At 36.4% G+C, this 141613-nt stretch overlaps 14 protein-coding genes and 6 non-coding genes across 26 annotated transcripts; 12 read left to right on the forward strand and 8 right to left on the reverse strand.

Moving 5' to 3' along the window:
- The first annotated feature begins 6305 nt into the window (after positions 1–6305).
- On the forward strand, positions 6306–7623 carry LOC130740068 (zinc-finger homeodomain protein 1-like). Of its 2 annotated transcripts, none has more exons than XM_057592564.1 (2): positions 6306–6416; positions 6496–7623. In XM_057592564.1, exon 2 carries the CDS (start codon positions 6504–6506, stop codon positions 7263–7265), a length of 762 nt encoding a protein of 253 aa, XP_057448547.1. In that variant the 5' UTR covers positions 6306–6416; positions 6496–6503; the 3' UTR covers positions 7266–7623. The 2 variants fall into 2 exon arrangements, with proteins under 2 accessions (XP_057448547.1, XP_057448546.1); XM_057592563.1 differs by having other exon boundaries at positions 6306–6412.
- Positions 7624–17678: 10055 nt separating this feature from the next.
- On the reverse strand, positions 17679–18896 carry LOC130735747 (uncharacterized). The gene is made up of 2 exons (XM_057587646.1): positions 18719–18896; positions 17679–18642 (listed from the first exon to the last, which is right to left on the reverse strand). The coding sequence occupies exons 1-2, from the start codon at positions 18725–18727 to the stop codon at positions 18133–18135; spliced, it is 519 nt and encodes a 172-aa protein (XP_057443629.1). The 5' UTR covers positions 18728–18896; the 3' UTR covers positions 17679–18132.
- A 5603-nt stretch (positions 18897–24499) lies between these two features.
- On the forward strand, positions 24500–30053 carry LOC130735748 (ATP-dependent 6-phosphofructokinase 5, chloroplastic-like). The gene is made up of 13 exons (XM_057587647.1): positions 24500–24977; positions 25096–25186; positions 25803–25876; positions 26641–26752; positions 27070–27165; positions 27299–27400; positions 27495–27569; positions 27808–27948; positions 28020–28136; positions 28218–28322; positions 28513–28593; positions 28684–28812; positions 29435–30053. The coding sequence occupies exons 1-13, from the start codon at positions 24658–24660 to the stop codon at positions 29600–29602; spliced, it is 1611 nt and encodes a 536-aa protein (XP_057443630.1). The 5' UTR covers positions 24500–24657; the 3' UTR covers positions 29603–30053.
- A 16657-nt stretch (positions 30054–46710) lies between these two features.
- LOC130740069 (cyclin-D4-1-like) lies at positions 46711–49186 on the reverse strand. The gene is given in 7 exon segments (XM_057592565.1): positions 46711–47043; positions 47045–47239; positions 47400–47521; positions 47610–47811; positions 47911–48009; positions 48108–48194; positions 48589–49186. Coding segments are annotated over 7 exon segments (1077 nt in total). The 5' UTR covers positions 48910–49186; the 3' UTR covers positions 46711–46992.
- Positions 49187–52365: 3179 nt separating this feature from the next.
- Positions 52366–55755, forward strand: LOC130740070 (protein CURVATURE THYLAKOID 1D, chloroplastic). Its single transcript, XM_057592566.1, has 5 exons — positions 52366–52528; positions 52860–53083; positions 55043–55147; positions 55238–55309; positions 55388–55755. Exons 1-5 carry the CDS (start codon positions 52402–52404, stop codon positions 55457–55459), a joined length of 600 nt encoding a protein of 199 aa, XP_057448549.1. The 5' UTR covers positions 52366–52401; the 3' UTR covers positions 55460–55755.
- LOC130741671 (small nucleolar RNA snoR128) lies at positions 53235–53327 on the forward strand. Its single transcript, XR_009020557.1, has one exon. It is a non-coding gene; the product is annotated as a small nucleolar RNA snoR128 (small nucleolar RNA).
- Positions 53599–53691, forward strand: LOC130741673 (small nucleolar RNA snoR128). Its single transcript, XR_009020559.1, has one exon. It is a non-coding gene; the product is annotated as a small nucleolar RNA snoR128 (small nucleolar RNA).
- Positions 53857–53949, forward strand: LOC130741674 (small nucleolar RNA snoR128). Its single transcript, XR_009020560.1, has one exon. It is a non-coding gene; the product is annotated as a small nucleolar RNA snoR128 (small nucleolar RNA).
- On the forward strand, positions 54222–54314 carry LOC130741675 (small nucleolar RNA snoR128). The gene has a single exon (XR_009020561.1). It is a non-coding gene; the product is annotated as a small nucleolar RNA snoR128 (small nucleolar RNA).
- On the forward strand, positions 54612–54704 carry LOC130741676 (small nucleolar RNA snoR128). Its single transcript, XR_009020562.1, has one exon. It is a non-coding gene; the product is annotated as a small nucleolar RNA snoR128 (small nucleolar RNA).
- Positions 55756–59210: 3455 nt separating the features above from the next.
- Positions 59211–60582, reverse strand: LOC130740071 (mitochondrial uncoupling protein 5). Its single transcript, XM_057592567.1, has one exon. It carries the CDS (start codon positions 60307–60309, stop codon positions 59335–59337), a length of 975 nt encoding a protein of 324 aa, XP_057448550.1. The 5' UTR covers positions 60310–60582; the 3' UTR covers positions 59211–59334.
- Positions 60583–64629: 4047 nt separating this feature from the next.
- Positions 64630–64711, reverse strand: TRNAS-GCU (transfer RNA serine (anticodon GCU)). The gene has a single exon. It is a non-coding gene; the product is annotated as a tRNA-Ser (tRNA).
- Positions 64712–68510: 3799 nt separating this feature from the next.
- Positions 68511–75483, forward strand: LOC130740072 (ubiquitin carboxyl-terminal hydrolase 17). The gene is made up of 12 exons (XM_057592568.1): positions 68511–69170; positions 69536–69672; positions 69751–70493; positions 70600–70688; positions 71583–71668; positions 71756–71918; positions 72030–72144; positions 72238–72395; positions 73531–73615; positions 73713–73925; positions 74583–74644; positions 74753–75483. The coding sequence occupies exons 1-12, from the start codon at positions 68884–68886 to the stop codon at positions 75255–75257; spliced, it is 2643 nt and encodes an 880-aa protein (XP_057448551.1). The 5' UTR covers positions 68511–68883; the 3' UTR covers positions 75258–75483.
- Positions 75484–75495: 12 nt separating this feature from the next.
- Positions 75496–77388, reverse strand: LOC130740073 (transcription factor bHLH131). The gene is made up of 3 exons (XM_057592569.1): positions 77290–77388; positions 76980–77210; positions 75496–76649 (listed from the first exon to the last, which is right to left on the reverse strand). Exons 1-3 carry the CDS (start codon positions 77305–77307, stop codon positions 76257–76259), a joined length of 642 nt encoding a protein of 213 aa, XP_057448552.1. The 5' UTR covers positions 77308–77388; the 3' UTR covers positions 75496–76256.
- Positions 77389–85885: 8497 nt separating this feature from the next.
- On the reverse strand, positions 85886–88015 carry LOC130740074 (uncharacterized). The gene is made up of 2 exons (XM_057592570.1): positions 86971–88015; positions 85886–86289 (listed from the first exon to the last, which is right to left on the reverse strand). The coding sequence occupies exons 1-2, from the start codon at positions 87959–87961 to the stop codon at positions 86255–86257; spliced, it is 1026 nt and encodes a 341-aa protein (XP_057448553.1). The 5' UTR covers positions 87962–88015; the 3' UTR covers positions 85886–86254.
- Positions 88016–92196: 4181 nt separating this feature from the next.
- LOC130740075 (GPI ethanolamine phosphate transferase 2) lies at positions 92197–99584 on the reverse strand. 5 transcript variants are annotated; one of them, XM_057592571.1, is made up of 17 exons: positions 99252–99580; positions 99068–99173; positions 98495–98539; positions 98198–98365; positions 98000–98084; positions 97802–97908; positions 97430–97510; positions 96738–96790; positions 96558–96660; positions 96031–96174; positions 95578–95674; positions 95185–95410; positions 95006–95090; positions 93823–94827; positions 93102–93194; positions 92702–92985; positions 92197–92533 (listed from the first exon to the last, which is right to left on the reverse strand). In XM_057592571.1, exons 1-17 carry the CDS (start codon positions 99374–99376, stop codon positions 92377–92379), a joined length of 2964 nt encoding a protein of 987 aa, XP_057448554.1. In that variant the 5' UTR covers positions 99377–99580; the 3' UTR covers positions 92197–92376. The 5 variants fall into 5 exon arrangements, 4 of the variants coding, with proteins under 4 accessions (XP_057448554.1, XP_057448555.1, XP_057448557.1 ...); XM_057592572.1 differs by lacking the exon at positions 93102–93194 and having other exon boundaries at positions 99252–99581; XM_057592574.1 differs by lacking the exon at positions 99252–99580 and having other exon boundaries at positions 97802–97903; positions 98460–98539; positions 99068–99171.
- A 1468-nt stretch (positions 99585–101052) lies between these two features.
- On the forward strand, positions 101053–102196 carry LOC130737096 (replication factor A protein 1-like). The gene is made up of 6 exons (XM_057588866.1): positions 101053–101073; positions 101163–101430; positions 101509–101605; positions 101698–101788; positions 101903–101940; positions 102061–102196. The coding sequence occupies exons 1-6, from the start codon at positions 101053–101055 to the stop codon at positions 102194–102196; spliced, it is 651 nt and encodes a 216-aa protein (XP_057444849.1).
- Positions 102197–103936: 1740 nt separating this feature from the next.
- LOC130740076 (inactive poly [ADP-ribose] polymerase RCD1-like) lies at positions 103937–111337 on the reverse strand. Of its 2 annotated transcripts, none has more exons than XM_057592576.1 (9): positions 111013–111337; positions 110814–110924; positions 110565–110619; positions 107728–109002; positions 107067–107308; positions 106600–106703; positions 104762–104899; positions 104576–104671; positions 103937–104398 (listed from the first exon to the last, which is right to left on the reverse strand). In XM_057592576.1, exons 4-9 carry the CDS (start codon positions 108855–108857, stop codon positions 104342–104344), a joined length of 1767 nt encoding a protein of 588 aa, XP_057448559.1. In that variant the 5' UTR covers positions 108858–109002; positions 110565–110619; positions 110814–110924; positions 111013–111337; the 3' UTR covers positions 103937–104341. The 2 variants fall into 2 exon arrangements, with proteins under 2 accessions (XP_057448559.1, XP_057448558.1); XM_057592575.1 differs by having other exon boundaries at positions 111008–111337.
- A 9606-nt stretch (positions 111338–120943) lies between these two features.
- Positions 120944–125173, forward strand: LOC130740077 (MADS-box protein JOINTLESS). The gene is made up of 8 exons (XM_057592577.1): positions 120944–121467; positions 121618–121810; positions 123260–123338; positions 123985–124049; positions 124138–124237; positions 124326–124367; positions 124520–124722; positions 124901–125173. The coding sequence occupies exons 2-8, from the start codon at positions 121629–121631 to the stop codon at positions 124911–124913; spliced, it is 684 nt and encodes a 227-aa protein (XP_057448560.1). The 5' UTR covers positions 120944–121467; positions 121618–121628; the 3' UTR covers positions 124914–125173.
- Positions 125174–135798: 10625 nt separating this feature from the next.
- LOC130740078 (O-fucosyltransferase 39) lies at positions 135799–141106 on the forward strand. Its single transcript, XM_057592578.1, has 10 exons — positions 135799–136329; positions 137513–137575; positions 137676–137754; positions 137871–137941; positions 138038–138126; positions 138223–138426; positions 138927–139197; positions 139497–139724; positions 139861–140058; positions 140642–141106. The coding sequence occupies exons 1-10, from the start codon at positions 136234–136236 to the stop codon at positions 140849–140851; spliced, it is 1509 nt and encodes a 502-aa protein (XP_057448561.1). The 5' UTR covers positions 135799–136233; the 3' UTR covers positions 140852–141106.
- The last annotated feature ends 507 nt before the right edge of the window (positions 141107–141613 follow it).

Raw genomic sequence — 141613 nt, forward strand, 5'->3', positions numbered from 1 at the left:
CCCTAAACGATTTGCATCATATCCCTAAAACGTTTAAGGACCAGAAGCCAGGATCCTCCTAACATGGTCATTACGTTTAACAACCATAATTTCAAATGTATCAATCGTGATCGAGGCAAGGTAATTAATCGCCAACATGATATAACCGGAGTACTTGTTGACCAGAAAAGTTCGGTTGATGTCTTATTCTACCCATGTTTTTAAAGATGGGGGGTTTAGTAAGGATTTAATTCCCTTTGGTTTTAATTTGATTGGATTTGCCGGGAGTTGTTGCGTTTTAATTTACACATGTAAAAGAAAGTGCATTATATATGTCACAAAAGTACTATAGGGTTCAATTTTAGTTATCGAACTCAATTGACTAAGACATGAATATTAATTTTAATAGATGGAATCTAGGAAAATCAAAGGTTTGGTTGAAAAACTAGCTTTTGCCATGAAGGAATTACAAAAACAAATTAACAAATGGGATCTCCCTAATTAGTAAGTTTCCTTTCAACTATGAGGAAGGACAACAGCAAAATGTTGGGGAGATCAATTGTGATCACTCATTGGCAAGAATGTCAAGAAATTTCCTTGAGTAGGTTTTTCACCAATTGAGATTAAACATGACACAAAATAATCATTTGTATAATTGAGACTTTTTATTATATTGAAGCACCACTTGTGTTTTGCATTAATTAAGTATGGACTCGCCGGATTCAAACTCTCAACTTACAAAGAGGTAAAATTTAAATCAGAATCTATTTACAATTGTATTAACCCAAATTGACAAATAAGATCTTTGTTTTTGGTAATTATAAAACATAGAATTAAACCAATCTTTTTGTACTTACAAAAAAAACACCAATCTTTTTGTTAAATAATATATATATATATATAAATATTATCATAATACAGAATAATTAAACCATATAATATAATTAACATTAAATTTAAAATATCACGGTGCCATACACGACAAAGAGATTGAGTACTCTCTCTGGATGCGTGTGTCAGAACGTCTCATCAGTCATCAAGCGTCCATCTATTAATTTTGGCTGTTTTTGGAGCATCACATGATGAACTCTATCTTCACCAATCCCTGCAATTTCATTCTTTTTAATTCAGCCAGTTAAAAAAATATGCTTTTAAGTATCAAAAAACAAAAACAAAAAAATGCTTTTAATTATAATCTCCAGAAACTGGTATTGTCTACGATTTATATGCGAATTGTGAACCTTCTGTGAGTATTATTCCTCTAAGTAATAACTAAATTGTAGTAAGCTTTATTACTTGATTGCTAGAATACTGTTTGGAAAGTTGATGATCAACAAGATATTGTTCTTTAGAATCGGTTTTCCCTAATATGGAAATGGCACAAAGCAGCATCAGTTTTTGGCAGATTAGTTACTTTGCATAAATGTAAAAGGATTAGAACGAATGCCCCTCCGCCCACACCCGTGTTGTGATTATCGACAATAACTTGCTTATTTCGGCTAAAGTCTATATGAGTCAATGATATGATTGAAAGTTTACACACTTTACTATTTTAATTTGCTTGCAATTATATGAAGCGACAACGGATGCAATTAAAGACTGTGATCTAGCTATAGTGATAACAGTTATCCTCACGAAAGCACTTTTTGACTGAAGAAATATCTCTTAATATAGTGTTTTTAATTTGGAAAGGAAACAACCATAATGAGAATAAATATTGAAGCTATGGGTTAAAGGATATACATGACATCAATCAAAAAAAAAAAGATATACATGACAATGCCGTGGGGTGATTGATCTCTATTTGATCCAAGGGCTAGGTCATAAGTTAACGGATTAAAGATGACTTAGAGCATTATAGAAGTAGTCTATATGTTCAATTTGCCTACTAAGAATTTTAAAACAACATTAATTAATATTTTTTAAATAATATTTTTATGAGAATAATAAATTCAGAGAGGTCAAATAACACATTTTAAAGGATAAAAGAAGGAAAATGAATATTACTTACGGCAAGTTAATGAAATTAAAATTAATTGCACATTGTTTCCAAAAAAATCATTAATTGCATATTAATATTCGTGTTCTACATTTTCTAAACGATTAATAAATTATATACATATTAAATAAGAACAAAATGAATATTTGTGATTGATAATTTATACGACGTCGTTTGTTTGCTATCCAAAATTCCAAATGTCCAAAATTAACCAATACCCGCTTGAACTTCCATTTTTTATTTTCTCCGCATTTGTTTGACAATGAAGTGAGTAATTAATTGCATGTTGACGCAAAAAAGTTGGTCACGCATGTCGGAGGGGACACACGTCGTATACCAACATGTGGACAATTTACATTTGATTTTCCTATGTAATAATTCCCTGTCCACCTCCTCTACGCTCTACTCTACAACACTCATACTATACTGCTAAGTCCTAACCTACTACTACTACTACTAGTATCTACCAATCATACATTGTCTCTCTTCTACCTCAGCACTGATTATTCAACGCGCCACCTCACGCGCCTCCCTGCGTGGGTCCCGCCCAATGTCAGTTCGTTTCAGGTACCGGAATGCGTGCACTCTGGAAAATTAACTCGTACTTTCAGTTTCAGTGTTTGTCATTTGCGTTTTCGTAAGCGCGTGCCAAGTTTTTGTTTCTTTTCCCATTTCTCTTCCCTTGGGCTGGATAATTAGTTTTTTCTGCATTTTGTTTTGGAGTCATGCGATGCGAAAATTGATTTTTAGTAAAAGCTAATGAAAATAGCTTATTCAAATGATTTTAAAAGATGAGACAAAAACCTAAAGAGTTAAGAACTAGAAAAATATACCAATTATCTCAAACACTTAAGGTTTTGAATTTTGATGAAAGATATAACAATGGGGCCAACAAGTATTAAAGAGGCTCTAATACAATGCAAAAATCAATTCATTTAAAAGTTTAAGCGGTTGATTACGAGGATCAATGATTTTATGTTATATTTGTAACAAAATTAATCTAAAGAAAAATGATTACTTCACATCATTCCCCTCACACTAGCATGAAAGACATATGGATATAGGAGATAAAAATGAAAAAAATATTAGTAATATGATAAAGAAATAGAAGAATAAAAAATGGACGAAAATGAGATAGAGAAAAAAATGAGTGTAGTTATTATCTTAATGCACTATCAATCTAATTGTGAGACACAGATCATGATACTCTCATGTTACAATTCTCATATATTTACTTATATTAAAATTTTGTGTCTATTTCTTTTTGCATATATATGCATTCAATAGGTATATGTGAAACCATTTAAATATCTATTAGCAGTAAAAGATATAGAAATTTTTAACATGATAAAAACAAGGGTTGACAACTAGCTACTAAAATTAATGAAAGTTGCATCTATCTATCATGGTATTAGCTTGTAGTGGTTTTTCACGTGTATCTAATCATACATTATATTATTCACTAATTTTATGATATCAATGAAAAATATCAACAACACCTAAATTTCACCCATACCAAAGAAAGATTAGAATAGATAAGAGAAAAATAAAATATTTAACAAATAATGTAGATTGAAATAGTAAGAGAAAATATATGAAGATAAGATTAATAGAAGGACTCGCGTGTGAATGAGCAAAATTTCTTCTTATGAGTTAAGACTCATATTTTTTTGAGTTTTTTTATGATTCATTCATTCACACATCTATTTTATTTTAGGGTTAATCATCTAATTGGTCCCTATCTTTGTCTCGTCGTCTGAAATTAGTCTCTCCCCGGAAAATTTGTAAATCTGGGTCCTCTCGTTTGTAATAAATCTGGAGCAGGTCCTCGCCGAAGCCCGGAGCTCCGGCGAGTGATGAATAGACATGCTGACTGGATAAATGAGGCTGACGTGTCAAGGAAAAAAAATTTTAAAAAAATACAAATCAGTTTTATGTAATTAACAGACCCTAATTAACCCTAAAAACTAACTAATCCTAATTACCTTACCAACACTAATCTAATTAACAAAAATTGTTTCCCCCCAGTAACAAATTTTCCCTGCCAATTGCTGTCGTGAGTTGTGCATACCCACATCAGTAAAAATTTTCCAGAAAAACATTAAGATCATGTACAAAATGAATCCAAAGCACTCAAATCTCATAAATTATACAAAATTGCAATACAATGGAGCCAGCCATAGGTGAACAAAGAGAAATCCAGTAACCCAAAAACCCAGTACAAGCTTAACAAAAAGAGGAGAGAAAGAACATGGAATTAAATTACAAGCAGAACAAAACTAGTACAAGCTTAACAAACCCATAAATCAAGCAACTAGATAAACAAAAGACCCAAAAATACCCAAAGATCAAACAGCTTAGGAAGCTACTGAAACCTTCACCAAATCATCCATCATGCCCAGATTAGAACTTCCCTCAAACACTTGGAGGGCAGAGCAAGTTGCAAATTTGAAACTGACCTAGTTCATGAAAGTTAAGATGGAATCATCAACAACAACCCAAAATCCAATACTCATAACCTCCCCCCACCGTAAAAAGTTCTCGTTATAGTAGCTGAGGGACAGATTGATTTCCCTACAGATTCAGGGACGAGGGAGGGCAACACTACCGTAGTAGAGCCTGATAGAATGAGAGACAGCGGGAAGTAAAGGAGAGGATGTAAGACTTGGACTTCTACTAGAGAGCCTACCACACCGGAGTGGAAAGAGAGGGAAAGAGTTCCCATCACTTTCTTCTTTGTCGCCTTCGATCTCTGAAATTGCGAGATCTGCATTTGAGAGAGTTTGTGTGAAGGCTACTAGTTCAACTGCTTCACCAACGAGTTCAGCAGCTCAAGTCAAGGCCGATACTGCTTGCCCACCCACCGCAACCCATAATCAAGAACCCCCAGGAATCAGCAAAGAAATTTCCATGCGAAACCCCCTTGCTTAACTCATGCGAAACAAGGTTAGGGTTTGCGTTGAAGATGGCGAAGGAATCAAAGTGCATGGTGGTGAGCGAGCAAATTGTCCTCTGTCGCACTCTGAAACTCGCGCTCTCTCCCTCTCATTTTCTTCCTTTGTCCTCCGTCGCACTCAGATCTAGATCTTCGTCCGAGTTCCGGTTGCAGGGGGTTGGGATTTTGGTAGAGGGTGGGCGTTGAGGTTGGGGTTTTGGTAGAGGGTGGGCGTTGGCTAGTGGTTGGTGGTGATGAGGAAGAAGTTGAAGTCGAAGGAGGTGATGAGGAAGAAAAAGATGGAATTGGAAGATGAATCTCGATAGTTGGTTTTGATTTTTGGAGTTGATTTTGATTTTGGGGTTTATTTTGATTTGTGGGGGTTAATTTCAGATTAAGGGAATTTGTTAATTTAATTTTCTTGATTTAATTAATTTTTTTTGATGTGTTATTTTTTTTATTCCACGTAAGCATTTTTATCCCAATCAGCTAGCTAAATCATCACTCGCCGGAGCTCCGGGCTCTGGTGAGGACATGCTCCAGACTTATTGCAAACGAGAGGACCCAAATTTGCAAATTTTTCGGGAGAGAGTAATTTCAGACTGCGAGACAAAGACAAGGACTAATTAGATGATTAACCCTTTATTTTAACTATATTTTCTATAGACATAAAAAAATGAGTCATAATTTATTTACACTTCAGTTACTCTATCATATTATTTTCACTTCTTCTATTTTCGTTATCTTTTCCTGTCACATCCAGTGACGGATGTACCTTATAGGGTATGGGGTCAAGTGCCCCCATAAACTTTTTGATATTTACTTAATAGTATGTGTTGTTTGTATTATTTGTCTTATAAAAAAAATTATTTTCTTACTACTATATGTATTATTTGCCCCACGACTTATTTATATGTAGATGTAAATTGCTCCCACGACTCAAACTTTCTGAATCCGTCACTGACACATCACATGATCACACATCTTATTTTCCATTTCTTATTTAAACTAAGTGGAGGTGTTTAGAGATATGAATTAAACTTTATTAAAAAAATTACACATTCTATCTATTTATCTTTCTCTTAGAAGAAGTGGAAAAAGTGAAATACTGTAGTAAGCGTGCAAATAGTAAAGTTTGTTTCAACAAAAAAATCACAGAATTAAATTTTTCTTTTCTTTTTTATGATTCGTGCTGCTGCTGCTAGGCTCATGCTTCTGCTGCTCCCAGGTCAGAGTACCCCTGTCCCCGAAAGTGAAAACTTTTCACACTCCCAAATTTACCACATTCATCTCCCGTGGGTGAAAACCCCATATTTACCGCCTCACCGGATATACCCGGTAGCCGGTCATCCATAAACCAAACATAAATCCAGAGAAAGAGTGAGAGATGATGACACTTCAGAAAACAGAGAACCGCAAAAAAGTTATATGAAGCCACACCTTTCGACAAAGAAAGCACAGCTTCAACAACAGTGAGAACAAGCAGAGAGAGAAAGAGTGTATGTAAGAGCACCTTGATTCTCTTCACCTTCAAATTTCCTGTTAGATCACTATATAATATTGTAGTTACTTCCTACTGCAGAGACAGAAATGGAGTTTGAAGATCAAGAGGAGCAAGAGGAAGAGCTCTGTATGGCCACAGCACCGAGCTACGACTCACTCACTCACCCTTCCCGAGTTAAGATGCCAGGTGGCGGTGCAGAACCCATCATGGCTCACCCTCTCAGAAACAACAGCAGCAACAACGGCGCCGCCAAGGGGAGATACAGGGAGTGCCTGAAGAACCACGCTGTTGGCATCGGCGGCCACGCACTTGATGGTTGTGGCGAGTTTATGCCGGCGGGGAGTGAAGGCACGCTGGATGCGCTTAAATGCGCCGCCTGCAACTGCCACCGCAACTTCCACCGCCGGGAGAATGACTCGTCCAACTCCCCTGGAGACGGTGGACAGTTTCTGCTGACTCACCTCCCCCATGTTCCACCTCCGCCGCCGCAGTTCCAGGCGTACTATGGCCGGGGTCCGGCGGGGTATTTACATATGTCGGGGCAGCACAGGGTGGGTGCGGGTACGCTGGCGCTGCCGTCGATCTCCGGTGGTGGTGGGCCCCGGGAGGATCAGGAGGATATTTCGAACCTGAGTGCAGGTGGGGGATCTTCAAAGAAGAGGTTCAGGACCAAGTTCACACAGGAACAGAGGGATAAGATGCTGGATTTGGCGGAGAGATTGGGTTGGAGGATTCAGAAGCATGATGAAGGTGTGGTCCAGGATTTCTGTAATGAAACTGGTGTCAAGCGTCATGTTCTCAAGGTTTGGATGCATAACAACAAGCACACTCTTGGTAAGAAGCCCTAGAAAAATCAAACCCACAAAAAAAATTGGGGTTGTGCTTCTTTGTTTCTTACTCTCACTCTTATGATCCATCCTCCTGTTTTGTGCTATTCAGCTGCATCAAGTGTTGACAGGATTAATTAACTTTAATTTCTCTCATTATCTAAGGGTAATGTATATTGGTTAAGTATTAGTTTAATTAAGTTCAATGGTGGGTAATTCATTAGGGTTTCTTTCTTTTTTATTCTTCTCCTTTAAAGGTTGTGGCTATCATGCTGATTGTGTCAATGTAGGTGAGGATGCTTCAATTAGAGGACATTAGTGTTGATGAACTAATTTTATTTTATTTAAGTATGGTACCAAAATCAGACTTTGATTATCAGTTTTTTGTTGTTGTTGTTGCACATGTTCTAGTAGTAGCATTTAATTTTGCAGTAATGATTGATGTTGTGCAATGGTGGAGGGTGAATGCAGTTGTAACGTTTTTGGCATAGATGAGTATGAGCTAGAGGGATGTCAAATGAGGCATTGGTTTGTAGCTTCTGAAGGTGATGACTGATGACGATGAAGCTAGAAATAGATGACCTATAGTTTTGTTTCTCTATACTGATACTCTACCTATCCTAACTCCTAAGACAGTTGTTGGAAAGAAGCAACTTTCATTTCTCGATAGCATCACTCACTGCCTTCTCGATATATCACCTGCATTTTCCGTTTTCCATGTCTTTCTATACGTCTTTGCTTGTCTCTGGGTCTCTCTTTTTAGTTTACTTCTTCAGCTAAAAGACATACCAATGTGGCTGGCTACTTCAAACCATTCTTTGAAGCCTTTGTTTTCTTTCACCCTCATATTCTTATTAACTTCGTAAATTTCCTTTTATCTTTATTAATCATAGAAGATTTACAATTACTCATTTTATGATGTTGAATGTATCTTTGAATTTCTTTAATTTTCTGGTTATTTAACATTTTCTTAAACGAGATATTGACAATACTTTCATTTTCATAACTTTGTTATATTTCAATTCATTATGGAGGAGATGGGTGTTTGCATCAATCAGTCATGGGTTTTTCATCATGACATGGGTCTGGCGAAAGAAAGGGACTATTCTTATTAATGTTTTATTTTATTGCATGTACATAAATTAAATTTCAGAAGTATTTGTTTGTTTTATTCTATGTCGGGTAAGGGAAAAATGGCAGACTCAAATCCAGATGTGTGGTAAATTCATGTTGGTGAAATAATTCAAGTTTGATTGAATTCACAGCTTCATTGATGCTTGCATTTGCCTCCCCACTTTGAAAATTATCTCCCATTTCTAATATTATTTATTAAAACCCAAGCTATATATGTGCATATATATATATTAATTGTATTAATTAATCACTAGTAGTAAAAGACAACTTTTCTTAAATAATTCTGCAACTCTTCAACTACTACCATCAATGGGAGACAATTGGAGAGAGTGTATTGGGATCCCTAGAATCTGTTGTGTCAGTCCCCTCTTTCACAATCATGGTGAACTTAGCTTGTTGCATTAAATTAAACTGTAAGAAGGTGAAGTACTTAGTACTAAAATGAAGTAATAGTGTACTAATACTAGGAGGTTAATGAATTATGTGGTAGCTTTATGGGTCAGCTTTAATATGCATGCGAAAGGGGGGACCTGGTTGATTACTTGGGGAAAGATGGAGAAACGTGCTTTACTTTGGAACCTGCTTTCCTAGCTAACTCCAGTACTGATGTTTCAAGTATAGTAGCAGGATTGGATAATTGGATTGAATATGCTTTTGTGGACACAGCTTGCTTCTTAAGTAGTCCAAAGCAAATTGCCTGTTAGCAATACACGTATAAGATGCTTTACTTGTTTTGGGGGGTCATCAGCATCTCCTGCGTGCTTCACTCTGTGGTCCACACAATTTAATGGAATCCTTGCTGCAACTTCAGAGCCCAGTTTGGTAAGTCCACCAACAGGGTGTTAGATTTCAGTAAAATGGCATGGCAAGAGTGAGTGGGAAAGTGTTTGATTGGATTAGAATTTAATTAGGATAAAAATCAATTATAAGATGATAACATTGATTCTATTCACATTGTTTAATTTTGGAAACCGGACTGGATCAACTAGTCTGACCGGTTAATCCAAGAATCGGGTTAAGTGATCGGTTTATTTGAAAGAAAAACACATAAATCTATAATTCATTCATCACATAAGGAATTGGCATTAGGTGTGGGAAGGGAGGAAATTTGCTGAATTGAAGAAAAATTAACTCTGAGTACCAATAACGATATTGGAATGTTGTTCTCAATCTGATTGTGGCGATAAAGCAAGCAAATTCTTCTATTGATGATCATGTGTAAGGCGAAATTTCTGATCATCACTTTGATCTGTTTCAACATCTTCTGCGTCAACGGTGATCATGTTTGCATTTCTTGGCGACCATTGAACTTGAAATTCTTTAACTTATGACCTTGTGGAAACCTATGCTTCTTAAAGCATATGCTTCAAGAATGAGAATTCCCCTCGAATGGTTACCCAAAAGAATTGCTTTTTAGCTTCAGAATTGGGTAAATAGCCAAGTTCGTCCCTGAAAGTGTCCACCGCCTTCAACTTCGTCCCTAAACTTCTAAAATGACGCCCGTGGTCCCTGGAAGTGGCAAATCTCCCTCATTGATGGTCCTTCGTTAAAAAAAAGTAACTTCCGTTAACGGAAGTGTGACATGGATTTCTTTTTTAATAAATCCATAGCTGATGTGGAAATAAAAAAGTTTCCCCCCAAAACTAAAAAACGTAGGGTACGTGTCAGATCAGGGTAGGCAGATATTATGGTCAAATAGGTCCTTACCACCTTCCTTCTCATATTAGCAACCTCTACACTTCTTACATTTCCAGTTGCACTAACAGAGAGAAGGAGTGACGGAGAGGGCGAGGTACGACGGTGAGCGTGAGGATAGCGGTGGTTGTTCGTCGGAGGCGTACGAGCACTCTACTTTGGCGAAGAAGAACGATCGTCTACGGTGGTCCTCACGAGAGCAGCAACGGTGCTCTTCATTAACGTACAAAGGTAACATTTTTTTGTTTCAATCTTGCAATATGCAGTTGAAATCTGTATAATATGCTTATGTAAACCCTAAATTTCAGATCCCTACTCTATGTTTTGAACTCTAACCGGAAGTTGTACCTGAACTAGTTATTCTGAAATGGGTTTTGTGTCTGTGTTAAAGTTTCAATTTTTATGGGGTTTTCTTAACATTGGGATTTCTGATGCATGATTCTATGCATGTAGGGATTTTACTCTATTCTATTCGTTAGTTTCTTTGTGAGTAACCTACCATGAGTTTGAAACCCTATTTTGTGTTGCAGTTCTTGGCTGTTGGATATCTTCATTTTTTTACAGATGGATGATAACAATGTCACTTTGATATTGTATCATGGTGGATTGCTAGAGTTTAGTGGTGAGAATGGCAGTGTGTCCTATGAAGGGGGTCAAATGTGTGTCTGGGAGGATTTGGATTTTGACAGAATAAATGTTAACATTGTGACGTTAATGGGCAAAGAACATGGCTATGCAGTGTTTCAGAACATATGGTGGCGTGACCCAACAGTTTCAGAGGACATTGTGTTGAATGAACTTTCCACTGATCGTGATATCATGGATATTTGTAAAGCAGCCAAGTTGAACAGTGGGGAGATTGAGATTTATTTTGAGCACCCTCACCCTAAGCCCTTATCTATGATTCCTCCACCCCCACCCCCACCTGCTGATGAATATGGTGCAGTTGTGGTGATTGAGTCTATTGTTGCTGATGAAGATGGGCTGGGTTGTGGTGTGGGAAATGTGTCTGAAGAGGGAAGTGGGATTGGTGCTGAAGATGGGAATGAGAGGGTGAATGGTGAGGGAAGTGAGATTGGTGCTGATAATGGGAATGAGAGGGTGACTGGTGAGGGAAGTGGGATTGGTAGTGTTCATGGGAATGAAAGGGTGACTGGTGAGGGAAGTGGGATTGGTGCTTGTAATGGGAATGAGAGTGTGACTGGTGAGGGAAGTGGGATTGGTGGTGTTCATGGGAATGAGAGGGTGGCTGTTGAGGATGTGAATGAGATAGTTAATGAAGAGGAGAATAGAAGAAGAAATGACAAGGGGAAACAAAAGGCTTTTGAACAGTATGACTTCCATGGCATGGGGAGGAGAATCAATGATCCAGTCTCAGATGACAATAGTGACACTGAGTCAGATGATGATGCATTTAATATGGCTCATACAAAGGGAAAATCTGTATTAACTGGTACTGAGTCAGATAATGACAGTGACTACATACCAGAGGAAATTGAAGAGGAAAATTGGTCTTTGGATGATGACAACAACTCTTATTGTAGTGAGGACCTCCATAGTCCTGTGAGTACAGATGATGAGGGCAATTGTAGGGTTAAGCAAACTTTCCCACAGTTTGATGAAACTGCAGGGTATGGCAATATCCATCTAGAACTTGGCATGGAGTTTCCTAATTTGCAATCATTCAAGGAAGCTGTTATAGATTACACTGTTGAGGTGGGGAGACAAATCAGGTGGTTGAAGAATGATAAGGACAGGTGTAGGGCTGAGTGCATGGGAGAGACCTGTAAGTGGAAGATCTACTGTGCATGGTCCAGGGCAAGACAAAGCTTTCAGATAAAGACCTATGTAGAAGAACATACCTGCAGCAGGTCTTTCAGAAATAAGCAAGCATCAACTAGATGGGTTGCAAAGAAACTTGAGAAGAAACTCAGGGCACAACCAAATATGACTCATGCTGAGGCTTTTGATTACATGAAGACTGAGTTTGGAGTGCACTTAAATGAGACTAAGATTTGGAGGTCAATGAAGAAAGCAAGGAAGATGGTGGAAGGCAGTGAAGCAGAGCAATATGCCAAACTTTGGGATTATGCACATGAGCTTCTTTTAAGCAACCCTGAATCTACTGTGAAGATGGATACCATTCCCATTAGTGAAACAGAAAGACAATTTAAGAGGATTTACATATGTCTGGATGGATGTAAGAGGGGATTCAAAGCTGGATGTAGACCCCTCATTGGCCTTGATGGATGTTTCCTCAAAGGTTACTATGGAGGGCAGCTTCTTTCTGCAGTTGGCCAGGATGCAAACAATCACCTCTATGTGATTGCATATGCTGTAGTTAATGTGGAGAATAAGGACAATTGGAAGTGGTTTCTGGAACTACTTCATGCTGACTTGGGTGACTACCAGCAGTATGGATGGTGTTTTATTTCAGACATGCAGAAGGTAACTTTTTCTGTTAAGTATTTGTTATATTTTTTAGGACTTGTTTGGAAGATTGTTTATTCATTTGAGGACTGATTGGAATGATCATGAGACTTATAAGGACTAATGTGAATGTTTTATGTTTTCGATCAGGGTCTTATTCCTGCAATGCAGGAAGTTATGCCTGGTGTGCACCATAGGTTCTGTGCAATGCACCTATGGAGGAACTTCACAAAGCAATGGAAAGACAAAGAGATGAAGAATGTGGTGTGGGAGTGTGCTAGAGCAAGAACAATCCCTGAGTTCAATGATAAGATGGACAAGTTGAAAGCTAAGAATGTCCAAGCTTGGAACTATCTGAACAAGTGGCCTAAAGAAGCATGGACTAAGGCTTACTTCAGAGACCATCCAAAGATTGACAACATTTGCAACAATGCATGTGAGGCCTTTAATGCAAAAATCCTCAAGTATAGGGGGAAGCCAATTCTGACTCTGCTGGAAGAAGTGAGGTGTTACATTATGAGGACAGTGGCCAATAACAAGATGAAGCTGAGGGGGCACCAAGGCATGCTTCCACCACTGCAGCAGAGTAGACTTGAGCACCAGAAAGAAGCGAGTAATGGATGGACACCAGTATGGTGTGGAGATGGTGATGGTTATGAGTAAACAGTTGGTGTGCATCTCTCAAATGGGACCTGCCACTGTAGGTTTTGGCAATTAACTGGGATGCCATGTAAGCATGTGGTTGCTGCATGTGCACACAAGAATGAACCTCCAGAAAATTATTGCCATGCTTGGCTGACTATGGGGGCATACAGAAGCACTTATGCGTTCTATGTGCACCCCACTAGAAGCCAGCAATACTGGGAGCCAACTGATTATGTTAAGCCACTTCCACCCAATGTGCCAAAGAGGAAAGCTGGAAGGCCAAAGAGGAAGAGGAGAAGAGATGCAACTGAGCAGCAAGTGGCTGGAGGATCAAGGACAAGGCTGAGAAGAACTTATCCAGACATTACATGCACAAGGTGTGGTTTGACAGGTCACAACTCAAGGGGCTGCCACCGCCAAGGTGTGTCACGTATGCCCAGGAATTGGGTTCCACCACCACCTGAGGAGCCCGAGCAAACTGAAAATGTTGATGCACAGCTAGGGCTGCAAACTGAAATTGATTTGTCTCAAAGTGCACCTAATGAGATTGATGTCTCCCAGCCAAGACATCCAGCACCTGAGGTAAATTATCCTCACAATTTTACTTCTTCCTTGTACTATAATGAAATTATTAATTCTATTTAATTTCTTGTTGTAGGGAACTTCAAATGCTTCAGCTGATCCAATGCCCACTCCAGCAGCTAGAGGTGGCAGAGCAAGAAGGAGTTCAAGTAGGGGCACAAGAGGTGGTACAGGAAGAAGGGGTGGTACAGGAAGAAGAGGTGGTACAGGAAGAAGAGATGGAAGAGGTGGGAGAGGTGCAAATCCTGAAGTCATAAGCCAGCCAACTCCTGAAGCTCCACCTCTACAAAGCCAACCCACTCCAATTCCCCATAGGCCTGCATCAGCTCATGCCCCAGCCCGTGGACCTGCCCCTATTGGATATGTTATCTGGCCCAATGCTCCCACTGGAATTGTGCATAGGCCTTCAACAACTGCCATAAGAGCTCCCATAGGAGGGTATAGGCCACCCCCTATTAGAGCTCCAATGTTTAGGCCTCCACGCCAATCAAACCCAACTCCTCCCCAAGTCCAGCCAAATTTCCAAGGTAGGAGGAGTTCACCTCCACCAGGTCCAGGTCCAGTTAATCAACAGCTCAATGGAGACCCTATGAAATTCATGCCAACTCCTTCAGTTCCATGGAGGCCCTAATGAAGATGCTTAGGTTTCATTAATATATTACTTTTTGATATCCTCATCCTTAGTATGATGGTGGAAAGTTGTACTTTTTTTAATCATGTCTCAAACGTGTGGTTTAATTTTGATAGTGCTCTATGGTATCCCCATCATTAGTATGATGGTGGAAAGTTGTTATTTCTTGGGATCTTGTCTGAAACTTGTTAGCTACTTATTATGGTTATGTGGCCAGTTAAGTTATCTTGCATGAAAGGCCTAGTAGCCCCTTTGTTTATGTTATAAACAAGTTGTCTTGTTATGTTATAAACAAGTTGTTTATGTATGTTGAGCAAGTTGTTTATGTATGTTGCAAAAATTTTGTTATAAGTAGGTTGTTTATGTATGTTGAGCAGGTTCTTTATGTATGTTGCAAAATTTATGTTATAAGCAGGTTGTTTATGTATGCTGAGAAATTAAAATTCATTGGTATACTGTGATAGAAATTTAAATTCATTGATAGAGTTCAATAGACTAATACAGAAAAACAATACATGATTACAAACTGCTTCCCTCCCCCCCTCTCCCCTAGGTTCACTCATTCTACACAAACAGTTTCAAAAACACCATAAACAACACAGCAAATCCCATGAATATCACACATGATTTCATGAAGTGAATTTGTTGCATATGAGTGTCATTGTTCTTCAGCATAATTCCCTTCATGATCCTAATCTCTTCAACCAAAAACTCATTCTTCTTCTGCATAATCTCCTTCATCATCACTACCTCCTGCAACAAGGTCTCATTCTGCATCAAAATTTCCTTCAACAGCCTCACTTCTTCATCATTGTTGTTGTTCTGCCCATTTGAAACCACTTCACCTTCTTCTTCAACCCAACGAAAAAAATTACAATTGGACACATGACCCTGCAAACAAACACAACAAAGTTACAAAATGAAGCTTCCAGGTCCATATTCGAGAACAAACTTTGGAAACAAGAGTTACTAACCTTAGGTAAATAGCAACTATAGAAAGCTTTTCCTGGGTTCAAATCAGTCCTCGAGACCCTAACCACAGCCTCTTGACCACATTTGCAGTGGGGAACAACAGCATGCACACGAGAGCTTGAAGAAGCACTGTAATTCCTGCAATTGTTCGGTTGAATCCGCGACTTGGAGCTCCCACTCATTGTGGGTTCAATTGCGACAGAGAGGGAAGGAGAATTCAGAGGAAATGACGAAGGAAGCTTGGAAGGTTAGGGTTATGCGAATTAGGGGAATTTGAGATTTTAGGGTTCATCATCATATAAAGGGCTGGAAGGACTAAATTGAACCCTTCCCAAACATCCACAACGTTAACATTCCACATCAGCTATGGATTTATTAAAAAAGAAAATCCATGTCACACTTCCGTTAACGGAAGTTACTTTTTTTTAACGAAGGACCATCAATGAGGGAGATTTGCCACTTCCAGGGACCACGGGCGTCATTTTAGAAGTTTAGGGACGAAGTTGAAGGCGGTGGACACTTTCAGGGACGAACTTGGCTATTTACCCCTTCAGAATTCATAGCAATGTTGCTCATGAACCGACTTTCTTGCTGTGCAATTAAAGCAAAAACCTTGTTGACGTCGGGGAGAGGATCCATCAACATAATTTGTGATCTTTGTCCCGAAATCTGATCACTAACCTTTTAAGTACTGCATCACATGATGAGCAAAGTTGCTTAAAGTTGTAGATATCCTCTTGCAATTTTGAAATTCTAAACAAGTCAGCTTGAGAAAACATCTCCTTAAGCTCTTTCCACACATCAAAGAGCCTTTTCATGACATACAATAATAATGTATACATAAACTGCTATGTGTCCCTGAAAAACTTATGTACATGTAGCATTTGCCATAAATAATTTTAGAACGTTTAAATATGTGGAGCAACAGTGAGCAAATCTTGACCATAAATATCTGGAGCAATGTTGAAGATAAACAAAAAGTTGAAAAATCTTGAGAGAATATAGAAATTGTCCAGGAGAGTCAACTCATCAGGTGTGGAGAAGGAAAATTAAAGAGGAGAGGGACCGCATGAGATTCGTTTGGATTACAAACTTTTCCCAAAGCAACATTGATGATTCGAACAAGAGAAGTGAAAGTTGTCAAGGATCGAACTTGGCTTTGTCACCTTATGGAGGAGAATCTCTGCTGCAATCAACTAGAGGTATAAGCTGATTGACCTTCTTCACATATTTGGTGTCCCTACTGGTTCCCAATATCCAAACAATGAAGTTTTGCTTTCACAATGATTCCAGGACCAATGTTTTGGCCCACACTGTCACAAATTAATTGAAATCTCTTTAGAACAAAAAAATATTATCAGAATGCTTAGCTGTTATTCAGGTTCCAAACACTGCTTCCTGACATTTCCTGTGATCAATGTTTCTAGTTCTTGGGCTTTCTCGGCCCCATGACAGATGGTCCAAGAAAAAGAGAGCCCATTAATAAAGATTCTTCAGGTTGTTCCATATCTGAGCCCAGGTTAACATGCAATAAGGACCCGTTCGGCCGCAGTCTGTCCCCTTGGCCACAAACTATGTTGAATTGGACAAAAACAACCGCCATAAACTTCGGAGTATAAGCAAATAAGATTTCTCTACATGAATCGTTTGGTATATTATAAAGTATAAAGTTTAATTGTATACGATAGGATAATATTAAACTTGATAGAAATAAGATGTGATAAAAATTATTACATTAACCGTTTGATCATAAACTATATAAGTTATCACATTGTTTAAATTAAATTAATCAAAGAATTAACTTTTAAAAATACTTGATTAATGGAGGTAGCAGTGGTGGCGGGTGATGGTAGTGGTGGCGTTCGCGACAATGAAGGCCGGTGGTTGTGGCAGTGGCAATGACAGTAGTGGTGCAGGCTATGGTGAGGATGGAGGTTGTTGTGGTGGTGTGGTGATAGTGGTGGCAGAGGAGTGTGGTGGTGACAATGTCTTATAGTTGCAGTGGTGGTGATGGAGAGTGGTAGTTCTACTGGCAAGGGTGGCAATGGTTGGAGGATGGCAGTAATGATAGTGGTGGCGGTTGTGCAAGTGGTGGCAGTGGCAGTGGAGGGTACATGGTGGTGTGGAGGCGGCAATGGTGATGGCAGCTGTAATGAATTATTTTCAAGTAGCTTATTTATACGTCACAATCTTATCTTCTTATCTTGTGTAATTTCACCTCTAAGCTGGAATAACTTATAAGACTTGATTTATGGATAAACATATACAATTAATACAATGGTAGTGTCAAACAATGAATAAACTGATAATGTATTGATGGGTAAGTCTCCAAACAAATCGTTTTATATACACACTAGTTATACAATTGAATTCTCAACTAAACAATTGAGTATCAATAGTATATTATATTGTTGTTACATTATCCTATAAAGAATGGTAGCCCACACGATAGTGGAGACCACTTTCGACACCTTTTTTGTGATGGTTTTAAACCGTCACAAAAGTGACAAAGTTGTTTTTTCCATCCATTTCCTAAGCCACCACAAAATTAGGTGTCTCAAGTGATCACCACTATTTCGTGGTCCGTGTATGATCAGGGACTGAATTTTGATTAAAACTTAAAAGGTAGGGAAAACCTGAAGTTTAATAAACACAGATCACACTGAATTGATACTTTATTTCATAAAAACAACTTCCAAGCCTTCAGGTCACTCGCTGCATCATTCATCTTTATAGGGAGAATCATACCACACTATGCATCCAACCAAAACAAAAATGGAAAAAAAAAAGAATTGAGCTTTAAACCTTCCACCCTAAATGAAGTAGCTTCTTCTCTCCTCTTGCATTCTTTCCCCTCAGCACTCTATCCTTGTGCTTTGAGCTGACACATGATCTGTTGACAGAAACAAGGCTCGAACCTGCTCGCAGAGTCTTCTCCCAATCAACTTTCTTCACTGCTTTCACATTATTTTTTGGTCTACAACCCTGTGGACTATGACAACCCTTTTCAGCCGGTTCTTTGCTAACCTCTTTGATTTCAATTTTAGTTTCCCCTTCCATTCTTATGTTTATTTTCACCTCAGAAAGTGCTCTGGTTCGGTTGTCTAGTTCAGATGCTTCTTTTGCATCTCTCTCCTTCCGCTGCTGGAGAATCCGGTGCAATCGAAGAGCAAGATTGTATATACCTTCCTTGATTTCCTCTTCTAGATCCCTTTCAATCTTCATCCCAAGCTCACTTCGTATCTTCAACTCCTCTTCGGAAATGATAGCTCCAAGGATGTTGTTGTTCTGCACCTGATTAATTTTCCCCTGCAGTTCAACAATGGATTGATCAGAAAGAAAGAAAAAAACCGTGCTAATCAATATATGCTCCGGTTAATTAGACCTTTAACATGTTTGGATTAGTCCAGAATCGATTATGAACAGAAGCTTCTGTGAGTAGCTTTTGAGTTCTAGAATTGATCCTGATGGAAGAGAAACTGACCCAAACATGCTAAGGGTAACATTGTGAACTAGAAAGAAGCATTTTCTTAATTTTTGCCTTGGTGTACTTTCCATGCTGATCCATGTTATAGTGAATTGGTGCAACATCAAATATGCATTATATACCAGCAATGTGATTTAGACATGCTGAGATGGGACCTGTGACAATTTGTAAGGAATAGGACAATGCATGGGGTTCTTAGGAAAAATATGACAGTACTAAAGGTTGTTTCTGTTGGCTCATGCAAACTTAGGAGCCAAATAGCTCTTACTGGTTTAGCATAGATTTGGGCTTGCATGAGAGTTAATGAGGGGAGACAAATTTAAAATTGTGCTTTACTTGGAAGAAATAAGGCTGTCTGGGTTGCCCTTAAAGCACAATCAACAACAGGGGCACATTGCCCACATGATTGATGTATCTGCATTGGATGGGCACCCTTTCCCCAAGGCTTATTACAATTTGGTTGAACAAAACCTATTCAGCAGTTTAATTTTACTAAGAATAACCATCACTTCCTTTTAGGGGGATTACATTTATGAAAATGCTAGCTATATACCAAACATAATAAGTGGAAGTTAATCTCATTGTTCCTCCATAATTTTTATAAACAAAACACTTGCCAATTTTGTTAGCGCTAGCTGTTAGATTTAGTGTAGTGAAAATATCCCAAGGAATATTTAACGACTTAAATTTCTATCTTAATAACTCCGACTTGAATATGAACCATTGAACATTCACTTAATGGTTTTGATTTGGTAACTGCATAACTAGACTTCATGTACATTGTATTATATATTAAGGGTTGTCTAAATGACCCATGGTGATATTTGGGTTAAATAACCCATGATTTAGGTGGACCAATCACACTCAAGATAATTAGTTGATATTTCTATATTTATTTATTAATTTATTTATTATTAAATATATTTTTGCTCCCTAACTTATACGCATAAATATAAAATGGTACCTAAAAAAAATATAAAGATTTTAGTCATTTGAAATTTTATTTTTATCTAAAATGGTTCAATGTGGATTTTTTTACATCTATTTCAGTCCCTCAAAATTTCTTCCATCAAATTAAGTCCTCTTCTCCATTCATAATTATTTATTGGGCTCATTTACTGTGCACAACTTTTTTCTTGTGTAAGGTTGCACAACCCTAGAAAAACCTTCTATAGCAGGTTCCTCCCCGGTTATTTCATTTTGAATTTTTTTATTTTACTAAATTATGTTCTGGCCCACTTGTTTCTTAAAATATAAAAATTCCCTAAATCTATTGATATTAACATGTTTTACCCCGAGCCAATTTTACCCTTGTCATCGTGTTTCATTCCCCACTCTCCTCTTCCCCTTTTCTCTACCGTCATCGTCTACCTCGCTTGGACCTTCTCTGCGCTTCGTCCTCCATGGTTCATGGTTCATCGTCTTTTGGGAAGTTAGGGTTCTCTTCGCCCTTCTCTTCTGGCTTCGATCTGTTGGTGCGAATTTAGGGATTTCAAATTCCGGTTATGCGAAATTGGGTTGGGGGTTGGTGCGAATTTGGGGCTTTGGAGGTTGTTGGTGCGGGTTCCTGTTGGTGCGAATTCGATCCGTTGCTGTTAAGATTGCAATTACATATTCTTCTAAAATCGCAGACCCAAACACGATGGAACATATCAGATGAATATATCGCAGACCCAGAAGCTATGAATATATCTCACGTGTTTGTTTAGCTTTTTGATGAGATACATTTAGATATATTCAGCAGATAAGGATGATTTATGCAAGATCTGGGATGAAGTGTTTTTAATGAGGCAACTCCAATGGAGTATGCAGAGATTCTGGACAACCTCCAGTTGTATGTTACATTTCTTTTTTTTTTCGGAGATGTTAATACTTGTAAATTATTATTATGCTATTAGAAGATTAGTGTTATTGACTCTCAATTCGATCCATCTTTTAAGAGATTAGCTAGAAGTAGGAGGAAAAAGAAAGCAAACCTTATTTGCAGTGGCTTAGGGTCCATAAGCTTTAATGCTTTTTGTTCGAGAATCAAAAAATATTCAGATCAGATCGAATAAACTTTGATGAATATATCTCAGCAGGACCATTTGCTGATTTCATCAATGATAGGGAAAGAATGAATTAGATGAAGTATGAGGTGACAATCATGATTTATGTTACATATGGGCTAAAACTGAAAATATATTTGTATTTATTTTTAAATGAAAAAGACTGGAAACACCTGCTATAGTAGGTATTTCTAGGGTTGTGCAACCTTACACAAGAAAAAAGTTGTGTACACTAAATGAACCCTTATTTATTCTCCCTTAATAATTATTTCAAAACCTAGAAGTTTATATCTTGATTTTCAAAACCCCTCCATCTTCTTCATCCTGTGTGGGAGTGATTTTGTGGGTTGCATCAGTGTCGCTGACGCAGTCAATTCACTTGGCATGGGGCTGAGCCTTTTACGAAATGATCTTGATTGTATTCTAAATTGAATACATATATTGGAATAATAGATAGGGTTTTCTTTCCTCAGCGTGTTTTATGTTTGCTGCACTGTTTGCAATATTATCAGATTTGCAATGTTTGCTGCACAAAGGCGTTGACAAACTTCACATTCAAAATTAATGTCATTTAAATACTGTATTTCGTTTATGTTGATGTTTATGAAAAAGTTGAAACCCAACATTTATGCAATTCTTATTTTCACATAGGAAGCTTAGGAAGCGTGATCTTTTCATCCCAAGAGATGAACATGAGATGTAAACGTGAATTGTAAATGGCGAACAAACAAAACATAAAAATTGTAAATGGCAATGCCCTGCCTACTTGTAAAGTTTTTCCAATATAATTGTAAATGAAATGAGGGGTTTTAGAGATGAAGATATGAATTTTTGGATTTTGAAATAATTATGAGGGGCGAAGAGGACTTAATTTGATGGAAGAAATTTTTAAGGGACTGAAATAGATGTAAAAAATTTCACATGGAACCATTTTAGATCGAAAATAAAATTTTGAAGGGCTAAAATCTTTATATTTCTTTCAAGTACCATTTTATATTTATGTGTATAAGTTAGGGACTAAAACCATATTTAACCCTAAATAAATTAATTAATAAAATATAAAAAATTCAACTAATTATCTTGAATGTGATTGGTCCACTTAGATCATGGGTTATTTAACCCAAATATCACCATGGGTCATTTAGACAACCCCTGTATATTAAAGGCTTAATTGCACTTTCATTCATGATCTATTGGAATTGTGCAATTTGGATTCCCAATTTTCAAAACAAACAACTTGAATCCCAATTTTTGTGACGTGAACAATTTTGGTCTATTTATCAACTGTTCATCCAAATTTTAATGAAAATGGTGATGTGACCCTCATTTAATGACGTCCATATCGAACACAACCTCCACATAAATTCTTGTTCTTCCGTTAATGCCATCTAGTTTTCACATATCAGAATTTCATCCTCATCTTCCTGCGCCTCTAGCTCCTAAAAAACCATGGTCTCTGGAACCTTCTTCTTCCTTCCCGGTGTTTCACGCTCATGTGTCTCCCACGGGACAATAAATTTCTTTGTTATTTAACATTCTTATATTGCAATCAACTCCAACAATCTTCACCTTAATTGCAAGGGTCTTAAATATCCATCGGCTACACTGACAATCATAATTCTCATTGCTTATACTGACAAAAAAAATTATCATACTTCACCACAACGAGTACACTCCACTTAGAATTGAACCATCTCAAGAACTTCATTTCACTTGAAACTAAACAATCTCAAGAACATTATTTTGTGGAATTTTCATTCTATCATCCATGCACAAACTGTGGAACATTCTTTTGCAAACACAGACAAATTGCATTTACAACACTCAAACTCAGTTCCTCTCACTTATCGGTATACGTGTTGACAGTGTTTCCTTTCAGCGCCTTATGTAATCTTGTTTGTATCAACACATCATTGACTTGTATAGCTTTGATACGACTTGTTGAAGAGGTATGGAGATTGGAGACCTTATGAGCCAAGGAACCAAGTCTTATGAGCCAAGGAATCAAGATTCCAATAGAACCCAACAACACATCTTTAACCTAAATGTATTAGGTATATGAGTTACATCTCTTATAAAGTCTTGAACTCACCATATTTAACTAGCTAGTGCAAGACTTCAACTCTTGAATAGTTGCAGATTCGTAATTGAACTGGGTGGTGTTAATGAGTTCCCCACATTTTTCACATTGCTATATGACCAGCTAACATGTTTGCTTACTTTAGGGGCTTATTCAACAACTTACCAAATACGAGGTACCTTCCAAGTTGAAGTCGAGTCTCCAATCTACATATAAGGGTTTGGTTGGTAGGTGAGGACTCAAACCCAGGCTCCTCCCATCAACAAAAAACAAATACTAATTCATTGGAAGTGGCATTGTGTTGAATCAAGAACGTACGGCATCAAGATATTTTACGTGTTTGGAAAACTTGCAAACTAAATGCGAATCTGATTATGAGATTCTCTTATTAAGCAAAAGTCTTCTATACATTTAGCAATATAAGGTAGCAAATTACAGAAGAAAAATCAAAACGATTGATTGCTATGTTCTTTTATCTCGAAGGTCGTTGATTTGAAGTGGAATTCTAAACTCTCCCTGTGTTTGGATGTAGTAAATTTAAAGTGGAATGTAATTTTTGATGAATTTTAAAGTCTTAGCATTAAAATACTTTATTTGAATAACTTTATTGAAAATAAATAAACAATCCAAAATTTAAGTGTTCATTTATTTAGCTCCGTAATTTGTTTTTTATTTTATTCTTGTAACCTTGAAACTATCTTTAAAGTGATCTTATGTTTCAAAAAAACTTAATCTTTTTTTTGATAAAAAAAAAAACTTAATCTTAATCTCAATTCTCAACCATAACTTTATCTTAATCTATTTCTCAAATATACAATGGAGACTCATGTAATACAAAAAAACTCTGTACTCATATTTTAAATTTAGAAAAATTGAAAAAAAAATGGAAAACACAACCTTACATAGAACATGTGTAAATATTTGAATAGAATGAGCAAATACTAGAAAAGTACTGTAGACTTTTCTAGAGCTAGCATGCATTTTTTCTAAGGATGCAGCTGAATATGCATTTTCTAAGGGAGATTTGGCACCCTAAGTACCAGATTTGGCATCTCATGTTTTTTTTAAAATGTCAGAACTATTCTCTGGAACTTTAAGTTCAGGAGTACTTCAAAACTTTAACTTCCGGAGTATTAAAAAAGTTGGGGCGCTAACTTTTAAGTTCTTGAGTACTTCGGAACTTTAAATTCCGGAGTACTTAGAAATAGGGTATTTTCATATTTCTCCCCTTTAAAGTGGGGTGGCAAATCTAGTTTGTGGAGTGGCAAATCCAACCGCCAATTTTCCAACCTCCAATTCTCGGAAATGTATTTTCCAACCTTGTAACAAACGCACCACAAGCTTCATTTTGTTTACTCCAAATATTTATACATCAACCTCTTGTTTTTTTTTTTTGAAATTTACATCAACCTCTTGTTTAAAATAATGAAATTTGATTTTTATAATAAAAGCAAAAAGCTAAAATCCATTATTTAAAGTTTAAAACCAAACACCCCCTAACTGTTCGGGGTCAAATAAAGGCACGAAGTAACCAACTAACTAATTTTGAGCTTGTTTCCTTATAAACTACGAAGGTTGAAGATTCCATGGTTGACAACAACAACATCTGCATACTAAACTGCATCGCAATTGTCTTTCATGTGATGTCGCATACAAGAACAACCCTCTTCATCACTCTCTGAGATATCGATCATATCTCTGTTTCTTCCATGGGTACCCTCTCGCTCTCGCACGTGATCACCCACAATGTCACCACCACCCTTCATGGCCTAACACCTTCTTCTACCCATTACTCATGTGGGTTCTCCCGCTCCAACCCTTTTCACCATTCACCACTACATGCCAGAGTCTGCAATAAACTTCGAGTCTTCGCTCAGATTAAGAGCCAAAACACCCCGATTGATTTCAGTGACCCTGATTGGAAAATCAAGTTCAAGGAGGATTTCGAGGCTCGTTTCAGACTCCCTCATGTTACTGATGCTTTCCCTGATGCTGCTTCTATGCCTTCCACCTTTTGTCTCAAAATGAGGTTGGTTGGTTAGTTGCTTGGTGTTTAGTGTTGTTTACTTCATGATCACTTTATTTTGTGGCTGCATTAATAATTGCATTCTGGGTTTTTTTTTTTCATTTTTGGGTGTATGTGACAGAACTCCTATGACTAAAGACTTCCCTGGTAGTTATCCTTTGGATGAGGAATGGAATGGATATATTAATGATAATGACAGAGTGCTTCTCAAGGTAGTTTTCTTTGTTCATACTTATGTTGTTTGAATTTAAATTGAATGTGAGGAGGTTGCTCAATAGCTGTTTTTAAATTGCGGTTGCGGCTGCATCGCCGAAATTGTGGTCATGATGCCAATCAGAGACTCCAGCAGTTGCGGTTGTGGACTGCAATTTAAAACCTTGTAACGTTACTGTTGATACTGTTTTATTCGGTGGATCTTTATTGTACTCACATGTCATCAGTTTCTGTGTTCCTCTCTTGCCATCTCCTTTTGTTTTCTTTAACCATGACATTTGAACTTTTCTTGTTGCTTTACTGATTTTCAATAAAATTAGTTTTCTTTTTGGACAATGTCAATAGTCTTTTTGTGATGCCTGGTTAGTTGGTTGAAAAGCTGTCAAAATATTTATTCTTGTTCATGCACTTCAGCCAATATTTGTCTTGTAAGAGAAACCAGTTTTTGCATTTTTTGTTATCCTTGCATTGGAATGTCTCTTATAAATGCAATTTAATTGCAGTGAAATGCTTGTATCGGATATTAATTGATGATCTTATTTAAGCAAGTTTAAAATACATTTGTTGGCAGTGCTGAATGTTAATTTTTTTTTTTCTGTTTGCTTTTATCTTTAGACAATATACCATTCATCACCTACATCTGCTGGTGCGGAGTGCATTGATCCTGGTTGTAATTGGGTGGAACAATGGTAAAGTATTTAATTTCCCAATTTTAATCTGGAACTTAGTAACTGATTATGCATATGCCAGTCAAAGGGATATTAATGTTGTTTATTAAAAAATAATGGTCCATCTTATTTAATTGGATATTGGAAAGTCTGAAGTTGAGTTGAATTTAGTACTGGACATCAGATGTGTTTTTTCAACAAGTTGCACTAAATACCCCCAAACAAAAATGTTTCTGAACTTAGCTCTTTCTTGTATGAAACTTAAGAGGAAATTTGGACTTTGAGAATTCATGCCCCTTCCTAGCTAGATAACTGAATCATGGTTTTGATGATTAAATTCTTATTACACGTCTTCCAATACTTGAATTGATTAATACATTTTATCATTTTACCCACAACATTTCTTTTGGACAAATATTGGATAATATTGTAAGCATCTCTTCTAAGTCATCTGATTATCAGCATTGTTTACTACCACATTGACTAGATTTCATGTTGTCAATGTATAGAATGAAGTGGCTGAGTGAAATCACTGAGCATAGAATTGATGTGCTGCAATTCTGATGCACAATTTCTTAACAATCAATTAAGTTCCAAAACATTCACAAATTTATTGGACAGTGGGATGTGAATATCACAATAACCTCATTGCCTTTTTCTGTGAGAGGGAGAGAAATATGTTCCTAAAAATCATGAAGAGTAGTTACTACTATTGTTTTTCTTGATGCATATAGTGTTGTTTCTAAGACCAGCATATTTGGTAAGAGTTTCTTGAATTCTTTTAGGGTTCACCGAGCTGGACCTCGGAAGGACATATACTTTAAACCAGAAGAAGTAAAGGCAGCCATTGTTACTTGTGGAGGGCTCTGTCCTGGTCTTAATGATGTCATCAGACAGGTTAGTTTGTGATCAAATTGTTTCTAATCATTTTTTATTTGCATTGAATGTACCATTTTGACAATGCGTTATCATTATATTTTTGGGTTGTAAAATTCTCTTGTGTCCAAGTTATTGGCAGACCTGAAATATATTATTTGCTGTTATGTAATTGTCTTAGGCATGCTTTAAGCATCCCTTATCTTTGCATTTAGGTTTAAAATTATAAATAATTTATTACAGATGTTTGTAGCTTTGTTACCATTCTAAACCAGTTCTAGTTATTATGTTCAATAATTTTCTTATTAATGTTTGATTCAATAATGAATGTTCTGCAGATTGTAATCACGCTTGAAATATATGGTGTAACAAAGATTGTCGGTATTCCTTTTGGTTATCGCGGATTTACTGACAAAGACCTAACTGAAGTGCCGGTAATCCTGTTATTTCCTTCTTGTTGAATTTGGTGTAAACTTCAATTAATTTAACTAAAGATCTATCTTAAATCTATTGAACTTGAGTGTTTTTTGTTAATAACTCTTTCCCGTATTGGGATTTCATTTACAGTTGTCGAGGAAAGTAGTTCAAAATATTCATCTTTCAGGTGGAAGCCTATTAGGAGTTTCACGTGGAGGACCTGGAGTCAGTGATATCGTGGACAGTTTGGCGGTACTTGATTGATTGATTCATTCTATTAACAGAATTGATGATTCCGTGGAGAAGATTTACTGGGATTTATTTTATGTGCATATATTGATTGCAGGAAAGAGGGATTAACATGCTCTTTGTGTTGGGTGGAAATGGCACGCATGCTGGTGCAAATGCAATTCACAATGAGGTTGTTATTTCTTTAACCTTGTATTAATTGATAGCATTCAATTGGATATTTTTCTTATCTATGATGGCTTTTTTTTCGGATTTCTCAATATTGACATGAAACGGTATATTAATAGACAGTTATTCAAGATGTGCATCATCTGGGATATTGAAGAATCTTCACTTATATTTTGCGTACCATTAAAATATCTAAGCTTCTCTAATATATGTAATGAGTTTAAGATTTTTTCCGCCTTCAGTGTTGTAAAAGACGGCTTAAGGTGTCAGTAATTGGAGTGCCTAAAACTATAGACAATGATATTCTACTGATGGACAAAACTTTTGGCTTTGATACTGCTGTTGAAGAAGCACAAAGAGCAATAAGTTCTGCATATATTGAGGTAAATTACTTAATATTCTCAATCATTTTGACGATATTGTGATATTTATATCTCTTCCCTCATCTTACTAGGCACATAGTGCATATCATGGAATTGGGGTTGTAAAATTGATGGGTCGTCACAGCGGATTCATAGCAATGCATGCTTCCTTGGCCAGTGGACAGATTGACATATGTCTAATTCCTGAGGTATATATGATAAAAATTGGTCAGAGCTCTTTGTCTTTGTCATATTGATAAACTGACACAAGTTATTGCTGTGATTCAAAGGTTCCTTTCAATTTACATGGACCTCATGGAGTTCTGAGTCATCTCAAACACCTTATAGAAACAAAGGGATCAGCAGTACTCTGTGTGGCAGAAGGAGCTGGACAGGTGATTTAGATTATTTAATCATTTTCGGATATTATTCAATCAACAAAACCTGCATTACTAAATGTTCGCGCTTATATTATATGGTATGGACCAATAGAAGATTAAGTATTGCTGAATATATTTTCTTAAGACAGATTACATTTGGACGCAGAAATATAAATGAGCTAATTAATGTATCTTCTTGATGCAGAATTTACTTCAAAAAACCAATGGAACTGATGCTTCAGGGAATGTTAAATTGGGAGACATTGGTGTACATATCCAACAAGAGGTTCGTTAGCACTTATTTATGGTACATTGGTACTTATAATTACAAGAGGTTCGTTAGCACTTATTTGTTCTAACAACTTTTCTATTTCAGACTAAAAAATATTTCAAGGAGATTGGTATTCATGCTGATGTGAAATATATTGATCCCACATACATGATCCGGGCATGTACAGCAAATGCTTCAGATGGAATTTTATGCACTGTACTTGGACAAAATGCTGTTAGTCACTCTTCCTCGATCTATTTGTCTGATGTTGCACATGTCTAGTTTCACCTTTACTCATCAGCACTTTACTGATAGGCACTTGTAGGTGATGTTTATCCTTCCCTCAACCTATAAGCATGGGAAATCTAGATCTCAATTTAAGTTACTATGATCTCGTTTGGATAGAACTAAAGAACACTTATTAGAGCTCATCTACTAGAAAAAAGAAAGGCTGCCAAAAAGAAACGCTGGATAACCTTCAATAAGTGCTCTTCAGTCTGCATCCAAACAGGCTCTATGTCGCTACTGGTCTACTCTCTTTCAGATAAAGATATAGGCTATGTTAATAACAATGACATGTTAAAATACCTGAATTTTCAGTTCCATAGAATGTGATAAATCAGGCACTAAAATAAGAGAGGATTGAGTTACCCCTGTAATCATTGAGTCTCCTCCATCTTTCTCTGATTCTTCTCCCTCCACATGTTCACTGCTTTAGATACTAATAATGTATTTCTGAGATTAAGGGGGGCAACTACATGTTGGTGAATTTTGGTTATGTATGACCTTGAAGATAAATTCAACTCCTCAATTCATTTGTCATTTGATAGTGTGATTCACACCTTTTGTATTGCAGGTTCATGGCGCATTTGCTGGATTCAGTGGCATTACAGTTGGCCTATGTAACACACACTATGCTTACTTTCCCATCCCAGAAGTAATATCTCATCCTAAGTTACTGGACCCTAACAGTCGAATGTGGCATCGATGCTTAACATCAACAGGCCAACCCGACTTCATTTGATAATTTTACCTTTCTAGTTTACTCAAGAGGCTTGGGAATTCAGGCTTCATTTGAGTAAGTACATCATAGGAAGATAGTTTAGAAAGATATTTTTTTTCATAAGTGGAAATTATACAAAGGATGGCATTTCCACATCATTCAAAAAATTAGGTATTTTTATGGCATCGAAAATCCACAGTCCTGCCATTTACATTCAAAATAAAACATGAACAGGAATAACCAAGCATTATTTACTTAATCGATCATAAGATCCAAATATAGTGAGAAATCATAGGAGATTTAACTGTTGCTTTGTGTTTGGACTCAAGCGTCAGTCATTAGATTGCCTGTTTAATCTTTGCATTCCTGGAGATGAAGTTTATGGTTCATTTGTGCATAGAGTATTCAAATAACAGAATATTTCTAGTGAAAGTATATGTATGTATGTCAATACTCCAGAGCCAATAATCAAATTCAGGACTATTTATATTTTCTTCATAAATATGGTGTTTCCATTTATTTTAAGCATATCCCGTCATAATTTCCCATTTTGGTTGGAAGACTGAGAGGAACTATGGGGATGTGAACTAATATGAGAACGTGTGATGAAGATAAAATGTATGCTTGTTATCCATTTTTATTCATCTGTATTAGTAGGAAGCATTGTGCTGGATGCTAACCTTTTTTTTTTCCTTTCACGAGTGGAAACCTTTTCAGGAACTGTGATAGTTTCTTCCAACATATATGACTTTCTTGAAGTTTAAACTTGTGTCATCACTCTTACGTGGATTTAGTTTGTCTACCATTAAATTAACATTTTATTGGTTGTGTTAGAAATATAATATAAAACCATTCTAGGTCATTTACCCAACAACTTAAACTTTTAGGATAATTGGTTCTTCACATAGAACTTTTATGATTAAGTAGTCTGGAGTTTAACGATAATTGTCCTTCATTATTATAATAAACGAGTGGAATTTTGGCGCATGATTGGTGAGTTTGTGCATTGCTCATGCTTCAAACTTAAGTGGACTCTTGCACAAGAGAGCGTGTTAGAAATATAATATAAAACCTTAAATAATTTAAGAGTATTTACTCAATAATTTAAGCTTTTGTAACAATTGGTTTTTGAAATGTTGCACCTAATATCACTAATATTATGTTCACCCATTTTAACTCTTTAAACAAGTTAGAGACGGTTTGGTATTAAGTTGGTTTCATTCTAAAAACACATTTACATCATTCTAATAAAGAAAACAAACAAAAATCCAATGGAACTATGAGGTGGTATTGAGTTAATGTGCTTTTACTTTTTGGAGAATTTTTTGTTTTTTACAAATGGAAGCTATTTTGGAGAATGTTTATATAAACACACTCATAATACAAAAACAGATTGTATGCCTAAAATTAAAATAGAAATGTATGAAGCTAAATCTATATAAAATACATGTATGTACACACAAGTACTTTTCTAATATAGATTCATAGGAATATATGAGACGATCCAATAACTCCACATTTTTTTTTTGAAAAGATAACTCCACATTTAAACGTAACTAAGTTCTTTTGCATATTGAAAAAGTGATCAACTTAACCTTTTTGTTTATGTAAAAAATGTAAGTCCAATGTAAAATTAAAACAAAAAGTAGACATGAGTTAATCAAATTAATTGTTTCATGTACTACTAATTAAATCTTGTATTAATTAACGCCAGAGCAAATTAACCCTCACTCGCCATAATGAAACCAAAAAGAGGGACCTCCTTATAAATGTACCATTACCATAATCGTGTTAAAAGATATGGAAATGCAATGCTTTATTAGCCAGAAGAACATTTTAAAATTGGTACTCCACAATAATGGTAGTGATATATACACACCTCACATTTCCTTACATCTCATTTATATTGGGTCGAGATACCCCTAGTATCTCTCTTTAATCTTAATTTGCTTATCCAAAAAAAATTTATATTCATTATTTTTTTCTTTCTTTGCATTTCCTATTAAATTATCCATTGTATCACCCATTTATTTCTCTTCTCTTCATATTTTATAGAGGTGAAAGTATATTTGAAGAGTAGAGATAACATTATTGATAATGGAATATCGATCTCTCTTCGGTTTTGGCTTCGGTGGGACAGTTGAAAAATGTCCCATGGTGGTTCAGTTTAACCACAGCCATTTGATATAATAATTTAAAATTAGATGGTTAAGATTAAATGTATTAAAACTTGAATATACTAAAATATCCTTTTGTCTAATTTCAATCCATCATCGTCTTCAACAGCCCGTCCCCGTGTTACCGGCACTTTGCCGCCGCCGCCCTCACCGGCACTCCGACGCTGCTACTTCGGCCACAGATTTCGCCTTCAAGCTTTCAATCTCACTTCCGCTTCCACTTCTAATGTCGTGGAGGCTCGTTCTCCTCCTCCCAGCCAGAACCACGCACCGTCGCTCCTCGCCGTAGAAGCCACGGTTCGAACCACCGCCGAGAAGCTCAACCTCCATCTCCCTCTTGATCTAACACTCTCCCAGGTGAGCCTTCTCAAATCGCACAGAATCACCACCTCAAATCAGAGACCCAAACAGAAACTTAATCCTAGAAAACGCATTGAATGAAAGGGGGAGGCTCACGGTGGAATCGCTCTGGTTCGTCTTCACCTCCTTCTTCATCCCTCCCGCTTCATCGCAGTGCTTCTTCTTCATCCCTCGATCTGAATCTCCAAGATTCAATTTTTCCCCAATTGATGAGATTCTGACGATTGCTACAAAGAAAACAGGGACATGATGAATCTGGCATAATTTTCCAGAAACCTCTTCCTAGCGGTACGGCGGCGGAAAAGGAGACTGTTGCGGAAACTGTTGTCGGCATCGCCGCCGCTAAGTTCAGCCACCGTCATGGAAGCAGTGTAGCGTTGAACGGAAGTGGTGAATTAGTGATAGAAGGAAAAAGATGGAAAATTTTGAGGAATGAAGGATATTTTGGTCTCTTCACCATATAAATGCAACTGAACCATGGTGGTTCAGTTTGAAACACACCCACCGAAGCCTTCGCCAATCTCTTTCTTGTTGGGAGCAATAATAGAAAAGAGAGAAGAGAGAAAGAAATATCGCACAGGAGTTTTTAACGTGGTTCGGAACACAATGTGTGTACCTACGTCCACGGCTACACTAGGTAGTAATATTTCTTTTGGTGTGTATAATGCTTACAATGAGGTGCTTATATATAGTAGGAGTAAGTCAACTTCCTTCTTATTCTAAGCGATGTGGGACTTACAAATAGACTACATAAGCGATGTGGGACTACAAATAGACTACATAACATAACAATTCTCCCACTTGGAGTCTAATTGTAGTAACTTCTTGTATGCAATAAGCTAATCTGCTCTCCACCTAGTGTAGCGCCTTCGTCTTCAATTATCCTCGAAGGCCAGCTGAGGCAATGCAAAGCCTCAGCTTATCAGCTGTAACAGTCTTGGTCAACATATCAGCTGGATTCTCTGACCCTAAGATCTTCAACAGAGATAATTCTTCATCATTGATAAGTTCTCTGATGAAGTGATACTTCATCTGTATGTGCTTGCATCTGGAGTGAAAGACAGGATTTTTTGCAAGGCAAATAGCACTTTGACTGTCACTAAACAATGGAGGAACATCTTGTTCTTTTCCCAATTCTTTGAGAAAATTCTTCAGCCATATCATCTCCTTGGCTGCTTCTGAAATGGCAACATATTCTGATTCAGTGGTTGAGAGAGCAACTCTATTTTGAAGTTTAGACTTCCAACTCACAGCAGTTCCTCCTAAGGTGAAAATATAACCTGTGGTGCTTTTTCCACCATCCGAGTCTCCTCCTAGATCTGCATCAGAAAACCCCTGTAAAGTGAGATCATTTCTTCTAAAGCATAGACACATTCTTGAAGAACCCTTCAGATATCTCAGTATCCACTTTACACCTTCTCAATGCTCCTTCCCAGGATTTGACATGAATCTGCTGACAACTCCCACTGCATGTGCTATATCAGGTCTTGTACAAACCATAGCATACATCAAGCTCCCTACTGCAGATGCATAAGGAACTGTTGACATGTAACTTTCTTCTTCACCTGTTTGTGGGGAATGCTTCTTTGAAAACTTTAAGTGATTTCCCAAAGGGGTGCTTCTGGTATTGGCATCTCCAACGTTGAATCTGTCCAGTAATTTTTCAACATATTTCTCTTGGGACAACTTCAGAACACCTTCTGATCTATTTCTGGAAATCCTCATACCAAGGATTTGTTTGGCTGGACCAAGATCCTTCATCTCAAAGTTTTTTGACATATGTTGCTTCAACCTGTCAATTTCAGTCATATTTGATCCTGCTATCAACATGTCATCAACATACAAAGCAAGAATAATATAACTATCAGCAAATTTCTTAACATAGCAACAATGATCCATGTCACATCTATTAAAACCTGAGTTGCTCATGTTGTTCCTTTGTTATGATTGTCTGCATTTTAGCTAATGTTATTTGAGTACTGTTGTTTGTGCTGTTTGTCTGCATTTTAGCTAATGTTATTTGAGTACTGCTGTTTGTGCATGTTTGGCCTTCAGTTCATGTTTTAGGCAAAATTTGCCAAAGGGTGAGATTGTAGTTCTTTTGATTGGCTGCATTTTGCTCAAAACATGATGTGCAACCATATGTTCCAACATCTGGAACAACATGGTGTGTTTACGTATGTTGGTGGTTCAATCGCTGAAATCAAGTTATTTGTTGGGCTGCTGACTGTAAGGGGATTCAGAAGATTTATCCTATGCTGTGCGTTTTATCTTCTGAAGGCGTGTTTGTTTTAATCTTGGCTGAAGTAACAAGATTGATAACGTGTGAACCAAGTATATCTCAAAGTTTGAATTTAAACTTACTTGGTTCTGTTATTTTATTCTGGTAAGAGTTGATTCCTTGAAGATTCTTTCCAGAAGTGCTGTTGTGGACTCTATGACGTTCGGCCCATTGAAGATCCAAGCCTCACGTGAACGTCTATATAAAGGAGTTTATAAACCCTAGCAAAACAGGGATTCTGAGTGTGATATACTGATCTTAGGGTTTATTATTTGAGTCCTGTTGTGAGTATTGTAACAACTTAGTGATTCCTGTGCTATTGCAAGTACTAAGTTGATATGTTTAGTTGAGTTGTAATCTCATCAAACTTGTTTATTGATAAACATGTCTTGATCGCTGTGGCAGTGGTCTTTAGGGGTTAGAGAAAGTTTTCTCATAGCTTAGAGGAGAAGGGCTAAGCTAGATTCACTTGTTGTAATAGTGGTAGACATTGAAGAGGCTCTATACTAAGGGGGAGTACTTAGGTATAGGAGGGACTTTCATGTGACCTGAGAGCTATTATTTGATAGTGAATTGACTCCTGGATTGGTATCCTCCAGATGTAGGTGATGTTGCACCGAACTGGGTTAACAATTCCCTGTGTTTTTTTTCGTTGATTTAATTTATGTACTGTTGTGCAATTGTCGAACCGATTGTCCCAACATCGCGTTCGACATCTGTCCTGTGCGAGAACCAGAATTTCAATTGGCATCAGAGCAGGCACCCTATTCTGTTTGGGTGAGTTCCAGGGAATATGTATTTTGGTTTCATGGACAACATTAAAGAAGGAGGATCACTCCTTAGGCCACCTTTATTGGATGGTACCAACTATGATTATTGGAAGGCTCGTATGGTTGCTTTTCTTAAATCTATGGACAGCAAAACATGGAAAGCAATTGTGAAAGGTTGGAAACATCCAGTTGTAGTATCTAAAGAAGGAACATTAACAGAAGAATTAAAGCCCGAAGAAGAGTGGACGAAAGAAGAAGATGTAGAAGCTCTTGGAAACTCCAAAGCCTTGAATGTTATTTTCAATGGAGTAGACGGAAATATGTTTAGGCTAATCAATACATGCACTGTGGCTAAGGATGCCTGGGAGATTCTCAAGACAACTCATGAAGGCACATCAAGAGTTCGAATGTCAAGACTTCAGTTGCTCACAACCCAGTTTGAAAATCTTAAAATGAAGGAATATGAATCCATCTCTGACTTCTATATACGCTTGCGTGATCTAGCCAACACATCCTTTGCGTTAGGAGAAAAAATGTCTGAAGAAAAGTTGGCAAGAAAAATCCTCAGGTCTCTACCTAAGAAGTTTGATATGAAAGTTACTGCCATTGAAGAAGCTCAAGACATCAGCAACATCAAGGTTGATGAACTCATTGGGTCTTTACAAACATTTGAGATGTCTCTCAATGACAAATCTGATAAGAAGAAGAAAAGTATAGTATTTGTTTCCAACGCTGAAGAGGATGAAGAGAAATCTAGCAAAGGCAGAGGGGTCCAGTGTCTTGAATGTGAAGGGTATGGTCATATCAAATCAGAATGTCCAACGTTTTTGAAGAAACAAGGAAAAGGGATGATGGTCACTTGGTCTGATGAAGATTCTGAAGGAGATAAAACTAGAAATCAAGTCTTGGGACTTACTGTGAAATACAATTCTGAGACTGAGTCCAGTGATGGAGAAATTTCAGAAGAAGAACTTGCTGAAACATACAAGTTGTTATTCAAGAAATGGCAAGAAGCGTGTGACTATGGTAAGAAGCTGGAGAGAACTGTCAAAGGTCTTGAAAATGAAAAACATAATCTGCTGGATATCAATAACAATCTTCAAGAGGAAGTATCTGTGCTGAAATCTAAACTTGAAGGTATGATAAAATCTGTACGTATGTTGAATAATGGTACTGATATGTTTGATCTGATGTTAGAAACAGGAAAGACAGCCAAGGATATGAAAGGTTTGGGATATGAGAGTGACTCTGCACCAGAAGAATCCAAAAAGATCACTCGTAAGTTTGTTCCTGCAGAAAGAAAAACTGAATTCAAGATGTCAAACCAGATGCCACAACATTGTGTCAAACATGTGTATCAACAAATACCATATACTTACCCACAAGGCAAGAAGGCAAAGAACTTGAGTTGGAGATGCCATCATTGTGGAAGATATGGACATATAAGGCCCTACTGTTACAGATTGTATGGATTTCCTCATCAACATGATCAACCAAGGACCAATTCACGTGTTCAAGCAAGGAAAGAGTGGAAACCTAGAGGGCTTAAAGAGAAAAAGATTGTGAAGGCTCCTAGTCATTTTCCCAGAACCAACAAGGATGTTGCTGCTGTACTAAATAAGAAGGAAGGAAAGAAGGAAAATCTGCATACCCAGACAAGATCTTTGAAGTGGAAGAAAGTTTCTGTTAATGATTCAGAGACAAATGTTGAACCAGATATGCAGAACATTGTGCCCACTGCTAGAAAACAGATAAGAGGCAAGGGAATTCCTGTTAATGTTCCCCCTGCTCCTCTGGATAATGTGTCATTCCATCCTGAAGCAAATGTTCAGACGTGGAAATCTGTGTGTCAGGAAAAGATTGGCTGTGAGAAAGAGTGTAGTCAAGAAGCTATGAAGTGCAAGGATATCATGGAATTTCTTGCTGATGTTGGGTTGTCATAACTCTATGACTATCTGTTATGTGCACTTTGGCTGCCTACAATGGTCATCTCTGGTAAGCATTTGTGGATTTAGTCTTAACATGTTTCCTGGTTTCATCTAACTACCTTTGTCAAATTGTGCTAATAAGGGGGAGTAATAGTATGTGTAGTTTGTGCTGCTGTGTTTGTGTCTGTGGTAGCTTGCTACTGTGAAGAGGTTTGCTGGTCAGTTGTGCTTGTTTTAGAGCAGCATCTTGCTGCTTACAGGGTGTTAAGTGTGTGCTGCTGTGCTGAACTCTGATATGGTTTTAATACTGCACTGAGTATGGAGTATGGTTCTGAGATTGTGTTTGTGCATAGCTACTGCAAATAACTATGTTGAAGTGTGCTACCTTGATATATTCTGGTTACTCTTCTCTGATGATTCAAGCTGCAAGTATTCTGAAGAGTTTTTATGGTAGTGGATTGTATTAGCTAAAATTTGACAAAGGGGGAGATTGTTGTTCCTTTGTTATGATTGTCTGCATTTTAGCTAATGTTATTTGAGTACTGCTGTTTGTGCTGTTTGTCTGCATTTTAGCTAATGTTATTTGAGTACTGCTGTTTGTGCATGTTTGGCCTTCAGTTCATGTTTTAGGCAAAATTTGCCAAAGGGGGAGATTGTAGTTCTTTTGATTGGCTGCATTTTGCTCAAAACATGATGTGCAACCATATGTTCCAACATCTGGAACAACATGGTGTGTTTACGTATGTTGGTGGTTCAATCGCTGAAATCAAGTTATTTGTTGGGCTGCTGACTGTAAGGGGATTCAGAAGATTTATCCTATGCTGTGCGTTTTATCTTCTGAAGGCGTGTTTGTTTTAATCTTGGCTGAAGTAACAAGATTGATAACGTGTGAACCAAGTATATCTCAAAGTTTGAATTTAAACTTACTTGGTTCTGTTATTTTATTCTGGTAAGAGTTGATTCCTTGAAGATTCTTTCCAGAAGTGCTGTTGTGGACTCTATGACGTTCGGCCCATTGAAGATCCAAGCCTCACGTGAACGTCTATATAAAGGAGTTTATAAACCCTAGCAAAACAGGGATTCTGAGTGTGATATACTGATCTTAGGGTTTATTATTTGAGTCCTGTTGTGAGTATTGTAACAACTTAGTGATTCCTGTGCTATTGCAAATACTAAGTTGATATGTTTAGTTGAGTTGTAATCTCATCAAACTTGTTTATTGATAAACATGTCTTGATCGCTGTGGCAGTGGTCTTTAGGGGTTAGAGAAAGTTTTCTCATAGCTTAGAGGAGAAGGGCTAAGCTAGATTCACTTGTTGTAATAGTGGTAGACATTGAAGAGGCTCTATACTAAGGGGGAGTACTTAGGTATAGGAGGGACTTTCATGTGACCTGAGAGCTATTATTTGATAGTGAATTGACTCCTGGATTGGTATCCTCCAGATGTAGGTGATGTTGCACCGAACTGGGTTAACAATTCCCTGTGTTTTTTTTCGTTGATTTAATTTATGTACTGTTGTGCAATTGTCGAACCGATTGTCCCAACATCGCGTTCGACATCTGTCCTGTGCGAGAACAAGAATTTCAGCTCATAAACTCATTAAACTTCTTGTACCACTGTCTCGGTGCCTGTTTCAGACCGTACAAGCTTTTGTGAAGCTTGCATACAAGATTCTTCGTGCCTGGAACTTCAAAACCTTCAGGTTGTGTCATATAAATCTCTTCTTCCAAATCACCATGTAGGAATGCAGTTTTAACATCTAACTGCTCCAAGTGAAGATTCTCTGCAGCTACAATACTCAGGATAACTCTTATAGTGGTCATTTTGACAACTGGAGAAAAAATCTCTGTGAAGTCAATTCCTTGCTTCTGCTGAAACCCTTTCACTACAAGTCTTGCCTTGTACCTTCTGCTGCCATCAGATTCTTCCTTCAGTCTATAGACCCATCTGTTCTGTAGAGCTTTCTTTCCTTCTGGTAACTTGGTCAGAGACCATGTTCCATTCTTCTGAAGGGACGTCATCTCGTCTTTCATTGCTAGCTCCCACTTGATAGAGTCATTCCCCTGCATGGCTTCACCAAAACATTCTGGCTCTCCAGCATCAGTTAACAACAAATAATTCAACGAAGGAGAATACCTTTGTGGTGCTTTCGGCGTTCTTGTAGATCTTCTCACTTGAGTTATAGGAGTTTCAATTACTGTTGTTGGCTCTTGTTCTAGCTCAACTTCTACCCCATCATCCTCGTTCTCGGGATTAATCTGGTTTCTTTTGGCTACATCACTTTCTGAAATTTCTTCCAATGCCACTCTTTCAGAAAGTTCCAACTGTTTACTTGAACTCATAGATTCTGCAGAAGACCTGTCTTTATAAAGCACACTTTCATTAAAAGTGACATTTCTGCTTCTAATGATTTTCCTGTTTTGTTCATCCCAAAACCTGTAGCCATACATATCAGACCCATAACCAATAAAAAAACATTTTATGGCCTTGGGGTCCAATTTGTCTCTCCTATCGGAGTCTATAAGAACATAAGAGACACAACCGAAGACTTTCAAATGTGAAAGACTTACCTCCTTTCCAGACCATACCTCTTCAGGCAACTGATAATCCAAAGGAACAGATGGTCCCCGATTTATCAGGTAAGCTGCTGTATTAATGGCATCTGGCCAAAACATTTTTGGCAACCCGGACTGGATTCGCATACATCTAGCCCTTTCGTTCAAGGTCCTGTTCATTCTTTCCGCTACACCATTTTGCTCAGGTGTACCTGGTATTGTCTTGATCATTCTGATCCCATTTTCTGAACAAAACTTTTTGAACTCCTGGCTGTCATACTCCCCGCCATTATCAGATTTCAGACTCTTAATCTTCAAGCAAGTCTGATTTTCAACTTCTGTTTTCCACCTTTTAAACACATAAAACACATCAGATTTACTTTTGAGAAAATAAACCCATACCTTTCTTATTGAGTCGTCTATGAAGGTGACATAATAGCGTGAGCCTCCAAGAGATTTCACTGGGGCTGGACCTCACACATCTGTATGCACCAGTTCGAGCTTTTCTGATTTTGATTTCCTGCCTGCTTTTGAGAAGCTAACCTTTCTCTGTTTCCCCAAAATGCAATGCTCACAAACACCAAGATCAACATGCTTCAAATTTGACACCTTACCCTTTGATGCCATGATCTTCATTCCTTTTTCACTCATGTGTCCAAGTCTTTGATGCCATATAGATGAGCTATTGACAGCTTCAGTTACTGCTATCATGTCCTCCTCTGCAACCATATAAAGGGAGCCTCGTTTCTTTCCTCGAGCTACAACCAGATTGCCTTTCGTTACCTTCCAAGCTCCACCCCCAAAAGTGGTGTGATAACCCTCATCATCCAACTGGCCTATAGAGATCAAATTTCTCTTTATTCCAGGGACATGTCTGACATTATGCAATGTTGAGAAGAGTCACAAGGCCATCAATTCATCGTCAAAGGTAATCTTCACTGACGATAGCTGCGAAATAATTGTATTAAAGCTATTAATGTGTTCAGTTACAGAGTTACCTTCTCCCATTTTGAGATTGAATAGACGTCGTATCAGATGTACTTTATTGGCGGCAGATGGCTTCTCGTACATATTTGATAATGCCTTCATCAGATCTGCAGTAGTCTTCTCATTCACAATGTTGAAGGCAACATTTTTAGATAGCGTCAATCTGATCACACCAAGGGCCTGTCGATCTAACAGATCCCAGTCTTCCTGCTTCATGTCGTTTGGCTTCTTCCCTGTCAAGGGTTGATACAACTTCTTTTAGTACAGATAGTCCTCCATCTGCATCTTCCAAAACCCGAAGTCTCTGCCATCGAACCTCTCGATCTTCACCTTCCCTTCTTCTAGCGCCATTGCTCCCACTTCTTCCTCTAAATTGAGGATCTATCCCACGAACCTAAAGCTCTTGATACCAGTTGTTGGGAGCAATAATAGAAAAGAGAGAAGAGAGAAAGAAATATCGCACAGGAGCTTTTGGTGTGTATAATGCTTACAATGAGGTGCTTATATATAGTAGGAGTAAGTCAACTTCCTCCTTATTCTAAGCGATGTGGGACTTACAAATAGACTACATAAGCGATGTGGGACTACAAATAGACTACATAACATAACAATTTCCATGAGTGATGTGGTTGAGGGACTCACACTTGAGGGGGAGATTTGTTGGAATCAAGTGTTAGAGTCAAGTCCCACATCAGAGAAGTCAAGGTAAGAGGGAGAGTTTATAAGGAGATGGACCCATAAACCTAATGCCTTAAGGTTTTGGGTTAAGATGTGGTGTCCAAGATCTCCTTGGTGTTTCCCCTCGACCTTGCCCCATGGGCCCTCGCCGTGACTCTCCCCAACAAGTGGTATCAGAGCCGATGGTTCGTGGGACCATGGTAACGGCTCCTTGTGTCGAAAGTCTTCCTAGCAGTGTGGCTAGGCAGCGAGTTCCGTTGAGCAGCGAACGACGGTACAAGGTGGATAGCTTCCGCAGACGGGAGGACCATGAGTGATGTGGTTGAGGGACTCACACTTGAGGGGGAGATTTGTTGGAATCAAGTGTTAGAGTCAAGTCCCACATCAGAGAAATCAAGGTAAGAGGGAGAGTTTATAAGGAGATGGACCCATAAACCTAATGCCTTAAGGTTTTGGGTTAAGATGTGGTGTCCAAGATCTCCTTGGTGTTTCCCCTCGACTTTGCCTCATGGGCCCTCGCCGTGACTCTCCCCAACATTTCTTCACCTTTTACTATGGTACATTAGTCAATCCAGGCTTTCAGTCAAAGATAAAAGTGCAGGAATATACCCTCTCTGTTACTGCTTCGTATTAAGGACATTAGTTTGGGCAAAGAAAATCAGGAAAAGCACTTTCTGGCAAAGGGAAAATTAAAGGGAATCCACCCAGGTCAGCTCCAGTGAATAGTGACATACTATCTTATTATCTTATCTTTTTTTTCCTCTCTCAAACCGAAATTGTTCCTTTCCTTTATGCCTTTTGAAGAGTCAAAGCTGTAAAATTCTATAACTAACCATTTATAATGGTAGATTCCTGCATGCCATAACCAGGCATGCCATCCACCATCCTGGAACATATTTAAAACAAAGCATTCAAATAAATGTGCTACTAGCTAGAGCCTTACTCATTTTATTTGTTGATTCTTAGACATTCAAATACTACAGATAATTCATATTTTTTTTTTTCTTTATCTTTTTTTTTTCACACTTATTATTTTTTCCTCTAGATTTCTTACTTAAGGTATTTGTAAGGTGTCTCTGCATTGTGAGAATTTCAATGAATAATTTTCTTTTCAAATATGCATATCTAAGCTACCCTTTTGGGCTTTTACCCATATCTACTTTCTTTCACGTCTTATACTATTCTCAAAGTGAAAAAGAAGGATTTTTTTTTTAAATGCCTGTCTTGGGCTGCGCATTGTTGATTAAATACCCTGCTTCTTCTGAGTGAAAGCAATTTTTCATTAGTAAGTGACACCAGCTACCAGTAACACCATGGTTAGTTTTGCATCTTAAAAAAACTTATCTTCTATTAGTTCTATATAAAACCACTAGTGATTGGAAGTTGGTAGTCACTGAAGAATGTAAAGGTGTTGAGGTTGATCCGTGCTTGAGCATGTTTATACGTGAGAGAGAAACTTAATTAATTAAAAACTGGTCACTGCTGCATTGATTCAGGGTCTGTTTGGTGCGACGTATAGTATAAGGCCTGATAGTATAAGACCTGATAGTATTAGGCCTGATAGTATAAGCCCTGATAACTTTTTTATACTATCCAGCGTTTGGACATACTCTGTATAATTTACCATATCGTTTAAATTGATGCAATTTTATGTTTAATGAAGTATTGAATAATGGTATATAATAAAAATCAAATATGGAGATGATTATAACGGTGGTGGCGGTGGTGATGGAAGTAGTGGTAGGTTGGTGGTGGTGGTGGCAATGGTGGTAGGTTGGTGTTGGTGGCGGTGGTGGTGACAGTGGAGATAGGTTGGAGGTGGTGGTGGCAGTGATGGTGGTGGCGATGATAGGGTGGTGGTGGTGGTGGTGGTAAGGCGGTGGTGGAGGCAATGGTGGTGGTGGTGGCGATAGGGTGGTGGTTGTGGTGTCGGTGGTGGCAATAGAGTGGTGACGACGATTATGGTGGTGGTGGCGATAGGGTGGTGGTTGTGGTGTCGGTGGCGGCGGTAGGGCGGCGGCGGTTGTGGTGGCGGTGGCGGCAACACCGGTGGTGGCGGTGGTGGTGATCGGGTGGTGGCGGTGGTGGCAGCGATGGTGGTTGTGGTGTTGGCGACGATAGAGTGTGGTGGTGGTGGTAAGGCGGTGGCGGCTTAGTAAGGTGGCGGCGATGGTGGAGGGTGGAGGCAATGGTGGTGGTGGTGGTGGCGGCGACGGTGATCGGGTGGTGGCGGTGGTGGTGGTGGTGGCGACGACGGTGATCGGGTGGAGGCAATGGTGGTGGTGGTGGTGGCGGCGACGGTGATCGGGTGACGGCGACGGTGGAGGGTGGAGGCAATGGTGGTGGTGGTGGTGGCGGTGACGGTGATCGGGTGGCGGCGGTGGTGGTGGTGGTGGCGGCGACGGTGATCGGGTGGTGGCGGTGGTGGTGCCAATGATGGTGTAAGTTGGCAGCAATAGAGGGTGGTGGTGATGGTGACTTATACATCACAACCTTATCATGCCTTATCCATCACTCACATGATGGATTAAATAATACGTCATTTTAACGTATAAGGGGACTTTGATGGATAAGCTTATACAATACAATGTCATCACCAAACAATGGATAAACTCATAATGTATTGTATAAGCTTATACTATCATGTCTAATACGGCGTGCCAAACGAGCCCTCAAAGTCGTAAAACTTGCACCAACCTTGGTCAGTGTGGCAGTCGCATTGACCATATAGTTCAGGCCCCCACAACCTAACTCTGCAGCACAGAAATACACATGCATGGAGTGAGTGATACACAGATGAGACCAGAGAACTGACAAATACAACAAATGGAACACAACATATTCTCGTTAAAACTTTTTGCCAATGTTATAATGTTATTTATCAATTGTTTCACACAGAGAGAGAGAGAGATTTATAATACTGATTTGTATATTAAGTTTCTAGAGATATTCTAGCTACGTCAGGTTAAAAACATTAGTTAAACTATCAAGTTGACACGTGACGTGAAGTTAATACTACGACTTCTATGTCTTAGGGGTTTACCTTATGCACATTTTGTTCAAGGTTGCACAACACATGTATGAACCCCTCTATCATAGGTTCATCCATCTCAGAATATAATTGTTGATCGATGTGTCATTAATTAACTTAATAGCTTAAAGTTTTGGAATAATTAGTTTATGCATGTTATTAGAATATCTATGAAAGTGATATAGAGTTCGATTATTAATGTTATCTTTAATTCTTCTAATAAAAAAAAGTTTAAATTTCAGCATATGATAAGTGGACTTGCACATTGTTCACGCTTCAAGTCTAAATAAGTTGTAGCTTGAGAGAACGTATTAGAAATATAATCATTCATTTATCCCTTTTCCAACAACTTAATTAACTTTTGGAATAATTAGTTCCTTCAAAAAGGCTTTTTTTTTAAAATAAATTATATTAGGACCCACCCCCAAATTCTTCCACCTCCTCTCTACCAGACCACCACCCTCTTCACCCTCAAGCTTCTTCTTACCTTTTGCCCCAACCACCTCCACTAATCCCTCTTCATCCTTTGCCACTGCCACCTACCTTCGCAAGAGTTTCCCGTTATCACCACCCCCACCATCTGAAATCTAGCAAGAATTAAACTTTCCAAGCCTCACCATGCATCACGAAAGAACCCAACCATACTATAAATTGAACCTTCCAGACCATCATTCTCGTCGTGCTTGCTTTCTTGGGCAAGACTGTCGTCCCTGCATTGGAGAGAAATAGCGTGAGGACAAGACCGTTGGAACGACGACATGGAAGTTGTAGCTCAAGCGCAACAGAATGATGGTATGAGGAACAAAATCGTGGTAGGGTTGCAGTTCAAAGGAGGCCTAGGGGTTGAAAGGAGGCTCGAGGGTGAAGAGGTGGTGGTCCAACAAGGTTGATGGTTGAAGGAAGGAGCTGCGAGTGAAGGGAAAACTCCACATTAGGCTAATGAGAACAAATCACAAGTCGAACAGATATCACATCTTTTATCCTAAACCTTTGAGGCATTGGATGTACGAGTTCTTTCTATTCACAAGACTCGAACCTGAGACGCCTGCTTAAACTATAACAACCTCGTGTCAGTTGATCTACGCGCTTGGTGATATAAGATTTTTTTATACATCGAAAAAATAAATTGCACTCTCTAATGATTGATCTCTTGACCTCCCTCACCCAACCTTCATATCCCCTAACTCTTACCACTTGAATAATAATGAATTTATAGAATATTTAAAAAAATTCAATAAAATATGGGATTTAACATTTTTACACTACCAATATATAGTTATTAAATGTCAATTATAATGAATAAAAAGTGCATAATATTAAGGCCAATTATATTTCCATTTGTTTAGCGACAAAAACTGAAACCTCATTAATAAATTCCGGATTTAATACATTTTTAGGTGATTTTTCATAACTATACAATTTTAGGGTTTTAGTTTTTGTTTAAGAAATCGTAGTTAAAAAATTGCTATTAGTTCCCATGAAAAGTCTTAGAAAAGGAGAAAGAAAGAAGATAAAAGAAAAGACAGAACATGTCAGAATTTGAATATATAATTTACTTTCCATGCTTTATTTATCATTTATAAAATAAGATGCAAGGAAAATTGTATTTAAAAAGGTTTAAAAAGTAAGTAGTAAAATATAAAAATGTCTAAAATTTTATTTAATTTTTTGTCTTTTTTCTTGAAATCTTTTTTGTCAAAGATTCGTCAAATTTCATTGATAAGAATGAATATAATTTTATAGAATGTAGTGAAGTGCCATTATATATTATTTTTGTTCCGAGAGTAATGCTCTAATTGGCAGGTGTGAATTTTTGTTGTTTATTTTTGTTGAAGCCAATACTTAAAACGTTGACTGGTCAAAGACCAAAAACGAAAGCTAGTGTGGGCCTTTCCATCATAGAGTTTTCCAATCCCAATAAAACCAAGGTGCCACCTAATATGCACCCCTTTTTAGTGGTGCAACCTTGCACCACTATACCAATTGTCCATTTTATCCCTGTTAAAAAATATTATTTTATAAAAAGAAAAAAATATTGGTATTACCAAGTGGATTTTGATGGGATTAATTTTTGAACAGGGGTAAAATAGACAATTAACATAGTGGTGCAAGGTTACACCACTAAAAAGTGGTGCATATTAGGTAGACCCTAAAACCAAAGACAATTTTGCGTTTCCAGTGTAGATCTTGGTCGCAAATACGGACAATGACTATTAATATTTGGTCACGTTGATAAAATTCTTAATTATACACATCATTCACACCAATTAAACCACATTATGAGATGTAACATATTCTCCGCATAAAACAATCATATTTAAGTCGGGTGCAAAACTTTACAAACAAAAATTTTCCCATATATAATACTCGAACCTGATACCGTACATTTTTATTCTTATATCAAAATTTGCCTTAAGTATTATAACTTCCCAAATATTACATTCATGATTCATCCTTGTCACTTGACAATCATGCTATGCCTCAACAACATTGTTTCATCAAAATTTTGTCTCCCAACCGCATCTCCTTAGTATTTCTGTGATCTCATTATAGACAACTAACAACTGTCCATGTTTCTTATTCATCCAAAACACACTCTTATCATTGAGAATGTTTCCATAACAAACTAAAAAATTTCAAATTTCATGACTCTAAAGTAACATTAGAAAGTCCATTTGATTTGTTCCTCTTAGTTATTTGGACTATTATGCAAAGAATTTGGACATGATCCAACTGTTAACTCATCACTCTTAGAGCTCAAGCATCCAGCATCTAAAACCCCAATAGGGCTTTGAGGCATAAATGGTGCAGAAGATTTAGTGCCCAAACTAGCAGCAACTTTGATCAAGGACAAGTCTTTGATCAGTTCAAGACACTTGAGAACTCTCTCCTGCAAAATGTTAAAATACCATAACTGAAAAGTCAGAACAAACACAAAGATGATATCAATTATCAAACAATGATTATAATCAACAAAACAAGGACAAGCATAAGCAAATTTGTCATCACTCCTCACTCACTGGTTCTGTGGGAACCACCATCTCACTCACCTTCTCTACAATGTAGAAATCAGTTATGGCCTTATCAATCTCTTGATCTTGCAATTCCCTTAAAACAGAAATTGCCACTGCTGCAGCAATTTCAGAAGGCTTGAATTCCAAGAAGTCAATACCTGCAATTGATTTTTCCAACTCATTATACCTAAAAAACAATAGAGTACCACAGGAGGATCAAATGTTCAAACAGGGCAATGAGGATACCTCTGATTATGATAAGGATGAGCTGCAATGATCTTGAAATGGACGATCCTACCGGATGCTTCTCGTGATTGATCTTACCAAGGAAGTATTCAATGAAAGAACAAGGAGTTAAAGCTTGCATTTTCCATCTCAATGTGCTTAATACCAGAAGTTCCATTTTTTGAATGGTTTTAGCTTCAAACACAAACTTTGGTTCTCCAACCTATCCATTATGAATATCAATGAGAAAATTAAAGGCTATATAGCATACATGATAAAATCATACTTAACCATCTTAGAAGATTGTATGATTATGATATACCTGTAAATCTACAGATTGAGGCACTTTAACTTCCTCCATTTTAGCTGCAATTGACAAGCAAGCTACAGCTACCAATTGCACAGTCCATTTTACGCCTCTCTAAACATACCAAAGAGAAGAGGCCATTAACACCAAATACACTATCAAAAAGAGATCAGAGACATAATCCAACTAAACATTCAAATGTTTTATCTTACCGGCAATTCGAAAACTGATAGAAAGCGATCCAAGTAGTTCACAGATAGACAAAAGCTCAAGGGTCCAAAACCATAATACGCATGAGCCTGTAGACCACATCATAAAAGGACAAACGAAATCAATTCAAAACATCAACAAGTTACCACAAAGATTTGGCAATACTACCTAGCAAATCCAAACCAAGAAAACACATTGCAAAACCCAATTGATACCCAATGATGAAGCCAAGCATTGCATTGAAAATCATAAAAGAACAAACAACTCCATAACAACGTAAAAAATAACTCTTTTGAAGACTAAATCCCCATTAAAAGCACCAAAACCACCTGAGTACTAATCCACATTATCAGCAACAAAAAAAAATCTTAAAACTGGATTTGATTTTCATGTGAATTGAATGAAAATGCGAACTTGGTGGCAAAAATGAACTATGTCTAATGAATCAAACAAAACCCCATTTGAGAAAACCAATAAACAAACCTTCCAAATCCAATCAAGAGCCTCTCTTCTAACACTCAAGTCCAATTCTCCACTACGCAGCCTCTTGAGATAATCATCCCTGGGCAAATGCTCCCTCTCCTTCTCCACCATGACCCTCACAGTTTCATCACTCTGCACCATAAACCACGCAAATGGCTCCGATCCATGGTTGTTCTGACTCAGACAGTGATGATCAGAGCTAACGTTTGTGTGGTCCTGCTGTCCTACCAAACCATCATCATCAACATCATCATGAAAGCAGGTACTCCTGTCTTCGGAACAGAGAAGGTTGGAGGTGGGACTGGTGAACCTCTCTGCCATTGAAAGAGCTCAGAAATGGTGCTAAATCATCAAAAAGAGGGGGTTGAAAGAAGAAAACTTTTGTGGTGAGATGAAAAACCCAGATGACAATGTTTGAGAATGGAAGAGTGGAGTGGAGAATGGAGTGAAAGAGTGGTGAAAGGTATGAGCTTTATGTAGGAAGAGGATGATGGTTTTAGGGTAAAAAACAAGAGAGATAGATGGGAGGCGAGAAAGATGGGTAATGGTATCATCCATGGATACATTCACCAAAACCAAAAAAAGAAAGGAAATACAGGGAAATGATTTTATGGCAAAATATCAAAAACAGAGACTGGTTTAATTTTGTCAAAATGGGAAATCCAAATAAAGAAATGTGATGAAATCAGATTATGAGAATTCTTTTTCTGCAAAATATTTTGTTATTTAGTGTTTTTTTTAAGAGTCAATTATTGAGTCAAACCTTTTGATTCTGGCAAAGTTTTAATGATGAATAATTTCTGTGGAATTATGATAAGTCGCATCCATTCAAACAAAATGTGGTTTAAATAGGTTTAAAGTACGAAATAAGAGTGAATTAGATTTGGTCCCTGAGAAAAATTCATAGGTTTTAGTCCAAGATTAATGAAATATGTGATTTAGTCCTTGTTGTTCTTTTTAGGCGAAATTAAGGTCTGTTTGGTATGTTGTATAGTATAACGTATGATAGTATAAGACATGATAATACTAGGTCTGATAATATTAGGTCTAATAAAAATTTAATATTATATTGTGTTTGGTCGATGAAAGTTGTAAGCTGTGTTCAAAGGGTTATTGTCTATCGTTGACCTCTATGGTAGAATCAATCGGGGCATGAGAGGCAGTGGTTTCAGCGGTTCGAGTCAGCTTATCTCCAACTCGTGAACTTAGCCGATCCAAAGCTATATGATAGCACCCAATTTTTCCGATTCGGCAAAATCATTTCATTCAAATGAATATAATTTTATGTTTTGTGAAATGTTGAATAATGATAGATAGTATAAAAATGTAGATGATGGTGGCGGCAACGGTAGTGGTGGCGGTGGCGGCAGTAGCAGTGGTGAATGGACAGTGGTGGTTGTGGTGGTGGCGTATAGGTAGCAATGGTGGTATTGAGTGGTGACGACAGTGGAGGGAGGTGGTTGTGGCGAAAATGTTGGTGGTGGTCATGATGGTGGTCAGTCACGACGATGACAGTGGTGATGGACGGTGAAAGTTGTCGATGTGACTGTAGAGGTGACAGTGGTGGTACTAAATGGTGACAGCGGTTAAGGGAGGTGGCTGCGGTGGTGGTGGCAATGACGGTGGGCAATGGTGGCGACGACGACAATGGAGGGTGGTGGCGACAAATGGTGTTGGTGGAGGTTGGTGGTGGTGGTGGCGACGAATGGTGTTGCTAGAGGGTGGTGATGGTGGTGGTAGAGGTGTCAGATGGTGCTGGTAGAGGGTGGTGGAGGTGGAGGGTGGTGGCGATGGACAAAATATTTCTATGTAGCTTATACATCGCACTCTTATCATGTATTTATCCATCACCCATATAGTGGATTAAATAATTCATCATTTTAATGTATAAGAGTGATTTAATGGTTAAGCTTACACAATACAATGTTAACAAAGCAATTGATAAGTTCGTAATGTATTGTATAAACTATACAATCATGTATAATACGACGTATCAAACGAGCTCTTAAACTATCACAAAACGCACCTTAAAAACTAACTTTAGATATTCTTTAATGTTGGGGACTAAAGCTATGTTTTTTTTTATTAAAGGTACCAAATTTAATTCATCCTTATTTTATTTTATAGGGTCTGAAAACATATTTAACCAAAAAATTATCCAATCAAAAATAATACAAGGAGCTATTTAGTTTATAAAAAATTGTAGTTAAAAAGACATTTGGTTGAATTTACATAAAAAAATAATCTCTTAACTTTTTTAAAACGAGCCAAAAAATGAACTAGCGGGGTAGTTTTTTTTTTTCCCCTTTAAAATAAACAGGGGGTGGGTTTACGGTGGGTTAACATAGATTAGTTTTTTTTTTAACAAAACAGAGATTTTTTTTTTCAAATCTCCTATTTCTTTTATTCCTTCGTTTTGATTCTTGATTTTTTTTTATAAAACGGATTGTTTCGGTTCATTCTGACCATGAGAAGACTTAGTCGTCACAAGGCCCATCTTAGAGACCTTGTATTGGGCCAAAGACAAGCCCATCACCTCAAAGGCCCTATCCCTTTGGATTTGAGGCCAGTACAAAATGAATCGTTTTGACTCGACCAATTATAGCGTTAGATATTATAGCTCAACGACACATAAACCAAAGGCCTTAAAGTTCCAATAACGAATAATCATCATTTGATGATCAATGGTGGCGGTGATCGTTACTTTGTGAGACTTGAGCACAAGCCTAACACTCAAAGAGGCAGAATAAGAGCCTGCAAGGAAAGACCAATACACTCTCATATGCTACTTAGATCCCGAGCTCAATTACTCATGAGCTTGAGATCTTAGTTCACTAGAGAGAGAAGATAAAAAAATTATTGACATAATCTTTCAAAAAGATATCAATTAAAGAGAGAAAGGAGGAAGAAACAGATAGAGGAAAAAAAAAAAGAGAGGAAAGGCTCAGAGTAGTGGTTGTAGACTTTGTACGTGGGGGTGGGGTGATGGTGGGAGAGAAAATGATGGGAGGATTATAGTTTTTCTTGGGTTTGGGCAATAGGTTTGATGAATGGTGCAGGTAGAGAAGAAAAAAAAATTGATTTTGTGATCTTGGGTTAAATGGTTTGATTTTTGGCAGGGGGTTAAGGTGGGATGAAGAAGAACGACGAAGAAGAACAAAGAAGACAAAGATTAAGGCAATGTTGCCTGTTATCTGAATTCATTAAAGAATTATCGAGAAGAAGATGAAGATGTTAAAAATTATATATTAGAAATTATGGATAAATAATTACTTCAAAAAATAAAAATAAGTTTTAGATAAATAATTACATACCTAATTTTGGCCCCCTCAAATTGACATGTGAGTCATTATGTCAGATGCTACTGATTGGACACTTGACAAGGTCACCATACCACTCACTGCCTCTCATGTGGGATCAAAATAACGTGATTTTCCAAATATTAGGGGCTAAAACCCAACTTTATTTTGGCGAGGGACATTTTCAAACTTCGCCGATTATACTGAGATTACAGAGATGAGATGAGTAGCACACATGGTTGAGCTAAGGATAATTGTAGGTGAAAGGATAAGGTTCGAATCATGAAGAGAGATAATTTGTATACTTTATATTTTTTGGCCAATGGATAATTTGAATACTAGTTTACTAAAAAAAAAAAGTTATACTGAGATTAAATATACTTAATTAACCCAAAGCATTAAAAAAAACAAGCAAACAAAAAAATAAACTTGTAAACCCTAGCGGCCACCGTGTATATATAAAGGCTTGAAAGCTAAACTCCTCAGTCTCTCACCTCACTCTCGTGAAATCACCATGGGGCTCACAACACTTCATCCCATTCCTCTCTCGAAGCTTCCCACTGCCTCCACTTTCCTCCCTAAACCCTTTCTTCCTCCTAGACAACAAACCCTAATCACCCCCTCAGCTGCACTTTTATCTCGTATGTTCTCTAATCCTCTCCAATTCGTATTCAATTTCAATCCTTAACAAAACTCATTTTCCATAATCATTTTCTGTCTTACATTGCTTCAAATCTTATTCTTTTGCTTGTTTCATTCATGGGTAGCTCCAATTATTTGACATTTCAGCTGAATATTGTTTTTTTAATACAAAGTTTTGTTTTTTATTTACATTTTCTGTTGTGTTGAATGAATTGAGTCTGTAATGTGCTTTACTCTTGTTAACTGAGCTATTGAATCAAATGGGTCATTGTAGTTTAATGGTGAAAGTATAAAGTTTTAATTTTTTTTTGGTTTTTTATGTAATGTCAGGATCAATTTTTGTGAGAAATCTGTTGACGAGGGCAACCTCATCCGATGAAACATCCGGGTCAAGTAGTTTTTATGGTGAGAAGCGTGACGGTGTTGTAATCTTGGATGATGTCAAAGGAGCTGGTGAGAATGGATTCAGTGAAACTGTGGTGAGTCAAGATCCAAAGGAAGAGGTGCCCGTGGATGAACAAGCGTTTGCTCTGTTGGATGATCTCAATATGAAGGTAACTTAAACAACCTCGACCCTGCAATTTGTCAAGTGTCTTTACATGATAGTGTTGTGTAGTTACTGTGAGTTTGGTGATTGAGGGATGAGTGTTTATGCTTTTTTAACTTTACTCTTTGATTTAGACTAGTTTGCTTTTCCATATTGCGTTGCTATGATGACACCTCAGTTTATTGATGGTATTTAGAGAATGCTTGATGATACTTCGGCAGTCTTGTCGAACTGAGCGGTTAACTGAGCAACAATACATGGTTTCATAATTTGTTTTTTCATTTCCTTTGCTCCATGTAATTATTCATAGTTATGGCTTATGAGGATTTTACTTGAGCAGCATTTCATGTACCCAAAGAAAACATAATTGTGTGGTTGTTGTGCCTGTGTTCTATTAGTTTTGACCATGATACCCCAGTTACAGTTTTAATCAATTCTTATGCTGCACTACACTGCTGTTTGGTGTTAAAGAAGTGTTAATGTTGGTTCTTGTATACAGTATATGAACGACTAATTAAAGCTTTGCTATGATGATACCTCAGTTTATTGATGGCATTTAAAAAATGCTTGATGATACTTCGGCAGTCATGTCGAACTGAGCGGTTAACTGAGCAACTCTGCATGGTTTTAATTTTTTTTTCCTTTCCTCTGCCTCATAAGGTTTTAATCATTTTTTATGCTGCACTACAATGTTGTTCGGTGTCATAATTAATAGTTCTTGAGAAAGAAAGTGTAGGTGATTGTTCTTGTATACAACAAATTTCATGACTATTTAAAACTTTGCTATGATGATACCTCAGTTTATTGATGGCATTTAAAAAATGTTTGATGATACTTCGGCAGCCTTGTCGAACTGAGCGGTTAACTGAGCAACTCTGCATGGTTTCATTTTTTTTCTTTTTCTTTGCTTCTTGTAATCATTCATAGCTAGGATTTATGAGGATTTTACTTAAGCAGCATTTCCTGCACCCATGTTGTATCAGTTTAGACCAATTTTCTTCAGAATTCTCATGATACCTAGTTAAAGTTTTAATCATTTTTTGTGCTGACTACGTTGTTATTTAGTGTCGTAATTAATAATCCTTGAGAAATGAAGTTTTAGTACTGATTCTTGTTTGCAAATTTTTTCATGACTAATTTAAACTTTGCTATGATGATACCTCAGTTTATTGATGGCATTTAAAAAATGTTTGATGATACTTCGGCAGTCTTGTCGAACTGAGCGGTTAACTGAGCAACTCTGCATGGTTTCATTTTTTTCTTTTTCTTTGCTTCTTGTAAACATTCAGTTATGATTTATGTGGAATTTACTTAAGCAGCATTTCCTGCACCCAGAAAACGTAATTGTGTGGTTGTTCCTGTGTTGTATCAGTTTAGACCAATTTTTTTCAGAATTCTCATGATACCTAGTTAAAGTTTTAATCATTTTTTATGCTGCACTACATTGTTATTTAGTGTCGTAATTAATAATCCTTGAGAAATGAAGTTTTAGTGCTGATTCTTGTATACAAAATTTTTCATGACTAATTTAAACTTTGCTATGATGATACCTCAGTTTATTGATGGCATTTAAAAAATGTTTGATGATACTTCGGCAGTCATGTCGAACTGAGCGGTTAACTGAGCAACTCTTCATGGTTTCATTTTTTTTCTTTTCCTCTGCTTCACGTAAGCATTCATAGTTATGGATTATGAGGGATTTACTTAAATTATGCCCAATCACCCTTTACGCTTTTTTGTTACTCATCAATCTCTCATCAGACCCATTATAGCCTGGATGTCATGATTTTTTTACTGGATGTAATAAACTCATTAATTTGTTTTCTTATTTGATTTTATGAAAACTGACTGCCTTTCTTTCTACTGGCGGGAAGAATATTGATTGTATTTTCTGCTTCCTATATTTGTTTGTATTGCATTTCTGATTTCTGATTCAGTCTAACACACCTTTCTCCCCTCTATACAGCTGGACTTAAACGATACTGGTTCTATTGTCTTGTATGGTAGCGGTGCTGTAGTGGCCCTGTGGTTGTTATCAGCCGTTATTGGTGCAATTGATTCTATCCCTCTGGTGTGTATCTAACTTCAATAGTGTAAATATTTCAAACAGAAAACCAGCCCTTATAAACGCTAATCGTTTTTTGGTTGCTTCTTATGGCAGTTCCCCAAGTTGTTGGAAGTTGTAGGGCTTTCATATACAGTTTGGTTCACTACCCGTTATCTGCTTTTCAAGGTATTTGCTTAATTTCAGTTCTTTTGGCTGCTAAGTGGATAATAGTGACCTAGATTAATTATATTTGTTAACCTGCAGAAAAACAGAGATGAGCTAGGTGCTAAAATAGAGGAGCTCAAGGAACAAGTAATTGGTTCAGAAGATAAATAATTGTACTGAAAGTATGGGTTTTTATTTTTCGGCTGTGCTTACAGTATGATTGTACAGTTACGTCCCTTCTAGTTAAGTGAATTTGTTGATTTTCTTCTCCATCCCTCATACCGCCTCTTTGCTACACAGGCAAGTACTGTAGATTTTGTTTTGGTTGATAAGTAGTATAGTGTCAGCATCTGTATTCCATTATTCAAAGTGTTGCTAGTGCTTAATCTGTTTGTGCATTGTGGCTATCCATTGCACTTTTCACTGGTTGCACAGGTTTGAGTTTAAATAATGGCTTTGCATAGTAAGTTAGTGTACATCTAATTTTGAGATTTTGATTGGCATTATTGTGAATGGTTGTCTAAATGAAGGTAAAGTTTGGGTTTAATCTCCCAACTCCTAGGTAGTTTAATAATATTTAAGTTAAAAAAAAGTGAGCTAGAAATTTAAATTTAAATTAATTATTTATATATAAATAATTGGCAGCCTAAATAATTCTATTAGTCCATGGGGGTGGGGTAAAGTTACCCTCATGGGTCATTTTGACAAACTATGGTAATATCGATTTGATATGAATTTAAAATGAGATTAATTTCTTTGCACTGACAGTGTAAATAAGTTTTACACAATCATGCAATTACATCTCTTCGTTTTGCTAGCTAATAGGAAATGAAGGGATGTAATTGAATGATTGTGTAAAACTTTTTACACTGTGTGCATAGAAATTAATTTCAATTTTATCTCATATATTTGGGTCTTAGTTCTATTTATTCTGTGTAATTAACTGTTTATGATTCTAGCATTTTCACTCGTCACAATCTTTGCCAACCTGCAATGTTCAAGTGGTGCCTCTTTTTTTGCTACAATATACTGGGCTAAAAGCCCAAACTACTCCTTGAAGTGCCTCTTTTATGACATGTTTGGATCAACTTATTTATACTTAGAATTAATTCTAGCACCCAGTATCCCAGATATCATGTTTTGCTTTGGCAACTTCATGCTAAAGTTCTACACAGGTGACTTTCCATTCCAATACTGAAGAACGCCTCCCTAGTTGACCTAAATAGTTGAGTATTGCTATTTAGGCCGAATGAATGACCAAACAAAACAGCCGGATGTTACATGGCCATTTACAATTTGGTGAAAATAAGTTATCATTCAATGTTAGAAATCAAAGTATCTTTGTATTAACCAATTGGAAATGAAAATGAAATTTTGTTTGGTACATTTTATCAATTTCCTAGCCACTACATAAGTTAAAAACTAATGTCTTTTTCGCATCTTATTTACCTTCTCACCTAGAATGAGAAATAGAAGAGAAATGAAAAATATGATACGTGAAAAAAGATAACATAAAATTAAAAAAATTAGAATGTAATTTAATTTCAAGTTTAGTAAAAATATTATTTTAATTAGAGTAATAATAAATGATAAAATCTATAATTTGTATTTTTTTATAAAAAATTAAAATGATTTATTATATACATGTTTTGTCTTTATATATTTATAAAATGTAAATTACATGTTTTGTGTGGCTAGGAGCTCTTTCCATTTCCATCATAAAAGATTTTGCACCCGGTGATGGAAACGCATTTGATTTTATTTAGTTCTCCTATACCTAATGATAAAAAGATCAACTATGTCTATGTCATAAGAGAACATCACTCAGTTCTGCGTATGCTGAGATTATATGAGGTGCTGCTTCTTTGTGCCCATACAAGTGTTACTTCTTTTTTCACTGTCACTATATATGCAAGTGTTATTTCAAACCAGTTACGATTTGAGTGGCCTATAGTGGTCAAAGTGGAATAACCTGCTGCACAGACACACACTTCTCCCTGATCTTCTGGTATTGAGTGAGATTTTTAGCAGCCAGTGAAAAAGATTCGACAACCCAACTTAAAGGGACCAAATTATTTATGGTCCCACCAGTTGATGGATATTATAGGATATCCTGGTTGATTACGATTATGCTCTATGGCTTCAATTTTATGTAATTGCGAGCCAATTTGGAAGTGTCTGCTCCTAGTCCTGGCTCCAATTATAGTGTTTTTTTGTGGCCAATTTGATTTTATTCTGGTTGATTATGTGTTTGGAGAATAAATAGACTTACATTGCTGTTACACAAGAAAGTTACAAGAAATGCTCATTAATGCTAACTATGTCATTTGGGGGAAATCTAATAGCTATCACTAGTGTTTAGGATTGTTAATTTATCATTTATAATGGTTTTAACTTCTATGGACCCGTTTCCTGCGGTTTGATCGAAGAAATATTTATTTTGTAGTAGGTGTAGACAACATCTATAATGAGAAAAGAAGAGAAAATAAAGAATGAATGAATTTGATATATAATCTGATGATAGTGATCAATCTATGTATCATAATTATTGGTGAAAAAAAGACGTTGATTCATGTCTATTTTCTATTGGCCTAGCTGGCATTTGCTGATAATGTGAGTGTGGTGGTGGTTTCATTTGAGGAGAGATCAACATCAATCTTCCCATTCTAGCAATGTCAATTAATTTATGGACAGCGGAAGGTTATATAGCAATGAATGGTTGATGGTCAGTGAATGGTGATGTTTCATCCACTAAACACATCGTACAGCAAAAACGACAATTCTCATTCCTCTTTTTGGGTACATTGAACAATTCTCATTCTAATGTGGATAGAAATTCTTACACTATAGTGAAAAAGAACTGCTGAAGATGCATAATTTTTCATACACAGACTTGTTGACAGAAGACAAGTCCTTGCTTTGCATAAATGGCCCAATTGATGCATTGATTCAGCTCGCGGTTTATCTAAGGAAGCTTCAACTGGTTTCGTATAGCATTGGATTCCAACCATAGAGGACAAAGTAAAAAGCCTTCATTCATTCCGTGGAGCGTGTGAATTGCTCAAGGAATAAAAAGAATGAATTAATAATAATAATCCTTGCCTCCTTGGTACTTTTTCAATACATAAACGTGGTTAACTGGTTATATAGTATACTATAGAAAAAATAATCAACACTATATTATACTTTACGCCTCTTCTGGTCCCAATCCCCGAAAGTTATGAGCTGTTGAGACACATAGATCAAGAATTACTCCACCAAAATGTGCACTGAATCGTGATTCACGACACTTGTTCAATTGTACTATGTTTGAATTGTTGTCAAACCAAGGTGAAGGCCACATTCAAGTGAGTCCAACAAACAAGTCCTTAACACCGATTTACATATCTCAATATATAAATCAAGAAGTTAAAATTTCTCTATAAAGATTGTAGAAACAAAATTTTAACACGCAAGTTTTAATGTTAATTCACGTTAATCTCAACGGAAATTCAATCACACGCTTATAGAAGGAAACAATACACTTACAGCAAAAGCATCGTCACGCATGGTCTCCAACTTTTCATGATATCCTCTTGCTATATAAACACAAGTCTTAAAAATTTGTTAAGCAACTCATTGCACTGTCATTAATATAAAAAATGACAACTTTCACAACATCCATCCAACTTACAAGGTAACGTAAACGTATATAATTTCTTCCATTCAAATTCAATACATTGAATCGGAATTTACCCTTTATACTGATACATCAGTATGATGGTGATGTCTTTAAATTGTGTATACTTTTCAAGTACAAAGAAATAAATAAATGAACAAAAAACTTTAACGTGACAACAATTCAAGGATCCAAATTCATTCAACCGTGCTAGTTGATTTAGGGATAATGTATGAAAAATAATCCTGGATTAGAAACAAAAAATAAGAACAACAACCTTAATTTGATTAATAATATAAGTACTAATATTTTTCTAAAACAAAATGCAGAGCTTATTGAAAAGTAAACATAGTAAACATTCATTCAATTCTTCGTCATCATCATCAATCTAGTAATCCTTGAACATCTTGCGGACCTGTTCCAATGTCACGAACAGCACCACGGTGAAGGGTCCCTGCCTAGAAATTGTAGGTATGAATCCCTTATAGAGAGCCATGGGTCCCTCAGCACGCACAGTCTTCAAGGCACAGTCCAACGCGCCGGCGTACGGCGGCTCCGCCCCAGGCTCCACCTTCATGTTCATCACCCTCGTCTTAATCACATCAACCGGGTTCGACGCAACCGCCGCCACAAACCCCGCCGCGAAACTCGCCGTCACGTGGGTCCCAAGCCCGTCACGCATCAAACCCTTCTCCAGAATCATCTCCTTGAACTGGTCGTACGACGCCAGCTGCGACGCCGTCACCAGCATCGCGCGGTTCACAGTCAGCGATGAACCGCGCCAGAGGCTGGTGACTCCCTCCTGCTTCGCCATCCTGGTGATGGCGTCGACTACAGATGAGTAGTTCCGGCGCTGCGCCGCCGGGAGCCTCCCGTCGGCCTGCATTCGCACCATGGCGACGTCGGCGGGGTTGCCAACAGCGGCGCCGATTCCACCGGCGATGAGTCCGGCCTCGATCTTGCGTGAGAGCGGCATGTTTCCGCCGTTGGACCACTTCTGCTTGAGGATGTCGTAGAGGCCCATGCGGGTGGTGGAGTACAGCATCTGACGGAGGACGGTGGCGGAGACGCCGGAGAAGAGTGCGCGGAGGCCTTCTTGTTGAACAAGACGGACGCCAACAGAAATGGGGCCCACGCGGGGTTGTGGCATCGGCGGCGGCGGAGGAGAATGTGGATGCGCCGCCACGTGGATGGTTGAACCGTTTTGGAAGGCGAGAGCGGGTCGGAGTTGTTGAACCGGTTTAGGGGCAGCGTTGGCTTCACCCTGGAGCTGCATGCGGACCTTGATGAGATCTAGAGGGTGGGTGGAGCAACCGGCGATGATGGAAGCGATGCCTCCTTCTGCGAAACCTTTAAGGCCCATTGTGGTGGTTTTTTTCTTAGAGAATGAGGAAAGAGTAAAAGAGAGTTGAAGAAATTGGTAGCTAATTAGGGGTGTTTTTTGAAAGAATGAAAAGAAAAAGGACTGAAATTAATGGGGGATGATTGTATAGGACCAGTTGGAGTTAGAGGACATCTCACTGGAAACCAGGAGATGGGAATGGAGGCCACAGGCTATGGAGGAAGAGTGTGGAACGTTGGGCCTTTGAGACATATGCTATGGTGTGTTTGGTTTTGGTGTGGAGAAATTGTGAGATGAGAATGGGAATTTATAGGTGGTGAGTTTTTGTGGGGTTACTACTATCTAGGAACCATCATCTTACGCGATTCCTGGACTCACATAATTGCGGAAGGCATTAGGTCCTGTTGACAGTCCAACTCCAACACACGCAAATTAAATAATCAACGCGCTTGTAACTTGTCCCTGCTTCTTAGAAACGGTCTAAATAAATGAGCATTTAAAACTAATTACTAGTACTACTATCATTTAACAAAATTAAATTGAATTCCTAAAAAAACAAAATTTAATTACTCATCATATCATATTAAAAATATAACAAATCATTTCATACTCGTTTTAAATACCTTACGATTTTTAGTATTATGTTTATAACATTCAATGTATAATTTAAAAATTATAAATATGTAATTAAATATAATAAATGTTATTCAAGCATTGTTATTAAGACAATCATTAGTAATACCATTTCACTAGTTTAATTTAGGCAATATAAAATGCTAAAATATTTTGAAGATATTAATTAAGATAAAAGTAAGAAAGTATCAATAAATTATGGTAATGTTTTGAGGAGCTATGCTGTGTGGGTCCAAATTACACCAGGGGAAGAATTTTAAAAAGGGAAATGCTGCGTCAGTGCGTAGTACGATTGAATTCATTCACGAGATACATGAATTATAATGTCTAAGTTATATAAAATGTAGTTTAATACAATGAATGTTCCATTTGCTTAATATAGACTTATTATAGAGGACACTAATCAATCACGCAAATTTGTATATATAATTGTTTTTATTAATTTCATGTTTTTGATTAGTGTAAAAAATGCTATATATGTTGTAACTATAACATGAAGGAGTTAGTAGAGTAGAACACGGCGGAGTTTCATACTTGAGAGATTATAGGTTTGAGCTCCCGCTAGTTTTCTTGAGGTGAAATAAATGTAAGTCTTTTTAAGTGTTTTTAAGTCTGACAACTTTCTCTGCCTTGGACTGGAACATCATCCTCCGACTTTAAATTTATTTTAACAAAAAAAAAAGAGTTTGAACTATCATACTAAGAAGTCTCAATTTTCACATGATAATGGAGATTCTCGTGAGAATTTCTCTATTTGGAATCCTGAGCTTTGTGGAAGGATAGGGGCGAAATTCTCATAATGATATTTTGGATAAGAGTAGAGACGTGAGATTCCAACCCCTATAGATTACTAACCCACAAACTTATTCGTAAAAATATATTCTATTATTGTTTTTTGAAATGATTTGTACTCTTAATATAGAATTGAATACAGATGGGAGTTACTCTAAGAGTAACAAGATCGGGGGGGGGGGGGGGGGGGTGGCGGCTTGCTGAGGGATCACCTTGGGAATTGGCTTGGTGGTTTCATAGTTCATATATAACACGTTGGGTAGCCCTTGGCTTGCCGAGGGTCTGGTGCTTCGACACGGGTTGGCTTTCGCGTGGAACAAAGGTTACAAAATAGTGCTCCTGCGAAGTAGATTGCGAATTGTTGATTGAGATGCTTGCAGATGAGGGTCAATTGCGTTTGCATACCCATGCTGCCTTGCTGCTAGAGATCAAAGATCTGCTTGCAAGAGATTGGCATACAAGGTTAAATTGGAAATTGGCTGGCGAGGAAAGGGATTACTCTAGCAGCTCTAGGTGTTACAGAAATTGGAAATCCCTCTCTGTAGCTTGAATTCCTGTTGTTGAAGGACCGTCTAGTGGTGCCTTAGTTTTTCTTATCTGTTGTTTATTTTTCGATGTACCAAAAAAACTAGAAGTTGAGGAGCTAATAAGAAGGAATAAATGATTTAAATAGTAAATACTATACTAAGAAGTAAAAATATACTTCACGAAATAAATTTCATAATTATTCACATAGGAATGATAGAAAACCCTAGTCTCTCAAGTCTCAACTACAAATTACTTTGACATTTGGAATGTTTGACTTTGCATTTCGGATTGTTTATTTTAAAATTTTCACATGTTGTTTGGATAATTATCTAAACTTAATTGAAGGTACAATTTTAGTGGTTTGATTTAGAAAAGTACTTTATAAGTAGTTTTTTGTAATTTTAAATGTAGTGTATAACATCATTTGTTTTTTTGTTTTTTTATGACAAGTTAGGAGTCCTCACAAGGACCCGTGAGAAAATGTAGAAGCATCAATTAACGATTTAATAATTCAATTGTGGATGAACCGATAATAATTAATTTATAAGTTTTTAATATTGTATAATATGTTAGACAATTTATTAACATTAAATCTCAATAAATTAAGTTAAATTATATTGTTTAATTCATAGAAAAAGAAGCATCAAAGTTCAGTTTATAGTTTATACACATTTGTTTGCGGACGCTGCCAAGAGGATGGTCTGACGTGCGTAGCCCTTGCCAGAACAGGGCTCGCATCCCAAGCTATATGTAGTCCATGAGCTTGCTGAACAACCTGGAGCACTCGAACTCACCCCCCTCACACATAAGCTTATTCCTCCACTCTCACAACACATGTACCATTGTGCAAATTCCCCCCACCAACTCGTGATCTGCGGCACGCATTAGATTCTTCATGACAGCTACAAAGGAAACCACAACACCCATGAAGTAGACTCCCAAATCTAAAGCAAACTAGCACATGCGAGCTTCCTCACACTGCAACTAAACATGCTCAACAGTGTTGTCCTTTGCATTACATGGCAGGCACCGAGGGTTGACATCAACTCCTCTCCTACGTAGTGACACTCGCATCGGCAATATGCTTAGACAACCTTTCCAAACCACTTCCTTGCAGTGAAGCGAGGACCCCAAAGTTTTTCCCTAAAATGAAGTTGGCAGAGCGAAAATTATAAATTTATGATAAATTTTATTAATGTCGTATATTAACTTTGAGTTACATCTAAATTTACACCAAATGTTAGTTTAGAGCAAATATTATTCAATTTTTTTGTAGGTTTTTTTAATTAGAGTTTCTCTAATCAAATTGAACCTTACCGATTAGCATACGTACTTAGTAAATATTTGAATAAATCATTTTCCAAAAGTCAACAAAAAAAATCACTTTTGACTTTTGAAAGTTCTTCTAATTAAACTTTAAAACTTGACCCTGAATATTTATAATCAAATGGAAAATGACAAGGATGGACTTTATGAGGCAGAAGAAAAATGAAAAAAATCAATAACCGTCCAACACATCTGTTCCCAACTTGAAATGTAAGCATTTGCATAATGAGAATACGTAAGAAGAATTGAAAAATAGAAGGAGAGAAGAGTCCAATGGTTAAGGGCGTCCCTTGATGGGAATCGAATGCTATTCTGGGATTCTTGACTTTGCCAGTTTGCCCCTTTCAAATTTTCCTCCAGAAACATGTCATAAGCATCTCCACTTGTTCTTTGATGCGGGGAAGGACTGATTCAGATGAATGATGCTGACCTAACACAGTCACATTGGCAACCGATATTTTGTTTCAGAAAATAAGAATTTTGTTTAAAATAATTTCAACATCAACTTATCATTTTTTTCTTAACAGCTGGTTTTATGAACTCTTTCATAAACTTATTAACACTTTAGTGTAAAATTATAATAGTGAAATTTGTGAGCGAGAAATTGATTCAATTAATACATGTCTGATATTCTTTAAGTAAGATTTCAGATTCGAGTCTTGAAAATGGAAATACCTCCCACTGCCGGGAGAGTTGGTCACACCATAATATAAATGTTCTCGGCTAGAACAAAATTGTCTCTAACAAAATACATGTAGGAAAAAAGGAAAGGAAATTTGAATATATAATCTAGCTCATATGCACACTACTTTACCATTAATTCAATCCCATTGACTTACTGGAAATTTGCTAACTGTAAGATTGAAACGCTTAAGCTAACATTTAATAGTAATAATTATGGATATTAAAGAAATTGAAGCATTGCATTTAGGTCAAAGGTGTTTTCTGGGGCAGGCAGAAAGGGCAGCAACCGCAAACTCAAACCTTCCCCAGTTACTAGCATCACGCGGGCCCCACTTGAAAATTTTCTATAAAAGAACAAAAAGGAAAAAAAAGAGAAATCGACACCTGAGAGATTCGAACTCTCGCGGGGAAACCCCATGTACTTAGCAGGCACACGCCTTAACCACTCGGCCAAAGCGTCGTTGTTGATATTGAATCTTCTGTAAACTTATTTAATTCTGTGCAACAAGTTTGTGTATTCATCATCCCATACTTGTGATGTATATCGATATTATAGTTGTGGACCATCATGTCCATGTATGCAATTGTTTTTGTTATATATTTGAGATTCCGTTCTGCATATATAAAAAATTTATACTATTATTTTTTGTCATTTTATAGTCTAAAATATTATTAAAACAAGAGAATATTCATTTAAAATGAAATTTTATTCTTTGTGTTCCTTTTCTGCCAAACCTTCGGTTATACAATCATATCTTAAAAGATTTATTTACATTGAAATGGATTGACATCGACAATCATCTCACATTCGGAGGCTCTTAGCGATGTTCAATAAACAGGTTATGCCCTTAGATAGAAGTCTTGTTAGGTTGTGGTAAATTAATGACCCTTTTTCTCCCCATGATGGTAGATGGGGCGATTCAGGTGAGATTTAATGTAGATCCAACTTTCTATTCACTCGTGGGATCCGGCTGTTCGGAGATGATCACCATGGCTTCTCTCTTCTCTTCTTACCCCACCCAACATCATCTGATACTCTGTCTGCTGTCCTTTTTTCTGGTGAAGGAGAAAGACATTTACAAGTTTGAACATGTTGAATATATTATTAAGGCAAAATAAACTATGATCTAAATTATAAGAGAGAAAAATGTAACTTAAATTCTTAAAAAGACAGTATTATAGAAATATTTAATAATTTGAATATTATGATTGCAATGTGAATTTTTTAGTGAAAATTATCCAATTTTTTGTTGGTCGAAGTGAAAATGGTCAATTTATATATCGGTTGACGGATTGGATTCATTGGACTAGTAATCGTCGTAGCCCATCACATGAAGGCCGAAAAGATAGGTCCAACAAAAGGTATAGAGTGATATTTTTGTTCAATTTCCCTCGGTGGTCCAATTGAAGTTTCTGTTTTCTTTCTTTTTTCTGGAAATTTGTGAAACAAATTGCACCACTTTGGTGACAAAGTCAAAAAGAGAAGAGAACTAATTCTTTTTTTAATCAGTATTCCGCAGGGACTATGTTCATGAAAAATCACAAGGACAATAGCTTGATTAGTAAAACAATTTACTCTTCCTTCGGAAACCCTAGTGTACATATTAGACTGTTTCTCACATATTCAAAGTCTCTTCAGTTACAATATGTATTTTATGAAAGAATCAAGTAATCCTATAAATAAATTTTATGAGAGAATTCAGATGCCCTACTCCCGAGTGACGAATTTAGCATGACACAAAGTAATACATGTGAGATTATGAAGATACTAAATGAACCAAAATATCTTACTAGTAGAACTAGAAACCAAAAAAAATTACATTATTCATTATTACATTATTTACATATCACTATTTCATATTGATAGTAAAAGAAAATATATAGTTCATTGTTATTCTTTTTAAAACATTTGGTCGCTTAAACAATTACAAGACACTCACTTGACATGTAATGATAAGGAAATAGGTCACCTTACGCATGTTATATGATTTTGTCATATTAGATTTTGTATCTTTTCAAAATTCTACTTATTTAATATTTTATTTGTGCTGCGGAAAAGGAAAGAAGCCATGCACAAATCTATCATAAATTTACCTTGCAAGAGCATATATTAATTGTAACTCCAATGAAAGGTTATATAAGATATAATAAAGCAATGAAACTCTCTTATCCATTCATGGCTATAAAATTTTCTTCACGATGAATAGGAACTAACTCAACTTCCCAAATTCGATTCACAATGTGCAAAATCTCTTGGAAGAGGCTCTTAAGGTGATGAAATTGAAGTTTGTAAAGGATCTTTTAAAATTGTGATATCCTCAAGACAATATGTCTAATACAAATTTTATGACCCTCATGTTCAAGAGTAGCTCCAAACCATTCTTAATAGTCATACTTTCAGTTAAGAATGCATCACATTGCACAACAATTTACTTATTTAATGTATATGAAAGAAGGGATAAATCTATACTCCAATCTAGTAGTAACATTATTATTATTATTATTATTATTATTATTATTATTATTATTATTATTATCCAATATCCAGGTGGAGTCCAGTGTAGTTTTTTTTTTGATAACCAGGTCCAGTGTAGGTTGCAAAGGGCAATGTTGATATTTTCTTTTATTATGTGAGGAGGAGCTTTCACTCTTTCTTTCAAGTTTCATCAAGTACAAAGATTCTTGTACTACATTTTTAATCCTGAAAACCATAAATTAACAGTTCAACAACAGTTGCATGTAAGTAACAGCGCTAAGTGTAGATAAATATGACGCCAGTAAATAAATAATTATTTTTTCGGTAGATTTGTTTTTAATGTTTAACCTTCACATATCCGGTCCCACATATCCTAGCAAGTATTTTTTCGGATATTTAAACTCGTGTTTTTTTTACAATGAGTTTAACTCATTTAAAGTTAGTTGACTCACTTTAAAAGTCATTAATGGTGATCACCTACTATTGGTTTACAAATAGTTTTTGGTTTATGTAATCGTATAAATCAGTTGATGAGAACCCAACGTACTTCATAATCAAACGATTAATCGAGGAAGAAACTATGTTCCCTAATACAGATTTCTAAGACACTCAAATAAATCTTAGTGGACGTTATTGAGAAGTTGTATATGGAATAATGTTGTTAAATTGAGGTAACGACTAAAATGTACAAATAAAAAGCTTAAGTCATTGTAAATAAAACGACTGCAAACTGGATAAACAAATTGCAAAACCGGTAAGGGGCTGAAAGACTATAAACAAAATAAAGTGCTGAAAGTAAAATGACAAAAGATAATGTGGGAAATTTGTAGTTTGATTAATTGTTGAGTTGTCCGATGCACAAATGATTCTTCCTTAATTAACAATCACATGCCACTAATCCATGTTCTCACACTTTACAAGCGTTCATAGATCATGGGTTGTCAACATTTTATCTCTCCTAGTCAACCTAGAAGGTTTGCTTTGAGCTGATCTTCCTTGTATCGGTTGATTCAATAGTTGAAACCACCTCTCATATTTTTACGAGACTAAACCTGTTGCTAATTTCTGCATGTGAAGAGTTTTAGAAGCTTGCCAAGTATTTTTAACTTTGTGCCAAGCTTTCGCATTTTTCCGCAAATCCTGTCCACGTGTATTATTCTTTTGGTCCTACCAAATCATCTCGATGTTGGAACGACTAGCTCTAAGTCCTCAACTACTAGCTCTAAGCCCTCGATTGCTCCCCCAACGACTAGCTCTAAGCCCCGACTAATCAAGTAGTCGTTGCATATTTTTGGATATCAACACCTACTTTGAAAAAATCAATAAAATAATTCAATCAACGATTGTGACTTGTAATACTTACTTTACTCTTTAAAGTGAGTCACGCAGTTAGACCCGTACATTAAATATATTATATATATATTTTTTATTTTCGAATGTATTCTTACAGTCGACAACCATGAGACTAATTACCTTAAGACTCGTAAATGGAAATAAATGAGTAGATCTCTCTCAACAAATCATTATCTATACACATTATCTAGGGATCGGACATTTTACTAGCTTAAGAAGCTCAACGATCTATTCGTTGTTTTAGACTTTATCAGTAAATATATTATCTATTATTTTATTATATTATAATATATTTATATAATAAAAATATATTAAAATATAATATAAAAATATATTATATTATATATTAAAAAAGAAAAAGCAGTAATAATGAAAAAATTGAATAAGAACAAAGTGGAGTAAAACGTTATTGTTGAATGATGCAAGGTGGAGAAGGATGTGGAAACGGCAAGTAGTGAGTCCATCCTGGCTAGAGCTCAAGGACAAGACAAACGACAAATAGATCATCGCTGTGTCGCATATTACAACTTCAACAACAATCGAATCGATTTCAGAGCTCAAAACAAACAAACACACTCACCTCAACAATCAATCTATCAATCAAACAACGATGTTCATATCCTAGTTCTCTGCTCCTACTACTACTACTACTACTACTACTACTGCTACTTCTGCTTTCCCATTTTACCCTTACCGGCGGCCACACTTTCCTGTCGCCGCAGGCCGCCGTCATTCCGCCATTCTATGCTCACCATTTTGGGGATCCTGTGTTCTGGCCTGATTCTGGGTCCAGGTTAATAGAGATGGTGGTGGTTGCTGGGTTATTAGGGTTACAGGGTGTGGTCTATGTGTTGTTGGCGTTGGGGTTTGTGGTTCTTCGTCAGGTTTGGAGGAATGCCGAGGCTAAGAAGGACGAGATCATGAAGCTGGTGGAGGATGCTGCTATGGCTGAAATGCAGGCTGCTGTTTATGCTGCCAAGTGCTCTTCGGTTCGTGACTCAGTTTCTTCTTCTGCTCAATTTTATCAGTGTGCGGTGTGTTATTCACCTACCACCATGCGCTGCTCTCGCTGCAAGGCTGTTAGATATTGGTACATTTCCTTTCCTTTCTTTTTCTACAAGTTTCCACTTCAATCAAATCCAATGTTAGACTAGGAGGAGACTGGGTAGGTGTAATTGGGAAGTGGGAGTTGCTTGGGAAGGCTTTTTGTTGGTGTTATCTTTCAATGTGTGTGTATTTGTGTTTGAGATTGAAATTTATCTGCTTACTTAGAGCTTGATTTGTCATCTTTCTTATGGCGTATATTTGACAATGCACATTCCTGAACATCTCTAGTTTTTTCTGTCTATGTTTCTTAGCTGTTCAGTGAGTAGTGACGTGTCTCCAGCCATCATTTTGCCCTCTTATTATGTTAGGATGGTTGTTATTCATTTTCACAAGCGTGCTTTCTTGTAGTTCGGGTAAGTGTCAAATTAGTCACTGGAGACTGGGTCACAAGGATGAATGTTGTCCTGCAAATACCACCATGGACCACCAAGAGGAAAATATTTCTTTTTCGGCATCAGTATCGGAAACTCAGTCTGGTTTTCATGGTAATGGCTTTGTCACATGTCTCATTATATTATTTCACGCACTGTGTATGGTATATAATTTAGTTAGATTCTCTGCAGAAATGGAAGGATCAAATGCCGGTATTGCATCTTCCAATGACTCATATTCCAGCCTTAATCCCGCTGTTGCTGCAAGAAATTCATTGGATGGTGACAATCACAGCAGATTTGTGAAACATGCCTTTGAAAATAATGTTGAGGATACACATGTTGCTTCCGATCATAGCAATGAGACAATGTTGAAGCCCACATTTCCCTTGGAATCGAAGAATTCTGTGAAATTTGAAGTTAAGGGTACTAGTGCAAGTAAAAAAAGCTCAACTTCTAGCTACATCACCAACGAGACTGGGTTTAAATCAAATTTTCCTGAAACTAAATCTGACACATCTCATGATGTGGCAGAAAATTTGGGAGGCCATGAACACAGAAGAAAAGTTGCAATCGTTGAAAAATCAATAACAAATACCTCTAAATGCAGAGCTGGGCCTTCCAGGAGGAGTTCAAGTGTAGATACTGTAGCGGATGATTTAGAAGAAGTATCACATTTGTCCCAGTACAAAGATTCCCGGAGATCATCATCTAGTTCTCGTGATCGCCTTTCCTCAACTACTAAGGGGGATTTGATTTCACATTCAAAGTCTTTTAAAACTGACAATTATCATACCCTGCCTGCGAAAGTTAGTGCCGTTCCAAATCTGCCACAAAATGTTCGTAGTGGTTTGAAAACATCAATGCAGAAAGTTGTTCAGCAGTTTAGAAGCTCAAAAGAGTCAAGATCCAATCCAGTATCTGTTGAAAATAAGGTAGGGAATAGATTTGACTTATTTCTTTAGAATATAACTATTATTGTTGCTTAATATTAATATGAATATTGTCTTTGTTGATTTACAAATTGTGTATTTTTTGCAGATGGGCTTTCCTTATGAACTCTTTATGGAACTTTATTGTTATGACAAGGTGAAGCTATACCCATTTGGCCTCACAAACTTGGGGAACAGGTATGGCAGAGTTATTTGCCCTTCCCATATGCCATTTAACTTCTCTGGTTTGAGAGAGGGAGAGAGGAGGAAGGAGAGAGTTTTATGTTTCTTCAGTTTTCTCTGAATGCTATCTTGCAGGGCATAGTCCTAGAATTATTAGATTAGAATATAATACTTATGATGAATTGTTTTTGCGAGTGGAGTAGGTCTCAAGGAATCTTTTGTGTAGTTTTATAGAGCTCGAACCAGCTAGCAACTCGGTTGGGGTATTGGTCCAACTAGTGAGTCATTGGTTGGTCCGATCTTACCAATATATTATTTGTAAATTTATTTCTTGATACAAAATATAATTTTATATTTAATAACATATATATATAAGATTGATATTTAATTAAGATGGGTATATATGCTAAAATGTTCAGTTATAAAATAAATGTGGTCTATTGGTGAACTCACTCATTATTGATTGGTTCGACCCCTGCCGACGTTTTTTTTTTCATAATACTTCCAAATAGTGTAACGTGACTTTACTGACCCGCACTACTTCCAAAGCTGACAGTGTGCCGAAAAGGCATTTGCCTGCTGTACGTAAGCTGGCCGAGTCAAATCGGGTTAGCGGTCGATGACGTGAACCCATGTTGAGTGCAGAAATGGTCATCTCCTGTGACTGTACCGGCAGCCATGGGTCCGATTGAACTGGCTTGGCTGGTCTGGTTTTAGTAACACTACTTTTGAGATAACATTTAGGAAATGTTATAGTTGTTGGATGGCTACTTTCTTACTGGTATTCATTGTTTGTTTCTATGTTGTGTTTTACCCAATCAAGGGAGATACATACCCATTGGTCATTTGTTTAGCATTTGTCTGTTCGAAATTAATTACCGTCTTGCTAATGAAATGCCTTTCTTGCAGCTGTTACGCTAATGCGGTACTCCAGTGCTTGGCATATACTCGACCTCTAACTTCGTATTTATTTCAAGGATTCCATTCTAGACGATGCAAGTTCCTCTTAATAATATTTTCATGATTTAAGTTGTAGTTTAATGACCTTTCAATTAATTAAATCTTCACAATGTTTTCGCTAGGTCAGAAGAAGGGATGGTGTTTTATCTGTGAGTTTGAATATTTAATTCTGAAGGCAAAAGAAGGGAATTGTGCACTTTCTCCAATTGGGATATTATCTAAGATACACAAGATTGGTAGCAATCTTGGACACGGGCGGGAGGAAGATGCACATGAATTTTTGAGGTGAGCCAGATAATTGCTCAAACTGATTCTTTGTCAATGCTTCCCCAACTTCTCCCTCTCAAAAAAATTATTTTTACAAGTAGTCTACTTGATAAATTTCTCAACTGACAGGTGTGCAGTTGATACAATGCAATCTATTTGCCTCAAGGAAGCTGGTGTTTCAAGTCCTTTGACAGAAGAAACAACTCTAATTGGGTATACTTTTGGAGGCTATCTACGATCTAAGGTTGTTTCCAATCTAACAGTGTACTTTCATTTTGGTTTGTGTTCTCAAATTTTGTTGAGTGGATAATGATTGCTTCCCTGCTGCAAATTCTAGATAAAGTGCTTAAAGTGCTTAGGGAAATCTGAGAGGTATGAGAGAATGATGGATCTGACTGTTGAGATTGATGGGGAAATTGGAACTTTGGAGGAGGCTCTTGGACAATTTACAGCACCTGAAATTTTGGATAAAGATAATAAGTATAATTGTAGCAGGTTTGTTAATTTTCTTTCCACTGCTATGATTATCTATGAATGATATTTAGAAATTATAATTGAAACCTTAAACTGTATTCAATTTTTGTTTTGTTGTTAAAATTTAGTTGGAAAGATCTCAAACTATTTTGATAGTATTTGTCAAGATTCAAATGTGGAGCGAACGAGTTATATTCTTAAATTGAATAGGCAATTAATGATTTGGTATCTCATCCTTGAATAATGAATTCAGTTGTGTAGCTATAAGATACGATTCTTCCGTGTATTTGCATACATAGTGATAAATTATTTATAGCTTCATGAGGGTTCAAAAGCATTAGAGAACAGGTTATAATTGGAAGGTTAAACTTTTAAGGCTTTGTTGGGAGGGGGATAAACTTTCTGAAACGATAAAAGTTTGACCACAAGCTGTAGCAGCAGTATATGGATGTTCTTCAGATGTGAATCTATGCAGTAGTACTGGCGTAATGGATTTGATGAAATTCTGTCACTTGTGAGTTGTGATGGTAATAATTTATTAGTGCTTATCTCATTTGAGTTAATAATGTATAATAGAAATATCAATGCCTATTTAATTAGGAAGTTGAAGCACCATAGATGAAAATCAAAACATACAAATAAGTTAGATAAACAAACACTTAACAAATAGAGATGACACATAAGCTATTTTGTTGATGTGACAAACCATATTGATTAGATAGCTGACGTGTTAACGTTATAATATGCGCTTCTGAATTAATATATTATATATAGTTCTATAGGTGCTCATTTTTATTGGTTTTCCTGATTCTTGCAGAAGGAGTTCTGATATTTGTGATTTCAAGTTGAACTTTTTACTTAAAATTTCGATTTATAAAAATTGTAGTGCTGCAAATGCCTTGCAGTTTAGATGGGCAAGAATAATTCATCCTCAATATTGAGCTTATGGTTCCAATTCTCAGATTTTTTTTTTTTAAGTTGAGAAGTGCTACTTGTACAGTGATTTTTTGTAGAAAATGATGGTTGATTTAATGGAGTAAGATAGAGAGGAAAAAGAAAAGTTTTGTTACAAGTACTGTATATAAGTGTGCGTATCAATAAATGCTTTGTTTTAAGTTTATGATATCATTTTATTTGTATTGTTCTTTCCATCTAGATGTAAATCCTATGAGAAAGCCAAGAAGAAGTTGACAATCTTGGAGGCGCCAAATATTCTTACAATTGTATTAAAACGATTTCAGGTACATGTCTTATATTAACTTTAAAGTTTTACTTGTTATCTGTTTACTTTTAATTTTTTGGTTTTATATTATGTATTCTCACACTTTATATTGACAGTCTGGTAACTTTGAGAAGTTGAATAAGTCGGTTCAGTTCCCTGAGGTCCTGAATATGGCTCCGTATATGAGTGGAACAAAAGACAAATATCCATTCTACAACCTTTATGCAGTGGTTGTCCATTTGGATATCATGAATGCTGCATTTTCTGGCCATTATGTCTGTTATGTGAAGAATATTCAAGGAGAATGGTTCAGGACTGATGACAGCAGGGTGAGAATTTATTTTCAGGACAAATGATGATTTGATTCATTTGATTATTTGGCTTTGTTTTTCGTACATGCTTGGCTTTTTATTTGATATGATGAAAGCTATCTTCTCTTATCCTCGATATATGAACCGGACATGAGTTCATGAAGAATTAATATAAAAAAACACAAGAGCAAGAAAATCCTGTTTTGTTCTGTAAAAGTTTGTTAACTTAAAAAGTTCTATAAGAATAGGACATTGGCCCTGTGTCCTTTTTCTTAGTTTGTTCATGAATGAAAGAACAGTTGGTTAAATTCGCGAAAATTTGCTATGTATCGGCATATAAGCAAACATAATTTTAATTTTGATGCATGTGGTAGTGGTACTTATTACAAGATTGTAAGGGTATGGTTTCCCATGAAGCTACTCATTAAAGGTTGTTTGTACTTGTTAAGTTTAAGAAGCATCATAGCATACTAGAGATGGTTTTAAAAGCTACCCTAGCCTTTTGTTTTTAAATTTTAAAGAAATACCAAAACCTTCTATAAAAATTGCCATGAAATACCATCGAAAGTTTACTTCTTGAAACTTGTATCATTAAAACACTGATAGTATCAAAATTCATTTTTAGGAGATGAATTTAGTTTGTAAACTGAGGATGGCATTTGTGTCTCTCTCCAGGTAGAGCCTGTCGAATTTTCAAGAGTCTTATCAGAAAGGGCATACATGCTTCTTTATGCAAGGTTAGGCCTGTGAAGGCTTATGTATAATTTCTTGTTGGATATGTTTATTATTGGAATGTCTCAGCAGCAGTAATAGTGATGTTTTATACTGGTTTTATAACTCTCCAGGCACTCTCCGAAGCCGCTAGGTTCAGTAAGTAGCAATGCAATCTCTTCAACTGGAAAGTTGAAGAGGAGAAACTTAGAAGCCATTCCTGCTTCTTCTAAGACAAGATCAAATTCCATGGCTACAAGTGCGGATTCTCCCTCCCAACAGCAGAAGCAGCATAGCAAGCACTCTGGTGATGATACCTTTAGCAATGAAATTGCATATCCAGAAGAATTGAGATTCTCCAATGGTGGAAGAAATACTATGGTAGATTCTTCTAGCGAAAGTTCGCTTTTCAGCTCTTCAGATGCAAGTTCTTGCAGTACTGCAAGTATCAAGGACTCAGCCAGTACTGCTGACTTCTCAGATTACATATTCGGCGAGGTGGGACCTAATTGGTACATCAACTATGGACTTTCATCTAACTCGGTAGCATCTTCTTCCTATGATAACATTAGTACAGATTTCTTAGTGGATAGTGATGCTAGTAGGAGGCAAAGGCAGGATCTAAGAGTTAGAAGATAAATCAGTTTTGTAAGCTAGCAAAAACAAAAAATTATAGTGGCAGTAGGGGAATTGACCTTAAATGTCACTTCTAACCATCATGACAATAATTCCGGTGTACATGTGAGAAGGAAAAGTACAGATGCATCAGCTCAAACGTTTTATTGAGTTTGGGTTGAGATAGAAGCAATCATGTGGGATATTTTTAGTACAGTGAAATCAATATTTCGCGAATGAGTTAGAATGAGGATTCCTGTTTCAGTGTTTCATTCTCTGCTCAATTTCTGGTTTACAAATGAGAAGAACAAGTGAGATACATTTGAATTTGAGTTGAGGTAGCAATCATCTGGGACATTTTTGGTATAGTGAAAATCATCATTTGAATCATACAAGTAGGGTGAGGGTTCCTGTTTCATGTTCATGCTCCATTCAAGAATGAATTTTTAATCAATAAAAACAAAATGATTAATAATTCATTACTTAATTTACAAAGCTGATAACCACTTTATAACATAAATAAAAGGCAGCCATTGAGATTTTATTCAATTTCTTAGAAACAACAATTTGTACTTTGTATCTCTTCACATTGGCATGAAACTGATTTTTTTTTTGTTCTCCACACTTTTTGCTTCCTTCTCTATAACTCAGGTTATGGTATTAGTATTACAAACTAATGATGACTAACATGAGGCTGCTTACATGTTAACCTGTCATGTTATTATACACTTCACATGAAGAGTCAAACATGATATCCATAATATACATGCTAATAGGTGCATGTTAACTGCAAAGGTTATTACTTATTAGCTAAAGAGCTTGTTTGGATACAGACTTATTGAAGCTTATCTACTTAAAAAAAAGCACTAGATAAGCTTCAAGAAGTGCTCTTTATTTTACATCCAAACCAGTTGAAAGTCCCTAAAGTCATTATTATTAGCCTTACTTGTTATAGCTCCTGACTGAGTCAATATTCCACCACCATTAGAAGTTAGGATAAAGTGAATCCTACAACACAAACAGTTATTGAGTAAACCTCCTCATCTTAAAGCTTGGCTTGTGCATGACAACCTTCAAAGTACTCTTGAGCTTCCCCAAACCTTCAGTACCAATACCTTGCACCCACAACACAGTTCTGGTTCTTCCACCCACAGTCAACATCTCAGCCTTTATCACATTGGCTTTCATTGACCTCAGAGCCCTTGCTATGGCTGACATCAATTCAGGCCTATCCTCACAGCTTAAAGTGGCCTTCACTATCATACCTTTGTCTTCATTGCATTTTTCCAAGTTCAGTCTATCTGCCCCACTAGGAAACTTAACCTCCTTTGGACCATCAACTTCCAATTTGGATACTTTTTTCCTCAGCTCCTTCACTTGCTTGATAGTCTCTGACAGTACTGTTGCTTTGTCCTTCTGTTATTGACAACAGAATCTAAATTTAGCAAGCTTGTCAAGAAAGATATAAAAGAAAATAAGATATACGAAGAAATTCACCCCCTTCTCACATATTTTATAGCCCCTTTTATAAGAAAACTCATAATATCAACTGCAATTGGAATTCCATCAATTACTTGTCTCTAAAACAAAGTTTAGTTTACCTAGTTTCTTACTACGCAATTAGGGATATTTCATAAAATGCATCTATGTAACTACGATTATTTTTTGAAAGGAACTACGATTATATGACCAATCATATATGTCGTTTATTATTGTATCAACAATAATCTTCATAATGCCACTTACTTTGATTATGTTGGGGAGGGTGTTGCGGAGCGTGTCATATTGACCATTGATTCGCGTTCTACGTCTCTTTTCTGCTTCACTGTGTTTCTTAGCAGCCAATAATTTGATCTCTTCAGTTGATCTTGGCTTTGAGAAACTGTTCTTGTATGTTTGTGAGAGGAATGTCCGGGGAAAGCTACTTCCTATCATTGAAGCTTCTGAGTTGTAGTAATTTCGAAAATGCTGCATGCCCTGTTCTAACAATTTTAGTACAACAAAAGAAAGAAAAGTAACAAGGTTTGATTTTAACATTAAACAAAGGAACTTGTACCTGTTGAAATGAAACCATTGAATTGAATTGAATTTGGTTTGCTGCTATGGAAGCTTGTCGGCTAAAAGAGGAAGATGAGGAGAAGGTTTCCTTTGGTGGCAACTTTTATGTTGCTTTAATAAGATCTTCCTTAATGAATATAAATAACTGATGTAGTAATTGCAAGTTAAGAATATGATTTTGCAAATTAAAAAAGATTCTAAAAAACTTGTCTTCTAAAAATGGTGAATCAGAAGATAATAATGGTATTATTTGCATTTAAAGTAGGCATGATTTCGAACTTTATGGTAAGATCATTGTCTTAAAATCCTTATTTGCACGTGAAATCTTGATTTTTTTTTGTTACACGTAAAATCTTGATTTACTTCGACTTTATTTTTTTCGGACAATATGCAATGCATATCTATTTCGTTAAATTGGTTACCAACTTGTACCATGAATAATTTCTAATTAAGTTTTTTTAATTTACTATTTATTAATAAAAATTACTTCGAACATGATTCAAGTTTAATATACACGGAATATCATATCATTATTATGATTTGATTCCTTCAGATATTTTTCTTTTAGGTAGCTTTATTATATCCTTTATTTCCTCCATTGGAATCTTAACTATATTCTATAACAAACACACCAATACAACGGAATCAATTCTTTCTTTACAAGCTTTGCAAAGTTTCAATCCTCACACAATCACACTTCCCCTAAAATTATTTATCAGATTAGAATAATATTTATTTCAGCGAAAATTTAATTCAGTAACCAATATTAATAATTTACCATAGTTCATGGACCAAAACCATAATTAACTCTGTTTATTTAATATGCTGACGTTTTTTTAAAGGATGAATTTCAGTGAAAATTTAATTCAGAGATTAATTCTAATAAATCACTTAAGTTCAAGAACCAAAATTTAAATTATATTCTATCTTCCTCTTGTAACAAAAAAAAAAAGTTCAAGAACCAAAATCATATTTAACCCTATTTTCTATATTAAACATGCTGATAATCTGATATTTTATTTACGTTAAACATGCTGACATTAATGCCATTTAGATTAGAAATAATTTGTCAGCTTGTCTTAATAAGTTAGGGAGGTCCATTTAAAGCAGTAGAGAGGAACCTTCTCTTTTTGGGAGTTGAGGCATAGAGAGGCGACAAATTGCAAGGAAGTAGTTGTGGGTTTGCTTAGCAGTAGTGTTGATGTGTGTAAACATTAGTTGAGGAATGATATAGTGTGAGTGTTGATTCTCTAATTCAGAAACTCACACACAGATTCACAATCCTCAAGGCAATCAATCTTGATAATCAAGATTAGGATTAGTGCATGAGAAGGAAGCTAATTGCATATCACATGAATTAACTATGTCTGAGAGAGAATGAAATTTTATTAGTATTGATTGCACAATCACAGTACGTATTACAACATTTATAGCTAATCATTAGCTGAGGACTAAAACTAGCTCAGCTCACAAACTAAAGGACTAAACTCTAAACCTTATACAACCATAAGGACTAAATTCTGAATTATACAATATTACAACATTCCCTCCTAATTCAGAATTTCAGTTGCAGACATAATGTTCAATCCTTTACACAGTGTATTGAACCTCTCAACCCTCAAAGGTTTAGTAAACAAATCTGCAAGTTGTTTTTCAGTTGGGCAATGAACCAACTCCAAAGCTCCTTTAGTAACCTGATCCCTTAGGAAATGAAACCTAGTTTCAATATGCTTGCTTCTTCCATGTGCCACAGGATGCTTAGTCAAGTCTATAGCTGACTGATTATCTATCATTAGCTTCATCACATTAGAGCTTCTCAGACCTATCTCTTCCATTAACATGCTTAACCATAGAGCCTGACAAGCACTAAATGAAGCTGCTACATAATACATATTCGGCTTCACAAGAGGAAAGAGCCACAATCGGCTGCTTCTTAGAACACCAAGACACTGGTGCATCACCACATAAGAACACATATCCAGTAGTGCTCTTCCTATCATCCTTGTCTCCACTCCAATCTGAATCTACATAGTCAGTCACTTCACATTTCACATTGTAAGCCTTCTTGGGAAATAAAACTCCATGGTCAAGGGTTCCCTTGATATACCTAAGTATCCTTTTTGCTGCCAGAAAATGAGTCTCTTTGGGATCTTCCATAAACTTGCTTATTAAACCAACCCCATAACTGATTTCAGGCCTGCTACAACAAAGGTATCTCAATGAACCCACTATCTGCTTAAACAATGTTCCATCTACAGGCTTTCCTTGATCAGTCTTTGTCAATATCACACTGCAATCCACTGGAGTAGTCACTGAATTACACTCAGCTAAATTGAATCTTTTCAATACATCCACTGCATACTTTCTCTGACACATGAAAATCCCTCTCTCAGTTCTGAGAAACTCAATTCCCAGAAAATATGAAAGCTCACCCATGTCACTCATCTCAAACTCAGCTTGCATATTACTCTTGAATTTTGCTATCTCATTCTCATCACTTCCTGTGACCAAAAGATCATCTACATATAAACACACTATTAGCAGTCCAACCTTCTTAGACTTCTGAACATACACTCCATGCTCAGATGTACACTTCAGAAATCCCAGTTTGCTAAGGAATGAGTCAATCCTCTTGTTCCAAGCCCGAGGGGCTTGCTTGAGACCATAAAGTGCTTTATGTAGCCTAAACACTTTATCTTCATTCTCTGAACTTTCAAACCCTGGTGGTTGTTTAACATAGACCTCCTCATCAAGAGGACCATTGAGAAATGCTGATTTCACATCAAGTTGATGTAACTTCCAGTCTTTCAAGCTAGCAGTAGCTACAACCAACCTCACAGTCTCCATTCTAGCCACTGGTGCAAAAACATATGTATAGTCAAGACCCTCCTTTTGTTGAAATCCCCTAGCTACAAGCCTAGCCTTGTATCTTGACACTGAACCATCTGGTTTCAACTTTGTCTTGAAAATCCATTTAACTGAGATTGGACTCTTCCCCTCCGGTAGATCAACTAAGCTCCAGGTCTTGTTCCTTTCAATAGAACTGCGTTCTTCCTTCATTGCATTAACCCAGTTCTCATGTTTGAAAGCTTGTTCCAAACTCACTGGCTCAGCTTCCACAAACAGTGATAGATGTACCAACTCACCTTCATTTGTGACTTCACTATCAGGAAAAAGAACATAATCACTGAGTCTTGTGGAAGATTGTCTAACCCTCTGACTTCTCTGGTTCTCAGTAGCTGCTGGAGGTACCAATACTTGTGGTACTGCTTCAGTATGACCCTCATTTCCTATTTCAACATTCAACTCAGGAAAGTCATAGCTGATTCTGGAACTAGAAGCTTCTGATTTATCTTCATTCCATTCCCAAGTAGCTGATTCATCAACTACTACATCCCTGCTGACTACTATTTTATTAGTCATAGGACCCAACAACCTATAAGCTCCAGTAGAATGATATCCTACCAACAAAAGCTTCTCACTCTTGTCATCAAGCTTTTTCCTCCTTTGATCAGGTAAATGTCTATAACATACTGAGCCAAATACCCTTAAGTGCCTCACTCTAGGCTTGATTCCAGTCCAAGCTTCTAAAGGTGTTAAAGACTTTAACTTCCTGGTGGGACACCTATTCAGTATATAGGTGGCAGTGGAAACTGCTTCTCCCCATAGCTTGACTGGTAAACCCTTGCTCTTTATCATACCCTTTCTCCTTAGAATCCACCTTCTTCTTGAAGTCACCATCATCCTCATTGTTAGTGGATTTTCCAGCACCCTTGTTCTTCCAATTCTTCTCCTTGGAAGTCTTAGAGTTGCTACCCCATTTCTTCTTGCTAGTACTGCCTCTGACATACAGTGCCTGCTCAGTTTCTCTCTCAGAATCTCGCAGGTTTAACCTCATTTCATGAGCCTCCAATGAACCTTGAAGCTCTTCCACCTTCATAGTCTCAAGATCCTTAGACTCCTCTATAGTAGTGACTATATGATCAAATCTTGTAGTCAAAGATCGAAGAACCTTTTCTACAAGCATTTGATCATTCATGGTCTCTCCATTCGTCTTCATTTGGTTTGTCAAGGTCTGAAGTCGAGTGAAAAACTTAGAAATCGTCTCTGATTTCTCCATCTTCAGAGCTTCATACTGTCTTCTGAGTGTCTGCAACTTGACCTTCTTCAATTTTGCCACACCAGCGTAACTCTTGTTCAGAATATCCCACGCCTCCTTCGACGTTTTCGCCGCTGCAATCTTCTCAAAATTGGCAGGGTTAACACACTGATGGATAATGAACAGAGCCCGCATATCCTTCTTCTTCAACTCCTTATGAGCAGCGCTTTGCTCCGCCGTGTGTTCCGCCGGTAGAGCATCATACCCAGAAGTTACCAACTCCAGAACATCCTGGAACCCGAAGATTACAAGCATCCGGGTATTCCAACGTTCCCAATCAGTCTTGCCGTCAAGAACCGGCAACGAAGCTGGGAAATTGCCGTTCGTTCCAGCCATCACCTTCAAAGAAGCGTCCACTTCCACCGGAGCTACCAACGGAGCAAGCACCTCTGTTGTGACTGATTCACACTCCGCCGTAGATCGCCGTGCACTGGTGGTGGCTCACGTCTCCGGTCGCCGGATCGTGAAGCTTTGGATACCACTGTTGATTCTCTAATTCAGAAACTCACACACAGATTCACAATCCTCAAGGCAATCAATCTTGATAATCAAGATTAGGATTAGTGCATGAGAAGGAAGCTAATTGCATATCACATGAATTAACTATGTCTGAGAGAGAATGAAATTTTATTAGTATTGAACTATTGATTGCACAATCACAATGTGTATTACAACATTTATAGCTAATCATTAGCTGAGGACTAAAACCAGCTCAGCTCACAAACTAAAGGACTAAACTCTAAACCTTATACAACCATAAGGACTAATTTTTGAATTATACAATATTACAACAGTGAGGATCAGAGACATACTGAGCTAAGATTAAAATGTCTATTTCTTACATGTTTCCCTTGAGCAATACATTATAGCTAATGCTTTAGCGTGATAAACTTCGTAAGATGAGTCTCCTATGTGTATGCATTTGGGACATTCCTCTTCTTTTATTATTTCAAAATCATATTAGGTTAATCATAGGTATGTAAATATACATATCATGATGTCTATACCAATTTTAACTTTAGTAACATCTATATTATTTTGGTTACATCAAGGAAAGAAAGAACAAAACTAAGAAACTATATCATGGCAAAGTAAAGGCACCACCGATGTCGGGGAGGCTCCAAACTTTCCAATACAATTAGTATTTTAATTATAGTTTTTACTTTTTACATTATCAAAGATAAATATATCCGATATTAAAAAAGAATGTCCCGTGCAATGCACAAGCTACCGCAATAGTGTATATAAATTGAATCATCGATAAAATAGCACATTATTAATCTACATCTAGTTTATACAAATGAGCTATGGGTTCAAGTGGTTAAGGCTAAACAGTAAACACAAATGTGGGGATGTAGTTTTGCCTATCATTAATAAAGATTGGTATCCATCAAATTTATGGAGAGGTATGCTCTAGTTGGGATCTGTGTAGGTCCAATATTTGTTGGAGAATTGAGAATGGTTCATTAGGCCTCCCAATTTCTAATAATTAGTACTTTTCTGGATTGATTTTTGGTTGTCTGCCTTTGGTTCTCTTGAAGGATATGCTACCATGCCTCTGACAGAATTATGAGAAGGAGCATAGTTACAGTGCAGTGCTTTTGTTAATGGGCATGGCTCTTGGGACCTTCACAAAATAAATTGTTGGTTTCCAGGAGCATCATTGAACATACTTTGACCGTTGCCTTCATAACCCTTTGGAGAGTAGTGACCACCTGGCTTGGAAATTTACTTATGATGGAGTTCTCCCCCTCAAATCTGCCTATGCTTGCTGTAATGCAGTGGATACTGAGGTAAACATAAAAAAGTTTAAGACTGCTTGGAAGTGGAAGGCCCCTCGGAGAATAGAACTCTTTCTGTGGAAAGTTGCCAATAACATTCTCTTAACCAATGATCAAAGGTTCTCAAGGTTTATGTCTGATAATGCTTCTTTGTCCCAGGTGCTCTGATGTCATATAATCTGCTATGCTTGTACTTAGGGAGTGTTTCTTTGCAGGTGAAGTTTGGGAGTCCTTGATTCCTAACAGCTTTAATAGCAAGTTCTCCAGTTTGGGGAGAGATTTATGACTTCTGACAAATCTGGCTGATTATAATCAGTACCAGTTCAATGTTCTATGGATATTCTATGGAAAGCCAAGAATGAATCAATTTTCGATAGGATTGGCAGCTCTCCTAATGTCACCTGTAACAGAATTCTAAAGATAATTACTGATGTTAATCTTGCTGCTTTGAACTCCCCTTCTGCTTTTTCTGTCCATCGAGTGAGTAGAACAATCATGCTCAAAGAATCCAGCTTGTGGTGTTGTCATAAGGAAGCATGAAAGAAATTTCCTTGTTGGTTTCTCTGTTAATTTGGGACCAGCTCAATCCTACATGTTGAGCTTTGGGGAATTCTGCATGGCACAGAGATCTCTTTAGCAAGGGGTTTCCCCAAAATCCTTATTGAGTCTGACTTAGAATTAGCAATCATATTTCTAGACAAATGTTGCCTAAATTACAATCCTATTGCTCCTCTGATTAGAGAGATCAAAGGCCTAATCAATTATTTCTTCCAATTTCATTGGAAGCACATCTATAGAGAAGTCAATACACTTGCGGATGTATGAGAATCTACGATAGTATTTCATCCTTTGCTTTAATCCCATTTATGTTTGATGCTTGTAACACCTTATACTTAAGTAACTAGTAACCCTTAGACTTTGGTCAAAGATCAGGTGATAAAAGTGAGGTGAAGCACACTGGTATCTAGTGACTAGTTCATATTTGGCTCATGAAAAAAAATGGGTAAACACATTTTGAGATGTATACTTTCCAAATGAGAGAAAAGAGGCAGACAAGAAAATACATAAAGATGTGATAAAAGAGATATTGAGAAAAAAAAGGTGACGTCTTGGCTATTGTCTCATTTGAGACAGTTTCAAAACAGTCCTAAATGCAACCAATTAAGGCATGACACGTGTTAATTCTATTTTTTTATTTTTTATTTTTAATAGTAACTAGATATTCAATCTTTTAACACCAACATTTTACTAAACTAAATTTTAGTCCAAATTAATCTACATTATTATACTTTCTTCTCAAGATATCATAAATTATGATTTAACCCATAACATTTATCAAATTATATTTTAAATCTTCAGCAATCAATATTTTATGTGGTATTTCAAAAACTATCACAAATATTGACTTTGTAACCGTTAGGTCAAACTTAACAACCGTAAAAAAACAATTCAACCACGTTAAAAAAAAAAAAACTTCGTCCTTAACATCATCTCCGTTAGTTTCGCCACCGCCGCTCGCTGCAGACCGCCGCCAGTGACGCTAGCCTTTCGCCTACAAATCCTATTTTCACGGTCGAAATTATAATTTATTACATCTTGAGAAAAAAGTATAATAATGAAAATTAGTTGGGACTAAAATTTAGTTTAGTAAAATGTTGGAGTTCAAAGATTGAATATCTTGTGACTATTAAAAATAAAAAATAAAAAATAGAAATAACACGTGTCATGCCTTTATTTGTTGATTTGTGACTGTTTTGAAACTGTCTCATTTGAGACAACACCAAAAAATTACCCAGAGAAAGGTGGAAAAATCAGGTGAATCAAATAATAAAACACTTCTGATGTTTAAAAGTCAGAACAGTTAACTCATGTACCAATCGGTTTTCTGAATTCAGAAACAATTTCCAAAACTTTTTTTTCAGAAGAAAAAAACAGTTTAAACGAGATGTTTTTGCAAATTTGAAAAATCTGACTAGAAAATATTTTAAAAACAGCTTATATCTCAAAACAGGGTAATTCATTTGTTTTGTGAAAATAATGAACAGATTTTTCAGTTACAATCTTACCGAAATTAATGTTATCTCTTACCTTTACTTTGATATTTAGATCATCAAATGGCTTTTAGCAAAAGCCAACCACTAGTTTTATCAAAATAAGGCCTGGCAGAATTGGCAACTACCCCGCTATTCTACCAGTTTTGATCAACCATAGCATAAGACTCCTTTTGGCTTATTAAAATCGATAGCCTTAAAAAAACTTATTTAGGTGCAACACAATTTCAGTCCAGACTACAGACAGAACACAAAATATTAGAATCTCCAATTCTCCATATTCAGCTCAATCCAAATAGCAAATGATATCAAAGCTCATAGTTTTAAGTTGCCATTATTGAGGACTGATGTGGTATGCAACCACCATCCAATGGAGCTCTGGGGTTTTGTTGCTGCATCATCCAATCCAGTTTGAAATTTGAACTATACCACAGCATAGACACTCAGAAAAAGAAAAATTGAGAATGCAGCTGAGTAAATTGGCAGACAAACCAACAACTGTTCAACACAATTACAGAAAAAATACCAATATCCTAACAGCATATAATGTAAAATCCAGAGCATTTTGGAGAAAAAGAACAGTACAGTGCAATGAAAACAGAATGGGGGATAATACTTTACTCTCTTGTTTTATGCATTTGGTAACTTTTCTACAAGATACAGATACAACAGTATATTACTTCCCTAAACGAAGGGTCACCATTAGTTTATACATGAAAAAACTAGATTACAAAAATATATCCTAACTAAACTGTTATAGAGTAAAAGAAATCACTTTGGACTGCAGCAAAGGCAAATCACACGTCTAACAAAATGTTCATAAAAGATGGCAAAAAAAACTCTTCCTACTTTTTTTGTTCTCCTTCATGTGTAATGGGGTCTTATAAACATTGAGACACTAAGGGTGCGTTTGATTTGGCATTGATATGGCGTTCGAATGAATGCAAGACCAACGGAGCTCGCTGCTACCTTTCACGCTGAACACACTGAAATGTGCAATCTCACATCTGAAGATACATGACAAACAGAAACACACGCTAAGTCATGTGAAAATTTTCTCTACAACTAGGGTAGACAAGATTTACTTTTAAAAGCATAAATTCCTGTTGAATTAAACCTAAACAAATTTAGCATTAAAAACTTCAGTCAGTCACTGATCATGAAGAAATAAAGTTCATACTTCAATCATTCCTGAAGTGAGTTCAACATGGTGAAACTAAACCTAGTATGCACGTCCTTGAGATTCCTAGGCTCTAGTTAACCAGCAATATGTGTGATAAACAAAGTATTAAGAAAAGTGCAGAGAACTCAATCTTTTGAAGCTCAGCTACGTAGTGTCATGCTTCCACAAAAACTATGACTCAGAAACCAACTCACTCAGAGTATGACAAGCACATTGTTATCAACTGAAGCATACAATCATGAATCAAACCAAATATTTTCTATTGAATTTCTAAAAGGCCAAGATAAAAGGGGCGTTACAAAAATTGCAGTGTATAAACAATGCAATGCCTCTTCCAAAACAAGGTAAGCACAGAATCAACAACTATACTATCAATTTCCTGTTCTCAGTTGTTTTTCTTAGTATGTGCAGAACACTATCCAAAAAACACTATCTTTCTGCTTCACAATAGCATGCTGCTAGAACTAACCAAATACCAGAAAGAAAGTAAAAAGAAACTATCAACCATCAAACCGTACACCAATGAAGACATCATCAGCTCCTTCAGTGAACTCCAATTCACCATCATCCGCATCAAGATCAAAACCAATGTCATCATCAAGACACCTTGTCATCCTGTTCCCAACAGACCTCTTAGCCACAGTCTTCACCCTCATTCTCCTCTTCCCATTCCCACCTTGCAACCCCACTCCTCCATTCCCCTGAAACACCCTCTCACACCCTTCATTAACCACACCAACCTTCTTCCACAACCCATCACCACCACCACCACCACCAACATCATCATCGGAAATATACACAAACTGGGTGGCATTTTCAAGAACCGTGTTCTTTCCCTCACCCTCACCTCCACCCTCACCCTCCTTACCCTTCACCTCATAAAACTTCAACGGCACACTCGCACGACACCAATAGTACTGCCGCCGCTCCTCCCCCTCAACCACCGGCTCCCCATCCTCCACCGGCGGCTTCACCGCAATGCCATGAAACGCTCTCCGGCAACTCTGACACTGCAGCGCACTGTCCTGGTACCTCTTCTCATACAAATACAAGTTCCAGCAGTAAGGACACGCAGTCCAGAACGTCTCCGTCGAGGCACCCTCCGTCGTCTCTCCGCCGCGCTGTTCAAATTCACGGTCATAAGCACCGCGCCGTTCCGGGTCGGAGAGCACGTGCCAGGCCTCACGGACACGTGCGAGGGCTTCATCGGAGAAGGGGAATTTGTCAGTACTGGTGGGGTCGAGGAGGAGGGCGAGCTTAGCGTAGTGCCGGCGGGCGAGTGCCAGGTCGAGAACAGCGTCGGAGCGGCGGAGATTGAGGACGGAGTAGAGGTCGCCGGCGGAGAGAATTTCGGCGATTGCGAGGATTTGGGGGAGGCGGTCGGAGGGTGGGAAGCGGGAGGCGAAGTCGCGGCAGGCGGAGAATTGGCGGAGGGAGAGCATGGCGGTGCATGCGGCGATCGGGTTATCGGAGCCGGGTCCTCTGGAAGTGTCCATTTGCACTTTTTTTTTCTGGTGTGAGACTGTGAGGTGTGATTGTGATGTGAGGGAATGCCAACAGATATAGGGGAGAAGAGAGAAGGGTAGTTTAGTCATTTTGCTCATTTGGTCATTGCTTTATGCTTGTACATGAAGCCAGAATCTGTACTTTTTTTATTTTTTTGAATTTTCAGAATCTGTCCTTCATGATTTGATTTCATGTTTTAATTAGTGATTAATGTTTGACCAAAAATAGATTTACTGGTTAATGAGTATTCATTATTGGTTTATTATTGTTACCATGAATGAATACTAGAGGGGTCAACAGGAGTCTCAAAATGAAGAGATGCCTGTGGGGATCTCATATGGCAGCTTTTCACAATTTTGCAGTCTTAATTTGTTTTTGTCTTTTTCCTGAGATACTAGAGTAAAAAAATAATTACTCATGATACACTTAAAATATCATAATTAGATAGATATATTGGTTTTAAACTGAAATCTTGAAATCGAAGATTGTACATTTCTGAAATTCTAGCATTTTATTCCATGCAATTCCTTAAGAAATGATTAGATTATAAATTTGTAACATTTTATCAAAATTATAATTTATATTATAAATTTGAAATAAAACAGAAAAAGTTTAATGTGTACGTGTGTGGGATGGGTAGTTCACCTGATGAGTTAAGGGAAATGAATGGTATTGAAGGGTGAAGGGGCAGGGTCCCTAGTGAAAGAATTAATTTACTAACAATTAACAACTAACATTTTCTGTTTAAAAAAAAAACAACTAACAGGTTCCTATCAAAATATATCATATATATATATATATATATAAACAATTTTAAATTTAAAAATAAATATACTGATGGTTGGTTCAAGTGGTATGTGTTTGATTCCCTTTAAGTAAGATCTCAGGTTTGGTTCAAGCGGTACGGTTGGTTCATGTGGTTGTTCCCAACTCAAACAGTATTATCTTTAGTGGAGGATGGTACCTGTTAGCACCAAAAAGTGGTACATGTTTGATTCCCTTAAGCAATGTCTATAGTTTGAATCTTATGGATGGAAACAAATCTCGTTGGCAGAATTTACCCTATCATCGTGTGAATGTTTCAACTCGAGTCAGTATCTGTATTACACAAAACAAAAAAACAAAGATTAAACCTTGAAAATAAAAATAAATCCTTTTTATTTAGGAAATCTCACACTCTCATGGATATAGTGCGAAATTCACTGTCTATTATTGAGAGAAGAGAGAATATTGAAGATGGGCTGAATAAGGGAGTGTTGGTCACACTATGCAAGGAGATGGCTCAAATTTATATAATATAGAGTGTTGATATTTGTTTTGGGGGGTTTTGTTGTTGTAGTCCTATTTGTGAGAAGGTTGTTCTCATAAATCTTACCTTATTAATAATACATCTCTTTTACTGTCAAAAAAAATATTCATAGCCTTCAAACTTTCCTGACCACCTAATTCGTCATCGTCGCCACCACCTTCCTAGCACCTACTACGCCTATCTCCTATATTGAACCCACCTGCAAAACCTCTGCACCATAGTTAGCGACCTTTTTGGTGTCGTTGAGTTTCGCAACAACCATGGATGGAACCATAAAAAATGAATGAGGGGAGAAAATTAAACAAATTAAGCAAAAGTAACAATCAACAATTGGAAGGGGCGGGATAAAAAAAACAATTAAGGGTGAATGCAATGATTAGGTACATTTTTTCTCGTACTTATGTCTGTCCTTTGAAACAACTCAGCTTATTTGGTTGTCTTCGTTCGGGTCATCAGTCATGAACACGAAATCGAGAAGCCCAACCGAACTCGAAGGTACGGCGGCGGCGAGTGGTAGGAAGCTTTGCCCTAAATCAAATTTCTGACTGAGTCAGGTGCAAATCCTAAAATTCAATTTATATAGACACGAAAAAATGTTGTCGTTGCAATAATATATTAAAATAATTTCATTAGAAATTAATGTGTATTAAGGCTAATGCAATTCATGGCTTGCATGGAAAGGTGATCTTATAAATGTCAAATCAAATAAAATGGAAATACTTAATTAATACTTGGAAACCAAAATCAAAATTCTTGGGTTTGGGAAGGGTTATGGTTGTCCCTCGCTCAAACCTAACTATTGACTGGGTTAAATTTATAGACCAATAACTCATTTACAAACCAAAAGTAATTCGATAATGTATTGATTTAACTAAGACGAGATTAAGTTAGTGTGAAGGGTACTAAACGATATCTTTTATTTTCCATGAGCTCCAACACTTGTTGAGTTTCCATGTAAATATTGTCTTCTTTTCTTCCTTCTTCAAATTCTCTATATAGTCCTCTATTTGTGCAAAAGAGTTCTTGCTGAACAGTAGCGTCATCAACACTAACAATAAACTTTGCTTCAAATATTAGGAAGTGAATTGGAATGCGGTGTCGTGGAAAGAATAATTGCCTTAAAGAAAAAATGCAAAAAAATACTCCTTCCGGTCCTTTTTATAAGAAAACTTTGACAAAATCACACAAATCAAGGAAACTAATATTTTTTATAAAATAAACTATTATGCTTAATTCTAATGATGTTTTTTTCCATTTAACAAGAACAATCATGCTAATTACCATAACTGTTGACAATACCTATTGGGTGCTTGTAATTTCCCTCCAAATTTTTGCATAGGAAATATGTCTCTTTACATTGGAATGAATTATTTAACTTAATTTTATAAGAGTATTTCTTATAAAAAGGACCAAAAAAAATCTTTAAAGTGTTTCTTATAAAAAGAATTACATTATGTATTCGTTGATTAGTTTTATTTTAATAGTCTTTAACAAATTTTATTTTAAATTTGAAAATAAAATTTTGATATTTTATCTCTCTCCCTCATGTTCACTAAAAACAAAAACAAAAACAAAAAAAACTCATTTTTATCTTTTGCCTCTCACAATTCCACTCACTCACGACACACACATCACATCACATAACAGTTCTGATTCATTAGTACACAATCATCAGTCTCACAATCACAAATGCAAAATATATGAGGCTTGAAAAACCTTTGTAGCCGGGAGTCACCTATATGTCATTCTTAAAAACAAAAAAAGACAAGAGAAAGAGCACAGCGGCGGACACGCACATTAATAGGGGCAGAGCAGAGCAGAGGCGTGCCACTGTGCATCACCTTGACTTGAGCAGCAAGGGAAGCACGTTCATTGGCCAAGAGAAAATCCTACAGCCTCCACAGACCACACTTTCATTAATTCATCTTCCCGTACACTGTCCTTCATTTTCTCCTCTACCAATCCAAACCATCATCAACTGTGCCATTCGATATGGGGAGGAGGCTAGTGTTAGTTCGGTAGAGAGAAAGACCTGGATCTATTTCAGTGTTTTTGGTATTAGTTGGAGGACCAATATGCTGCTCGGAGCAGGGAGAGGGAAGAAGAATAAAATAAGATATGGTTTGGGTGGAGAATAGAATGTAATTTTTGTTTTTTTATTTATAATTTTACTCAATTACTAATTACCCATGTGTAAATTTGTAATTGAAAAAAGTATAGCACAACTATTTCACAACTAGAATTAAGTCTCATTAAACTGTCGCCAATGGTCACCGACAAGAATCTCGAGGAAGCACAGAACATGTTAGACTCACGAAGAATGATTGATGTCAATTTCTCATGGTAAAAAGATAGAATAATCACATTAACATTACCTTCTCTTAACCAAGATTTATTGAGATGCTTTAATGCTTTAGATTTTCAACGACAGTTGATACCACTTCTCTTAACCAATTATTCGCTTCATTGTAGTACACAAAAAAGTTATTATCATGTCTTTTTGACAATTTATAGAATCCTACAATTTGGTTGACAAATAGGGTTATCAAATGAATTGAAATTACAATTGATACGACCGAAAACGATATATGAGTTAATAGATGCTCTCAAATAATATTTCATTCACACTTCAATTCCACTCACCAAGAGAGAGATATGAACAAAAGAGAGAGAAGTAAGTGATATGATAGGTTATGCGACAAGAAATAAAGAGATATGAAGAAAAAGTGAGTGGAAATAAGATGAAAGATAAAGTTGGTGTGAATGAATAATTACTTGTAGCTCTCTCAACCAAACCAGCCATGTTCATAAGAGCGATTCAAATTTTAAATTTGTTCCTAAATGGTCTCTAGATTTTTATCTTGTAATGCAGTTATGCAGAAATGCATTGCCTCAATCAGTGCACGTCTCCAGTAGTGAAGAAACCAAACACCTATCTTACTTCATTACTAAATAATAATTCGACAGGGAGAGATACAGGGAGAAGTGAAGTGACTGCTATCCTTTTTCAAAGAAAACAAAAAAGAATCAAAATAATATGCCAACTAGTCAAGAACTTAAGAGTGAGAATTGCTTTTTGACAGTTCAATACAATTTTTACATTGACTTACATGACCACTTACCGTTTTCCTTGCTACACATGGAAAAACTCTTTCTCAGCCAAAAAAGCACTATATATGTATGAATCACAGTTACAGCTACAATAAAGACCCCAATATAAACACATGCAGTTGCAGCACAAACATAAAGGTACCTACAGAAAAATTTGATAGCTCAAGTTAGCAAGGTTAAATGATACTATAAATATAATGTCAGAATAGATCCGTGTAACTTCAACATTAAATTCAATAAATCACAAAGGATATTTTTTTTCTATTAAGCATTCATCAATTTATAAACACCAGATTCAAGGAAGACTCACTTGGGAGAAAAGACACTCCAAACAAATAAATGGTTCCTCATCAACAGCAAGACAATCGTGTAAGCAGTCAATAGAATAGAATTCAGGCTCAGTGGTACTAAGCAAGGATATCCGAGAAGATCCTTGAGAATTTCTCCAGAATTTCCATCCTTGGTAACCAGTGGCTCCATTGTGACCTTGGCTGAGATGTACAGTACTAGAGAAAGAAAGAATAGCATTGGGGATGCATAAGTAATGATGAACATCAGAAGTCCTGAAAGGAAGGTGGAGTGACTTGAAATTCCCTGCCAACGAAAAGGTAATACCTTGCTGAGAAAATAGGAACGGGCAATTTAAATCCTAAAATGCAGTGCAGAAAATAATGTGTTCTCTTAATAATAACAAAAATAGGAGACATTACAATAAAAGCTCCAGCCACATCAATGGTAGCTAGTGTATTGCTGTTCCCAAGAGCAAAATGGCCTGCCATTCCCAGATTGTACAGTGCAGTAATCTAAGAAACACACTGTATCAGTATTTAGATTAGCACTTTTAATTCATTCATGTACAGTTGTTATGCATCAAAGAAAAAGTATGATGTGTAGTAGGATGGGTAACATTGTCGAAGTGCATCATTAACCCGCCCCCCCCCCCCACCCATTCTATTAGCTGCATTTAGTGGGACAAACAACACTGGCATAGGGAAAGATATGTGACCGAAGTAAGATGTACTAGCTGTCATTGGTGCCTGAGAATTTAAATTGAAAAACCAATGCACCCTATTCTAATAAAGATATGACCCATTCAGTCAACTAATGATATATGTGATGTTGTAAGGATTCTGACCAAGAGGCTCATACCTAATGAAGATTAATTAGCAAACCAGAAGTCACAAAAACAAAAAAAGGGCCGTCAAGACTAAAAGTTATTTAATGGTCATATGACCACATAAAAGTCACAACACTTAATGTTTTAATCTTAGCTCTTCAAGATTAGATCTAGCTGTGAATATATTCTCCTCTCACTCTCATAAAAATGACTCTTTCTAGACACACACACACACACATATATAATCCAAGACCAATTTACCATCAAAATATACAATAAAAATCAACATTTGTTCATGAAATCTTGCAACTAACCTCAACCCACTGCTTAGAATGTGACCTAAACGAAAAAGCAAGCATGCTGGCCAAGACTTGAACAAAGAGCAACAACAGAGGCATAGCATTAATGGGCCGTTGAAGCAACAGTTGCAGAAGACACCAAAAAGTTATGTACATGCACCCCACTATATGCAAGGAATCTTTTAATACCAAAATTGGTGTTATGTTCTTAATCTCAACAGGAACAGAGGCAGACATGTAGAAGTTCCATCTTGAGCACATTTCAGGAGTTTGCATAGGCATCACCCATGGCAAAACCAATACAACTGTCAAAGTAGTGATTCCCAGAATGGCATAGAATATTTGTACTGATAAGGTGGCATCCTTGTTGAATGAGACAGACGTGTCCTGATGTTTCATAAAATGTTGCAATGCCAACAAACCAGACATTAACAAGCTAAACCCAATCACCATTAAAACTTTTGTTTTGGGCGGCATTGAGAACAATATAAATATGCCCAAAACAATGATCAAGATGCATGATGCTATCTTAATCAGGTTTACATATTGACTGTCAGCCTGCTCAAGCCACTTAGAAATGTCAGGAAGGTTAGTCCAATTCACACCACCTTGATGCCAGCCTTTCAAAATTCTTCCAGAAAAAATAATAAGGAACAATGAACTAATTTGACATCCAAATACATTGTTTTGTTTCCTTATTGAACTGAGATGATCATGTGCTTTGTTAAGGTCAAAAGACTGTATTGCTTTCCGGAAAAACATCAAGTTAACAGTGGATGTGAGAAAATGCCAAATGTAATGCTCTTCCTCAATCATGGAACTTGATCCCATACTAATGACAAGGGTCAGGATGCCAAACAAAATGAAAACTTCATCCGACTTCCACGGCTTCATATAATTGTCCACGTCTTGCATCTCCCTTGCAGGAACTTGTTTGTGGATTACAAAGACAAGTCTCAGCAGTATCAAGCATGATATGATCAAAGCAGCAACTCCAAAAGCAAGCAAGTTAATTGGTTTCTGAACAAACAAAATTGTCATGACTCATGAGAAAGAACAGAAAGAGAGAAAGCCTTTAAAGACATAAATAAGCTACCAGGCAGGATGGCAATACTCCCGCCATACTGGCTATTGATGCTCTAAACAATATTCCAGGATGGCAAGGTCAAGAAATTTCGACACAGAAGATCATACATACATCAGTTGCTTTGTGTGACAGCCACTCACTTGCTCTGCTCAGAAATTCATGATATGCTGCAACAGTGGCCTTGTAGCCTTCTGTACTATTAGACCCAAAAAGTAAATGTCAAATAAAAATGTTCACAAACACTTCTTGTGTGATTTATATTAAACTTGGGACGAAGAATTGTCACATACCTGGTGACTACTTCAGCTTTCCAGGCATCATGAAGAGTAGCAGCATTTAGATACAAGCAACAAAACAACTTCTCCTTGCTACCTTTGCATTCATCAATTGTTGTTCCACTATTAGTAATGAAAGCATCGCATGGAAAACTTCTACAAGACAAACCAGGCATTTGTGCTTGAAGTAATCTGAATAACTGCCATGAGTTCAACTGCAGCGCCCTCAACTTTTGGTCATCTAGCTCGCCAAAGAAATCAAAGACAAAAAACGGATAAAATTACATTATTTTTCTGTTACAATATATAATACGCTCAAAGAAACAATAAAAGAAGATGCAAAACAAGTCATATCACCTTTTTTTAGTTTGTCAGAAATACACACGTAGAGACAGAAAGAAAACTAACCGGTCTGAGAATCATCCATTTGAGAGATCAAGATACCAATATTGTTTTTCGGAATTGGCACGCCAAAAAGTAAAGCTAACGTTGGTGCAATATCAACCTGGAGTACAATAATATAACATAAATTGCACATATACTTGACCACTTCCAACAGAGGATTTAAAATCAAATGGTTACTGTTGGTGAATGAGTCAGTGGCTTTTAATTGCATTTTAAGTTCTACATTGATAAATAAGAAATCAGGCAGGACGAAAAATTCATACAAAGCCTTAAAGGTTAGCCCCATTAGGATGTGTATGAACATAAGTTGGCCAATAAACTCTATGGAAGAAGGTTCTCTGATGACTTGCAAACTGCTTTGGGAACACATTCAAATTCAACAGTAGATAAGAAAATAATCAACATTAGTTATTCCTTTCTGCAACCACCTTTAAGCGCAAAGTATAGTTCAATTACCTGAGAAATTGTGTCATGATTGGATACTGCATGGTCAGAGGCATGGTTTCTTTGTCCAATAAAAAGAGCTAGAGAGTCTGTTTCCTCATATGAAGAACCTCCATGATTACCATTTTCAGTCATTCCATGGTCACTGACTACAACCTGTATAGCAATTTGCAGCAGACATTAATTAAAATTTTGATTTCAATTTTTAAAAGGACCTGGTGTTAGTTCTGAGTTTGTAAAAGGTTTCATTCTTGATAATAAATAATGATTGTTTTTCGTACATTCTCACTCCTCTCTTCTTTCTCTCTTATCTAGGTTTCTTATCACTTGTGGGCTATAAATCATAACCTAACAGGTTCACATATGTAAATACAGCAAGTTCTGGATGCATTTTGGAACTAAATGCCTAAATAGATAAAATTCGGTAAGTAACTCTCATGTTTGTATTAATGTTTGGAGATGTCCATAGCATAATAAACAAGTCATTTGAATTCTGTAGTACATGATTTTAAGAAAGCAACAAAACGATAGTCACATACCATAAGTGTCCGCCCTTGATCATTTTCAAGATTTCGCAAGGCATTAATATGAATCATCTTCACTACTTCATCCATTTCAGAAAGCTTTGAAGCCATTAACGCACTGAAACAGTAAATGTCTTAGTGAAGCTTAGAGAACAGGATGAAATTACAAGTATAGAGCGGAGAGAGCAATCATACCTGTTCCGTCCACCAATATGTCCAATGTGATCCAAGCCTAGATAATGAAGTATCTAAAATAAACTCAGTAAATGTGTACAAATGAAATTAAATCATCATTGAAAAGCATAATGCAATTCAGAACTAGAAAAGATTCACATTTGACATGTGCAGTGAAATTAAGTTAATAGACTATTCTGAAATCTGAAGAACCCTTATGCTTCAAAAGGATGGAATGGAACTTGATCTTCTAAACAGCAGCATAACACTTGACTGTCTTATTTAATCTTCACAAACTTACCAACAACAAATTTCAATACAAGGAAATCTCATCCAAGAACTCTATTTTTATGGAAATGGAAATAGTTTATTTTCCCTAAAGAAAAAAACAGTTTCCATAAACAAATTTCAGAATGCATGACTCTGAAATATTCCAAAGCCCACTTTAAAGGTTAGACAGCATGACTACTAGAAAATAATTATTACATCCTGAACTAAAAAATATAACAGATTACACGGCACCAATATTAACCGGTATAATGATATCACTAAAACAATGTCACTTCTTTGGCCAGAAAAAGAATAAGCATGTAAGAGGGAAAGGTAAAACCTACAGATTCTATGGGCTAAGGTCCGAAGAGCATATTTTCAACCAGAAAAACAAAGGTGAGGTTAGGTAGGGAGCAAATTACGAAGTGGTCACAATTACTTACCAGAAAACTCCAATCATCTCTGCTAAGTTCATCACCAAGGTGTCGAGACACGTTCTGATCTACTTGTACAGTATCTTTAACCTATAGTAACAAGATACTTCAGAAAAACAATGTAAAATAATAGGGCTGCCTTTTCTTCATAAACATATTACCATTGAAAGAACATAATACATAAAGAAACAAACTGCCTCATCCTTGTCCTTGACACATAAGAAATTACTAATAAGAAAGCAAATGGATATGAAAGGTCAAATACAACTCAGTCTCTTTTATTTTCTCTTTTTGTTTTTCCAACATTGTACAAGATGAGTACGGGTCTATATAGGGGCACAAGACCATGTATATATGCTGATATGTTTATCGAAGACTTACAAAAAAACTGCTAACACCATCATGTCTTGCAAATAAACCAGGAAATAACTTGAGCCATGTATCATCACCATGCATAACCATTTTCCAGCCAATTTTAATGAACTGTGCTGCAACAAACAAGTAATGATGAGGTCAATAGTAGTTCACAGGGAATATAATGATATGGCCAATTTTTTCAACATAGTTGTGACAACTAACCAAGAAGATTGTCATCTAAAAAAGCTTGGGAGTTAAAATTGAAAGCCACATCCAGGAAACCCCCAATCGCTCCAGAAACCATAGCCTGAAATGACAAAAAAATAATTATTATAATAAGAGATTGGAAAAGGAAAGGTAACTCATAAATCATATTCTCTCCTTTCATACTTCCAAATTTAAACAGGAAAGGACACTAACTTTCAAACGAGGCATCGTAACTGTTGGAGCTGCTGCTATTGCATGATATCCAACAGCCATACCATTTGTCAACAGTGACTGGGTGTACGGCATAGCTTCCATAAAAGCCTTGCTTGGAGGCTGACCCTTCTTGCCAAGCACAAACTCTGCTGGAAGACCATCAATGACCTAAAGTAAAATGATTGTGTATGACAAATTAATTTTTATAATAATGAACCAGACCATGAACAACCCAAAACATGTAAATTACCAAATCACAGACCTCGTCAAATATGGAATTATGGCAATTGTGCGTACCATTAATACGAGTCGATCATACGAAGGAGGGATCTCAGATAATTCCTGCACAAACAACATTTTCTAAGCTTCTCAATAAGAGCAAAACCACAGGAATCAGAATCAGAATCAGATTAAATCAATATCACCCCTTATTATGAGTAAAAACAAAAGTCTCTAAGAATGCTTCCCAAACTGAAAATTACTGCATAACATGATCCTAGTCCTACCAACATTCCCGAATGCAACCAAAACTAATCACAAAGTAAACAGGCGCCTTCCATTTAGCAAATATATACCTACTTCCTAGTTCCAACTTCAACAAACACCTCCATTTTCCATTCTAGTCCATTTTCAATATTGAAGCAATATAAATAGTAACAAAGAAATAGAATATGCTATCACACATGAAATTTGCTATCACACATGAACCTAATTTTGAAAATTGAATGCCATGAATAAACAATCACTACCAATCTCCAATTCACCACAAATAATAATGGAATGAATATATGCATACTACTACTGTACAATCAAACAAAGCAATGGAAAATTAGGTCTAGCAAAAAGCAACTTGCATTCAGCAGCACAAACCTGATACAAAAGCCTGAGGCGATCTGGAGGCAGAGAGGCGTCGCTGTGATTTGCAATGCCATCGCCGTCGCCGTGGCAGGTTGGGCGGCGGAAACTCTCGGGGCCACTAAAAACAACGAAAAAGGAAGATTAATCAATGAATAATGAGTGCGGTTGCAAAATGAAGATTGGTTGCGGTTGTTACCTGTGCCCGGAGAGAATGGGTTTGACGGGGAAGAAGCCGAAGAGGAAGACGGAGAGGCCGATGAATTGGATTGAAACTGCTGCAATGGTGAAGAGTGTCAGCTTCGTGCAAGAAATCGACGACATTTTACTACTTCAACTGTGTTCACTGTTCAGTGTGTTGTTTCTATCGGATCCAAAACGACGAAGCAGGTTTGAGTTTGAATTAAACTTGCGATGCATATGATTTTTTTTCCGCCTTTAACACTTGCTTTTATCGAGAAATTGTAATTATCTCTCTCAACAAGTATTTTTCCAGTGATTGCGCTTGTACTCTCCCCCTTACAGAATCTAGCTTGCTTACTACTTAACCAACATATTTTTAACATATTTGCACAAAGGTTTGTTGTTATACTTAGTTTTGTTATTATGGAGCAAACTTTTAAATTTAGGCTTAGAAAAAAGCCCACAATGGACAACAAGTCAGGTGCGAACTTGATATTTATAACCAGATCATACATACGTATGCAAAGCTCAACAATCCAACCCAATTTATTTTCACCCCTACCGGCAACTAATACTTTTACATACTGCAAATTGCAATACTCAATTACTGTTATCATTATAAATAACTTTATAGAGTAATCACTAATCAGGATAACAATAGTAAAATTAACTTCAAATGTGAATTCACATCTATATTTGAGAAAACGTAGTCTCATCTTATGACCAGTGGAAACTATTACGAGTCGTAGTGGAAACTATTACAAGCCCACGTTGGCACGTTCTATATTTGAGAAAACGTAGTCTCATCTTAATGACCAGTCGACATTGCAAGCCTAATATATTGCAGGCCAATAAGACTAATATATTGTAAGCCTAATAAGATTGTAGGTCAATCATCTATATACTTTAGAAAAGAGGAAGACTGTGAGCTCCACCTCCATGACTTGGCACTTCAAGAATTACTCTCCAACACCCCCTTCTTTACATGACAAGTGTCACCTTCTGATTGTTTTGGACCAAAATAATAGAAGCCCAATTTAATTTTAGTTTTTTAATGGAGGCCCAATAATCAAATCTTAATGATTATGTTTTTATGGTTTATGACTCTTAATTTATTGCATTCAAAATAATTCCAGCTCTGTGTAAGCATGGAAAAATTGAATTACTTGACTTCTTTTGCAACCAATAAAAACTGAATAATTTTCCTAATATGTTTTAAATGAAATTGAATGCAAAATGTGTAAATGCATTGACCAAATCATTATTACAATAAAATTAAGTGGTGGTGTACGCATAACATTGAATAAAAAAATTGAAGGCATATTGTGTAAAGAGAATAATTTCATTGACCAAAATGCCCCGATATGCTATTCATATTTAAATCATTCCTTATTTAAAATGGTGGAATTAATGAAAATTACATGGAAAATTTGAATTCTGTCAAATATACATTTAATGCTCTGCGTTTAATCGTGACAAGCAAAAGTCAAGAATGAATATGGAGCTTCAATTCCGCATATAATTATTTTTTCGTTACAAACTAATCTCTTCGTTACTTTTTTTTTAAATCCTTTTTTAAGATGAATATACCAGTAACCCTAATTCTCAAATTCCTATATAAATCACCTCATGGTATTCTTCAATTTCATCATTTTTTCCCACCAACTATTGGTTTTGAAATATACTTTGTTCGAATGGCAATCGACGATCTCGCCACCATCGATGCCTCAAAAGAAAACTGGTCTATTGTCGCAAAGGTGAACCGTTTGTGGCTTAGTCCGAGCTTATATGGATCCAAGCTTCCATTTTCCATGGACATGATTCTTATGGATGACAAGGTAAATCACTTTTCACATAAACATCATGTTTTACGTCCTTTTTTGCTTAAACTATAAATCTCTAATGTTCTCATTTTAATGAATTTTAGGGTTGTAAGATTCATGCGACTGTTAGGAAGACTCTGATATACCGATTCCAATCTTTGATAAGTGAGGGTCGTGTATATCAGATTTCGTTCTTTGGCGTTGGTGAAAGCGGACGTGATTTCCGACCAACCGGGCATCCATTCAAGATCAACTTTGATATTCATACATCTGTGCGCTTGGTTCCCAACAGGGCCATCGATTTAAGCCCGTACAATTTTGTGCCGATATCTGATATAATGTTCAAGGATCTTAATACGTCTTTTCTTATAGGTATATACTCTTTTTTGTCCCTTTTGATTTTTAAATTACTATTCTGGGATTTGGATTAATATTGCTATGATTTTGCAGATGTCATTGGAATTCTCACTGATGCAAGTGCTGAACAAGAATTCGAAAAAGATGGCGGGAAGCAGAAAAGAATTACTATTGAACTTGACCAAGACGGGTACACCCAAATTTTATACCTTATTTCAAATTTTGTACATCTTTGATTATTAAGTTTTTATGGTTTTATAATTTCTCATTCGTCTTTAATAGGGCTCGGGTTGAATGCGCCTTTTTTGGAAAGTATGTTGATGAGGTCGTTGGTTACCTTGGATCTGCTGATGCAACCAATGCCGTTGTTGTTGTGAGTTGTGTCAAAGTAAAGCCATTTAAAGGTATTTTAAAGCTTCATCTGGTGTCAAATAATTAAAGTGCAGTGACAAATTTTTTGAAAACATTCATAATTTTTATTTTACAGGTAAGACAAGTCTCCAAAATGTTTATGGAGCTACAAAGGTTTTTTTAATCCTCTCATAGAAGAAGCTGCTCCCCTCCGAACTCGGTGAGTTCAGTTCTGTTGTTTAAATTACTCTCCTTTTTTATTGATATCAAATTATTTAATCGTCTATCTTTTAGGTTTTTGGAATCACATGATAATACGGTGCATGTCATTAGTCCTCTGCAAGATTCTGCAAAGAAATCTACCCCTGAAGATGATTTTCTAAAGCAGAATGATGGGAAAACCATCGAGCAACTAAAAGATCTTGCATAGGTATGTATATGGGTTCATATGTTTTTATTTTTAAACTTAATTTTTCCCTGGAATCAATGCTGCCTGCAATAACCACCCACTGTATTTTCAGAGGGTTCATGAAATTTTAGAAATTTCAAAATCTTTACCGATTAAAAAATTAATAAGTCTTAAGGTATATCACTTTAAATTTATAACCTGTATTTGACTTCAGAAAATAAATCATAAACTGCATTAAAAACGAATCACTGATGCCAACTTCAGAAAATAAACCACGTTAAAGTTTATGAGATTTAGGGTCTACTAAAACCAATCACTGATGCTTTCTTTGCTATGAACCAAAAAACTAATCTATATATGACTTTTACGGCATTGAAAATGTTTGTGAAGTTGGTAGTCATTTTATTGAGTAAGCCCCTTTAGAATTATTGATTGATTGAATTAATTCAGGCATTTTAAATGGTGTTAATGTGATTCAGAGTTCAAATTTGAATACATATACCATGTGTATGAATTGAAATCCACACAATCTAAGTTCTTTAGCATGCCTACACTATTTAAATGCAACATATATCACACATTCTAAAATTATTGTTTTTAATTTTTCAGAAGTCCTATTATGTTGTTCTTAGTACTGTTAAGTATATTGCAGAGGGTATGGATTGGTACTACCCTGCGTGCAAGTGTAGCAAGAAGGTATATCCTGCCGACGGTGTGTATTTCTGTGAGCCATGTAATCGTCACGTTGTTTCTCCGGCTCACAGGCAGTTATATGTTGCACTTTCAAATTTGTTGATCAGACTCACAGGCAGTTATATGTTGAACTTTCTAGAGTTAAATCTAGAAAAGGGTTGAAGATGCTCATCATAGATGATGAAGGAGTTGTAACTAACACTACACGCAACGTAGTGTATCAAGAAGTCTTCGATAATATTTGACATGTAAGTGTTTATTTATCAATGTTTTTTTCAATTTAAATGGTAGAAATAGAAAAACTGATATGGTTATTCTCTTTATTGTTTTACAGCATAAAAAGATATCAAGCAAGTTATTGATCATCTAATTTGAAGGTGTAATGACGTTTCTATAAGGTTAGCTTACACTTTCAAATTATACACAGTTTATATTTGTATTAGTTACTGATTATTATACTAATAATGTTTCCTTCCTTTCTAGGTTCTATAGCACAAATATGTTTGATTGACAACAAGCTCGGTTATGAAGTCTTTATCATTAATCATGGACTACAATCTCGAATAAGGGTTCATGTTGCTGACATTGTTATTTTTATCTTATTTCAATTTTCATGTAATGCATTACTTAAAAACGTGGTTTTTATTACTATTCAAGTGTAGTCCATGTGAGGTATCTACAATCTCATCGAATAAATATATTTACTGTGGTCAATTCATCTACATGTTTGTAACATATGTTCTATTCCATATATTTTATATATACTTACTGAAAAGAGTCTAAACTAAATTAAAAACGCATTACTACTGATTAATCTTTACAATAAAATTAATCACCGTGCAACGCACGGGTAAAGAACACTAGTTTCTCACAAATTAATACTCACAAGAAACAGCGAGAATCCAACACAATCTTTCTTGTCGATGCTATTTATTATTTAACTCCGGCACCATACATGAAAGGTGGAGCGTAAGTCAAGTTTTATTAAATGAAAATATTCGCAAAGTTTGGCTGTGGCAAATTCTTATAAAAATAGTGGAGTAATAATACAGTAAACGAGTATACTGATACTGAGGAAGATGGTATGCCCATTGTCATCCAATGAAATTGTGATGTAAAAGTATCAGGAAAGCACCATCAGAAAGAAGTAAATATGTTCGCGCACAGGCACCATCAAGCAGCACACATTCTGGAGAAAAAGGTCCCCCAGTGCTCAAGTTGCAGTGAAAAAAAAATGGAATATCAATGTCACAGTTTCAATCAAATAACCCCCCAGTTTCTATCAATAACACAAACCAGTTTCCAATCACACAGATGTTCAAAAAAACTCAAATGAAGTCCTAAGCAGGATAGTTGCTCTGAGTCCTAAGAACTAACAATATTCACAAGTTTATCTTGACTCGATTAACGTCAAGTCGACAAAAGTTTATCCCAAGTGCAAAGATCACCTGCTGCTCATATAGAAAGCCAGTCTCAGACTTCTCTCTTGATCTTTGTGTCATTAAATACACAAGCAGTTTGTGGTGGTATCTGCAAGAAGCCAGTTAAATGTTACGGAGGTATAATCACACAGCAGAAACAATGCACGACATTTAATATTACATTCGAAGACTAGTGGCCTAACATGTCTACCAACAAGTAATGACTATAGGAGTTCCAAATAACATTAGAAGATCATGCAGAACACTACATAGCCTTCAAATCTACCTTGCATTGAAGACTAGTTATTGTAGCTCTCAAGAGAGTATCTCCAACAATCAACCTCAACTTCTTCACAAAATCATCACGTGTTATCTTCTTTGACTGGTGATTGTCAGAAAACGAGAGCATTATATATCAGAAATATTTCATTGAAGACAAGACAGAGGCATTCAGTTGAACTACTTTACATACCCTGAATTGTTGATAATGCATATTGATGAGATTCATATCATTGGAAGGAACCTTTTCTGTAATAGCAGCAAAAAGCATAGGAAAAGGCATCCAAGGGGATCTCGGAGCTTTATGCGAGCTAGCAACAGTAGTTATGCCCTAAGTAACCCCACAACCCCAAAATTGGTTAGACATTTATCTTTACAATAAAGCTTCAAAATAGAATATTTAAAATAACAAAACAACATTGAAGATCTCAGAAGAAAACACACGGATACACACCTAAAGACAGGGAAAGAGAACAATTGAGATGGTATAATTCAGTAATGGCCAAAAGAGCATCACATGATCATAAACCCCATCAAATAATAAGCGATTTGTAGAAAGTACAGATATAAAATATTAGAAGTATTCAATATATAAAAATGGATAAAAAAATGTATAACCAGATCATCATATTATGACATCAAACGAGTCCACAAACACAAAAACAAAAACTCTAATTAAATGACACAACTAAATCGAACTGATGAATACCATCTACATGTGATTATCATGAGTGACTGCAAACATCCTATTCTTTTATTCCTCGAACAGAACTCTATTCTATCTTATACCAAAACAATACCAGATTTCCAAATTATTTTACAAGTATGAACTAACTTTAGGATAATAATAATCCACAATAACCAAGAATAGCTCAAGTTCGAATTCTGAATCAAAGCTCAACAGAGGGCAATTATAGATGCAGGTGAATAACAAAACCTTAGGAACTACCATCAAGATTGTGCATTTTTGTGTTGCCGGCTTGCCCAAGTCCTCTTGAGGAAAGCAGGCAAGCCCGAAAGTCCAACAAAAAAGAGCTGAGGACTTGGCAGATACATACACCTTAGCCCAAGTTCTATTCATTTTACAGCCAAGCAATCAAAACCCTTCTTCTTTCTCTCTATTTCCCTTGCAAACACCAATATCCTAGTGGCTGGAGACAGTTAGTGTCCACAAGCCTGACTCTCGGTTCTGAATACCTTACATTCTAACACTAGGAGCAAACCAAAAAATTTGTAGACCCAGATGATCATGGGTTACATTTGACTGTGGACTTTTTTACGTTTTGGACTGATTGAGTCCTAGTTTAATTAGATAGTATAAATTAGAAGTGCAAATCATTGATGAATCAGATATATATTAGAAACCTTTCTCAGAAGTAAACAAAAACTAAAAATTATATCAAAGAAAACTTTTTCATAGTTGTGATGTGATGAATGAATTTCAGACAAGACCATTTTCACCAGAATTTATTATTGTATATAAAGCAAAGCTATCATCCTCCGCACCACCATTTATTTTACCAATCTAATTTTCAGAAAATAAAATCTAATCCTAATCAGTTGTCTCATAATTTTCTTTTTCTTTAATGCATTCAAAATCTAAATTCAGGCTTACATCCCTAAAACTGATCTAAGCTCCAAAACCATTTTGCCTGCAATTTTTCACAGCTAAAAATGCAACATGCTTTCACCCTTAATTACCATTGTATATCTTTTAGACTACCTAAAACCATGATCACCTTTATAAAATTCTCAATTCCTCTATATTCTAGCCTCAATCCTCTAAAAATTGGCAGTCCATTTAACAGATCTAAGCCAGAATGTCATCTCCACGAAATAAGACATCAAATGCAAAGCTAAATGCTAAGTTGCTTTTAGAAAAGATAGAGATAAATTAAAACAAAACAAAGAAGATATTTGAAAAGATAAAAAGGTGAACAGAGTAAGCATTATTAGAAAATTTTGAGAAATAGGTATTGACATTTACATTGCCCTGCATCCAATGCAATACTCAAATGCCAAACAACTTACAGTATCTTCAGTTGGAGACTGTGACTGTAACAAGCTCTTAGAACCTTGACTATTCGAATTAACTGCAGAAACATTCTTCATATTCCCACTTTCACAAAGAATGCCTGAAAAATATGCATAATGTATTGGTGATCAAGAAAGTAAAAACATTTCCAAACGAAATGGCAATCAAATCATACGGCTTAGCAGCAGAAACAGAGGGCTATGTCATTGACCAGACTTTAAGTGATCTGTTGAATGTGAGTGAGCCCACCCACAAGGAGAGATATCAACAATCTATGGAAGAAACCCTCCATCCAAATGGAATGAATCAAACCATAGATATCAACAAGTTAGACTCTAATCAACTCTTTAAGTACCACATACCAAATTATATTATACAATAATGAACAAGTTCTTATTTCTCGTCGAAAAACATTAAAAAAAAACAGCAGACACAAAAGAAAACTGAAGGAACAATGAATCACCTTCAGCGTTGGAAGAAACCTTGAAACTAACAACGAATTCTGGATAGATGTGGGTGTTCACATTCATGTTCCACACTATATAGTATCTCGGACTTTCAATGTCATCCACCCCACTATCATAGTGAGTACTACTGGGTCGGAACTGTCTAGTGCCCGGATGGAGAAGCTCCATATTCCCCACTATTACGCGACAAAGGACCATGTGCCGAACCCCATTTTCGTCAACATCACAATAACTAGCACTGTAAATAAGCCAAACTTGAATCCTTCTCTATACACGGCAATACAAGAAAAATCTAGAAATTGACACTAATTGAAATCGTAACGAAGTAGACAATGATAACTAGCATTGTATCTATATATTCTTCGTATGTAAAAAAAAACTTTTAATACAATACTTCCAAGGATAAATATATTGACAGTTGACACCAACAACAATAGAGAAAAAGTATATTTGAATTTTGAAGAGATATATTCTTCAAACTCCATCCTAATCAAAAGGAAACCATTACGTTTCTTTTCATCTACCTTTTAACTAACCAGAAAATTTGAAGTCTTTGGCTAAGATTATCATTTTATTTTTTGAAAAATAAGATTATCATTATTATTAGTAGCATTTGAAACCTTTTATTCTCTGAAGTTAATGATTAGAAAACTCAACCTGGCATAAGGACAGGTAGCAGCTGCAAGATGAACACCAATGCCATATGAGCATTTAGATGTAGATAGTCCAGAATGACCGAGTCCATAGTTCAAAATTGAAGATAGATCCCCTTTAGAAGAAGGAAGCCAAGCATACCGAACATTAGCATCCCCATGACAATTTTTTGTAATTTCAGCTTGCTTTTGGAACAACTCCAATCGTGCTTGCATCAACATATTTGAGCAGGGATAAATCTCTACTATGTCAGCACTACCAAAACAACTCATTCCCTGAAAAAACATACCCTGTACAGTATCCAAATCCAACTTTCCATATACAAGTTCATTATTAGTGTTGAAACCTACGTTTTGATTTTGTTCAATGGCTTCACCAACATTTCCATTCACCATTTTATTACTGCTATCTTCAATTTCTACATCACAATGACCACAGGCTCCTTGAGCACCAATTTGGATATGCTTAACTAAAGCATTGGACTCCCCACTACACTCCCTCAACTTGGATTCATCCGCTCCATTTATTTCAATTTCTAAATGTAATCTTATTTCATTAGATTCAAAAGGATCTTGAGATAATGATTCATGACTTTTTCCATGGACCTGATTGCAGAAATCATAAGGTTCTTCATCAGAAGCAGCAAAATTTTCAGGGAAAAAGCAGCACCCCTTCTCATCAATCCAAGCAATAGGTTGCTGCAAGCCAGTTTTCAAGTCCATCTGATACATGTGCAAAAAGTTCAGCACAAGATGATGACCATTGAACTCTAACTCCAGAACTGCTTTCTTTAATTCAAAGTCCTTCTTAACCAAGTCAACAACATCCTTAGGAAAGTCCAACCACCCACCATTCTGATAGAACATCAAACGGTCTGGCCTCCCACTCTTCTTATAGTTCAAATAATACCTAACTAAGGACCGCCCACTATGAGCCCCAAAGTTTGTCGGCCTGCTTTTGTTTCTGCCTAACCTCATCCGTTTGACAGCCTTATTTGTTGGTGATATTAATGATGTCCATTGAGGTAACACCGATGGAAGAGCTCCATTTGGACGCGCAGCATACCGAGTAGCCCGCTTACGCTTCAGATTTAGAATAATACTATCCGATGCCTTTGCGGTGTTTGCTTCCATTTTTATCAACTAGATCAATATCTATCACTTTCAAATATAAAAGCCCTGACGCAGCAGTCAACTATAACTCTAGGCCTTGAGCAGCCTTTAAATAAACAGTGGTAACGGTGATGAACACAGTGACATCAAGAATAGTTGGCAGTCCCTGGATATTTAAAAAATTGAAAATAGTTAGCATGTGTAGGATTATGTACACGTCAATATAAAGTTGATATAACAAATAATGATTTAATTAATAGAAGTACTCCGTGCATGACAAAACAAGTAATCTAAAACACTCTAGCTTTTGCAAGTCAAATTTGCAAAAGTGCTATCTCCAACAAGATATAAAAAAGAATATTGCAAAAAAAAACCAAGTAACAAATTGATAATGAAAACATAAAACACATATAAACAGGGTAGGCAAATTCACTCCAAACCAAATTAATTCAATTGCATATCAGATGTTTCTCAACCCCTCGATGCACCTGATTTCTATGAGACGACCAGTGAAGGAAAAACTACACATTTTAAGAAATGGTGATTCAAAATCCATCACAGACAATGTTGCAAAATCGATTTTTTAACATTGGAAAACAATTTATGGAGCTTGATTGATATATCAAGTTCAGCCTTCAAGATTCTTTCAAACACTTGTTTTAACTCACTTATCAACCACTCAATTGCTAAATTTCCCAAAGTGAGTTGCCCCTAAAGTGAGCAAGAAAGGGTGTATCCAAGTCCAACCTTAAATTATAGTAGATTAACATCACAATGAAGTTCAAAATTAAATCAACAGAGGATACACCCTTACTTGCTTACTTTAGAGATAGGCTAGCATTAGAGTATTATCCATTTGTTTGGACGTTCTTCCATAAATTAATAGAAAATAGCATCTAAGTCTTCATCTGGTCATGTGGTCAGTACTACTGAAGTCTATTTTATCTATGCTTTCTCAAGTATCAATTATCAAACACCATGTCAGTGTGATGTCACATAAGATGATGTGAAGCTTAAAGATGACTTAATAAAAAACCCAACCACAATTTATTAAAGGTTAATAACATAGTAAGACCAGTGCAATCTTTGAAAGCCAAATTTAAACTTCTCAACATCATAAAAAGGCCACATGCTACCCCTGTAACTGTGTATTACATAGAAAACATTTTTAAACCAAAACAGAACAGACAGAAATAGACAACACAAAAACAGAGTACGGCAGCAATTGCCCCTGGTTGTTGACTGTTCCAGAAATTAAAACATCAGCTGGGCACATATACATATCTTCTGCCCAAGACATACATGGACAATTCAATTTTACAACAAATAGCAAATACAATGAAAATAGAGGAAAAAGGAAATTAACTAAATTAACAAATTCAATTTCTCCAATTTATTTAAAAATAACCCTTTCATAAAGAACAAATGATGAATAGATCATAGCTTATTTCCTCTGTACTAATAATTAGAGGTCTCAACCTTTTCCAATATAATCAAAGGTAACCATGAGGAATTCAACATAGTATCAACTTTAGCCATCACTAAATTCTCCACCTACGTACGGATTATAGGGCATAACAAATAAATTACTACATGTGCACAAAGCCTAACAATCAAGCATAATATAATACCAAACCGAAATTTCGACGAATTCAAGGTTCAACCAAAATTAATATACACTACATAATCGACTACGAGGCATATACGATAGAAAGTGATTAAACATACCGAGCACTGCAGTTACCGTTCATAGCATACATCTTTTATCTGAAACAGCTATGTCCTGATCATGGAATTGAACAACAACAAAAAAAAATGATAATAAAATTAAAAATAAATCACGTGAAGCCAAAAGCTTATTTTACAAAATTAAAACAATAAAACCACAGCTGTTTATAACCAAAACCAAAGAGATCAACGAAAAAATTAAATAAAATATTGATAGTTCCATAAAAAATTTAAAAAATTGATCAGTACCAGCTGAAAACGATGAAAAACAGCCACGAAAACCCAGAACAATCAAAACGAATCCAGATCTACCGAAATCAAAGCCCCAAACGAGAAGTCAACATACGCGAAAATTCCAACCTATCAGGAAATCATGAGAATCATTCAAATTCGAAACATAGAAGCATAATATGTTAACGAATCAAGAGAAAATTGAAAGTTACCTAACTATGAAAACACACAAAAAAACAAACAGAGAATCTCATATGAATTTTCGACGGGTTAGGGATTTCTAGATCTGCGGTTTATCGATTGGAACGAGAAACCCTAGAATTGGAAGAGGTGGCGGCGGAGACGGAGGCGAAGGGTTGATATATAAAACAACGACGACGACGACGACGCCTGGCCTGAGAAGAAAAGGTTATAATAAGTCGGTGAGGTTATGTAAGGGCGGCGAGTCACGCAGGAGCAGACTCTTTCACACTGTTTTCCTTCTCTCCAAGTAAACCATCGAAGAAGATTCTCAATTGGGTTTGATAATGTTACCCGGGTAATGGCCCAATTTCCTCACAGCCTCAATCTCATTGGACTGTGCTAGCGTTCAATTATTTATTTCCCTTCTTTTCTCTGACTTCGTCGTCAAGCATTTCTTGTATTTTTTTTTTATAATAAGATGTGTCAAAATAAATAACGTTCCACTTATTTTATTTTATTTTCAAGTTCTCATCATTTCTATCGATGAATATTTTTTTTCACCAAAATAGTGCTCTATATTCTCTTTTCTTATGTGAAATTGTGAATATTACATTTCCTTTTTTTTAAAAGCAACGAGAGAATTGAATTGAGATAGCACAAGAGTGCTAGAACCCATTTACGAGGATATGATACAACATCATGACGGGTGAAGCCAAGGCAAAACCATAGGTAAGAAATGATAGGATACATTTGCAGTCCTATAAGGAGACATGGTCAATCCAATTTCATAAAGGAAGCAAAAGACATTAAAGATGGGAAAGACATTTGAGGGGGTTCGAAATCCATTCGAATATTGATGAGTGAAAATCCGAAGACTAAGAAGATAGTTAGTTTTATGCTCTCGTTTGGACAAGGTCAAGTATCCACCCTGTATTTGGTTCTCCATCACGAAAAACAATCGAGTTTTTATGCCGCCATAGAGACCACACAACCGCACTCCAAATGGTCCACCAACCTCTCTCCTAGTTCTTATTTGATGCCCTATGCTACATGAAGCGGGTTCTGCTGTAATAGGGGAGTGCGGTCTCAAGACCCATCCACATGTAACAGAGTTGTCAACAAAGAGATGAGATAGGGAAGTTGAAGAGTATGTGATCAGAAGTTTCCTCCTATGATCCGCACATTGGATAGCAAGCATCCTCCGCGTTATGAATAATTTTCATTTTCCTCAGATTATCCTTCGTTTAAATTCTATTCCAGAAGACCTGCCATATAAAAGCCTTAACGTTTGATGAGCGAAAGTTTGCCAAAGCCATTTAAATTCTAGAATTTAATCTTTTAGGCCAAATTCATGTTGCATAGAATAAGCTGAAAATTCACTAAGGGCTCGTTTGGCACGCCGTATTAGGCATGATAGTATAAGCTTATACAATACATTATGAGTTTATCCATTGTTTGGTGATGACATTGTATTGTATAAGCTTATCCATCAAAGTCCCCTTATACGTTAAAATGACGTATTATTTAATCCATCATGTGAGTGATGGATAAGACATGATAAGGTTGCGACGTATAAGTCACCATCACCACCACCCTCTATTGCTGCCAACTTACACCACCATTGGCACCACCACCACCACCACCACCATCCGATCACCGCCGCCGCCGCCACCACCGCCCTACCGTCACCACTGGTGTTGCCACCACCACCACCACCGCCGCCCTACCGCCACCACCACCATAATCGCCGCCACCACAACCCTATCGCCACCACCACCATAATCGCCGCCACCACCGACACCACAACCACCACCCTATCGCCACCACCACCACCACCACCATTGCCTCCACCCTCCACCGTCACCACCACCCTACTAAGCCGCCACCGCCTTACTACCACCACCACACTCTATCGTCGCCAACACCACAACCACCACCGATGTTGCCGCCACCACCACCGCCACCGCCCTACCGCCACCACAACCACCACCCTATCGCCACCACCACCATAATTGTCGCCACCACTCTATTGCCACCACCGACACCACAACCACCACCCTATCGCCGCCACCACCACCACCATTGCCTCCACCCTCCACTGTAGCCGCCACCGCCTTACCACCACCACCACCACCCTATCATCACCACCACCACAACCACCATCGCTGTCACCACCACCACCAACCTATCTCCACTGTCACCACCACCGCCACCAACACCAACCTACCACCATTGCCACCACCACCACCAACCTACCACTACTTCCATCACCACCGCCACCACCAGGGGCGGACCTACGTAGCACTGAGGGGGTTCAACTGAACCCCCTGAAAAGAAAAAAAATTCTACTTACCCCCCTGTATTAAATTTTTTTGAACCCCCTGAGATTTTTAATTTGCACCCATGACCCCACTTGCACCTCTCTCTCTCTCACACACTCACAGATCACCCAGTCTTTCTCGCACTCTCAGTCTCATTAAGTCTGGCCGTCAACAAGCATTGAAGCACACACGCAGCCCACCACCGGCCACCAGCCCACCACCACGCCACGCCACGCCACCACCGCCGCGCGCCTCTCAATCTCTGTATGTCACGAGAAGTGCTCTGCGTTGCCAGCGTTGGGAATCTGCACAGCTGCACTCAAGGAGTCAAGGTTTCTTTCTTTCTTATTTATTTTGGTATGGATGTGAATATGGTATTGCGCCATCTAATGCTACTGGTTTTGTTTGGAAGGTTGTAATTGACAGGATTCAATCAAGAGCCAATATGAGGAGAAGAAATATTATTCAGTGAGGATGAGGCTAAGTGCGTGTTGTGCAATGTGGAGGAAGAGACTACTGGTCACTTGTTTTTCTCTTGTCAGGGGGTGGTTGAGGTATGGAATTGCTGTCATAATTGGTTAGGATTGTCTACTGTTTTACCAAAGGATCGAAAATTTCATCTACTGCAACATGAACTATTAATGTTAAATCAGAAGCAGAATAATGGTTTGAGGACACTTTGGATGGCGGTGCTGGGTGTATGTAGATAATGGTTTAATATGGGGCAGGTTGGTTTATATATAATGCTAGTGCTGTGATGGGGATTCTTGACTCATGTGAGGACAGTTTCTAGTATTGGTTTCCCCTGGTTCACTGATGTTGTATCATTTCTAATTCATTCTTGGCAAGATGCTAATGGGATTCGGTTGTGATGGACTTAAAGGGCTGCTACAGCTTTAGCAATTGGGTCTTATCTGGTATTGGAAGGAGTAATGGGCTAGTAGACTTGGCAATAGGCTTTGCTAATCATACTTTGTGGCAGTTTATAGTTAATCTTGTTCTTAGATGTTTTTAGATGTTTTTTCCTTTTTTTTTATTGGGTTGAAGTACCCATTGTACTTCGTTTCAATATATAATTCATGGCTTATAAAAAAAACGTGAAAGTGATTTTTCAAGTGATTTTTTGGTTAGTGTTTTTGTAATGTCCCTAATTCTTGTTGTTGTGTAAAGCTTGATTTTCCTAATTCATAAGACATATTAAGAATTATGATTATGGTATTGGTATGTTTTTAATTTTAGGAAGGTCATGGACAAATTTTTAGTAAAGAGAGCAAGGTCATGAGCAATGTGGATCAAGCTCATCATCAATGTGCTCATTTGAAAAATTTGAACCCCCTGACCCCGGGTCCTGGATCCACCACTGGCCACCACCGTTATAATCACCTCCATATTTGATTTTTATTTTATATCATTATTCAATACTTCATTAAACATAAAATTGCATTAATTTAAACGATATGGTAAATTATACAGTGTATGTCCAAACGCTGGATAGTATAAGAAAATTATCAGGGCTTATACTATCAGGCCTAATACTATCAGGCCTTATACTATCAGGCCTTATACTATACGTCGCACCAAACGGGCCCTAAATAAGCTCCATTTTCATATGCACACCACAACTACTTGTCTCCGACACCCCGACTCACATTACATGAGCAAATCTACCAACTAAGAGTCTGTTTGATTTTCAGTTGGGTGAATTTGAAAGCACATTCACTCAACCCAATAAGTGCATTCCCATGGTTGAATGTGCATTGGAAACCGTGATCTCGAATTCCAATGCTTCAAACGAACTTTCTAACTGAAAACCAAACAGACACTAAGCATTCCAACCCTTCATTTTTTTATGTCTCGTAATTCTCCACACCAAGAGAATCGCCACTGCCAAGAGCTATCAACCTATTCCCCATGCCCTATACGAGAGAGGATTTTCTATTTGATAGACGGTAGAGTTTTTTTTTTTTTGAAAGTAAAATATATATTATCAAAAGGCTTAAGAGTGGGACACTCAAGCAGCAAAAACGAAACAACCAACGCTGGCGGTAGAAAAAACAACAAGAAACCGCATAAAGAACCAAAGCGCTCGGAAAAATACCCCCAAAAACCCAGCGAGTCGGTAGAGTTTTAGGAAACTTATTGTAAGGGGCTCAGTATCTAAGCATTGATATGTCTAAAATCTGGTTTCATTTCCCTCTCCAATTTTTCGAATTAGACCATCATCAAACCGACATGTATCACTTTGTCGAAAATCACGAAGAGTTAAGCTAGATATTACGAAGCAATTTTTCACAAAAAAATGTGAATGCATGCACTTACTTTAATTTTCTAAAAATATGTGTCAATTGACAATAAAACAAAAAGAGCTAATATCCAACACTTGAATCTAAACATTGCTCGCATTATTTATCATTTCCGAAACATAAAAGTGACAACATCATCCTTATTCAATGGGTGCTTCATGTTATGAAAAATAAAATAGTGGTTACTATTAGTAATTATTTTCGGCAAAGGCCCATAACATGCAAGATGGAAATTCATTTTCTAAACTTATATTAAGGTTCCGGAAATTATAGTTTCCTAATTTATGCTTTGTATCCGTAGAAGTTATACGTAGGGTTGACAATGAGCTCTGTGGGTGCGGGTTTGGTCATTCCTACACCCGAACCCGAACTTAACACCCCAAACCCAAACCTAATATGGGTGCAAAAGTTAAACCCAAACCCCTGGGTTTCGGGTTACCCAAACCCAAACTCAAAACCCGATGTGAGCACCGAACCCGCAAAAACTCAAATATCCGATCCGGAAACAACATGAACATAAGCTGATTAAACCTCATCATCTTTTCAATACAAAGGAAAAATTATAATTTATGAACATAAGCTGATAAACAACATAACTCATGAATTTATAAACATGGCAATTCTAAATGTCTAATTAAACTTCATTCTTCAATATTCTTCTAATTAAACTTCTCAGTCGAAGTCTTCAACAAACAACAACAACCACAAATAATATAATAAAATAACAAAAACAACCACAAAGTCGGATTTGTGTGCGGGTTTAATCAATCTCACACTCAAACCCAAACAGGTTTTAAAATTCGGGTGAAACCCAAACCCACACCTTAACCCAAAGAAATCAGGTTTCGCCCGAAATTTCAGGTTGGAGCTTTGTTTAATTTGAATGTGTTCTGGTCACCGAAACAATTATCAACCTTTTGAAAATCTATTGCTTGGAAAATTTTACTAGAGAACAACATTTGTATTAGCAATTCCTTGCGGATACGACAAAAACATTATGCTATACTATAATTGAATCTTGAAGGATTCGAAAGTGGTTCGGTGTAGAAAAATCTTTCAACAATGGGTTGAATGGGGACCCAAAATATTTTGGGTAGCAATGAAGTATTGGAATAGATTCTGTGATTATTTTTTTTTCCATTTTCTTTATCCTTACGAAATTTAAGAGCCAGTACCACTTATTGTTCATAATTAAGTAAAATGTCTTCTACAATTTTTATTTTTAAAATATTCATCATACTCCAATCTCTCATTTATCTCATTTTTATTTTTTTCTACATTACTTATCATCAATCATGTCACTTTCATCTAACTCTTGGGTGTGTGAAAGAAAAGTGTGAATGATTAAAATTAATGATTCATCCATATTCCTATATGTAATTTTCTCTTTCATTTTTCAACTCACTTTTTATCTATTTCTCAAATCTCAAATATTTTTCATTCATATCTTTTACTTTCTCTATTTTTTTTTTTATCATTCACTTCTCAACACTCATTATAAATGCGGTGTAGAACTTTATTCAAAGTAAAGAGATCAGAGCCAGTTAAAATCATGAACTCCTGTCCAATCCAATGTACCCATCTGTCTAAATAATATGACATATATCAGAATAAGTAGCAAGTGAGATCTCAATCCCATATCCCACGTTTGTGACAATAACAAAACGAGCATCGTCGCATTGTGTTTGGATTGCTCCAACGTCAACTTGGCCTACTGCCCTACTCCCACTTCACCTAATCCATAGGCCACGTGTCGAGAGCATATGTTTTCTTTTCCCAAAGTCAGACATAGTAAGTTCTTAATTTCTATTGTCATGGAATAGAAAAAAAAAACAAAATTGTGCATATAACTCAAAGAGTTTAATGGATATGCACTGATAGTGTAAAATAGTTTTACACAGATATCTAATTGAATTTCGCAAAATCAGAAAATATCTTATTATTTTAATTAAAATTAAAGTCAAATGTAATTATCTCTCCTATGTAACATGCTTTAATTGGATGACTGTGTAAAACTATTTTACACTGTCAGTGCATATCCATTAAACTCTAACTCAAATGTGTCAATGAGACATAAAAAACCCTGTAAAATTATCTCCAAATTATCTTTCTCACATATTAGGAGGTTTATTGTTTATTTTTCTTTTTAAGAGTACAACTTTATAAATATTCTATACTTAATTAATTTTGAGAGATAAATTTATACGTTAAGTATATAAATCCAATCTGTAAAAAAAATATAGTTATAGAAATCAAAGAAAATGATTTTTAATATAGTAGCTGTAGGTCTTCCATGTCTGGGCACATCAACAACTGATGGCCTGCACCTACGAATGTACCTCTGATCACGTACTTTCTTCCTTTTATCACGTCAAATCCATCCAATATCTACTTTTGGCTTTTATCATGTACAATAATGTTAATTTGAAGTAGGATTATAAAATTCAAAATCTAATATATTATTGGCAAATGTTAGAGTGAATACTTTTATTTTTGGAATGCTCTCTAACACTCTGTTTGGTAGAGAAGAAAGAGATAGAGAAGAGAGAGTAGAGAAGAAAAAAGTTGAGTAGAGAGAAATATGTGAGAAATAGAGTAGATTTCATGGGTTATTTGGTATGATAGAGATAGAGGTGAAAGAGAGAAGAGAGAGTGTCACTTTTCATATCAAAAGACATTTTTACCCATAAGTTTTTTAAATATTTATATAAAAGATCAAAATGGTAAGTGGGGCAAAATTGGAAAGTAAAAAAAAATGAAGCAACATGCATCATTTCTTCTCAAAATGGAGAGATTGCTAAAAGGTGGGGTGGCCCACCATAATTCTCTCTCTCCTACAATATTTTATGAACCAAACAAGGGTGGAAGTATAATCTCACTTCTAACTCCATCTATCCTATCTCTCTCTCTTCAAACTCTCTCCTACCAAACAAAGTGTAAATGAGCAATGCTTATGATTGATTTATGATAAAATGGTAAAAATGAAAAATCACCATAACCACATTCTCTCACACAGATTTAAGATTTTTTTTTTATGCGTACTTACCTTTGAGTTCGACCACCGCTAACCTAACTACCGTGACTTTAAGGCTTTCAATGTCGTTCAAGTGGAAAAGGAATAGTGGAAAACTTACACATCACTCTAGATGTTGTTTTTTATTTCTGATTACCTTATGAATTCTAAGTACAACATATGCGAATCCACCCAGGTGGACTTGATGGTTTGATGTTCTTCACCCGATCAAAATTGAGATTTATTATTCAGCGTTTTTAGATTGGAATCTGCTATAATGTAACTCAGGTGGAAAAACAAGCATGCTTATTGTGTGTAATGGACCATTTCACTTTGCGGGGCGGAACACGAAGATTAGAGAATGAATGATGATTCATGAAGGGGAGGTGCAAATTAATGGCATGGGCTACGCTTGCAAGTTTCTATAGCTAACTTGCCCACTTGTCGACGTGTGTTTCTATGACACTAGAGGGGCACTGTTTGCTAGAGTACCAAGCAAGGACATTCACCACTTTTGTAGCGAAAAGCCATTTTTCCCGTAAAAAGAAACATAATATGTTGAGTGATTTCAATTTTCAGTGACAATTCTTTCTCTCTTTTCTTAAAGAAAAATGCTATTCTTTGCTCTTCTCTGGCAAGCACCGACATACCGTATAGTAGCTAGTAGGTTAAATTGAGGTAAAATATAATTTTTAGTTTATCGGAAAGATAAATTGCACCCGCCAAAAATTGACCCCTGAATCTCTCCCCACTCAACCCATATGTCCCTAACTCCTACCACTTGAGCTATCATACGAGGACGAGATAAAATATAATTATTACAACCAAATAGAGTAGTTTATTTTCTTTTTAGATTGAGCAATATTGGTCCAATATTAAAAAAAAAAAATTGAACCAATACGATCTGGTTTAAATCGGTGGATCGGACCATTAGATTGTTGAATAAAAATTAAAATATTATTAAAAAAAAACTTACACACATATATTATTTTAGTTTAATTGCTATGTTCTAACAATGTGAAAGAGTTTTACATATTTATTCAATTACAATCATCAATTTATCGGGTCATAATTAAATTAAAATTTTAAAAATATCTAAAATGGAAAATAATAATACAGACAATTATAGGACAACCAGTATTAAGAATATAGAACAAGTAAAACTTTGGATCCATACCTAAAAGTATCCCTACGACTAACAACTATAAGTTTAGTCCTAATGCCATAGTCAATGCACCGAGCTGTAGGACAAGAGTTAAAGTTCAAACTTTAAATCACTACTTAAGGGATGAAAATGTTGAAATATTATCAACTCATAACTTCCAAATGTGACATAAATAATCACATGGAGTACCGACGGAGAAGAACCTTGCCGGCGGAGATCGACTTCAATTGCGGGACCAAAACCCTAAACCCTAATTTCTCAAACAAGCTTCGCAACCCGAATCACATAGGCGAACTGTATCGTTCCGGCGAGGACAACGCTGGTTGTGTCTCCAAGGTCCATCCTCACGGTGTCGACTAAGTGGTCGAGGTTGATTTTGATGTCGATGAAGACGTAGAGGCAGGGGATGACAGTGGAATCGATGGGGACGAGGCAGCTGTGGTCGTAGTGAATAAGCAGATCTGCACGAGAGCGACGAAGAAGAAGTCGTCGACGTAGCAGGCGTCGTAGGTAACGTCGCAGGCGTCGTAGGTGACGTCGCCGAGGACGAAGCAGTGGGAGACGACAACGAAGGTAGTGAAGATGTCATAGAGGACGAGGAAGTACATGAGGAGGCCCTTAGAGAACGAGAGGGCAACGCGCTTGGCTCCGGTGGAGAGGACGCCCCATACACATTTGTGGACCTCGAAGTTGTAGTGGGAAGGGAGAATGGATATGGCGACATTAAGGAGAGGGTCATTGAGGATGGAATCAGGGATTTGGTTCTTCACGAAATGTCTTGGCCTTGTTTTGGTGGCAATGGTGGTAGGGTTATTAGGGGTTGATGGATGAGAAAAGAGGTGATGTAAGATGAGTGTTTGTAGCGAATAATGTCTTTTTTTTTTCTCTTAATTTAACTGTTGCATATGGTTGAAGTGAGAGGAGGGGAGAGTGGGAGGGAGAAGGAGAGGAAGATGATGAATCTAAAAACCTGGCGTGGAAAGTCTAAAATGTCCATAGAACACCGGTGGACAAAAAAAAAGTTGATCACCCTAGTAAGCACCAATAATAAATTTGCTTATTCTATATATAGATGAAAATATACAAGTTGCTAATAAGATATTCATGGATACTTGCACTAGTTGCCTAGTTGGGGAGATAAAGGGACATTTGTTTCGGTTTCGCTAGAAAAGGTTGTTTTCCCACAGTTGTTTCACTTCCACACTCTCTCTCCCTCACTCTGTCATTTGTTCATTGGTGGCTTTCATCTCAAAGCTGGAAAAACATATCACAAGCCAAACAGAGAACAGCAGCAAAACCAACATTCCAAATATCAACACACCTTCCCCTAATAAGGAGAGTTAAATCAGCCAAGTACAATCAATCCACCACTCTCAACTTCCATCCCCACCAACTCCACATCGATCCTATCCCTCATCCTCATCAATCATCTTCTCTCAATATTCCAAAAAATTAATTTTATTTTCAATCTTTCCCTTACAGGATCTTGATCAATATCTCTTGATCAGTGAGTAGCTGCAGTTCTCAAACCCATATTTAGCTAAATGCCTGCATATTTCTGCTAGCTATCACACTCTGCTTTCCCTTTTCTGCTTTTCTTCACACAGAAATAGAAACTCACCTTCCATAAATAGTCAACGAATCAGCTTCTCTTTCACTTTGGTTGCTTTTGCCTTATCTTTTTTAGGTGGGTTTTGTTTTGTATCTTTGAATTATATGCTGGTTCATTCTCTGTGCTGTGTCTTTAATTAACTCTCAGTGTCACCAAACAAAAAACTAAACTAAAGCTGTTTTCTTTCTTTTTCTGTTTTGTTTTTATTTCATAATGAGGATATAGATTAAGGTGAAATGGCGAGGGAGAAGATTCAGATTAAGAAGATCGACAACGCCACGGCGAGACAAGTCACGTTCTCCAAGCGGCGCAGGGGGCTCTTCAAGAAAGCTGAAGAGCTTTCAGTTCTCTGTGATGCTGATGTTGCCCTTGTAGTCTTCTCTTCCACTGGGAAGCTCTTCGAGTACTCCAACTTAAGGTCTTTCTCTTCTCTCTCTCTGGTTAATGGCGTGTTTGGAAATGGAAGCTGAAAAAATGATTTATTTTCGTAAGTGTGTGTTTTGATTTCTGAGTCAGTTTCTAGGTCTAATGTAGTTGTATGGAAACTCAGTAAGTTTTCTTGTTTAGGTAATTAAGAAGTGATTTTGGAAATAATTGGTAGGAGTAGCTTTTGTGTAGTGAGAAATGATTCAGTAACCATGAAAAGATAATCCAAATTAACATGCTTTGATACATTTTGTTGGGGTTGCTGTTCACTAACTGACCTAGTTGGTTTTCTGGATCTATTTGCTTTTTAAACTTCCTCATTTTGCTTGATGTCTTTGCTTGGTTTCACAAGTTTTGAGGTTGATGAAGAAAAAAAAATGTGTTGAGACAATTTCTGAAAATGCATTGTATTAGTAAGAAAATGTGTTGTCCGTTTGGTTTACGGTTTAAAAGTATGTAAACGGGATAATAACACATTTTTTTTCTTCATCGGAAAATGATAATAACACATTTTAAAACACTTTTTTGTTTGTTTCAAATAACAATGACCCCAGATGTGGCATTTTCTCCTTTTTTTTTTTTATGGATTTATGGAATGGGACAAATTTTGGGCACATAGTCATTACACTTTATGACCTCTGGAGCAAATAAAGGATTGTAGAAATGAGAGATACACATTTCTTAATGATTCTAATTTCTGAATTGAAGCTTATTAATCCTGTTATGTTGCTTCTTTGATGCACTTTGTTGGATATAGCGTAGATGCTTTGCTTTACATATACCTCAAGTGTTATACTGAGATAGTATAAGAACATGAGTTAGGCTATGTATAATACAACAATGAGTCTGAATGAGGCAAGGAATCCAACATGACATTTATGATTAAAGAGTGATAAAGGAGTCATAATTAACATCAATTACAGAGGAGTATTCCGTATGAACCTACCCTATCCCAATATCCCCCTCCCTTCTGATTTCCGTTCATATTTGTGATGATAAGAGACTGTTTTCGGAGAATGTATTATTTGCTATCATTATAACAATTAGCCACATAATACTTTCAGCCTTGATGAAGGAAAAGTCTTGTAACCACAAATTAAAGGACAAACTGTAAATGATGGAAACGTAATGAAGCAGTAAAAATTACTACCAACCCTTGATTATTAATTATTACAGTAATTGTGGAGAGACCAGTTCAATAGTTCATTTCACCAACGCACAAGTTACCTTCATTATGACTGAGCGGCTTTTACCTTCAAAAGCTTAAGAGTTTGTGTGCAAGTGATGGAATTAGGTGTGTACTTTTCTACTACAATGTAAAGGCCTACTTAATGGGACAATTTGACCGGAACTAAAAATAAAAAAGAAAATATTGTTCCTTGTAATTTTTTTCTGGGGGTATTCCATATTGTGACTTAACTTTATTTTTTTTCTTATGAAGTATGAAGGAAATACTTGAAAGGCATCATTTGCACTCAAAGAACCTTGCAAAACTGGAACAACCGTCTCTCGAGTTGCAGGTTGGTGGTACTTGTATATTCTGTATGGATTAGTGTTATTTTTCCTTATGTTAAGAATTTTATTAAAGAAATTAACTGAACGGGTACTCAAACCCAAATACTACAATCTAAGAACTGTCCAATACAGGAAATTAAAAGAATTGCAAATTGTAATGCATTATTTATTTTTGTAATTCATCCAAAGTATAATATATATTTTCAGAACTTTTAAAGTTTTTTTTGTTTACTTTTTTAAACAAATAGAATTGAACTACATTAATTATTAAAAATATATAATTTATCACATATATTAATTTAACAGAGAAATAGGAACTCATTGAGCTTGATATTTTTCTTGACTAGTATAATTAGACAACATATCATTAGTAAATCATTTTATTATAGTAGCTAGTAGGAAATGAAATTCATCTTGTGTTTATAGAAGTATCATAAATAATAAATTATTGTGTGTAGAAATAAAATTAGTGCATGTTTGGATATATATCATGAAGATAAAATCATGATGGAAAACCACAAAATCTAAGCACCCTCATTTTAACTTACCTATACTTACTCTAGATCCTCTTCCTTGCGTTCAATGCTTAGAGGAATAGGATGTCAAAATGTAAGGCCAATTGTTAATTGCATAAATGTATGTCTACTGCAGTTAGTTGAAAACAGCAACTGCTCCAGATTGAATAAGGAAGTTGCTGAGAAGAGTCGTCTATTAAGGTACAACTCTCACAATTTCTCAACCAATTCGTTTGTTGTGTTCATTGAAAACATTGCAATTAAATTAAAATTAAAATTAATATTACAGGCAGCTAAGAGGAGAGGATCTTCAAGGTTTAAATATTGAAGAATTACAACAACTGGAGAGGTCCCTGGAAACTGGATTGGGGCGTGTAATCGAAAAGAAGGTCTTCAATTGTACTTTGTGGTTAACACAAGCCTAATTATTTTGCCTGATGAGTTTGTTTATATAATCAAATCTTTCTGCCTTTTCAGGGAGAGAAGATTATGAATGAGATCAATGGTCTCCAAATAAAGGTTAGATAGAAACTACTGTATACCAATTTATCTTGTTTGTGAAGTTTCATTCATTTCTTTGTTATCTCGATCGCCTAACTACGCAAAATAATCATAAAAGCTTAAGCTGTTGGTAAATGACTCCGAATGGTTTGATTTATAACAATCTGCAGGGAAAGCAATTGATGGAGGAGAACGAACGGCTAAAGCGTCACGTGGCTGGCATGATTAGCACAGGCTTAATGCATGGAGATACTGAGTCAGAATTGTTAGTTATGGAAGAAGGTCATTCTTCAGAGTCTGTTACTAACGTTTGTAACTCCACTACTGGGCCTCCCTTAGAGGATGATAGCTCAGACACGTCGCTCAAACTGGGGTGAGTTCACTTTAAGCAGTTCACTAGTTGAGTCGTTAGTTTATTCACTAGTTATGTTATATTATATTTCTCACACATCATAGCGAAAACGCACTTTTGCTGGGATTGTATTTGTATATAGCGTTTATGTGTGTCTGCCCTTTCTTAATTTCTTGACGCTTTCATGAAATTTTTGCAGGCTTCCATACTAAGGCTGAAGGAAAAGTGTGTGGAGTTAAACTTACAGGGCAAGATGAACAAATATTAATGTGAATGGTCTTTAGTGGATTAATTGGTGGTATAGTACTTCTATATTAGTAATGACTTTTGGAGGTACGCGAGATATGTCATTGAGAAATTGATAAGATGTAATTATTTCCCAACTAATGTTCTAATTCGCATTATAATTAACCAGGACAATGTGGTATCCTTCCTTTTCATTTTATCCAAAATCAACTGTCTTATTTTTGCCTATTATGCTTTACATAGAACATAATGTCTCAGCATATTTTAAGTATTGATTATTAAAATTAGTTTCTAATAAGATAAAACTTACATCAAATTCCTTGTATGCATTTCATATTTCGTATTTAGTTTTTTAAAATTTAATATTAAAATCTTAATAAATTTGATTTAAGTTTTTCCCTTTTTAATGTGTTATTAGAAAATTTCCTCTTTATTGGCATGGATAGAAATAGAAATGGGTGGAAATGAAATGTTTTAAAAATGAGGTGTGTATATATCATTGTTGTAGCATTGAGTATAGCTGACTGATTATAAAAGGAGTTTGATTCCTTTCAATAAAATAAACCCATTTTTACTTAAACTCTCGATCTCCATGACCATGGCGTTTGTCTCTCTTCCTCCCTCGACCACCGTTGCTCTATTCATTTTCCTTTGTCCACCCGCAAGCAGGGGTGGAGCTAGGGCCTAGGGGGGCCGTGGATGCCATGGTCACCCCCTTGATAATTATCATGATCTATGTTATGACTCTTTTGTTTTTTGAAAGATATATATGTTATGACTCATTCACATGTATATGGTACTTACATTATTTACACGACCAATTCTAACTACTGATTTAATTAATATCCGTTTAAAATTGAAGTTTTGAGATTAGTAAAAAATTAAAGGTTTGAAATTGAATCATTAAAATGATTGAAATACTCCACATTTAATTTTAATCACTTCCCTCTCCTTCTCCATCAACATCAAAGTGGTAGCATGCCTATCACTTCATCCGCCTTCTGCTGAGTAGCCGACCCGTCATTTCATTAGTTCTCCACCGACCATGACATTTGTCTTTCTTCCTCCCCCAACCCTGTCATCACTCTCTTTCTTCTCCTCCGTCCACCGGCAACCCCTGACCCCATCCTCACTTTCATATTTCCCTTTGTCTGCACCTTGCCCCAACTCATCTCCACTACAAATCTAGCCTTCAATCGTATTTTGTAAGTAGATGCGAACTTATAGGCGTATATGATATTTCAGCGCCGAACTTTCTAACACTTGAAATTTTCATCAACGATCTCAAACATTTCTCCTTTATCGGAAATTATGCTTGATATGTATTCTTTTTCTCTATCTCTTTTTATTATATGATTACCGATTTATAGTATTTTTTTTATAAGCTAATTCAATTAGTATTAATTTGTGGCCAATGCATGTGAAGCCAAATGTAGCATGTAATTAATCACAATCTAAAAAAGTGTGTCGACCCTCCCAATGCATCGTGTGAGTTGTGTGACAACAAATTGAAATATTGTTTGGGGTTTGGCCTAGTGACTACATACCTCAGCTTGATGTTTACAGTACCTTGCGTTTTAGGAAACTTTTCGGCTGCTCCTACTCTCATCATAAAGCATACCTCCAAAAGGAAAATGATTGAATTGCTTTTGACCGAGAATCCCGGGGATGCATTGAAGCCCTTTGCATGTGGATGAAATCTTTTGGGACACTAGCTAGCTAGTTACCAACTTACCATAGATATGAACCTATACGAACCACCATGATGTTGACCCGGTTGCTTCAATTCCACACTAGGTATAGTTTATAGGAATTTTTAGTTAATTTCTTGGTTTAGTCATTGATCACCTTTCAATTTATGCATGAGATCGAGCAGAGGTTTACTATTATTCCATCTTAAATCTAAAGCCACTTTGAGATGAAAGTTATGACACTGCTAACTTTAACAGTTACTTCTCTGTAAGAACTTTCTTAGTCTTGTTTTTGCTGTGTTTCTCCAACAATTGATCAGATGTTGCATTTGCAATGACGTGACAACACACTTGAAACTCCAAGCAAGATTGCCACAACTGCATACGTAAATAGTACAACTGGTTACTGATTCATAATCGAGTTCTAAACTAAGACTTACACCTTTCTTGCTCTTGTTCTAGTGGATAAAATTGATTGAAGTCACACTTTCATTGTGATTAACACTTCTCATATTTATACGTACGATTTTCCTTAATTTGATTTTTATTTCTAGTTTCTTTGAATAAATAAGTTATAAATTATTCCTTTTGTTAGGATGACGCCGCATGCCGGACATCCCTTAAGTCTATCAAATAAAGATGCTTAGATGCTTAATTGTTTTGAAAGGATAATTAGAAAATTTGTTGTTTTGGGTTGCCATTTTCCTTGTTTTGGGTTGTTTGGTTCTAGGTTCCTTGGTTTTTGTGGTTGTTTTATTGGTTGCATTTGATTTAGGTTATTTTATTAGTTACGTTTATTTTTCATTTGGGGCCTTGTGTATTTGGAGGTATTTTTGGGGCTTAGTTGTTTTGTTCCTTTGTGAGTTTGGAAGAGGTCGGTTGTTGCATGTTCTTCTCATTTTTGACTTTGTTTTCGGACTTTTTTCATTTGGAGACAAACTTTGTATTTTTGTCAATTCTTCAATAATTCATGCTCATAAAAAAATAAGTGGGAAATTTTTCTTTTCTTTAATATTTAAATTTTGAGTCTTGTGGCCAAAATTAAGCATCTTCATTTGATAGAAATAGTTTGTCAAGTTGTAGGAAAGTTATATTTAATAACGCTGAGGACATAAGTACAAAACTCAAAAAAGTCATTTATAAAAAGAAATTCACATGATTAGAGTTTTTTTTTATATACCTAACACCTTTTGCCAAGGGCATATGAGTTGGGCAGGGGAAGGTCCAAGGACCGATTCCTGTTAATTTATCTTTGCGATTAAAGAAAAAAACATCACGTTTTTGTTTCTTTTGTCAATTTCACGCTTTTGTTTTTATACTTTTGGTGAACCGAGCCTTCGGGCCCAGTCTAGATAATTTTATTGGGCCGGTCTACTGTGTATGCAATACATACGTAGTTGATATAACAGAAAAAAATTAATATTCATTTAAAGATTTTAATTAATGAACAAAACATGGGCCGTATATATACTTTTAGAGTCTAAGACAAAAAATGTCAAACTTGACTTTCTTTTGAATGACTAATTTGTTTAGGTTCTGTTTTTGTTGGGAAACAACTGAAGAAAAATAAAACATAATCACAACACAAAAAAATTACGTAGAAACTCTAAAATCGGAGAAAAACCACGACCGTTATCTAAACCGACAAACAGATAAATATCACTATATGAAAATTGTTACAACACCTAGACTTCTCTCACTCTCACCCCAATGCCCCAGTACAACCACACTCTCACAAAGCAAATATTAAACTAAGTCAGATATAAGCTTAAAGTGCTACTGACTGGTGCATCTAAAAACAAAGAACCTAGGTCCAATATATAACCTTGGTCTCCCCCTTGTTTCACCACACTAAGTGATGTGAGACTTCTCCAATAGCTAATTTTTAACCTCCTTTTTTATTTTAGAAACTTGGGCAATGTGGGACTTGACAATCAACCCCAACAATCTCCACCTTGATTGTAAGAGTTACACATCTTCCGCTTGAATTGTCTATACCGACAATCATACTCCACCATAAAAGAATACACTTTACTTGGAAACAAACCATCCCAAGAATTTTCTTCACTTGGAACTAAACCATTCCAAGAATTTCCACATGTCGAAACCTTGCTGAAATTTTATGGTGCAACTCCCATGTTGGCTTCAGGAAGTTCTTCAGCCATCGACACCTTTCACCACACACCTTGCATCAATGCTAACCAATGCCCGTGTGTTGTTTCTGAATCCGCTAGTAATAACCTGTCCTTTTCCATGGTATAGCGGAAATATCATAAGAACAAACTTTATCTTCTAGATGAGATCACCATCATCTCCCAGAACAAGGGAGACATTGCTAGCACTTACCTCAGAGTCTTTTTCAGATACTGCTCCATCTGAACAATTTCTCTTCACATGCCCAGACTTTCCACACTTCTAGCATGCCAGATTCTTTGCAAGGATCTTCTTCCCATTAGCCCCACCTCCAGTTAGCAATATTGAGCTTGATGAAGTGCTTTCATCATTTTTCATTCTTCCTTCTTTCGAAATAATTTTAGTTGCAACTTATTCAAAACTCAAACTTTCCTTCCCATACATCAAAACAGGTTTCAGATGAACATAGGAAGATGGAAGGGACAAAATGAGCCTTAACGCTTTATCTTCATCATCAATCTCTACTTTAATAGATTCCAGCTCGAAGATAATATTATTCAAAGTACTCAGATGATCAAATATTTTCGTACCTTCATCCATGCGCAGATTGTGGAATTGCTCCTTCAGCCACAACCGATTTGAGATGCCCTTTGCCTGATATAACCCTTCAAGCTTCTCCCAGAGCTCCTTGGCTGATGACAAATTCTGCACATTTGCAAGAACATTCTTTTGCAAACATAGACGAATTGCACTTGCAGCCCTCAAATCTAGTTCCTCCCACTTGTCGGCCTCCATGTTGGAAGTGTTTCCTTTCAGCGCCTTGTGTAATCCTGATTGTATCAGCACATCCGTGACGTGTACTTTCCACAAGCCAAAGTTGATTCTTCCATCAAACTTCTCTATGTCAAACTTCATAGCGCTTGAATAAGACATAGCAGCTGCAAACCTCCTCTTCAGCACCTTCACAATATCACACTTCTTTTCTGGTGTGGAAGATCAGATAATTCTGCAACCACAGAGCATACTAAGAATTGTGATATCTCATCGAACCGAAGCTCTTGATACCACTGTCGGGAAACAACACAGCTGAAGAAAAATAAAACACAATCACAACACAAGAAAATTACGTGGAAACTCCAAAATCGGAGAAAAACCACGACCGTTGTCTAAACCGACAACCAGAGAAATATCACTACGTGAAAATTGTTACAGCACATAGACTTCTCTCACTCTCACCCCAATGCCCCAGTACAACCACACTCTCACAAAACAAGTATTAAACTAAGTCAGATATAAGCTTAAAGTGCTACTGACTGGTGCATCTAAAAACAAAGAACCTAGGTCTAATATATAACCTTGGTCTCCCCTTGTTTCACCACACTAAGCGATGTGAGACTTCTCCAATAGCTAATTTTTAACCTCCTTCTTTATTTTAGAAACTTAGACAATGTGAGACTTGACAATCAACCCAACAGTTTTTCTTCTGTTTCTTAATTTTGGTAAGAAAAAATAATATAATATTATTATAATATCATGTCATATAAAATTATCCTGTGATACATACTACCACATACCTAGCAAACCCAGCTTGTGAATTGAGATGACGACAGGAGTTCAAATTTTAAGAAAATCATTTTCTTTGAGGTGATTGCATAATCTTAGTATTTACCTAGTCAAACCAACTAGTTCTACCAGCAATTCAAAGTGGATTGAACATTTGAAATGCCTCATGATTTGATTGCCAATTTGCCACTTATCCAGATTGTGGAGGCTTGGGCCCTTCAAATTCATCTATTCGTAGTAGACACAATGATATGCCGAAGAAAATTAAAATCGATTGTAGCAAACTCCCACGAGTTATGGTTCAGCTTCAATTTGATTACAATTGTAGGAGGAATTATGATGCATGTCGATCGTTATTGGAATATCTTCCTTATTCAACTGATCAATGATAGTGATTAGAATGACTATAACATCTACCAGCCAACCAGACATTCAAAGAAAGTTTGATTGCACCGAACAAAAGAAGGAACGTTTTATTCATATGTATTTTCTCTGAAATGTAAATCAAAGGTGACAGAATTTGCTATTTATTCCAAAATCACATAATAAGTTGAATATACACATTTATCTATATGGGGATTTACTTATTACGTACATATAACTTTAACTTTAACGGGGATAATCATATACTCTCTCCGTTCCTTATTAACTGTCCACTTTGAAAAAAAAAATTGTTCCTATATATCTGTCCACTTAGAGTTTCAAGAGAACATTAATTGATATTTTTCCAAGAAATACCCTTATAGAAACAATAAATTAAGAAATATAAAATACATTTTAAAGGGTGATATAGGAAAACAAATAATATTTTTATGAAAATCAACATAATTAATTGCTTTCCTTAATTTCTGTGAACATTCTCTTCCTGGACAGATAAATAGGAACGAAGGAAGTATGTCGAATTTGGGTCAAATCAAACATTCACAGGTTTAAAAACTTGAAAACTTCAATACACTACATCAGAATGAGGTAAAGGTAGCGCGGTTTAATGGTAGCAGTGCTTTTTAATTTTTTGGTGTAGAATGGTAGCAGTTCTACCTTTGGACATATTTTTTTAATCGCGAAGTTGGGCATTTGGAACCAGGTTAGGTTAGAATCCGAACATTTCGCCCACTAATAATAGTTTTTTGAGTTATCCACACCGGTTTTAGATAGAACCGCTACATTAGATAAACATCAATTTTGACATAACAATTTATTTAAAATATAGTATGAGAGAATTAATCCATATATATACTAATTAATTTAATATATGTGGTGAAATATATTAAGATTCATTCCCTGATGCAAAAAAAATAGCCAACGGATACAGCTTGCAGCAAATTGACACTTCAACCTCAGGTCTTCATTCGATCCTACAAAGAGGACCCATGTCTCTGTTAAGGACAAGGACGATTTCATAAGCCATCAAATATCGCACAGGAGAATAAAACTAGTGTACCTATATCACACAACCCTGTGCGTCAACAAGGATATCACTCGTGAATGCATAGAATATATATATATATATTTTTTTTTGAAGTTACTCAATCATAATTAGTTAATTACTGTTGTGTAACAGATAACACATATATATATATACTTTATATATATAGGTGAAGAGTGTATGGGAAATTAATGCCCGGGGAGATAAATTTAAAGAGAAAAAACTAAAGTTAAATTGGTTGTTTCTTATGTGAGTCGACATTAATAAAAGAGAGAGTCTAAAAGATGAGGTTGTCTAACTAGCTACTTGATGAATGTGACCAAAATAAATTTAGTGACTTCAGGTTGGCCTACCTTGTTGGCTTTTTTCAGTGCTGGTTATTTACATCTGTTCACATTTTGATCATCTAGTGCTATGAACACCAGAATGTTGGTTTGTATCCATTTGGGGATTTAGACGGGAGAAATGTTAACTTCACCCCCTTTTGTTCCCCGTTTGGTTATTCACTATTATTCACGTTTAATTGAAGAAATAATAATGGTGATAATTAAGTTCAGTTTTATTATACAATACTATAATATTATTCAATAAATTTTTATGTCGATGGGTTGAATTTAATATTGAAACGAATCCAGAATTCTCGAATATTTTGACTTTCGCTCATTATTATTGTCATGGAATTCATTCAACGAATGTCTTTGAAAGATGACTTCACAACCGGCCCACTACACATAAGATTATCAAATTGAACTTTATCTATCACACCCATGAGTTTATCATAAACACGTCTAAACATTGAATATTTACAGCATATACTTGTAAATTCCATGTACCAACCATATCAGAATTGTTGATTTTAATTTTATAATTTTATCGATCAATTTTGCCTTACGTGTTAAATGATCACATGACTTCCTAAACTGTTTTAAATTAGAGAGAATTTTTAGAGTGTTGTTTTGCAGTTATCTTATATACTACACTTGGAAAAAAAGGATTTTATCACACCGAACTGATTATACTTACCTACTATATAAAGAATAGGTGTGGTCCCCGTTGAGTTCATATGTCGATACATGATTAATATATTTGATAGTAGCTATCAGACGTGTCTTGTACTGCCTCAATTTAAATTATCTAATGCCATGTAACCTCAACTCATGACGTGACTGCATCCACGTAATTTCTTATGATGATTCAGCTTTTTTTTTTTAAAAAATTGTCCTTTATATATACCAATTTTTTTCCGCAAATTGGTTTGGAAGTGCCGTGGCTGACTAATAAAGGTTGTTCATACAAATTTGATGATGAAATTAATTAACTCATTTGCTCATTGCTTGAGTTGGTTGGTCTCGTCTAAGCCAAGCAGTGCCTATAACTTTAGTTAGTATATATCATAGTAGTCAATAGCGGGAAATAGCGGCGCTATAGCGGCGTAGCGGTTCCCTGCCGCTATTGAGATGAAATAGCGGCCAACTTCAAAAATAGCGGTCGTAGCGGCGCGAATAACAGCCAAAATAGCGGCAGATCGCGGCCAATAGCGAGAAATAGCGACGCTATATGAACGAATGAGAAAATGACTCAAGCCCCCTGGTTTTAAATCTTTGGGGAACCTTTTTATGGGCATGTTAGGACTTCTCATGGCCATTAAAGGTCAAAATTGAAAGAATTAAGCTTCATTCTTCATTCAGATTTGCAAATTCGACTTCTTTACCTTGCTTTTGAGAAGTTATTAGTTATTGTTCAAGACTTATGATTTTTATTTCTATTATGAATGTTATGAATTTTAGGCAATATTTGACATTGTTTGCTATTTATATGTATATAGTATTAAACTATTAATGATATAAAATTACATAAAAAAATTCAGAATAGCGGTCATCCCACTATGCGCTATCACGCTATCCCACTTTTGGGGCCGGCCGCTACGCGTAGCTTTCCGGGATTGATTACTATGGTATATATACATATCTATTTTTTAATATGTTATGGAAATTGTCATGCATAACCTGAACTACATGCATGTTAATTTAATTTGTAAATTTGCTGAAAATAATCACGAATTGAGCTAAAAAATTTGCTGCTATTGCAGCAGGGAGTGTGGCAGATTGCTAAAGAGCAGCGTAAATGACGGTAAAATGTAATCTAATAAACGCCAAAACCGCATGTTATCATGTTAAAACTCAGAACAGAAACGACAAGTTCACCATTTAATCACACTTTCTCCCTCACCGTCAGACAACTGTCAATTGGTCACTAATGGCAGATTTGTTTTGCATCTCACTCCATGCACCCAGAAAATATTGAGCCATAAATGTGCCAACTTATAAGATCGAGCTCATACACAAAAATTATTGCCAATCAAACATGTTGACCATTGTGGATCTTCTTGGCACTTTCCTGTGACTGATTCTGTGATCTAGTTTTTCATTTTTTTCTACTGAATTGAAGGACAAGTTCTTATAAAAGTGATTTTTTTTTACATGAGATTTGATTTTAGAGTAATATGTACTACTTAAATTAATTATCAATCTAGTATAATTTTGTTTTTTTCACTGCAAAATTAATCCCTCAATTCATTTCATTCATATTGTTGAAATTGAACTTGGATCCTTGCCGTGAGAGAAAGAATAAAGAATTTAACTTTTATTATAAGGAAATTGTCAAAAAAATCAACTATTCCAAAAACTTAAACACTTACGTAAATAAGTCAATAATTTTATATTATATTTTTAACATATCTTTATGTAAAAGTCGTTTGAGTTTGGTATGAATAATGTACGAATTCACCCACTATGTGTAGAAATTAAACAATTTTTAGAAAAATGAAATTAAACAATTTTTAGAAAAATTGAGGGTGACAAGAACTCTAAAATATTTAATATAAAGATTCTGATATCATATTAAGAACCAATTATTATAAAGACTTAAGCTGTTAAGTAAAAGATTATGAACAATTATATAAATAAGAAATAACCGCGTTGATGAAGTTTATTTTTCGAAGTACTAAAATAGACTTTTTTAGAGTAAGAGCCTGTTTTTTTTACATCGAAAAGATAAAATGCACATTCCAAAGATTGAAACCTGGTCCTCTTATTCCCATCCTCTTACCACTTGAGCTATCATTCGGTAACAAAGTAACATCCTTCTAGCCTAGGAGTGAATAACTGAATATATCATTTTAATTTTTATAAGAATGAAAAAATATTTTTTAATGTGGTGGAAATGAGTTAGATATGCATTTAAACAAAATTTATGCTGTAACAAAAAAAAATTTGTATGCTTCTTTCCCATTAAAAAAAGCAAAATTTATACTAAGCGTACATAAATTACATCCTATATTCTTTGGTGCAAGAAGTGGTCAACAATTAAATCAATTGGACCCTTGCTAAATTCTTTGGATTCTCTTTGGAAAATATCAAAATATAGAAGTTACTACATGAGTAATTGCCAAATTAAAATTCAAACCATTCCCCTTCACATTCCAATCCCAAACCAATTAGGAGTAAAATTGATGGAATATCAATATGTCACTCTCATGCAGGTTGTTAATGACGGATAGCGTAGTGTAGCGGCAAGCCCAAAAAACGTTATTTCGAGCGCTATTACGGCGTTATAGCGCAAATAGCGGTGAATAGTGGAGTAGCGGTGAATCCCCAGGGCGCTACGCTATAGGCTATTACGCCGCTATAGCGTGCTATTAACAAGCGAGCTCTCATGTACCAAATATCAGTACAATTTCGTATACATACACTAAAACCAGCAACACTACAAACCACAATGTCTCTCTCACTCACTGCTTCACCTTCCATGGCTCCACCTTCATTACTGTAATTCAGAGTGAAAATTTCTGGTTAATTGGTAAAGGTACAAAAAGAAAGAAAGAGAGTAACCACTTTTACCTTAAAAGGTGTCGGTGGTCACAGAAAAGCAGCATTGAAAACAAATAAAGGTTGTTGTTCCATGTTCCAATCCATGTCCAACAACAACGGTCACACACCCCACTACATTTCACGCACCACATCACCATTCAACACCTGTGTATGTATGAATCTTGTGAGTGAGTGAGTGATGACCCTTCTCTTTGTTCTTGTGATTCTCACCTTAGTTAACGTAAAAATCCCAGCTAGCTAGCTAACCAGCTTTCTCTAATGGGGTCCCCTTCCCATTGAAAACGACACACGCTATCTATCTCTCATCATTATTCAATTCGGTGAGTGAAGCCAGGTGTCCATGTGAATCGCATTCTCTTTCTTCTTCTGTGGAGCAAACACTTTTCAATTCACAAACCTCCAAACAGGTCATATACTATATATAAAAAGGGATCACTATGATAATGATGGGGTTTGTGTTTGGGTTTGCTTTCATTTCTCTGTTTCTTCATCTTCTCCATTAGCTTCTGATTCTCCATTCACATTTCTTGGTGGGTCAGTTCCAGCTAGATCCGAGGTTCAGTGAGCTCCTCTGACCATCATCATGGAGCTTGGCAACCACAATCATGCAGCTGCTACACTTGTTACATTTTGCTTACTGTTCTCCTTCACTTTCAGCCATGCTTCTTCTTTCTACCCAGTGAGTTGTTTTTTGCTTCTTTTCCTTCATGGGGCATTAGGCATTTTTTTTTGTGGGGTTTCATGGAATTTTTTTGTTTCAATTTCTAATTTTGGGGGAACAGGGATTATGCCGTTGTAATTTTTGTGGCAATTTTCTCTTTCTTAGTTGTTGGCATTATTCCTCATTATTCCTATTATTATTTTTAATTTTTGATTTCTACTATTTCAATTTTCATCTTTCTGTTCATTTCATTATTGTTCCTAGAATAGAACTGATAGCTGATCTAATTGTGTTTATTTGGTGGTGTTTTCTGTGTTGTTCTTTGGTATTTGTTAATTGCTGGTGATTTTTTTGAGTTGCTAGCAGAAATTTACTTTAGAAATTGAAGTTTGATCACTCTTCTTTTGTTTTTTTGAGAGGGGTGGTGATAGGTGGTTGAAAATCTCTTGGGGGTATGGGTTTAACTTTACTATTTGAGAAGAAATAGAAAGGGGAAAATGAAGTTTCAATGTTTTAGGTTTCTTCCTTATGGTAAAGTTATTGGCATCTTGAAATTAACAAGAGGAAAGTATAGTGTGCTGTAGGTAATGGATTCAATAGGCTTGGCTTGGCTGGTTGAACTTGTCTAACTAATTAATGAGGCTATAAATTGTAGATCACAGGATTCAGGGCACGCGTTCCTGAGTTTGGTGTGGTGGATGAGGATGAGGTTCTGTGTCGGTACTTGTTAGAAATTTGAGCAAATCCACATAAAAAAAAAGCAAGAGTTAGCTAATTATTATTTGATTGAAAAAAATATTAAATTATGTGCCTACCCATCATAATGAGTAATGGAAGGCTTTCCTGGTTTTCATTCCACACTAATTAAATTTTGTAATTCTCGGTTGGTTTCTGGAACCTTTGAGTGAATTAACATTGTACTTTGGCTCTGGAAAATCTTTTTTCTCAATAAAGTTTTGAAGAGAGTGGATTGGTTCCATGTTATTCTGATGAGCATGTTTCAGTTTTGTCTACTTTCCTTGTAAGAGTCCCTTGTTTCACTAGAATGTGTTGAATAATGATCATCGAGTAGGAGACAAACCACCGGATCAGTACATCATCATGTTCATCTGTCCTGTTCTAAGCTTTTTATTTGGTCCTGCACGTGTCATTTTTGTTGGTTTATTGGTTTCCATTATAACTTTCAGCTTGCTTTATGCAGGAATTGAATCCTATAAAACCGAGGCACTCACGTCTTCTCAGGAGTGCTGTGCAGCGTGAAACTGTAAGAGTTGATCTGAGTTGTGAACACATTTTCAGATTACTTTAACTGCCTTGTGTTATGCTTTTCATTTTTTATATCATTTTATTTTCTCCTTGTGTAGCCAACATCTCAACTTTCTGAAATATGGTCACCTTTGGAAAACCAAGGATGGAAACCGGTTGAGTCTAGAAATAAGCCAAGTGAGTGAAATTAATATAATTTACTATATTTTGTTTTATCTCTGAGAGCACTTCGCATTTTCGCATGTCTAATGGTTTGTTTAATCTCTCTGTGGCTGACATTTGAATCAAAACAGCATTACCAGAGAAGTCCGAGGGATACATCCAGGTATTTCTTGATGGAGGTTTGAACCAGCAAAGGATGGGGGTAGGTATCTAAAGCCCGTTAATTAAATCAGATGTTTTCTCATGTGTAGCATGAAAGGTGTATAATTCAAAGTTATTGTTTAATTATTTCTTGTAGATATGTGATGCAGTTGCTGTAGCAAAGATACTGAATGCAACTCTTGTGATCCCATACCTTGAATTAAATCCTGTATGGCGAGATTCAAGGTGATTGCAGAAACCATCTGTTCATTTTGTTGCACTTTTTTGTCCCATGAATTGTGCATGATGTAGTATTCTGATCTTGCATTTGTTTCCTTGCAGCTCCTTCATGGATATATTTGATGTGGATCATTTCATTGATGTATTGAAGGATGATATTTCTATAGTTAAAGAGCTTCCTGAAGAGTACTCGTGGAGCACAAGGGAGTACTATGCCATTGCTGTTCGCGATACCAGAATCAAGAATTCACCTGTGCATGCATCGGCCAACTGGTATCTGGAAAATGTTTTGCCTGTCTTGCAGAGGTTGGTAATTACCTGAAATTACTTTAAATGATACTCCATGACTTGAATATTCAGGATCAAATATTTTTAAATAGTTGATTCAATGATTAAACTAGACATTACTATTCATGATTACCACCACTTCAGCATTTGTTATGCAACATGATCAAATATAGAACCTCTTCTGACCACTGTTCTGACTATTGCTTCTTAGTTCTTAAATAATCATTATAAATTATAACCATTTGGTGGAAGTCAGTGCAGTGACTATCCCCCACATTGTACAGTTCCTCAAATGATATATAGGAATATGATAAGGTTGAGGTGGGCTGTTGTTAAGTTATAGTACTATTACCAATTTGATGTTTATTTTCAGAAGGTAAAATATTCTTCGCTGCCCTGAGTATCACTCTGTTTATTTAACATAAATATGACTTAGTTTAAGGTGTATATATTGTGATTATCCATAATTGTATATTCTCTCAATTATGAACTTCTAATATCCGTTTTTTCTGTTGTAGTTTTGGTATTGCTGCAATCTCTCCATTTTCTCACCGCTTGAGTTTTGACAACTTGCCTATGGATATCCAACACCTGCGCTGTAAAGTCAACTTTCAAGCTTTAGAATTTGTTCCTCATATTAGAACACTTGGAGATGCCCTCATCAACCGCCTTCGCTCTCCTCAAGGCTCTGCTGGAGAAATCGGTTCCAACTATCTTCAAGAAGTCACTGATGGAGGTGATAGTAAAAATGCAGGGAAATTCGTTGTTCTGCACCTCCGATTTGATAAGGTCTTTCTCTCTTTTTAATTATTCACATCTATCATCTACATGGTTGTAAAGTTGGTTTTTGTCTTTTTCTTGGTTCTTTCATGTTGGTGGTGCAACTATCTCTAAATTATGAGTGAATATTGGAAATATTTGTAGTTTATGATATAGGAAATAATATTTTAATGGAAATTGCACGAGTGTTTGGTAATTTGGATCACTTGCTTCGCATCTCCGTATGTCTTTTTCTTTGTAGAACATCCACTCTGTCATGCATCTATCTGTAAATTCAGAGTTTTGGCTTATCAATTGGTTTTTGGCAGGATATGGCAGCTCATTCAGCCTGTGATTTTGGTGGGGGAAAAGCTGAGAAATTTGCCCTTGCAAAGTATAGACAGGTGATTTGGCAGGGAAGGCTTCTCAATTCTCAATTCACTGATGAAGAGTTGAGGAGTCAGGGTCGTTGCCCAATGACTCCAGAAGAGGTTGGATTGTTGCTAGCAGCTTTGGGATTTGACAACAGCACGCGTTTATATCTTGCTTCTCATAAGGTTTGATCATGTTGCTTATTTTGACACAGTATAGAGTTTAGACTCATTCATTTACTATATGTGGCTTGTCATTTTCTAAAATTGGGAAGATGATCATGCCTTACCTGTTTTTAACTGAAGTAGTTGTCTTTCCCAGGTCTATGGTGGAGAAGCAAGGATTTCAACTTTGAAGCAATTGTTTCCTCTGATGGAAGACAAAAAGAGCCTAGCTTCATCTTATGAGCGTTTTCAAATAAAGGGCAAAGCTTCTCTATTAGCTGCACTTGACTACTATGTTGGCCTGCATAGTGACATCTTCATCTCTGCTTCTCCAGGAAATATGCACAATGCAGTGGTGAGTTCTACTAGATGCTTTCTTAAATGGCTAATGAATCTTTTTTTAACCTGATGACATTGAAGAATATATAATTTTATGATGTTACTTCTCACGTAACTAATAGCATGTTTGGAAAATTGATTCTAAAGCAAAATTAATTCTTGGGAGAATCTGATGTGAGTAGCTTCTGGATCTCAGAATTGATTCTGAGAAAAAATAAGCTGATCCAAACATGCTATTTGTCTGCAATGATGATATTTTATCCAATCCATTTATTTCATGTTGAGCCTAGTAAAGGTTAAATGTTCATTTTCATTATGAGGTGCCCTTTGGGCCAGGATAAAAAACTTGTTATGAACATGTTACAATAATGAATTACTCATTTGGAATTTCGTACAAGAAAACTGTATTTACACAAGTTTCAGAGTAACAGCTATTTATGATCAATGTAAATGTCACCTAGGAGTTCTGATTACACTGACAAAAGGTTTTGTTTTGAAAATAAATATCATCATAATTATCTCTTTATGAAGCATGACAAGGTTGTTGGCATACGGTTGAGTTGAATTTATAGCTGATGATCAATGTTTGGTTGATGTAGGTTGGACACCGCACTTACTTGAACTTAAAGACTATAAGGCCAAACCTGGTATTAATGGGTCAACTCTTCCTGAATAAAACCATGGAGTGGTCAGAGTTTGAGCATGCTGTGGTCGAGGGTCACCAAAATAGACAAGGTCAACTGAGGCTGAGAAAGCCCAAACAGTCCATATACACATATCCTGCTCCTGATTGCATGTGCCAAGCTTAATATAGATGATAGTCAATATATTATTTAGGCTCTGTATTTTACTATAGTTCAGTGTCTTACTATTATTTGACATTTATAGGCGGTGAATAAAAGCATTTCCACTCTCCTTTTTCATGTTTATGATGTTCTTGGTAAGAGTGCTTGAGAGTAGTTGTATTGTGTGAGAGATGTATTTATGATATGATGGCACTCTTAGCAGGAGCAATATTTATCTATGATTCAATAACAGGAGCCCCATTGTTGTTTATCATTCAATCATTTATAGGGCATTTTTCACAAGAGTGATATTACCTAGAGTCAGATTCTTGGAATCATGGTAACTGATTACATAACAATCATCCACAAGATAATATAAAAAAAGAATACTAACATATATCAAATTCAATCATGGATATATATAATAACGTTAATGTTCTCGTGATATAGCTAAGCGAGCTACTGACCTTAAAATCTAGTGGGTAGCACTAATGCTATTGGGTCTAGTGGACTTCACACTCGGCTAGCTGGATTTTGTCTGCTACATTGTGAGGTCTAGAAATAAGGATGTGTCTGCAAAGGGATGTAATATTTAATATGAAGATGAAGGAATATCCCAATGTGTTCCAGTTTTGTTTGGAGAGAGAGGTGTTCTATTTTTTTTCCCATTCCAATAACCTAGTGATTTTGCTTTGAACTATTTAGTCCATTGATTTTGACTTGGGGGCAAGGTTAAACACATTGGAGGCTGAAAAATGAGGCTGTGCCTGTCACTTGAGACCCCCC

The sequence above is a fragment of the Lotus japonicus genome, chromosome 2 (assembly GCF_012489685.1).
Source record: "Lotus japonicus ecotype B-129 chromosome 2, LjGifu_v1.2".
NCBI lineage: Eukaryota > Viridiplantae > Streptophyta > Magnoliopsida > Fabales > Fabaceae > Lotus > Lotus japonicus.

Bases quoted from the DNA above. Each gene is read 5' to 3' on its own strand.
- LOC130740071 (XM_057592567.1), bottom strand. From the start codon at position 60,309: ATGGGCCTTAAAGGTTTCGCAGAAGGAGGCATCGCTTCCATCATCGCC.
- LOC130737096 (XM_057588866.1), top strand. From the start codon at position 101,053: ATGATTCTTATGGATGACAAG. The intron at 101,789-101,902 runs GTGAGTTGTGTC...TTTATTTTACAG, and splicing joins CAACCAATGCCGTTGTTGTT to GTAAGACAAGTCTCCAAAAT. The intron at 101,941-102,060 runs GTTTTTTTAATC...TCTATCTTTTAG, and splicing joins ATGTTTATGGAGCTACAAAG to GTTTTTGGAATCACATGATA.
- LOC130740073 (XM_057592569.1), bottom strand. The intron at 76,650-76,979 runs GTAAGTGGCATT...TGTCAATAACAG, and splicing joins CCCTCCCCAACATAATCAAA to AAGGACAAAGCAACAGTACT.
- LOC130740078 (XM_057592578.1), top strand. From the start codon at position 136,234: ATGGAGCTTGGCAACCACAATCATGCAGCTGCTACACTTGTTACATTT. The intron at 138,127-138,222 runs GTGATTGCAGAA...GTTTCCTTGCAG, and splicing joins CCTGTATGGCGAGATTCAAG to CTCCTTCATGGATATATTTG. The intron at 139,198-139,496 runs GTCTTTCTCTCT...GGTTTTTGGCAG, and splicing joins TGCACCTCCGATTTGATAAG to GATATGGCAGCTCATTCAGC.
- LOC130740070 (XM_057592566.1), top strand. From the start codon at position 52,402: ATGGGGCTCACAACACTTCATCCCATTCCTCTCTCGAAGCTTCCCACT. The intron at 55,148-55,237 runs GTGTGTATCTAA...TTCTTATGGCAG, and splicing joins CAATTGATTCTATCCCTCTG to TTCCCCAAGTTGTTGGAAGT. The intron at 55,310-55,387 runs GTATTTGCTTAA...GTTAACCTGCAG, and splicing joins CCCGTTATCTGCTTTTCAAG to AAAAACAGAGATGAGCTAGG.
- LOC130740076 (XM_057592576.1), bottom strand. From the start codon at position 108,857: ATGGAAGCAAACACCGCAAAGGCATCGGATAGTATTATTCTAAATCTG. The intron at 104,900-106,599 runs GTAAGTTGTTTG...GGGGTTACTTAG, and splicing joins AGTCTCCAACTGAAGATACT to GGCATAACTACTGTTGCTAG. The intron at 104,672-104,761 runs GTATGTAAAGTA...GACAATCACCAG, and splicing joins TGCATTATCAACAATTCAGG to TCAAAGAAGATAACACGTGA.
- LOC130740072 (XM_057592568.1), top strand. From the start codon at position 68,884: ATGGTGGTGGTTGCTGGGTTATTAGGGTTACAGGGTGTGGTCTATGTG. The intron at 69,673-69,750 runs GTAATGGCTTTG...GATTCTCTGCAG, and splicing joins AACTCAGTCTGGTTTTCATG to AAATGGAAGGATCAAATGCC. The intron at 73,616-73,712 runs GTACATGTCTTA...TTATATTGACAG, and splicing joins TTGTATTAAAACGATTTCAG to TCTGGTAACTTTGAGAAGTT.
- LOC130740075 (XM_057592571.1), bottom strand. From the start codon at position 99,376: ATGTCGTCGATTTCTTGCACGAAGCTGACACTCTTCACCATTGCAGCA. The intron at 96,175-96,557 runs GTATGTGACTAT...ATTGCTATACAG, and splicing joins ATCAAGGGCGGACACTTATG to GTTGTAGTCAGTGACCATGG. The intron at 95,411-95,577 runs GTTAGTTTTCTT...TTGGCGAGCTAG, and splicing joins AATGGATGATTCTCAGACCG to ATGACCAAAAGTTGAGGGCG.
- LOC130740074 (XM_057592570.1), bottom strand. From the start codon at position 87,961: ATGGACACTTCCAGAGGACCCGGCTCCGATAACCCGATCGCCGCATGC. The intron at 86,290-86,970 runs GTTGATAGTTTC...ATGTATCTTCAG, and splicing joins CATTGGTGTACGGTTTGATG to ATGTGAGATTGCACATTTCA.
- LOC130735748 (XM_057587647.1), top strand. From the start codon at position 24,658: ATGGGTACCCTCTCGCTCTCGCACGTGATCACCCACAATGTCACCACC. The intron at 25,877-26,640 runs GTAAAGTATTTA...GAATTCTTTTAG, and splicing joins TGTAATTGGGTGGAACAATG to GGTTCACCGAGCTGGACCTC. The intron at 28,323-28,512 runs GTGATTTAGATT...TTCTTGATGCAG, and splicing joins TGGCAGAAGGAGCTGGACAG to AATTTACTTCAAAAAACCAA.
- LOC130740077 (XM_057592577.1), top strand. From the start codon at position 121,629: ATGGCGAGGGAGAAGATTCAGATTAAGAAGATCGACAACGCCACGGCG. The intron at 121,811-123,259 runs GTCTTTCTCTTC...TTTCTTATGAAG, and splicing joins TTCGAGTACTCCAACTTAAG to TATGAAGGAAATACTTGAAA. The intron at 124,050-124,137 runs GTACAACTCTCA...TTAATATTACAG, and splicing joins GAGAAGAGTCGTCTATTAAG to GCAGCTAAGAGGAGAGGATC.
- LOC130740068 (XM_057592564.1), top strand. From the start codon at position 6,504: ATGGAGTTTGAAGATCAAGAGGAGCAAGAGGAAGAGCTCTGTATGGCC.